This window comes from Mya arenaria, chromosome 5 (genome assembly GCF_026914265.1).
Source record: "Mya arenaria isolate MELC-2E11 chromosome 5, ASM2691426v1".
Classification (NCBI taxonomy): domain Eukaryota; kingdom Metazoa; phylum Mollusca; class Bivalvia; order Myida; family Myidae; genus Mya; species Mya arenaria.
The window spans coordinates 57,234,159-57,378,337 of record NC_069126.1 but is presented as its reverse complement, the minus strand read 5'-3'; the positions used below and the strand labels follow the sequence as shown (position 1 = coordinate 57,378,337).

Below are 144,179 nucleotides of genomic sequence, written 5' to 3'. Positions count from 1 at the left end.
AAAGTGAATGTGAAATGCAGTTAATTATGATATTTGAGAAGACAGTTGAAATACACATAGTTGAGATGGACCCATATAGTTTTACAAGTTGTGCGAAGATGTAGTTTAATTCTGTTGACCGGAAGAATTGTAGAAACGACTCAGAGGACAAGGAAGTCTAGAGGAAAAAATATATATTAGCAGTTTGTTTTTATAAAAGACCGCTCAGAAAAAAAACTGAAGCTGGTTTTCTTGCATTACAAAGGCAATGTAGATTACACAATTGCTGGATGTAATATATAGAAATATAAATTTCTGCTACATATAGCATCTCTCAACGGCGTTCTAGCTTAACAAGGAGACAGTGCAACACTGAGTAGTCCCTGGACAAGAGGTCCTTCTGTAGCACATAAAAAGAAGCATACAGCATGGGAATAACAGTAATGGTATGGCTGATGATATTTTTGACAGCATTTTAAAGGCTCCTATACATCGACTAAATTGGGTTCTTTTTCAATAATTTTAAAAATCGCAATGCACCCTTAAATAAAAAGCTAAGCTATGGACAAAGTATGGCACCATTGTAACACCGCTAAGTCAGGGGCCATAGGAAGTTCTTGTCGTTTCACGGGTCACTCAAGAACCAAAGGTAACAACTTTAGAGCGAAGCGTATATTTGAATCGTTAGCCTAGTAGATCAAATATTTAAGAGGCGTTTCAGTGTGTCAAGGGATAAAAGTCTAGTATTGCATTGAATGTCATCATAACAACTGCTTAACAATAACAGAATAACGAGTTTTAGGAGTTCATGTGAGATTGTTTTGGTGATTTGTAAGCCTCGAAAGTTTAGTCCAACGTACACATTTTATCAAGGGACATGACTGTGGTTTACATGAGTAAGACAAGGACCAAAACTATGTTCTGTTGAATGAGACAAGGGTCATAACGCTGGTCCTCAAGAGTGAGTCAAGGGTCATAACGCAAGCCTCAAGAATAAGTCAATAGTCGTAACTCTGGTCCACAAGAGTGAGTCAAGGTTCATAACTCTGGCCCTAAAGAATGAGTCAATGGCCATAAATCTGGTCCACATGAGTTAGACAAGGGCCATAACGCAAATTCTCAAGAGTGAGTCAAGGGCCATAGCTCTGGTCCACAAGAATACTTCGAGGGTCATAACTCAAGTCCTCAAGAGTAAGTCAATGGTCATTACTATGGACCACAAGAGTGAGACAAGTGTCATGACTCTGGTCCACAAGAGTGAGACAAGGGTCATAACTCTGGTCCTCAAGAGTGAGTCAAGGGTCATAACTTTTATCCCCAAGAGTAAGTCAATGGTCATAACTCTTGTCCACAAGAGTGAGTCAAGGGTCATAACTCTGATCCTCAAGAGTGATTCAAGGGTCATAACTCTGGTCCACAAAAGTGAGACAAGGGTCATAACTCTGGTCCACAAGAGTGAGTCAAGGGCCATAGCTCTGGTCCACAAGAATACTTCGAGGGTCATAACTCAAGTCCTCAAGAGTAAGTTAATGGTCATTACTATGGACCACAAGAGTGAGACAAGTGTCATGACTCTGGTCCACAAGAGTGAGACAAGGGTCATAACTCTGGTCCTCAAGAGTGAGTCAAGGGTCATAACTTTTATCCCCAAGAGTAAGTCAATGGTCATAACTCTTGTCCACAAGAGTGAGTCAAGGGTCATAACTCTGATCCTCAAGAGTGAGTCAAGGGTCATAACTCTGGTCCACAAAAGTGAGACAAGGGTCATAACTCTGGTCCACAAGAGTGAGTCAAGGGTCATAACTCTGATCCTTAAGAGTGAGTCAAGGGTCATAACTCTGGTCCACAAAAGTGAGACTAGGGTCACAACTCTGATCCCCAAAAGTAAATCAATGGTCATAACTCTGGTCAACAAGAGTGAGTCAAGGGTCATAACTCTGGGCCACAAGAGTGAGACAAGGGTCATAATCCTGGTCCTTAAGAGTGAGTCAAGTGTCATAACTTAAGTGCTCAAGAGTGAGTCAATGGTCATAACGTTGGTCCTCAAGAGTGAGTCAAGTGCCATTACTCAGATCCACATGAGTGAGTCAAGGGCCATAACTTAAGTTCCAAAGAGTGAGTCAAGGGCCATAACTCTGGTCCTTCGATTGAGTCAAGGGCCATTACTCTGGTCCTCAAGAGTGAGTCAAGGGCCATTACTCTGGTCCACAAGAGTGAGTCAAGGGCCATTACTCTGGTCCACAACAGTGAGTCAAGGGCCATTAGTCTGGTACTTAGAGTGAGTCAATGGCCATTACTCTGGTCTTCATGCGTGAGTCAATGGCCATAATGCTGGTCCTCTAGAGTAAGTCAATGGTCATAAATCTGGTCCTCAAGAGTGAGTCAATGGTCATTACTCTGTTCCACAAAAGTGAGTCAAGGGCCATAACTCTGGTCCACAAGAGTGGGTCAAGGGCAATTACTCATGAGTTTAATACGACATTAATTGCTATTGATCACAAATTTACAATCTGAACAACAGTGTTACAAAGGTTAAGTAGTTGAGATCAGAGGGTATATGGATAGCGAGTTCCATAATATTTTAGGTTCCCACCTTTGAACGATCAAAGTGTGAGAGTAAGCATTCATAAACCTCAAGTGGTGCTATTGACGAAGCTTTGTTTAGTACCGTAAAACATGTTCGATGTGTGTTTTACTACTATGCTTTAACTTTATTTTTCACACAAAAGGAATCTGCACAATTTTCGTGCTATTAACCTTTTTGTTACACTTCCCACTAGTAAAGCTGAAACGAATTCGTCACACGAAAAAAACATGAACAAATGAAATAAATGCTATGCGTTAGATTTTAAAGTGAATGTTACACGTACAATAAAGCGTCAGATGGCCATTGATTTAGTAAAACAGGCAGATCTTTACATATAGCAACACAAATATATGCGAAATAGAAAAAAATATAACAGAACAGAACATAATAGAACAAAATAGAATAGAATACAATACAATACAATATAAGACAAATGCATACAATATAATAAAAATATAATATAATAAATTAAACATAAAAGGGAACAAACAGTCATCAGTTACCTTAACATTTTATCTACAGTCTTAAAATTGAAAAGGATTGGGTACTGACACTAACCTTGAGATTGAAGGCCAGTGAGTTGTCAAATTATTGTGCTGAAATTTATTCAAACTAAATGTCTACGCGACCTTGACCTAGTATTAACTATGTTTTGACCATGACCATTAAAGGGACTGTGTCACAGATTGGCACCAAAAAAAGTTTTTTTCTGTAGCGAATCTCAGGACAATTATCTAATAAAATGTGTTACGCTTTGATATCATTATTGTAAAAAAGTACCAAAATGTAAAAAGAAAATTGTGTCGGAGACCGGGTTCGAACCAGTGTCGCCAAAATTGAAGTCCAGCGTCTTACTCACTGAGCTACAAAGGCTTATTCTAATCGGTTGACATAATTAAACTATAGACCTACCTCAGCAATATTACGTGATAACACCGACTTGCCAATCACGCATAAGGAATGAATTCTACCTGGTAGACATACCCAGTTATCTTTTTTAATGGAAAAATACGAAATAACTGCTAAACTTAAATAAATTGTAAACTATGTGGTACTTCAGTTAGTAAGCTTCAATGCATTGTACACATCGATTCCAAGTTTATGTCAGTTTTCGACAATTTTCTTTTTTTTTCGCTATTTTATCATACGTGAGACAGTCTCTTTAAGCGTATACGAGCAAATAAATGTGATGATCTACACGTTTCACTATATTATTATATGATAGATATGTAAAAATGAATTTCATAAGCTAAGAATTTGCCTGAAGGCCTAATTGTACCAATTCATAAAAAAGGAGTATCAAACATCCAAACAGCATAATATGTATTACACTGTTAAGTGTCATTGGAAAATTATTAACAATTATTATTAACAATTTCAATTAATAGTAGGCAGTCAAATTGAACATCAAGGTATCATGTTCTTCTCGAAGCACAGGCAGGTTTGAGGGCTAAGATGGGAACCACTGACAATATATTTACCTTGCATGGACTAATAACTTATTTTATTTACCAAACTAAGCAATTATTATTCACATTTATTGATTTTACAAAAGCATTTGACTATATTGTAAGAATAAACCTTTAGTTTAATATATTTAGACTTTTGGTAATCTTGGTAGACCTTTTAATGTTAAAACGTCAATGAATAACAACATATATATAACAATTAAGATTCAACATGACATGGATGCAATATTCGAAGGTCATCCAGGGTTAAGGCAGGGTAAATGCCTTTTACCAATTTTGTTTTCCATTTATATAAATGATTTACAAGATTTCAATTTATCTGAAAGAGCCAAAGGAGTCGAAACTGGGTTGTTAATTGTTTTCTTACTTACGTACACATATAATAGCTTTTGGCCAATTCTTCGGAGGAACTTCAATATAATATTGATATATTATACGATTACTGCATACAATGGAAGCTTAAGGTCAATATAAATGAAACAAAAGTGTTAATTTTCAGAAAAGGCAGAATATTACAAAGAGCATGAGAGTTTTTATACAATAGTAGCACAATTGAATTCGTTAATAATTAAACTTACTTGGAAATAGTTTTTACAAAAGCCTGTTTTATGAAGGCCTTAAAAACACTAGGAGGTCAAGCACAAAGGCAATTTACACGTTATGGAAATATTTAAATAAATTAAAATAAAACTATTACCTTTGATCATAAAATATAACTGTTTGATAACGTTATTGAGCGAATTTTGCTGTAATTTGTTCGCCGGAACACAAATGCATTAATCGTATCTATAAACTAATGTTAAATTATATTGAAATTCGTCCTTTAAAAACTAAATTGGCTAAACAAGTAAAATTTGCTCCAAGTTCATTGGGATTCTATAATGTTTGGTTAACATAGAGTGGTGGAGATTACCCTCATGATTTGCTATCTTTTAATCAAAGACTAACAGATAACTTTGACCAAAATGTTCATGGTAGACTCAACGATTCTTCTAGGTCTTTGTTTTATAGAAATATTTAAAATTATGACTTGTAAATCATGTAACATTTATAACAAATGACTTTCACTTCCTTTTTGAATGTCAAATGAAATCCAAGCATGTTTAAAACCAGTGAGCTTTTCATGTCAACGAATGTTAATATCGTGAATAACGCTGTATTTGTATATAGAGCTTTTGAAGTAAGAACCCAGGTTACTCTGTAGCTTAAGCATGTTTATAGATGTTATTTTATTGTGCTGAGTGTTTTCTGAAAACATAATAACTTTTTGCATGTCAAAGTCATCCATTAATATATGCCATATTGTGTTTTTAGTAAATGTAAGTTAACCTTTGACTGAATAGCTTTAAATTTTAAAAGAATTTTCTTCAGAACGACTAATGTCATCAAACCAGATGGAGAAGACCCCCGCAACACAATCTTCTCACGATGGGACTTTCTCCTTTGTATAACAACATAATATCGGAAATTATTAAAATGTTTTATTCAAGATAAGTTAATGTAGTAGCGCTAGTAGAGTTGCCATTTGTGATAGTAATATAACTTGCGTTTCTGATAAAGAAAACAAACGACTATGCAGTATGGAAGTTACACTGGACGTCCCGGGCTAGGACATTTCGAAATATGTATAGTAATTGACTATAACTCTCAAAAGTAGATAGGAGTTACCTATCGTTCATAATATGTTTCACACAGATGAAGGATTTGTTGGCGTTTGGCTTACTCATACCATATATATATATATATATATATATATATATATATATATATATATATATATATATATATAATAACTTTAATTCTTATATTCGCACCCCCTTCCCCACACAAACACAGATACACGCAGGCACGCACGCACGTATTTTTACACGCACGCACGCGTTCACATGTGTACGCAAGTCCCTTATCCATTGCAGAATAGACTTCCTCATTGTCTGATAAAATGAATGACCTAGTAGCTTGACTATAGTAAATGCTCTTTAGTATGATATGCTTGCCCGCTGCGTTCTTATCAAAACCTTTCAAAAAGTCAAACGAATATATCACATTTGCGAGTATCATTTTCGTGAATTCTTTACACACATTAGCACTAATTCCTCACATGTGTGAATAAAACGTTTGTGTATAAAATCTGGGTTCAACAAAGCTTCTTTCGGTAGTTTCATTTTATTAGTTTTAGCTTCTTGATAACCATGATATGAATAAACGATGAAACAAATATGGGCTTTTCAAAACTACCGAATGTTTTAGATTCTGGCTTCCGTAGTTGCATGATTAGGCCATGTTCCATTTTTTCGTTTTTATCAAGTGCGGATTTGCAGAAGGAAAGATTGTGTGCGTCATTTTATATGAACTAAAATTTATCTTAAAGATGTTTAATTTAATGTAAATATTACCAAAAACGACATGTAATTGAATACAACAATTTTGATTATTTATTACAAATTCAAACGAAAATCATTATTTAAATAAAAAGCATAAAGCTCCGTTTCCACAAGTCAAACAAATAACATGGACATGTCTAGAGCACCAAGTGAACTCCTTTCAAACAGTGATTACGACAGAAAAAAAACATCAGACGAGCCTTTGCATTGGCATGAACTAAGTGTACTTTATCAGTCAATGGTAAAGTCGTCCTGAACGTATGCTGCATATAAAAAAGTTGCACTTGCTTATCTACCGTGCTTTTATCTTTATGCGTTTTAAGGAGTACGACCCACAGTTAACTCTTTGATCAATCGCATTGAAATCATATCGTGACGTTCACTTCATTATTTTTGTTAAATTCCCATATACTTACAGCGTTAATCGGCCATGACGTTTTAAAAAACGTCAGCTTCGTGTCTGCCTTCGACGTAACGAGCAATTTCATTAGCTAGGGTTAAGGTCAATCTGAGGTGACCCCTTACGCGAAGTCTTCTGATCAACAAAGCGTGACATAGCGTAACGTCGTGAAGCGTGTATTGGGGATAATCTAATTTGAATGAGATTGATCTCTGATAGATTCATTTAACTAAATGTAATGTGTTTAAACATGATATGTTTTCAATGATTGTGAAAAAAAATATGATAACTTATAATAAGTCACTTTCGTTGGCACAATGTTGCACGAGAGTGTGGTCTTGTATTGTGGGGGAAAAACGGAGTATCTGGGGAAAAACGCAGGTGTCCGGCTTGATGACCACAAACCAATCTCTCATGCGCCCAAGCCTAGAATCGAGCCCGGGTCGCCTTGGTGAGAAGTGAGTACGATAACCACTGCGCTAACCGAACAACCCGTCGACAACAAATATTTTGTAACGATGAGTTTTTTATGTTTAAGTCTTTAAGAATAAAACTTCTGTTTTGTGAAATCATGATGTCGTTCGACCACATACAATTTTTGTAACAATTTCATGGTTCTTAATTGAAGAATACTTAAATACAAAATACACGACCGAAAGTTTAGCACACTTAAAGTTATTGGATGTATGCACTTTATATCAACTAAACTCGGACGTAGAGGACATATTCTATTATCTCTGTAGGCCAAAAAAACACTAATTGTCTGATAGCTTATGATCAGTTGGTCCTACACGGCAGTCTTGGAAAGATATCTTCTACAACAGTAGGATATCCCCTTGGTTGATCATACAGCTGGAGGTGGGTTACATGTTTTCTTATATTTGTATTTTATTTCAACCGAATTGTTCAGGGAATTCGAAGTGGTTGGTAGCGGATATGTTATAAAAATGTGTTTCTACAAAATGGACAATATTACATAAATATATGTTGAACTGTAGTTACTTCTTTCACAATTTGATCCCAAATTGTCACCAAAATGAGGAATAGAACGGCTATTTACAATTCCGCCTTATTTTCAAGTATAGATCATAATGTAAACTATTACTCACTACATAAAACAATTATGTGTTTAATCATTGTATACACGTGCTTTATCTGCAATTGTCAAGCTAGTACCATTTTGTGTGAAACTGTAGTGCATATTGCTGATTGAACGTTGAACTAGTAAATTGTAATATTATATTACCAAGTATGATCCTAGATGAACTTTTATACGTTTTAAATTTGTATCGTTTTTAGAGTTGTTATCCTTATAACATTTAACTCTTTTTTTCTAGAAATAATCATTATGAAGTTCGATACACATATGGCCTTACAAAGGGAAAAACACATATGCATGGACATTTATGATTAAAAAGAATTATGGAATTGGTAAAAGATAGTTGTGCGTTTTTCTTTAGGTATATCATCTAACTGAGAGTTGATAAATACTGTTGCTAATGATATTTACTAAACAAATCTGAAAAATCCGCATGATTCGTGATGCAGTTGATGTTATGTTCTTTAAAGGGGCTGTACACCGTATGAAATAGCGAAAAAAAGAAAATTGTCGAGAACTAACATAAACTTGGTTTCGATGTGTACAATTCATTGAAACTTACTTACTGAAGTACCACATAGTTTACAATTAATTTATTTTTCGTAGGTTTTTCCATTAAAAAAGATTACTAGGTATGTATACAATGTATATAATTAATTCTTATGCTTGATTGCCTAGTCGATCTTATCACGTGATATTACCACGTTAGATATATAGCTTAAATATTCCAACGGTTAAGGGTAGGCTTCGTAGCACAGTGGATACAACACTGGACTGTATTTTTGGCGACACCGGGTCGAACCCGACCCGATTTTTTTTTTTTTTTTTTTTTTTTTTTGGGGGGGGGGTATTTTTTTTACAATTATGATATTAAAGAGTAAAACATTTTATTAAATAATCGTCCCGAGATTCGTTACAGAAAACACATTTTTGATGCCAATCTGGTGTATAGTCCCTTTAAACTATCACTTACTTATCACAATTACAGTTGTTTAAAGCAATGATATTACACATATCTGTTCCAATACATTCAGAACAGTTCCAACGAAATATCTTAGGTCCATGAAAATACTGTGGAACACTTCTTGGCATATCAATAGTACAATGTAATCTACAGGGACAAGGCCAGTGGTCATCTATTTACGATGGCCACGTTCTAAGGAAAAGGTCAAGAGCGCGAAACTGCGAAACAACACAAGCAGACCACCAAAACATTTAAAAAGTATTTATTTTCAAAGCTTGGGTTTGTAGCAAAGTAAACTAAAGTCTTTGTGAGTGGTGATGAGTCCTTTGTATTGTATGCTTTATTATCTTTATTTAATGTAATCATTAATGCTAAAATTAAGCAGTAGCTTTGACAATAACACTTTCATTTGTAAGTGTGCTCATCGGCAACTGTCTATGTATTTGAAAAAAACCTAGATAGATAAGGACTTGATAAGAAATGACTTAGTAAGACAGCAGACAAGGAAGTATGTCGCCGCAGACGACAATGCAGACAACAGTCATGAAAAACTTGATCCCTCCATTAAGGTATCCTATGTAGGAACACTGTCGTCAATGTAGGATAGCATTTATACATAATGTCTATGGCGATGAAACTTCGCACTGCAACTACCTGTAAGTGTCTAAGACTCTTATCTGATGAACTTAAAACTTAATATGGCCTTTAATATCAGTACTATTTCGTAAAAAGCATATAACAATACGTCAAACTATTGTAATCATTGCACTGCTACGACATAAACATTTAGGCAACGATTATATAAATGGAAGCATTGCTATAAGAAGGACATCATAAGTGAAATACATTCGATTCATTTTGATTTCAAATTAATTTATTTCAAAATATTCGAAAAGCGGATTCGAAAAGTAAGTCTTTTTATTTCTGTTTTGAATGGACAGAGTAAATCGATAATGCAATGGTACATATGAATGGTCAGAGGAAATCGATAACGCAGTGGCACATATGAATGGACAGAGTAAATCGATAATGCAATGGTACATATTTATGGACAGAGTGTAGTACAAACGACTTAATCTGATTCAAATGGCATGTTATACTTCGCTTTTAAAAACTAGTAGGAATGATATGCCTTTTTTGGTCTCAGGTCGAAAAGAGTGCACATTTTGCAGAATTCTGCAGTGTAGTGAATGAAATATTTTGCGGGTTAGGACGGCACACTTTGTGCAGTTTGACCCATATCTTAAGTGTGACCTTTCTTCGCAATGAAATCTAATTTCAAACAATGATAGACAGTAGAGGTTATCTGACAAACTCAAATCTCCGCCATAACTTGCATTATCTGGTTAGCTGGTTACAGGGGACCATTGACGGAATCTGCACATACGCTACTTGATAACGTTATACAGACTGCAAAAAATACGGTTTGGTAATGTCAACACTCAGATTGGTTTTGCTGAATGCGCGGTTTAATCGTTCAAAGTGATTAAGGGCACTTCCATCTCGTGTAACAGTTAAAGTGTCGTTCGTCTCGTTTAATTACTACCCCTACTTTGTGTGAACAAAGACTTATCAAATATTCGAAAAGCGAACGCAGAAAAAAGTTCAAACTTAACACTATCAATGAATATTGTGCATGCTTATAGTTTACAAATTAAATGTTTTTCAAAGCTTCATTACAAGTACTATAAAGCTTTTTAAGGAGGATTCACTAAGATATTTTATGTTGGCAACGATTTGTCTTAAATTTAATGAAATTGAGTTAATTTACTTATTTTTAAGAACAAACAGCAAACAGCAACTGTCATATACTTATTTGACCGGAGTGTTGCAAATCACAGTCCGAAATAACTACATTTTTTTAGCGTTGCTAACGCTTTCCGGCAAAATAGTGCATTAAGTCTCAATTTTAAATAAGTGTCAACAATATAGCTATGACTTGAAATGTTGATGATGTTTAATGGTTGTAACGAGCGTTTTGTTCACATTTCACACGAACTTATTTTGTTCGACGTCTGAACCTATCAAACGTGAATGAGTCCATATAAGGCTGTTATGGACTTGTATGATTGTACTTTCAATTTGTTATATGCTTTCCAATAATTTATTAAGATTTCTCAGTTTAATTAAAACGATATTTCTATGTTTTGATATGTTTCACTCTTTTAGAATATTAGCCCTTTCTGCTATCCAAATTAGTCACCAGGCCCCAATTTCTCGAAACTTCTTAAGTCCCATATAACAGGATTAAGCTAATCTCACTATTATTGTTGTTCTATAAAATGTGTTATATTTACGTCTTCAAGAATTTTTTTAATGATGTAGAAATAATCTGTATGATTATCAGAATAAATCATTTTTCATTTATCAAAATCCATTTTCAGTATGTATTTTGGCTAATTGAAATAAGTGACTTAAGCCTGTTAGGCTTAAGAACTTTCGAGAAATTGGGGCCAGAGCGCACAGAACTGGGACACAAAATCAACGACGTCATTTCTGAAATGACATTACATGCGCATACTCTTGGTGCGTTTGTAAAAAAAAACACAGTTGTTTTTTTAATACCACTGTTCGGCTTATAATAAAAATATAAATTGTTTGTTTCACTGTAAGTTTCCAATATATTTCACCCCCAAAAGTGCGTTACTCGTGAAATATAACCGTTGATGCTCACTCGGTGAATTTAATCATCACGACCTTAACACGCACTGAAACAAACACTTATCCTCAATATCAATGCCATATTGAATAGGTGAGATTTTGTCAAATAGTTTGGTTTTTGGCCCATTAGAGTTCGTTCGAATTGAACAACACAACAAGACTTGTACAACGAGTCCAGAGTGCTAAAATCATAAATAAATATAACCGTTTGGCAACATTCGGAAAACGAATGGAATTTCAACCCGCCTTGATTTTAGATGTTCACTGTACACCGAACTACCACAGACCATAACAATTACAGTAATAACTGTTTGCTTGTATATTCCTTCTATCTTGTATTGCATTCCATTGATGAAAACATGCATCTGCATGTCTTGTATGATTCATAAACTGCATTTTCATTTAAACGCCTTAATGTCTATTTCTGCCCATTTCTATTTATAACTTAATTGTGTTAACGCGAAACTTTGATTTTGTAATGTGTCTAAATATCACTTAATTAATAGTATGTTGACGTTCTTGATGATTACCATAGCTCCTGGTGCCGTCCTGGCTTAACTGTAGTGGTTTTGTAGTGTTTGTAATTATTCGAAACGCTATGTACATCCTTCAATATCACTAAAAATGTATTCAAGAACTGTATAGCAGCATTATAGATAGATTACGCCAAATGCTTGTCGTAGTTGTTTTGCTTGACATGTGAACGTCTTCTATATTACTATATTTATATAATATCACATACTGTTGCAACATGTTCTAAGTATTTGTATATAATTATAATTATTAAATATGTGAAGTATGTGTTAACGATGTGCTATGTACAAGCCGAAATAAGTATTTATGTCAGTCTGTCTGTCTATCTGTCTGTCGGTCCGTCCGTCCGTCTGTCTGTTTGTTTCGACTGTTTGTTTCGACTGTCTGTGTCTGTTGGTATGCCTACCTGTCAGTGTATCTGTCTATCATAAAACAATCTCTTGCCCTAAGCTTAATCATGTGTAAGAATAGATAACGTTTCCCAATCGTAACAACTCGGCCATCTCCGGCAGGCTTCGAGATATCTTGATACTAGCCGAGGAGTTCCAGTTGAACGTTTCCAACAAGCGGGAACTTCTGTCATTGATTCTAGTCCAGTTTTATTATCGGGCTGCCCATTTTACCGCTGCTGCCTTATTTAGTATTGTCAGTTAACATCAGTTATGTGTGTGTTTAATCAATTGTCTTTCTTCCGACATTATTTTTTCAACCAAATTCTTTGTTTGCACGTGGTATGTTCATAAAAACCCTTCATTCAAAAAATATTATCAAATAATTGATGTTATAATAAATACAACATGTACACATGAACTGGTCCCCTAGCTGATCAGGACTCGGGCATAAGGATTCCGACCCACAAATAAGTTCTCTGATCAATAGCTCCATTACACTTAACGTTAAATGTTGATGCCTGCATGGTCACCCAGTATAATTTTGTTATCATTTGAAAGGTATTAGCTTGCTGAAATACATTATATGTTTGCATATTTGCTCTTTTTTCAATTAAATCGAACTTGAAATGGATATTTTGCGCTTTGAGGCCAAAGAAATTGATATATTATTTTCTTTCTAAGTTTCACATTTTCTTTTTCTGCATTTAAAGGGACAGTACACGAGATTGGCACCAATTTTTTTTTCTGTAATGAGTCTCAGGACAATTCTTTAATAGAATGTGTAACGCTTTGATATCATAATTGTAAAAAAGTAGCAAAATGTAAAAAAGAAATGTGTCGGAGACCGGGTTCGAACCCGTGTCGCCAAAATTGCAGTCGAGCGCTGTATCCATTGAGCTACGAAGGTTTACACTGAGTAGTTTATTTAAGCTATATACCTAAATGGTAATATCACGTGATAACATCGACTAGCCATAAGGAATGAATTCTACTAGGTAGACATACCCAGTTAACTTTTTTAATGGAAAAATACGAAATAACTGCTAAACTTGTAAAATATAAACTATGTGGTACTTCAGTTAGTAAGTTTCAATGCATTGTACACATACATACCAAGCTTATGTCAGTTTTCGACAATTTTCTTTTTTTCTTGCAAATTGGTCCTCTGGTGTACAGTCCCTTTAAATAATAGAACAATCGCAAGGGTTTATCAGGCATTCAATGTTCTCATATTTGTGAATCGATTACGGTTTACATAATTCTGAAACGTCATTAGAATCTTCTGTGAATTCCAGTCATGAAGATGTGGTCAACAATTGTCTGCTCATGTATGTGGATTGCCGTTAGTCAGGCAGCCACTTTACCGGAAGCCCTCCACTACGTCGGGGTCGGCTACAATATGTTGAAAGGAAATCCCGACGGAGACTTTTGGGCGAGAGGCGGTGACGACCCAGGCCTCCTCAGCACCCGGAAAGTACTATCGCTCTCCAGTGACACAGATGTTCCAGCGGAAATCGTCTACGAGCACCACGATCAGTGTCGCCAGGCGCACGAATTTGCTTTCTTCTACGACCAACAGTCCTACCAGAATAAACTCCTGGAAAGAGTACAGTCTTCAGGTAACTACAAACGAATGGTTAACTCAAAGACGTCACATGTTTCTTTATGCAATGTAACTTAGAACATATTCGCTTTAACCCTTCAAATTTTATTTAGCATCGTTAGAAAAAGACCCTGTCCCACACATACAAACAATAATACAGAAGAGTATATGTGCTTGTCCATCTTAACTTAAATATAGGTAAATGATAAATATTCTTGCTAGAATTCAATATATGAAATTTCATTTTCAGGAACAAACAATGATGCGCTGAAGACTGTTGCGTTTACACAAAGTGCTGGCGAGTATACGTTTTTACTTTTATGATATAAATGAATGTCAGGCGAACATCAACTCTTAACACATGTCCAGCTTGTCTTTGTAAATGCATAACTTTTAATATTGGCTATAACTCAAAAATTGTCCATGATAGTCAAGAAAACTTTGTCCACATCATGTATGTTGTCAGGGACAACACGTCCATGTACAGCAGGGTCAATACATCTGTCAGGCAAAACGTTATAGTAATTCACAATTAAAAGTCACTGTGGCACAATGATACAAGTATCTTGATTAAGAGATACGTGTACTGCCCATTCCGGATTTTCTTTAGTTTTGTATTACTTTTAAAAGTTTGTGATTTCTTTTGACAAGAAATGGGTAATCGTATCAATGGATATTAAAATCATGTTACAAACCTATACACAAAAGAATATGTAATCCCCCCGTCTTCTAGGTTTCAAAGCCATCCAGCAGCAGACCGGGCAAGACTCTTACGTGTTCCAGGATGATCAGACCACGTGCACATCCGGCGCCGCGCGCTACAAGCTTGCGCTATCACAGGCGAATCATTACGGTGTCACGGACGAGTTCGCCGCTGACGTCTGCTCACTTCCGCTCCAGTACAACCAACAAGTCTACTTTAACTTTCTAAACACGTGGGGCACGGTCAGTACATAATATTTAATTTCCATATCGTAATTGTTTTAGCGCGTTTCTATTTCATTAAAAAGTCGAGTGTGTTGCCGTTTTCGGCTTGTCGCCATCGTGCAAAAACTATATCCTTTGCCATGACTCAAATCCAGTTTATGAGATTGACATGAAAGTTTGTACACATGTTACCAGTGTTAGAAACTGATATGTGTATAAATTCCAAAACTGTGGCTCAAATGATGGTCGAGTTATGCGTATTAATCGTCTGCGCAAAACGGACAAGCCTGGACATACGATTGCAGTGTTAAAGTTCAGGATTAGGATTGAGGTTAAATAGTGAGAACTACTGTTTTTATATATTTCGTCCAGACATTTCGAAAAGTTTGCAATGCACCAGTCAATATGTACTTGTTCGATACGTGTGGCATACATGCTTCCCTAAACGAAGCCAGCGCAATTGTGATGTGACTTAATCTTAACAATCAATCATTTACATACAGATATAAATCAATCCTTTTAAAGATGCACTATTATAAGATTTAATTGTTTTAATATACCTAAAAGGATGAACAAATGTCGAAAACAACGTTGCTTATGAAGGATACCGTGTTTAATTTGAAAGAAATGTGCAGAAAACACGGTATTGCTACCTTATGAGACGATAGTAGATCGCAGTAAATATTTTAGCATTCACCAATCTTTTAATATTTTTGCGTTTTCAGCTATTAAATACACGATTATTATATTGTTATCAGTAATTACTATTTTCCACAAATGCATTATTTAGTAAGTAGGTAAAGGCGTATCGCTCAAATGTATGTGTGTTATACATGTGTATGTATTGATTTTGAATACGAGTGTCACTTTAACTGTTCTAGATTATTTGTTTGCTTTCCAGCATGTTACGACCGCAGTGGAAACTGGCAGCAAGGTCATTAAACGTTACGTTTCCCCGAAGAAAACGTTTGTTGAATCCGTCATGAATAGCGTAAGTGTCATATTGTTTAAACAATGCGTAACCTAAATTGGAATGGTATAAGTCGAACTACATGTATAACTTAACAGCGGCCACAATCTGAAAGAGTGTTAAACAAACTTTTACTATCACAAAAAACATCTTTTGTCAATAGCCATAAGATAAATGCTATTGTTTTAACGTTGAAACAAATTGCATTTCCGAGTCTGAGTTTGAGAAAATGAGCAAAAGAACTTGTAATATGATGCAAATACAATAGTTAGTAGACACTTCTCGGAGAATCTGTCAATATATCAGTGCATTCCTGTAAACTGTATGATGAAATAGCGAACAAAAAAGAGAAAATTGTCGAAAGCTGACATAAACTTGGTATCGATGTGTACAATGCATTGAAACTAACTCACTGAAATACCACATAGCTTACAATTAACTTATTTTTTTGCAGTTTTTTCGTATTTTTCCATTAAAAAATATTACTAGGCATGTCTACCTAGTAGAATTCATTCTTATGCGGAATTGACTAGTCGATGTTATCACGTGATATTACCAAAAGAAAGTTAGGTATATAGCTGAAATAGTCCAACGGATTAGGGTAAGCCTTCGTAGCACAGTGGATACAACACTGCACTGCAATTTTGGCGACACCGGTTCGAACCCGTTTTTTTTTACATTTTGGTATTTTTTACAATTTTGATATCAAAGAATAAAACGTTTTATTAAATAATTGTCCTGAGATTCGTTACAGAAAAAAACTGTTTTTGTGCCAATCTGGTGTATAGTCCCTTTAAAGAGGACTAAAAAGAACGGAAATATGAAAAATAAAAATATAACGCCTTATCAATGACGTCATTCAAGTCATCTCGTGACGTCACAAATGGTGGAGCTTGCCTGAACTACAACTCCTCCCTCGTTGTGGACTTAAACGCGTTCCGTTACCGCCAGCAGTACCGCAACGTTGTCGGCGTGCTGCAGGACACCCTCACCCTTGGCAGTGAGGCCAACCCGGAACCCATTGGTTGGTTGTTTATGTGTTGTAGAATACAAACGTATAGAGGATGTTTCCAAGGCTTAAATGTCGGTTTGATTATTGCTTTTTGATGATGCCCAAATGACAGATTGAATTCAACGACCCTTTTAAATACAAGTTGCCTTTTGTAAACAAAACCACACAGTTATACTGTCTATGACACTAGGTGCCTTTTATTCGACAGTACCAATAACTATCCCATTCATAAAACTCGAGTTAAGATGATAACCAATTTGAAAATTGCATATGAATACACTCGGTATTTCTCGAGTTATTCTTATTCAAGAACCTTCATTTCCACACGAAAATTTGTCCCTAACCAGTAAACAAAACTTCCGTGACCCGGTTTCGAAATTGAGAAATCATGGTTCGCCCCATGTCATAAAGCGTATCTGTTTTATCCAAACCCTCCCAGGCTACACGCTAGTGGTGATCAGCGACATGCTTAACTCTTCCCATTGGCTGGCAATCGATGACCTCAAGACTCGCGGCCTTTGCCCGCCCAGTTCCGAGGCCGCCTTGACATACTGGAGCACAAACCTGGAGCGTGCCATCACCGAGTTACCCGGTTACCTTGGCGCCGTTCCACCCATCTGTAAGTGTATTGTGTATTTAAAGGTTATTTACTGGTGTAGAAGAGACCAGATGTTTTATAGGCCCAGAAGGGTAATATTGACCGGGAGGTTCTTTCCTTAGTGTGTAATACCAGTATCAATGAAAACTACTAAATAAGAGCTTCAAAATAGCGACGACGATGATAATAATGATGATGATGATGGTGATGATTTAGACATATGGTTGCAAACAAGTTACTTCCATTGACCCTCCTATTTTCTAGCCACAACATTGTGTATCCCCGTGACCTGGCCCAAGGGCACGTATTCACTCGCTCAGCCAAAGAGCGGGTGCCCGACCGGGGAATTTACGTGGTACGAGGGCTGGAGGCTCCAGGACACCGAGACCCAGACCCCAGACAACGCCTGGTCCATCAACAACAATTTCGCAGGTAGGTCAATAATCCGGGTAAGACATCTCTGAAACTGTGAGCACTGCTCTTGTAATGTACTATTGCGACAGTGTTGAGGCAAACATATTAAATGAATAATTGTATCCCTTCTGTAGTGTGTTTTAAGCACTTTATAAGTTATTTCTTTACCAAGTAACCATTAGATAACATAAAGTCATGTTTTATTGTTTAAAAATGGGCGGAGTGAGCGAAGTCTTAAAATAAAACCTCATTGGCTGACACATTGTCAACGCAAAATCTGACTCAGAGCTTGTTTATCGGATGAGTGGCAGTAGGCGGACCTCGAAAGTTGACCATTCTTATGATAAAGACTAGTATTTAATGATTCCCTGCAATTTCATTGGCTGAAAATGTAGGTTGTATTCTAAACGTGGTTAAATAAGCAGAAAAAGGTTGAAAAGCAGAATAAAGTCCATGACAATCCAACAATAAAACGAAACAAAATTTAAGCTTTGTAAGTTACCCGTGCCCAGTACGGACGCACATAATGTCAAATTTGCAGCGATACACAAATAATAAAATTAAAATAAACACGAGGAGAGTAGGCCCGGGTGTGTCACACGATATTGCCCGATGCATATCATTACCCCGTAGGGTACGCACTCCGGGTCAAAATCCTGCTTCCTTACAGTAAATAACAATAACAACACATTGCGTAAATACATCTTCAAACTTGCTCCCTTATAGTATAAAATAATAACAACAGAGGCCAAGCTGGGAGCAGGTTCGGTCAATGTAAAACAATACTCAAGAAATGGACTTTTCAACACTACCGAACCCGGTATACAAACACTTCATCTCTGGAGGTATGAGATGAACGCGTATTACTTGGGTTTCTAATACTTTTAGAAGTTATAAATTATTTCAATGATGTATATTCTACGTTGAGGTAACAAAACATTTCTTTTCCTTTCTTCTTTCGTTTTCACATGAAGGGACGAGGTATAACAGAGTTTGATGTTACACATCGAACTAAGCATAAATTAGTAAATGCAGGTCACCTCAACAAAATAACGCCAAACGAAACCAAATTATATTGTGCCCAGAAGGGGATAAAATCAAAATTATACAACAAATTCTTCTAAATTAAAGCTTGTACACAACCATAGTACCAGTAGAAGTTCATGATGATGCATGTTATATGCTATGCAAGGTGGCGGTGTTGTTTTAATAACGCCTCAGGTCCAGGTGCATTGTATGAAAAACACTTTTGACCCACGCCTAATTGATTAAAAAAAAATATATATATTCAAATTTAGTAAATAAATATAAATATACGCAAATAAAGCATACACTGGACCGGGGGCTACATGCTGTGTATTAAAAATTGTGTATATATATACTTGTACATTTAGAAAACAATCAGGTTAAAAAAATAAAATATATATATTAACGCATTCGTTGGTCTTGAATAAGTTTTAGAATTTAAATAATGAGGCAACTCGGAATTCGACAACAATAAGGGCAGTTCACATAATTATATATGTATATGCATACTGGACGAAACGTCCTGTTCTCAGAACACTTTTTTAACAATGAACTGCCCGCAAGTCTTGCTCATCCTTCCACATTTAGAGTAGTTAAATATTTTTAGGGCAAGCGTGCTATCCAATTCCTATACTACATTATAAGACCAAAGTAATAAAATCAAATCCAAGAGTCAGAGCTGTGGGACCATTCTAGGTGTCATTCATTGAAGGGCCCGCGGCATTTTGGGATCAAAATTACTCGTTTGGCGAATATCCCTCAAACTGGTGGGAATAAAACTCCTCCTTTGGCCTCAAAAATATGTTTCAGTCACACTAGGGGATGTGACGGGCTCAAATCATAATGCAGCCATAGTGCGCAGGCAAACCTTTATAACCCCAACAATAACAACATTCAGTAGTGTAGAGCTGTGGGACCACTCAAGATGTCATTCATCACCGGTTTCGCGGCACTTTGGGTACAAAATGACTCCTTTGGCGAATATCCCATCAACCGATGGGAGTAATTCTGTTTTAGTCACACTTGGGGATGTGACGGGGTCAAGCCATAATGCAGCCATTATAGGGCGCGGGCAGACCTTTATAAACTCACCAACAACAACAACAACAAAAAGCAGCAATTGAATAAAGGTGTTTACAACACAACATTGCGCCAAGACCTTTATTAAGTGGATGACAGTGATCTGTCTAGTGGTGTAGATGCCCTCCGCGTCACAGTCGAGAATAAATGAATAAGTATAAACTTAACCGTTAATCATAGGGAAACTTATGGCCGGTGAGATGCAGCTGGAGTACTGTACCAAGGGCGAGTCTGAGCCCACCGACTTTGACCGCAACTGGCCCGCTGGAGACTACTGCATCTTTAAATACGGATCATGTCCCGCTGGTAAGGAAATAAAATATTTCTGTAGTTTGTTAAAAGCTAAAGTGATTTTAATATATATTGATAGCTCAAGTTACCTTAATAGTGGGCGAGTCCATTAAAACTAACCTAATTGCAACTTAAAATATGGGTAAGAATGGCAATGGCATTTGGCGAGCTTAAAGAAATGTCAGACAGTGATTTATAAAACCCATGGTTTGAACAGCAGCATCAGTTGGAGAACCAAATATGCAAGGTATCCCAGTCTACAGAAGACACTTTTTCCAAAAATACGAAACGATTATGAAACGCGTACATGGATATTGAAAAAGACATTTACCAACACATTAGGCATTTTCTCAGTAATAAATAATAAAACGTTTTATAAACTATACGGTATATCATGGCTTATACATTGAAGACTTCGCTGAGGGTTTCGTGAAGTGGGACGATGAAGACAGCATGAACAGGAACGACTGGCAGGGTGTGCTTCCCGACGGCACCTATGATGAAGATACACTCCAGAGGTTCTGCTGCAGGTAATACGAAATTTCTTGTCCCCCCCCCCGCCCTTTGTCAAACACGCCCTTCAATGACCTCTGTCAGAATATTCTCAGTGGACGCATGGCAGGGTGATAGTGACGAAGACACTTTCCACAACAGATGCACTCTCCTACCCCCATCGACCTCATTGTCCATTTTTCTATGCACACACTTCGCGCTTCTCACCCAATTATACTCCTTGAATAACCGACAGTTTGCTTCCCGACGGAACAGACGGCACCGACGGCACCTATGACGATGGTAATCTCCAGCTGTTCTGCTACAGTTAAATCCCCCTCACACCTCACTTCAACCGTTCTCCTTGTGCCACCGTACCTATGCTAGGCCTCCACTTGGAACTCCCCCATCGAATATATTCTTTAAGAATACTAAAACTGTTCTTAAAGTTCTTAGATGTTTCTGTTATTTTTGTGTTGACGTCGTATTTTCCAACTCCAGGTCCGATGGAATGCCGACAGAAGCCATCGTTTTGCCGACAGACACACCTTTCTACCTGTTCCAGTACAAGAGAGACGTCTGCCAGAAAGTTGTAAATATGAATGTAAGTAAAAGACTCAAAAGAGTAACTTAACTAAAAAATATTGTGTAATCATTAAAGCAATGGCCTCGCCTGATCCTTCCACGTGACAGTATACTCACTATATAATGCACTGGGCGTCGTTGATTTCGTTATATTACCTTAATCACCGTCGTGCAATTCGCTATACTTACTACAAGACGCAGTGCAACAAGTTAACCAATGAAAAAAACTAAGACTTAACTCTTATTTTTTTATTAAGAATGCGGGCATATAATTATTACATACATGACAATATAGCCCCCACTTCACGGTAACCAATTTGTCCTCCCAGGTTGCCGAGCAATTTATAAGATGGGACGACGAGGATTTTAAGACACCGAGCGATTCCGAGATCGGCACCGTCCACCCAGGAATGCAGTACTGGAACAAGGCTACAGGCGAAAGCGGCAGTGAAATCTACTACTGCTACTACTCACCACAGATATAAGGCTTAGAAGTTTTCTCATTTAGGATAAACTTTTCTCATTTTTGTCTGTGTATACATGGTTATCGTTGTAAGGTTGGTAGACATAATAAACATACCACCAAAACAACCCGATTATCTATTCCCTTATGAGTGATATGTACAATGTGGCCCTGTACATTCCAACGATGTGGTGCTGAATATCTATCTACCTGGAGCGTTTAATAAGTTGTGGCAACGAAGCTGCAAAATCAAGTTTCGCCGCGCACATACGTGTTTAGCACAACACTAGAAAGGGAATCGATTCTTTAATGTAACACGTTTTCCACGAACACAAGTAGTTCAATTCGACTTTAAGGGCAACATTGCATTTCGTACTATATCTGAGAATGGCAGAGTGTTTTGTAAGTTTCGCGGCTAAGTGCATTATAAGAAATTAAAATACATATACCCAATGTGTATGGGAAAAGGGCGTGTCCGTATCATACGGTTGCAACATGGGTATCCTTGTTTAAGGTAGGAAAAAAGAGCGTTAAAGAAGAGCTGCGGCTCTGGCAAGGATATTGATACATTCAAATCCATAAATGAGCGAGATACCTGACTTGACGGTGGAAGAGAAAGGGATCATTTCAGGGGTCAATTCGCCAGCCGTGTATTTGATTTTGAAAGTTTGCGCACATTGGATTTTGCACATGTTTGCCACAAAGAAGTTGGCACATGGGGGTGTCGATATTGCTCTCTAAATTCAAAGACAATGACCGTCGTCGGTAAAGAGAGATTGACACATGATGATGAAACATGGCTCTATTGTTTTGAGCCCGACAACAAAGTTGATAAAGTGTCAAGCGCCCACGTACCGGCGTGAGAAATGGCTAGTTGTTGCACGATTATGCATCCGCGAATCGCTCTGCACCAGTTAAAGGATATTTGCAATAGCACAATTTCCAAGTTTTGTAACATCCACCATGTAGCCCAGACCTTCTCACCTTGTGACCTCTATCAAGTCGTGTCTTTGCGGACGTTTTGAGAGGCGCAATGCCGTTGGAAGTGCTTTCAAAAGATGTAGATTATTAAAACGCCTCAAAAGGTGGATGCCAAGGGGGGACTTTGAGGCACTAAAATTATCATTTCTGAAAAACAATCGCTATAAAGGAAACGCGTCGGTGTTGGTACTAATTAATAAGGGCTGCATGTCATAACTGTTCTGTGGTAATCAGTCTATCACAGTTAGCTGTAGTGACTTCTTCTTAATTAGCAATATCTTGAAGCCAAATGCGCGCTCAAATCTAACAGTATAGATACATGACACAGGCATGATGGTTTCCTTGCATTTCAAATGCATCGTATATCACCCAGATGCTGGATGTGATATTTTCAAATATAAATTTCTCCTTCAAATTTGTTCCAGTTTAAGAAAGAAGACAATGCAACACCAAGTATCGAAGTTAACAGCATGAAAATAACTGTTTGATTCAGACCGTGTATTGACACCATGTTAAAGGCCCTACATAACTACTTATTAAAGAGTTCTTTTTTCAACAATAACCAAGTCATTTTTAATGATCGCTATGGAACAGAAAAATAAAAAGCTTACTAGTGGACAACGTATGACAACATTGCTAAATTGTTCACTAAGTCAAGGCATAAGTAGCTCTTGTACATTTGCAGGTCAAACAAGAACAGAATGTCAATAACTTCTAATGCTGAGCAAAACAAATGATTCCAAGTAGCTAAAGTGTTAAAAAGAAATCAACTTTAAGATCTGACTTCAATGACTTCCATGTATCTCACTATTAAACTAGAACTGTAAGCCATAGGCTAACGAATACCCCCCACCCCTCCATGTCTAGGTTGTTTGCCCTGGAGTTAGGCCGGACAAAGCTAATTTTGCCTACAAGGGGAGATAACTCCAGTCAGGGTCATGTGACCTGTACCAAATTCACAGAGGCGAAAGTTTACAACATGGCCATTAATTTCTGAAAGTTTGATAAAGATTTGTTGAATAATAACAAAGATGAATCCCGGACAGGGCTTATTTTGTCTACTTTAACACATCAAGGGGAGATAACTCCAGTCAGGGTCATGTGACCTGTACCAATTTCACAGAGGCGCAAGTTTACATCATGGCCATTAATTTCTGAAAGTTTGAAAAAGATTTGTTGAATAATAACAAAGATGAATCCCGGACAGGGCTTATTTTGCCTACTTTAACACATCAAGGGGAGATAACTCTGGTCAGGGTCATGTGACCCGTACCAATTTCACGGAGGCGCAAGTTTACAACATGGCCATTAATTTCTGAAAGTTTGATAAAGATTTGTTGAATAATAACAAAGATGAATCCCGGACAGGGCTTATTTTGCCTACTTTAACACATCAAGGGGAGATAACTCCAGTCAGGGTCATGTGACCTGTACCAATTTCACAGAGGCGCAAGTTTACATCATGGCCATTAATTTCTGAAAGTTTGAAAAAGATTTGTTGAATAATAACAAAGATGAATCCCGGACAGGGCTTATTTTGCCTACTTTAACACATCAAGGGGAGATAACTCTGGTCAGGGTCATGTGACCAGTACCAATTTCACAGAGGCGCAAGATTACATCATGGCCATTAATATCTGAAAGTTTGAAAAAGATTTGTTCAATAACGACAAAGATGAATCCCGGACAAAAAAAAACGGACGGACAGACAACCCGATTCCAGTATACCCCCCCAAACTTTGTTTTGGGGGGTATAATAAAGATTGATTCAGTTTCAAGTAGGTTTTAAGTATGGCAAATATGCCCATAAACTGTACATGTTTGCATGCTGGTAACAAAAAAATAAAAACGTTCTCATTTCAATTTGTTCATTTATTAGCAACAAATTGCTGTTAAACATATCTAAACCACAAACAATGCAAAACTTGTTGTTTTTGATAAAACATTACAATATCACATTGGTATCAATAACATCCCTGATGCAGGGCATAGCAATACAAGTAATGGTTGAGAAAAGCTGTAACTGATTTCATAGGTTTCAGAGTATAAATTATAAATCCTGTACAATAAATCTATATTGTAATCAAAACCCAACTTACAAATTCCTGGTGACGATAGTAATCATGCTTAACACGTTTGTTTTATTTTTATGAATTATTTACATAATATCATTTGAACTATATTTTGACATCAAGAGGCTACCGGCCTTAAAATATAAAAACATACATTAAAATCAATCACAGACATTTGAAAAGATAAACTTCCCTGGATAAAGGAAGAAAGACAGTGGATTTCCCACGCCTGCTTTATCAGGAGTCACAGACCTGTTTCCAAGTTTAATGCAACTCCGTCATAGAGATTGACCTCAGCTTTCAACAATGTACTAGGATTGGATGAAATAAATCTTTCTAAATCACAAATTAGTCTTAGAACATTATATTATCAATAAGACTGCACAAAAATGCTGAATTACAATTTTGCCGAGATGTTATTCCATTCATGTTATAGTTTTAAACACTGTTACATTATCCAATATGTTCTTACATCTGTTTAGATTATGGCTTAAATAATGCCATCCTATCAAGTACATTGGAATAGGTGAAGAACAATCTGCAGGATAAGAAATACCCACACTTGATCCCCCAACATACATTAACTGCAGTGAAATCCTCAAATTGACATATCAATACTTATGCAGCAGAAAAATACAACAAAACAAAGGTTAAAAATAGAGAGGTTGCGTTACACTATGCTAACAAGTATGTGTACGTATGTGTAAAAGTTGCTGTTGAGTTTAAACATTGTCTGCAAAATTTCTTATTAAACATGTATAACTGACTTTCCTCTTGCTATCATACATATCATGCTAAACTTGTACAATGTACACATACCTGGATGACGTAGTGCACTAAAAGAGGTCCACATATACCCGTAAAAATGTATCGGAGATTTTGTCTCCCTTAGCAACTGGGAGATTTTGTCCCCCATATGCAAAATTGGAATATATTATCAGTACATCTTTCATTGAATGCACACGAACCATTTACAAGTTTGGTTAGTATGTTACTGGAGAAGACTATAAAACTACTAAGATTCATTGTTCTGATTATCAGTCGGTAAATCATCTCTCACTTGAAGATCACACTCTTGGGCTACACTGGAAAACATCATTTGGAAGTCAAAGCAAGCCACACTTGAAAGGTCACAATTTAGGATCACACTGCAATGTATGTTGAGGGTCTACGAAGATCATGTGACTCTCAGTGTGGAGGCCCATTCCGGGGGTCTACTATCATAGCTGCACCTCCCTGCTCCGGCTGACTGGGGCAGGACAGATGATTCTGAAGAGCTTGCCCCTGGCCCGCCTGCAAAATATGATAATAAATGCCAACCACTCTGGACTTTTCAACATTACCAGGAAGTTTCCAGACACATACTTCTGAAATTGGACAAAACTGATCTTTATCTATATGACTACAGCTAATGTGGTGACAATGAAAACCAAGGATGAGTACGGTATATATTGTAACTATGTGCTCATATGACTATAAGGTGACTTTTCGGTCAGTGATTTTGCTTTAAACTATTTCAGCTGCCAAATTGACACCACAATGAAATCCAAATTTTATAAGAAAAAAAAGGAATTTCCCATGGAACCAATTTTGCATCAATTGATTATACAGACTATATGTACTATATAAAAGAAATATGATGTTTCTTTTTGCATTTAAATTCTGATTTGACAAATTTTTATTTTTGACATTTTGAAAGCATTATTTTGTTTTCAAGGGTTCATTTTGAATCATGAGCAAATAAAAGATACTTTTTCAAGGATGACTACATATAAAGAACTTTGACCACAAAAAAGACAGATTGGGATCCACTGGCGGCTCGGACGCACGAGCGGACTGGAACATAACTTCGCCCCAAAAAGGGCTGATTGCCGGCTGTACTGAGTGTAACAAAGTCTGACTTACCAGGTTTAGTTTCTTGTTGAGAATCATCTGCCTGTTGCTGACTAAGGTCAAGGTCATTTAAACCAAGGTCACCAAGGTCAGCTGTTTCAGAGTATGGATTTTCAAGAATTTTGAGCACTCTCCTGACTTCTGAGTAATCTCCCTTTTCCGCTGCTTTTATGGCATTCTCTGCGATGTAATTACGCAGAATAAACCTAAAAATTAAGGACAGAACTCATGATGATACAGGCATCTAACTCATATGATGCTGAAACAGGTTTCAAACGCATTCAATAATTACCCTCTTTGTTTATTAACAGCAGGTATTGAATCCAAATACACATGCATTGTTTGTCCAGGGTCATCATGTGACTTGTTATCTCTCCATTGGTTTAACAGTTATGAATATTCATATCAGAGTGGTCGGCTTCATGGTAGTTTAATATGAAGATAAAGTTCTATTAATCTATTAGTTGAAACATGATTCCTATCAGTTACAAATTTCATGTAGGATGTCAATTCAAATCCTCGGGACTTTATCATGATATTTTATTATGGACATTTATTTAAAAGACCAAGAATTGCAAACATTTAAGCCTGTTCATGCGAATGAATAGATCTACCAAAAAAACATTTGAGAAAACAAATGACACAATTTCTCATACTGAATCCTTGTAGGCAATGGCCATTACCTAGGATTGGTTGCATTCATGACCTTGACCCTGTCAGAATTGGCAAGGTCAAAATCAGTGAGCCCCTCCTCCTCCTGTCTCAGTCTGTCTGTATACTTGGATAACCAGTCTGTCCATGTAGCAGAGTCCTCTCCTCGCTTGCTCTCATCAGTCACAGACTGCAAGCAAAAAGATCAACTGGAGCTATCACAGAGGTAAGGAATACCCTAATACTCAGTCTGCTAACAGGAATGATTCAATGTTGTGTTTTGATATACACAAAATGAGCATGTGCTTTAAAAAACTGATCAACATTCTGCTATTGTCTTACCAACCTAATTTACATTTATCAGCCCAAGTCAAGGGCCATAACTTTTGTAAGACGGAGTGAAATGTCACATCAATTACAGGTGCACAACTTCCATTGATGAAAAATATTCCTTTGAAGTGTCATGTGTGTAGGTACAATACCATTGGAGGTACATGCTAGACAAGATCTTTCAGATTTTTTGTTACTAATGAAATGGTCACAACTCTTTTTAGACAAAGTGAATAGTCACAGAAAATGCGCATGCACTGTTCTCTACGCTGACCAACATCGCTATGAAGTTTCATGTGTCCTGGTGCAATACTTTTGAAGCTACATGTGACAATATTGTGAGACGGGATGGGACATACACAACTCTGAATATAGCCCCAAGATATATATATACTAGTTTATAACTTATACTACTTTCTTTTAGCTTGATTGTGATGAAAGCTGGTAGCTTATAGAACTAGTCTTGAGTCCATTTCATAGGTAGAAACCAGTAGTGGTGTCGATTTTAAAAGGCCGTGAGAAAGTACCCTTAATAAGATATAACCCACAACCTCTTGGGTGAGGCGGAAACCTATACCACTAGACCAGTAGACTATTTTCATCCCTCCTCCTCGCCCCAGATATATCTACAATGAGGTATAATAATATAATATTATCATTGAATGATCCTGAGATATATTTTTACGTTTCATTTGATATAAATCGCTTTTATCTTCTAAAGAACAGAGCAAGGAGTTGCGAGTTCCAGCCCCATTATGCACAATATATATTTGATTAATCTGTTACACAAGCTGTGTTAATAGTACAAAACTGCCATACTGAAGTCATTGTTGAGACATAGTCATCGTTGAGACATAAGCATATGAACCAGACATTATATTACACGTTTAGCAGCCAGTGATCGGTAGTGCAGCCCAACCTAATTTTTGGAGTAACTTAATCTCTATTCCACAGCAGTAAACCTTAGCCCCAAACAATCAGCTGCCCAACAAGCATATAACAAGGACCTGATGTAAAACCGTCCTAACTCCACATAGAAACAGAAGGAGTTATGTATGTCCTGTGCTGTCTTATATCTAAACACAAATAATCATTTCACATATACGGCCATCTCCTGTATTGTTATCAGTCGTTCTACCCATGAAAGACAGCATACCACTTTTAATCTCACACCTCACACACATTTACAACATCCCACCACCCTCTCACCTCATTTCCTGTTGTGTTCCTGTAGTGTTATAGGCCCTTAATCACCTGTGCATTGACAGCAACCCTAGGTCCCTGGGTACATCTCATCCCACTCTATCTGAAATCCCCCCATCCCTACCCCTCAACTGCACCTGTATAACCACATCCCTCTCACCTACCTCCCATCCCAACTCCTCAACTCCAACTGTATAACCACATCCCTTTCACCTACCTCCCATCCCAACCCCTCAACTGCACCTGTATAACCACATCCCTCTCACCTTCCCCCCATCCCAACCCCTCAACTCCACCTGTATAACCACATCCCTCTCACCTTCCTCCCACCCCAACCCCTCAACTGCACCTGTATAACCACATCCCTCTCACCTTCCCCCCATCCCAACCCCTCAACTCCACCCGTATAACCACATCCCTCTCATCTTCCTCCCATCCCAACCCCTCAACTGCACCTGTATAACCACATCCCTCTCACCTTCCCCCCATCCCAACCCCTCAACTCCACCCGTATAACCACATCCCTCTCACCTTCCTCCCATCCCAACCCCTCAACTGCACCTGTATAACCACATCCCTCTCACCTTCCTCCCATCCCAACCCCTCAACTCCACCGGTATAACCACATCCCTCTCACCTTCCTCCCATCCCAACCCCTCAACTGCACCTGTATAACCACATCCCTCTCACCTTAACCCCATCCCAACCCCTCAACTCCACCTGTATAACCACATCCCTCTCACCTTCCCCCCATCCCAAGCCCTCAACTCCACCTATATAACCACATTCCTCTCACCTACCTCCCATCCCAACCCCTCAACTCCACCTGTATAACCACATCCCTCTCACCTTACCCCCATCCCAACCCCTCAACTCCACCTGTATAACCACATCCCTCTCACCTACCTCCATTTCCTGAAGTTTTTCCAGGCGTTCAATTTCCTGTGCGATGGTAGCAAACCTGGGACCCAGAGCGGACAACACTCCTGGATTGGTCTGCATCAGCTGAATAAACATCTGTAACTGCCTGCAACAAGATCATTTTATAAATCCTCAGTTGATAAACAAATGATGCATCTAAAGCAGAACTGGCATGAAAAATACCTGGTGATAAATATGGTCATGAAGACTTATTTGAATATTTATTGCATGAAGCATATAAACACTAGACAATTATTCACCTACATCCTCCTCCCGAAACTTTCGATTCGGCGGGGGATAATTAAAGCCAGAGTAATGGGCCTGTAAATGTGTCACATTATGAGTGTACCCGGTATTGTCTCTGCTCACATGTGTACGAAGTTTCTTTAAATATCTTGAACGTTTTCTTAGTTCAGGCAAAGGTTAAGCTTTCTGCAAGCGGGGGCTGACAACAATGACTTCTATATCACCAAGGCTATGACAATACCTTAATTATTTCTCCTTCAAAAAAAGACGAGCTTATATAATGACAACAGTTAAAGCTACCTTGGATCCATTCTCGGCCTATATTGGGTCTTCAACTCTTCAGCTGTGCAACACTGAGACAACAAATGGTCCTTCAGTTGTGCTAATCTCTCCTCAAAGTCTGAAGAGTTTGGCAAGGGGAGACGACTCAAACATCGGAAACTGTTTGTGAAATCTGCACCAGAGTTTTCCATGGCTTCAAGGAATGAGTCCACCAAATCTCTGCAAGACAAAAGTATGTCAGTAAAACAATGGCAAATGCAGGGAGAAGCCAAGAAGCAGAGCTTGTCAGGTGAAATGCTGAGGGAGCATTGGTTGTATTTATGCAAAAGTGACAACTGATTTAAGTTGTACATACAGTAATGTGGTCACATTATGACCAAATATCATAAGATACATTCATTTAAAGAGTTCTGATCACTTTAAATTGAAAGTATTTTTTTTGCAAATTCAAATAAACCATCTAGGTGACCAAATAAACAATTTGTTTCAAGAAAAAATGATATTATAACTTGGATTTACAAATTTAAAATAGTGATTGTACGACATTATTATTGATATGAGTGTCCCACCGTTTATACTGAGTAATAGAATGTTATTCCTGCCCTCTGTGTCTAAGACAGCACTACTTTTAAGGTTTTCTTGCCTATCCAATATGTTTCCTCTATGTTAACTGGTAATTACGGTGTTTTCTATATTTGAAAAGCAAAACAAAAACTTGCTCACTCACTTATCACCTGGTTCCTCTTTCTTCAAACCAAACTGGAAAATAAAACACATTCATAAACAAGAGGCCCATGAGAGCCTATGCTCTACTGGCATGACTTTTTGGGTCATTTTCAATTCAATCAATTTTAAGGAACCATAATCCAGTCATGCATTGGGGAATCTGACTGGTTTTTGAAAGGAACCGTAATTCAAATAAAGTAACACTCTTAACCAAAACCACCTTTCAAGGTGAAGCTAGCAGACTGATTACTGATAACATGTATACAAAATTACAGAATAATACCATTAACAGCTTTTGAGTCATTAAAAAAGTGCATTAGGCTAACAACACCAACACTATGGCACCACATCAACTTTTTTCTTGGTAAAACAGACAAGTCAACAATAGGCACCAGTGACCTAAGTCCTTAAAGGTGTGACACCCCCCCCCCCCTCGAGATTTTCATCTACTAATGGGTTTTATTTTACAAAACCTTGTTCAACACCTTTGGTAGGAATCTTGATTTTTTTTTCATGTGTAAAAAATCAAAGTTTTTATCCTCCCAAAATATAATGCTTATTTAAACAACAATTTCAGACTTTGAGAGTTTGTCAAAGGATGTTATAGCACAATGATGCTTAGACTTCTAATAGAAATGAAATACAAGCAAACTTATTTTTGCCTTCTGGGTTTTGTTCAATGAAAGAAATGATAGTCGAAATATTAAACTAGGTAGTATGGTTTTTAGATTCTCATCTCATCAGATATTTGATAGAAAATATTGTTTTCCATTTGCTTTGAAAGCAAATGGTTTTTAATTTCAAAACTTGTTTTTATCTTACACTGATAGGATAAAAATTAATAAACCAGACTTAAAATATTATCGTTAACAAAATGTGGCATACTCTCATATTCAACACAATAGAGCACAGCCTATCTGTTTAATGTACCAGTAACCATCAATATGCTGCTATACTCCTATGTTTAAACCTCCCACCCACCTTTTTCCTCATAGTTGCCATGTAGCGTTCCTTGAAGGCATCATCAAACACAGTGTGCAGAATTGGCTCCGTTCTGGCGGGAGGCAGGACAAGCTTTATTGTGTCCGCAAGCTTTTTGCAATTCCACTTGCACATCTCTGGCTGCTTTTGATATGTATATCGCCCACCATCATCTAGATATACAGATTTAATATTACCCATAAACTGTATTACAACTGTCCTCGATAATCACCCATTTCGTTCAACAAAAGAGTATATTAAATCAAAGTCCATGTGCATTAGTTTGTCAAGGAGTTTATTTTGACTAGTAAATTTCTCATTAGGTCTAATAATTTTTAAAATATTAATCGGTGTTGTTCACCGTTATGTCAATTCATACATAATATTAGTCACACTAATATAAAACTCTTGTGTACCTTCTCAAATTTAGACATATTCACTAATTACTTAGTTCAATAGTATCTTATTGTAAATTGTATACACACATGATATACATAATGTAGACAAACAATATTATTATATAGTTGGGTTGGGCCACGAGTTATGACAACTTATGGTTGAAGTTGATATCTGTTCTGTATCAACTATATCTGTTCACAAGATGTATATGTATTTCAAGATACATCTTGCAAGTAATTGTTTTTAAAACGAAACTCTTGTAACAATTATTAAGAAAAAGGAATCACTTAATGCATTAAGTCTCCCAGAATTACTTTTTACTAGTGCAACAGTCATTTCTTTTCTGAAAAAATCTTCCCTAACATGTTCCTAATAAAACTGCAAAATGTTTGCTGTGTGTGTTCCCGAGTTGCATATCATCATGGTGTAATGCTAAAAGGGGCTATCTGAATTCTTTCATTATATGTAGATGGCACCATTTGCTTTACATCATGAAATATCCCATAATGCTACATTCAAATACACTGAGAGTAAATAAAACCTTTACCTGAACCATTACAAATAAAGTCAGCCTGGTATCTGTCTAAAAATCCAAACGGTCCATAGTCGATAGTGATCCCCATGATACTCATGTTGTCCGTGTTCAACACCCTAAAACCAGGAATGAATATTTATTACGTCACCTTGGTGCAATAACTCAATAACTGCATATAGAAATAGAAGCAGATATTGAGTTATTGCACTAAGGTAATTTAAATAATTCTTATATTGGTTTTGACAAACCACACAGAAAATGTACTGAAACAAACAGAAACAGGGATGATGAATTAAAATTGAACTGCTTATAACATTAATTTGACCCATTTGGCAGAAAAGAGGAATGATTTCCCAGTCACACTAAGCCTAAATTGCAAATGATTTCTGAAGGTTGAAATTGTTGTCAATTGACAGCAATTGACTGAACCTCCATTGTGCTGCTATCACACAAGGTAACACGGGGCAGTTTGACCAAGAATCCTAGGAGCTATTTCTTTCCTAGAAGAGATTTTAGACCAGGGTACAGAACTAATGAGAATCTCTCCTACTGGTAAGAATAAAATCCCTCCTACGATGCTTTAGAAGAAACGCTCCCCCCCCCACCCCACTTCAGGTCTTAACTCCTTAACTCTCACATGACGGTTCCATCACAGGCAGGTCTTTAATAAGTCTTTATTTATCATGTGACAGGTTGGAGGTGAACAGCCATTACTTGGATAATAAAAACCCCAACAGAATTGGCTCTTACATTATAGTTAAATTTTATAATGTCAGGACATCATATCAAATACCAGAAACTTTACTACCAGTACCATTAAATTACTACGGACTTAGCCTTTAGAAACTTCACATTCCCTGCACTCAGACCCTTCCGCCCTGTGTCTGCCAAAAGGCTCCTCACTACCTCAAATTAGCATGAAATAATGTATAAGAATCATTAGAGAGTGAGTGAGAGAGATGGTATAATGTAGGCATATAGAAGCCATTCTATTTTCAGTCACAGGAAACTATGACCTTATATTATCTGCTTACATAATCTTGACTTTGAGACCTTACTCTGCCGGTTGCAGTTCATTATACAACTTAAGTTCAAACGTGTCACTAGACTATGATTTCCCTTTCTAAATGGTTCAACATTTCTCAATAAACATAAAGCATATATCAATACCCATGACACCATCCAACACACTGCCAGTCCGCCACCAGCCTAGCTGTCCTCCGCACCACTTCACACCAGAACTCAAAATACATGTCCTCTTTGTTACTGCTGTGGGCTGACCAGATCTAGGAGAAATATGTAGATACTAGCAGTTTCAAATATTAAACATGTGCAACTCTATCATACAAAACTTAATTGGGACATTGTTTTAAACATTTGTAAAGTATTTCTGTAAACTCAAGAAAAAATGAAATTCTTAGTACCGGGTATTCTTATTTTTTGTTAATCTAGATTTCTAGTTTTCCATGACCAAAATATCTTTATTCCATTAATCAGACAAAGATTCAGAACTCCATACACTGATAAATAATAGGGAAGAATGAAATACACATCAAATTAACTAAAATTGTTTGCAAAACTGTAACATCAGATGTTCCAGTCACATTATAAATTTATAAGGGAAAATTGTTAATTCAAAAGAGCAAATAACACAATTATACTTTCAATCATTTCTCAGTTGGACTGTCCTATAGCTCAAAGCTTGATATGCTAGAGCTAGGTATTATTACCTCTGGGTAGAAGGTCTGTATGCAGTAATCCAGCATGGTCTTTAATAATTCCATATTTCCTTCACTAGGGCCCTTCCTGCCTGTGTCAGCCGAGAGGCCCCTCACTACCTCAAATGAACCAAATCTAAAAGATTGAAGAATAGTTAGACAGTGAGAGATCCCCACAAGGGGGAGGAATGACAGTTTAAAATAAAATATGTGCTAAAACTTTAACCTGACACAATGCGCCCTAAAATAACCAAAATAAATCAGGGGCCATAATTTGTATTTAGGATGAAATGGTGCTATGTAACCCAGTTGTAATATGGTCGTCAATAATAGTGTTGAATATTAAGTCAATTGAATAAAGGGTAAAGAAGTAATAAGAAAAGGCTCCAACTAAGGTAGAAGTGTTAGGGCACATTGTGTCAGGGTAAAACTTTACCCTTACTCAATGTGCCCAAACACTTTTACCTAAGTCAATCAGGGGCCATAATTTGTATTTAGAACAATATGCAGTTATGTAACCTCATTGTGTGATGGTCCTGAACAACTGTGTGGAGCATTAAGTAAATTGAATGAAGGGTATTGGAGTTATAAGTGAAAATGCAAACTTGCCCTCAAACTTTAACCGGACACAGACGCCAAGGTGAGTAGTAAAGCCTCCTAAATCTTTGAATGGTTGAACTAAAAACTAGATAGTATAAGGTACTGGACACTTCATGGAGGGGTGGACAGTTATAATACTTATAACATCAACATGTGAATATATTGAGTTTTATTTGTTCAAATAATCGTTATCAACCTGAAGAATGTTGGGGCAATACGCAACACCAGTGTACATCTTTCTTTGATTGGGTTGCCATCGTAGAATATGTCTCTCACCACAGTTGTGTCTGATGTAACACAGGTACCCGCTCGGGTTGTTCCAATACCCAGGTGGTGCATGGCCTGTAATCAGCAAAATACATGAAAGCAACTGGATACATTTGATGACCATCATTATCATGTAGAGGGAACCAGATATGGAGGGAACTGGATACATTTGATGTAGAGGGAACCAGATATGGAGGGAACTAGATATATGTGATGTAGAGGAAATTAGATATGGAGGGAATTGGATACATGTGATGTAGTATGAACCAGACATGGAGGGAACTGGATACATGTGATGTAGAGGCAACCAGATCAGGCGTGTTTGGGCTTGGGCCGCAGGGGCTGCAGCTTATTAAACAATTATTACACCACACACATACACTACTACACAATTATTACACTGCATACATTCCTTACTACAAAATTATTACAACACACACATACCCTTTCATCTATACATTTACATCTACTATACATCTATAGTATACCACAGAAATATTTCACCAAACAATTATTACACCGCACTCATACCTCACTACAGAGGAACTCTCGTATGGTGCTCCTGAGTACTTTTCTGCCATCTGAATGTCGTGAGTAAGGTGTGGGTCCTGCCCCCTTAAGCTGTATCTCCCATCTTTCTCCAGCAGTGTTTACAACTTCTCCAAGGTACCTGAATATGAAAGAAAAATGTTGTTGTTTTCCTTTCATAAGTATGAAGCTACAGGTAACCAGAATATAAACAAACATATAACATTGCATTTGAAACATTCACTTTAAAAAAATCATCTAAACCACATTTTGCCTTAAAAATGAATATAAAGTACACAACAACATTTGACTCATTTTACATAAAAAGTGAGTTAAAATTATTATTAACAAACAAGCATTTACCTGTGAAATACTGTGAAATACATCTATAAACTTGTTATATGGAGTCTGATGACTTGTTTATTATTATCTTTATAAAAATAAAACAGTAAAATATGAATATGATATCCATCACTAACATTGCAGCACCATCACCAAGCTGCCCAGAAAAGTAACCAAACTGGTGACCACAGTAGCAATGTGCTGCTGTCTGAGAGCCGGGCAGGAGCCTGTTGCCACCAAAAAACTCTGCTGATTCAGGCTTCTTCATGTCTTCTTCTTCAATATCCAGAAGTTTCAGGGCACTCATGGAGTATACAACCATTTTGGGGTTCTCCACGGGGGCGGGTTTTACCAAGGAAAAACATGCTCCTGAAACCTGCAATAAAAAATAGAAAATAGATTTTATTAACATCCTGTGATGCTGAAATGATTTAATTCATGCTAGTGATCTTCATTTTGAAAATGATGACAAGCTGATTTAAATAATGTTATTCACAACAGTTGTTCAATGAAAAGAGTGTACTGTGAACTCAGACAAAATAACATGTGGAGAATTGTTTTAATTGTATCGTGTTTTGGTCAAATGAAATCATTGTTATCAATGTAGAGTGTGGAAGTAAGAAATAGCCACCCAATTTGCTCAGCAAGTGAGAGTGCCATGCTAGTGTTCCAACTATCATGGTTTCGAGCCAAACATCTGGTGCACTTTCCCTCTTTACTTGGGTCAGCAGTGAAAGGTAAGAGTGCTTGGCAAGAGTGCATAAAACAGCTGGAAAGGTAAATATGATGAAAAGTGTGGGGCTAAGAACCAGCCTTCCAGTTTGTTCAATCAGTAACTGTTAGAGCGCCATGCTAATGTCCCAGCAGACACAGGTTGTAGTCTCAAGCGGAAGCACTTTTTACTTTCACCTTCCAATCACCATGTGTGCATGTGTATGTAGTAACACATACCGTAAGGGTATATATAGTAATTCATACCTGGCGAATCGAGTTGTCTTTCTCTGGGTCTAGTGGCAAAGACTTTAAAGCAAGATTGTCAAAATTCAGAGATTCCAGTGACGCCATTTTTGATGAAGACCTGATGAGAGTTGTGTAGAATTTCCGAAGGAAAAACATCAATAGTTGCGTTTTGATAAGTAAAAGCTGTCTGAAGTGTGTTGTCACATTTTAAATTAAAATGTATCGGAATATTACAAAAATTAGAACTTTCTGACACATCTGTATCACACTGACGCTCTGTGTTGGGCGCTTCTGTGATACGGACAAGAATCTAGTCAAAACGGTTAGCCTAAGGTACAGTACGGATTGTAGTATTGCCAGATAAACGACAGTACGGATTTCAGCAGGTGCTTGGATGGTCTATTTACGTCATAGATATTTGTGTAAATAGAAATATTTGCCTTTGCAGCAAAGTATTAAGGTTGACAATGTTTTAAGGTTGACAATGTTTATCATAAATTTCTCTTGTCAAAATGAACTCAATTTTGATTGTGTTTATATAAAATAATAATGTAAGTAGTTGCCACATTTTCCCATGATTATTTTATGAAATAATTTGGGTAAATCAAACAATTAAGAAATAAAGGAAGATCTACACTGTACTTTATCTTTGATTTAGATTAAGCTAATACAGTATAATTTAGTATTTTAGTACTTCATATAAACAGCTGCTTCTGAGTCTTTAACGGTTTTTGAATAGGCGAAAGTTCCCTATAATCGCATTATTGTGCCTAGTATTTTAGAAGGTGTAAACAAAGGTCCATGCCTTTAATTTTAATACCTATCAATCCTTTATTTATGTTCATCATGAAAAGCATCCAACTTTGACACTGAAATTTAAGACATCCATTACGTTTTGAAGTATTTTGACTGTAAATCATATGACTGTAGCAATCATTGCTTTGGAACACGTTCAAAAGCACTGTAGTTTATCAAATGACCATATATCTCTATGCTGGTGGTCATAGCTGGGGGACACGTTCTAAAGCACTGTAGTTTAACAGTTGACCATATATCTTTATACTGGTGGTCATAGCTGGGGGACACGTTCTAAAGCACTGTAGTTTATCAAATGACCATATGTCTTTATACTGGTGGTCATAGCTGGGGGACACGTTCTAAAGCACTGTAGTTTATCAAATGACCATATATCTTTATACTGGTGGTCATAGCTGGGTTACACGTTCTAAAGCACTGTAGTTTATCAAATGACCATATATCTTTATGCTGGTGATCATAGCTGGGGGACACGTTCTAAAGCACTGTAGTTTATCAAATGACCATATATCTTTATACAGGTAGTCATAGCTCGGGGACACGTTCTAAAGCACTGTAGTTTATCAAATGACCATATATCTTTATACAGGTGGTCATAGCTGGGGGACACGTTCTAAAGCACTGTAGTTTATCAAATGACCATATATCTCTATACAGGTGGTCATAGCTGGGGGACACGTTCTAAAGCACTGTAGTTTATCAAATGACCATATGTCTTTATACTGGTGGTCATAGCTGGGGGACACGTTCTAAAGCACTGTAGTTTATCAAATGACCATATATCTTTATACTGGTGGTCATAGCTGGGGGACACGTTCTAAAGCACTGTAGTTTATCAAATGACCATATATCTTTATACAGGTGATCATAGCTGGTGGACACGTTCTAAAGCACTGTAGTTTATCAAATGACCATATATCTTTATACAGGTAGTCATAGCTCGGGGACACATTCTAAAGCACTGTAGTTTATCAAATGACCATATATCTTTATACTGGTGGTCATAGCTGGAGGACACGTTCTAAAGCACTGTAGTTTATCAAATGACCATATATCTTTATGCTGGTGATCATAGCTGGGGGACACGTTCTAAAGCACTGTAGTTTATCAAATGACCATATATCTTTATACAGGTAGTCATAGCTCGGGGACACGTTCTAAAGCACTGTAGTTTATCAAATGACCATATATCTTTATACAGGTGGTCATAGCTGGGGGACACGTTCTAAAGCACTGTAGTTTATCAAATGACCATATATCTCTATACAGGTGGTCATAGCTGGGGGACACGTTCTAAAGCACTGTAGTTTATCAAATGACCATATATCTTTATGCTGGTGATCATAGCTGGGTTACACGTTCTAAAGCACTGTAGTTTATCAAATGACCATATATCTTTATGCTGGTGATCATAGCTGGGGGACACGTTCTAAAGCACTGTAGTTTATCAAATGACCATATATCTTTATACAGGTAGTCATAGCTCGGGGACACGTTCTAAAGCACTGTAGTTTATCAAATGACCATATATCTTTATACAGGTGGTCATAGCTGGGGGACACGTTCTAAAGCACTGTAGTTTATCAAATGACCATATATCTCTATACAGGTGGTCATAGCTGGGGGACACGTTCTAAAGCACTGTAGTTTATCAAATGACCATATATCTTTATACAGGTGGTCATAGCTGGGGGACACGTTCTAAAGCACTGTAGTTTATCAAATGACCATATATCTTTATACAGGTGGTCATAGCTGGGGGACACGTTCTAAAGCACTGTAGTTTATCAAATGACCATATATCTTTATACAGGTGGTCATAGCTGGGGGACACATTCTAAAGCACTGTAGTTTATCAAATGACCATATATCTCTATACTGGTAGAAATAGCTTGGGGACACGTAATTTGTTAAGTGTTAAATCATAAGGAAAGGAGTGTTAAAACAAAAATAGCAAAAGCTGGAACCCTTTAGCAAAATAATGTTGAAGACCACAATTTCAAACGTGTATTCAAAATTAATTACGGCTGATGTGTTGTTTGATTGGTTGATTGACAATGTATCATGTGATATAATGAATGTTTCCATAAGGGGCCAACACATCCACCATTTTTGTTAAAGTCCCGGTGGCTGTGTTGACTAGCCGGCTGTTTTTTTTACTGTTTACTTGGTTTTTCCTGGCGTGGGTTTGAACCCCACAAAAACCAAAATAAATTTTTATGCACTGGATTTTTTTCTGCATTATTCATAACATAAAAAAATGATAAAAATAGTTTTTTTCAGATGCATTACCGGGAAAACTAATATTTGGTCCAAAAACAAAAGCGAGTCACTTTTAAGTACTGCATTCAGTTTACTTGGTATATGCCTTCCAGATGCGTAGTCAGGCTTTACTGAATGTTACGCACGAAAGGGGGATGGTGTTGAAGGAGGAATATCCCTGTAGCTGTAGGGGGGCTCCCCAAGGAAAAAAAATGAAATATAGAACTAACATGTTGGGCACTGATGTGTATTTGGAGGGATTTATAGGTTCGGGGCTGCCGACCTTGTAGTAACCAAGTGATTGATTTAGGCTCAGTAAGCTATCCAACACAGAGAAAAAATGCTTACTATATCTGATCTTCCCTTTATTCTGATATCAATATTTAGCTTAGCCCTTGAATTTGATGCCATTTTTTGCCATATTTATTTTTTCATTTTTCAAATTGATGTTACACACATGCGTAAGTGCATAATGCTGGCTACGCCCCAGCCTTCAATGCTTCATATGAGTAGTTATGGCGGTGACAGCTGACTGTGAAGTTCTAAATCTTAAGCAATGCAGTTTATCAACTGATCACCTGGAATCATGACTTGAAATTGGATGTTCACCTGGATACACTTGAGGAGCAAAGAGGTCATGTTATGTTTGGAAAACTATGAAAAAAAAGTTGTTTGATTTGAAGTCTACAGATAAAACTCAGGATATATACAAGTGTAAGAAATGTGGTTAGAATCAGTAAAGACTTAAAAGAAAGTCTTCACTGGATGTGTTAAGAAATAGGTAACTTTTGGTTTAATGAAGACATGGAATTAGAGAAAAAAGGTCACATTGGATTAAGAAAGTGATCTACAAGAATAGGTTTATGTGAAGAAAACTACTAGCTCAACAATTGGATTCACCTGAGGAGTTACAAGAACATTGGATTAAGAAGATATACAAAAATAGGTTGGATTATGTGAAGCAACTACTAGTTAAACGGATTTGGATTCACCTGAGGAATTACAAGAAACTATATGATAAAGGTCTTTTTTACTGTGCTTTGAAAAAAGTTCATCTGAAATGGGCCAAAGTTGAAGAGAAGATTGAAAAAATATGAAAGAATTGTGTGGATTTTAGATGACATGATTGAGTCTGTGACAAAAAACACTTCCATTGTTGGTAGTTTTCTATGCTTGGTGAAATTGAGAAATAATTTTTCATACAAGTATGGTTACTTATCTGCATGGAAAAATCAACATAAGCGGAACTTATGTGAACTGTGCCACAAATTAATTCTCCTGAAAGTACACAGTAACTATTATACACTTTCGTTTGCAAATCACCCTGGAATACATAGATCAAGGGTCTGAAGCATTGATTGATCTTGGCTTTTGTTCACGCTTAAACCACCAAGTGAATTTCCTTTCAAGTCTGACAGCTATGGCCTGTCATTTAACTTCATGCATCATTTTGCTAACATCATCTGCAATTTGACCTGTTGTTTAACTAATCACATAGAACTTTCTACCAAAAAAGTGGGCTCATTTCCACACAAACCATCCATGTTCAGTTTGCATTGATCTCCCCTTCACCAGGGCTTTAAAGTATGCTTGCAACAACTGCATGGTTACAAAGGGAAATCTTTAAAGAGTTGATCATGACTACCTGGGTTATCTTTTAAGAGTTGATCATTACTACCTGGGATATCTTTGAAGAGGGGATCATGAATATCTGGGATATTTTTTAAGAGTTGATCATGACTACCTGGGATATCTGTGAAGAGGGGATCATGACTACCTGGGATATCTTTTAGAGGTGATCATGAATATCTGGGATATCTTTTAATAGTTGATCATGACTACCTGGGATATCTTTGAAGAGGTGATCATGACTACCTGGGATATCTTTGAAGAGGTGATCATGAATATCTGGGATATTTTTAAAGAGTTGATCATGACTACCTAGGATATCTTTGAAGAGGTGATCATGAATACCTGAGATATTTTTGAAGAGGTGATGATCATGAATATCTGGGATATTTTTAAAGAGTTGATCATGACTACCTAGGATATCTTTAAAGAGGTGATCATGAATACCTGAGATATCTTTGAAGAGTTGATCATGACTGCCTGGGATATCTTTGTGAAGAGGTGATCATGACTATCTGGGATAGATATCTTTGAAGAGGTGATCATGACTACCTGGGATAGATATCTTTGAAGAGGTGACCATGAATAACTGGGATATCTTTGAAGAGGTGATCATGAATAACTGGGATATCTTTGAAGAGGTGATCATGAATACCTGGGATATCTTTTAAGAGGTGACCATGCATACCTGGGATAACTTGAAAGAGTTTATCGTGACTACCTTTACCTGGGATATCTTTGAAGAGTTCATCATGACTACCTGAAGGTGGTATAAATTAACCATCTGCTTTTTGCAAAATGGAAAAATGATTTTAATCATGCCTTAATACATGTAACAGATACTTTTTCAAGCTTCCTGTTGACCTTATAAGGATTGTAGTAATCACTTCATACAAGAAATCAACATTTTTAAATACTTTATTTGAAATCATAATATGAAAATAAAATAAATCCATTCAAACAAGTGCTGACACAGCAATTTGACAAATGTTCTGGACAGGGTTTACTTTACACAGAAAGCCAATTGTTCAATGTTCTGTTTGCATACATAAAAGCCCATATTAGGGAGAAACATTTACAGATGTGCATCATGATGAACCCACTGGTTCAATGAAATTTTAAAAGTTTGAAGGCAAAAGCTGTTACATTTGAGATGAACAGTTACCTTAAATGGAGCTTTAAGCAAAAATCTTAGCAATACACAATCTAATATAAAAGTAAGGTAAAAAAAGTTCTTAGTTTCAGCTAACTTCTAAAATAAATAGGGTTGGTCAGTATGCTTTTTTTCTAAAAAAAACAAGAGGCCCATGAGTGCCTATGCTCTAGTGGCATGGCTCATGTGGTTATTTTTGATCTAGAGCATGTTTGTATGAGTAATAGCCAACAAACATATTGTTCACGTTTTGTGTTTGAGTTAGCTTAAAACGTTGCACATTTAACATCTGAGAACAGAAAGTGTTGTAAGCAGATTAGTTGCATGAACTACTAGTATTCTAATATGTGCCAAGTAAAGGTCATCTGAGGAGAATAAAATTTGCTACAAAACTGTACTATTGGTCAAATTTTCATTTTTGTAGCTTTAAAAGGACTAAATGGATGGTGGCCCCGGCCCAGGGCACATAATTTCAACTGTTTTGCTAGACAGTCTACATATAATGCTCCACAACAAATATCAAAGATATGAGCCTTGTGGTTTGAAACAAGAAGATTTTGAAAATATTTCTTAAAAAACTTGTGACCCCTGGGGGCAGTGCCAGTTTTGACCCTAGGGGCATAATTTGAACAACCATGGTAGCAGACCAATAAAATAATCCTTATTCAAAATAACAAGGGTCTGCATAGTTGTTTCAGACATAAAGATTTTCAAACATTTCCCAATTTAGTATACCAAACCGGTGAACCCAGTGGCGTGGCCAATAATGACCCCAGGGGCCTAATTTGAACAATTTTTCACATGAATTTGTGACTTTACATGTAAACTTGTCTAAAAATAGACTTCGCTCATGTAGACTTGGCTAAAAATAGCATTTATTTTTACTTTTGAGGCCCATAATCTAGGTATGCATGGGCAGATCTGGTTTTCGAAAGGAACCAAGCTCTAATTGATATCTTAATACTGTACAAGTTTCATCTATATACAATTAAAACTGAAGACTGTACCATGTTCACAAGCAATTGTTTACAGTCGCACAGACGTTCAAGGCCCATAATCTAGGCATGCATGGGCAGATCTGACTGGTTTTCGAAAGGAACCGAGCTCTATTGGATATCTAAATACTGTTTTATTGAGATACAATCATAACTAAAGACTGTATGGTGTTCACAAGCAATTGTTTACAGGCACTAGGAAGCACATACTACGTACACATTACCATCACATCAGATATTCTGATCTTTGGCCAGTAAAGCTAAAATTAAAACCATGATAATGTACCAAAACTACCTATATCAGGGTATATCACTATTGTATTCTTTTTAGGATATACAAGAGCTGTCATGGGGCAGTGCCCTCAACTATATGCTGCTTTGTCTTAGAAATGAATACAATAATGATAAAGGTAATATGCAATAAAGAGACAAAATAAAAATTAAGCATGAAATGCTGCAATGCAAAAAAAACAACAAGTTTTCAATGATTGACAGACAAACCTAATTAATTAAGCCTTTGTTGTGCGATTAAGTTTCAATATTTTTTTGTTTTAGTGACCTTGATCCTATGGGCCCCGAAAGCAATTCTATAATACTTTGTATACTAAGTTTGTAGATGTATTTGATGCTGCCCTCCTCCTGGCCTGCCAACACAATGACACAGTCATGTCATTTTTATAACCAGGTTTCACTTTACAGGTTAACAAGAGCTGTCGTAAAACAGTGCGCTCTACTACGCCTCTTGGAATTGGACGTAAATACAATAATAGTGTGATATGTGCCTGTAAAAAGCAATAAAACAATCAAATAAAAAAAGTGAATAAGAATCACAATGTGACAAAACAAGGTTTGATTTGGTTAAGATTATAAAAATGTGCCTGTCAAAATAAAAAAATAACAAGACGCCAACGCGGCAACGCCGCATAAAGCTTGATTTTTTATTTGACAATGCAATTTTGCAAACCTAGGATTTGAGCTAATGACCTAGTATTTTTAACCAAAAAGACCCATATTTATATTTATCGGAGATATCATTCATACAAATAACCTGATCAACAGAAATTATTCCATTTGTGTGAGGAAAAACGAACATTTTATAAATACATCAGCTTTTCCAAAAAGATCTGTCCCAGAGACCTAGTTTTTGACCCTAGATGACACACTTTATCATCTAAGATTTCATGTACACAAATATTTTTAAAGTTAATTAAAATTTAAATTTTTGAAAAATATGGTTAGATCTGAAATTCATGATTGGGATGTGTGTTTATAAAATAACAATTGAATTTAGTTATTAACTGATATGGATAGCTTTGGTAAGCATAGATTTTTTTTATGACATCAGGAAAGTATTTCCTAAGATTTGACCTAGTGACCTAGTTTTTGATCTGAGGTGACCTATATTCACAAATGATTAAGACAACATGTAGACAAATATTCTGACCAAGTTTAAAAAAGATTTGACTAAAATTAATGAATTTTTATGACTGTGGGATTCTTTCTTCTAAAATTTGACCTTGTGACCTAGGTTTTGACCGGGGATGACCCATATTATAAAACTTTTAAGATATTATGCAGACAAATATTCTGACCAAGTTTCATAAAGATTTGACAAAAATTGTTCAATTTATGATGTGGAATGATTTTCCTAAGATTTGACCTAGTGACCTAGAATTTGACCCGGGATGACCCATATTAAAAAACTTTCAAGATAGTATGCAGACAAATATTCTGACCAAGTTTCATAAAGATATGAAAAAAATGTTGAATTTATGACATGGAAATATTTTCTCTAAGATGTGACCTAGTGACCTAGAATTTGACCAGGGATGACCCATATTCATACATCTTCAAGATAACATGCCGACAAATAGTCTGACCAAGTTTGATTACCATTGGATAAAAACTCTTGATTTTATTACATAAAATGAAAACTTTAACGCAGAATTGTTAATGATAGTATAGCCCACCTATTTTTCGAATAGTCGAGCTAAAAATGAACAAATAATAATTTGCAATGCTAATAAGCTCTTGCTCAATTTCATCATGTCCCTTTCACATATGAGTTGGACTGATATATCAATCACTAAATATTAATGGTCCTAGGTCAAAGAATTCAAGGTTCATTGTGCAGAATAACCACTGTTAGCCATTACCTTCACCTTCGACCAAAAAACTCCGAAAACAATACTTGTCATGTTCTGGTCAAATATAACCTACCATTAATGTTTCATGGTGTGAAGTCAACCTACAAAATGTATTTTCAAATTATTCAAAAATATAAATGTGTCTGTTTGAAATATAAATGTGTCTGTTTGAAAACATATGCTAAAACATATGCCCATTTGTTTTTACAATAGTGGCATAATACATATAAAATACAATAAATCAATGACACAATGCAGCACAAAAGAGGTCTTTTATATCACAGATTCTCTGCAAGCCAAGGTAGGGTAATTCCATCCAAAGAGCATGCAAACTGACAACAGCTTGTTGAAGAGATTTTCCTGAGGAACAATCCTGGGTATTCATTCCCTTCCTTCTGTCAGAGTAGAGACGTTTCAAACTGACAGCCTGCAATTTTAATGTACATATTTGAAAACTGTTTATATTCACAGTGACTTTTTATAAATTTTTTTACATAAAGTGATGTTACATGAAATGTTGCCCATATACAACTAGAACTGTAAGCCATAGGCTAACGAATACCCCCCACCCCTCCATGTCTAGGTTGTTTGCCCTGGAGTTAGGCCGGACAAAGCTAATTTTGCCTACAAGGGGAGATAACTCCAGTCAGGGTCATGTGACCTGTACCAAATTCACAGAGGCGAAAGTTTACAACATGGCCATTAATTTCTGAAAGTTTGATAAAGATTTGTTGAATAATAACAAAGATGAATCCCGGACAGGGCTTATTTTGCCTACTTTAACACATCAAGGGGAGATAACTCCAGTCAGGGTCATGTGACCTGTACCAAATTCACAGAGGCGAAAGTTTACAACATGGCCATTAATTTCTGAAAGTTTGATAAAGATTTGTTGAATAATAACAAAGATGAATCCCGGACAGGGCTTATTTTGCCTACTTTAACACATCAAGGGGAGATAACTCCAGTCAGGGTCATGTGACCTGTACCAAATTCACAGAGGCGAAAGTTTACAACATGGCCATTAATTTCTGAAAGTTTGATAAAGATTTGTTGAATAATAACAAAGATGAATCCCGGACAGGGCTTATTTTGCCTACTTTAACACATCAAGGGGAGATAACTCTGGTCAGGGTCATGTGACCCGTACCAATTTCACAGAGGCGCAAGTTTACATCATGGCCATTAATTTCTGAAAGTTTGATTAAGATTTGTTGAATAATAACAAAGATGAATCCCGGACAGGGCTTATTTTGCCTACTTTAACACATCAAGGGGAGATAACTCTGGTCAGGGTCATGTGACCCGTACCAATTTCACAGAGGCGCAAGTTTACATCATGGCCATTAATATCTGAAAGTTTGAAAAAGATTTGTTCAATAACGACAAAGATGAATCCCGGACAAAAAAAAAAACGGACGGACAGACGGACAGACAGACAGACGGACAACCCGATTCCAGTATACCCCCCCCCCAAACTTTGTTTTGGGGGGTATAATAAAATGATTAAACAGACTATCATAAACAATAAGTCTACAAGTACGGTATAAGGCCTTAAAGGGACTGTACACCAGATTGGCACTAAAAAAGTTTTTTTTCTGTAACATATCTCAGGACAATTATTTAATAGAATGTGTTACGCTTTTATGTCATAATTGTAAAAAAAGTACAAACATGTAAAAAAAATGTGTCACCGAAATTGAAGTCCAGTGTTGTATCAACTGTGCTACGAAGGCTTACTTCAATCAAGTGGTATATTAAAGCTATACACCTAACTTGGTTATATCATGTGATAACATCGACTAGCCAATCACGCATAAGAAATTAATTCTACTAGGTAGACATACCCAGTAATCTTTTTGAATGGAAAAATATGAAATAACTGCTAAACTTAATAAACTTGCAATTTGATCATCTGGTGCACACTGTTGCTTTAACAGCAATTAAAAAAACAACACATTCATGAAACAAATTATATAATTTACTTTGCCTGTATATAATTATTTAAAACTATATTTATTTATTTTTAAATTATTTTTCGTTTTAAATACAGAAATGCTTATGCTGAGGACTTGGAAAGTTCTATTCTTACACATGGAAGTGGTGCAGAATGTATCCATTAATAGCCACGGCCGCAGATGTAATTCTGTAGATGTTTTCATGGACTCAACGGCATGGTCAACTGTTGGTCCAGGCAGCGATATATCTGCCATCTCTGTGGAAGGCTCTGGATGAAGGGCGGCAAAGGTCCATGACCAACTCCTAATAGCAAAATGAATTATTATTCAGAGTATGAGATGCACTATTTATTGAACATGTAAATGTACATGGGTATATCATTTTTGTTCTCACTCATCAACTCAATACTCTTTAAATCGTTGTTTATATTTCAATCCTGTACTTGTGTATAGACCTGTACTTGTTCATAAACATTTCCTTTAGGCCTGGCGGAAACAATAAATGTCTTATCATACAAAATTACAAACACAAAGCACAGTCTTACCAGTTGGCGTTTCAACACAGTTTGTTCTTCAACATTCCAGAAGCAAGCACATGTAGACAGACACCAAGCACACACTTTAGGGTGATAGTGGTGGTGGTCATTTTGTGCTATTGTGCATCTAATAGCTTGTTAACTGCTACAGGTCTTTTTAGGCCAAATCTAAAAAAAATGAACATCTGTCAATTGACCTACAGTGCATGAGAAAGTCACCTTTATAGAGTTATATGGTAAGAGAATTTAATAAAAAAACAGAGCTTTTAAGGTAAAGTCCAGTCAAAATCTCTAATATAAATGTGTATGGTCAGTGGAATAAGAACACAGCTGAAGACAATATACTTCCTGCCATATAAACCAGTGTTAGGTATAGATATGTACCGGAGTATATACAGTCATCTGTTAACTACAGTGCTTTAGAACGTGTCCCCCAGCTATGACTACCAGTATAGAGATATATGGTCATTTGATAAACTACAGTGCTTTAGAACATGTCCCCCAGCTATGACTACCTGTATAAAGATATATGGTCATTTGATAAACTACAGTGCTTTAGAACGTGTCCCCCAGCTATGACTACCAGTATAAAGATATATGGTGATTTGATAAACTACAGTGCTTTAGAACGTGTACTCCAGCTATGACTACCTGTATAAAGATATATGGTCATTTGACAAACTACAGTGCTTTAGAATGTGTCCCAAAGCTATTACTATCAGTATAACGATATATGGTCATTTGATAAACTACAGTGCTTTAGAACGTGTCCTCGAGCTATGACTACCTGTATAAAGATATATGGTCATTTGACAAACTACAGTGCTTTAGAACATGTCCCAAAGCTATTACTACCAGTATCAAGATATAAGGTCATTTGATAAACTACAGTGCTTTAGAACGTGTACCCCAGCTATGACTACCAGTATAAAGATATATGGTCATTTGATAAACTACAGTGCTTTAGAACGTGTCCAAATGCTATTACTACCAGTATAAAGATATATGGTCATTTGATAAACTACAGTGCTTTAGAACGTGTCCCCGAGCTATGACTACCTGTATAAAGATATATGGTCATTTTATAAACTACAGTGCTTTAGAACGTGTCCCCCAGCTACGACTACCTGTATAAAGATATATGGTCATTTGATAAACTACAGTGCTTTAGAACATGTACCCCAGCTATGACTACCAGTATAAAGATATATGGTGATTTGATAAACTACAGTGCTTTAGAACGTGTCCTCCAGCTATGACTACCTGTATAAAGATATATGGTGATTTGATAAACTACAGTGCTTTAGAATGTGTCTCCCAGCTATGACTACCTGTATAAAGATATATGGTCATTTGATAAACTACAGTGCTTTAGAATGTGTCCCCCAGCTATGACTACCAGTATAAAGATATATGGTCATTTGATAAACTACAGTGCTTTAGAACGTGTCCCCCAGCTATTACTACCAGTATAAAGATATATGGTCATTTGATAAACTACAGTGCTTTAGAACGTGTCCCCCAGCTATGACTACCAGTATAACGATATATGGTGATTTGATAAACTACAGTGCTTTAGAACGTGTCCCAAAGCTATGACTACTAGTATAACGATATATGGTGATCTGATAAACTACAGTGCTTTAGAACGTGTCCCCCAGCTATGACTACCAGTATAAAGATATATGGTCATTTGATAAACTACAGTGCTTTAGAACGTGTCCCCCAGCTATGACTACCTGCATAAAGATATATGGTCATTTGATAAACTACAGTGCTTTAGAACATGTTCTCCAGCTATGACTACCAGTATAAAGATATATGGTCATTTGATAAACTACAGTGCTTTAGAACGTGTCCCCCAGCTATGACTACCAGTATAAAGATATATGGTCATTTGATAAACTACAGTGCTTTAGAACGTGTCCCAAAGCTATGACTACCAGTATAAAGATATATGGTCATTTGATAAACTACAGTGCTTTAGAATGTGTCCCCCAGCTATGACTACCAGTATAAAGATATATGGTCATTTGATAAACTACAGTGCTTTAGAACGTGTCCCAAAGCTATTACTACCAGTATAAAGATATATGGTCATTTGATAATCTACAGTGCTTTAGAATTAGTCCCCCACCTATGATCACCAGTATAAAGATATATGGTCATTTGATAAACTACAGTGCTTTAGAACGTGTCCAAATGCTATTACTACCAGTATAAAGATATATGGTCATTTGATAAAATACAGTGCTTTAGAACGTGTCCCCCAGCTATGACTACCTGTTGAAAGATATATGGTCATTTGATAAACTACAGTGCTTTAGAACGTGTCTCAAAGCTATTACTACCTGTATAAAGATATATGGTCATTTGATAAACTACAGTGCTTTAGAACGTGTCCCCCAGCTATGACTACTAGAATAAAGATATATGGTCATTTGATAAACTACAGTGCTTTAGAACGTGTCCCACAGCTATGAATACCTGTATAAAGATATATGGTCATTTGATAAACTACAGTGCTTTAGAACGTGTCCCAAAGCTATGACTACCAGTATAAAGATATATGGTCATTTGATAACCTACAGTGCTTTAGAACGTATCCCAAAGCTATTACTACCAGTATAAAGATATATGGTCATTTGATAATCTACAGTGCTTTAGAATGTGTCCCCCACCTATGATCACCAGTATAAAGATATATTGTCATTTGATAAACTACAGTGGTTTAGAAAGTGTCCTCGAGCTATGACTACCTATATAAAGATATATGGTCATTTGATAAACTACAGTGCTTTAGAATGTGTCCCAATACTATTACTACCAGTATAAAGATATATGGTCATTTGATAAACTACAGTGCTTTAGAACGTGTCCCCGAGCTATGACTACCGTACCTGTATAAAGATATATGGTCATTTGATAAACTACAGTGCTTTAGAACGTGTCCCCGAGCTATGACTACCTGTTAAAAGATATATGGTGATTTGATAAACTACAGTGCTTTAGAACGTGTCCCAAAGCTATTACCACCTGTATAAAGATATATGGTGATTTGATAAACTACAGTGCTTTAGAACGTGTCCCCCAGCTATGACTACCAGTATAAAGATATATGGTCATTTGATAAACTACAGTGCTGTAGAACATGAGGCCCAACTAGGACTACCATTATAAAGCCAATTGTCATTTGTTTAACTTGTTTAGGTTAGTTTAGGTTAAATGTCAATAAATTTTGTAAAGGTCAAAATTCAGCTCATTCCCACCAAATCACTGTGTGCTTTGCTGAAAAAAATGATTTGCAAGCATCAATAGTTAAATAATGCATAAAATTATGGAAATATTTAATACCGTCTTCCCAAAATTCTTCGTACTAGAGTCAGGCACAAATTATCTTGCATTTCCAGCTCCTGGATTTTACTTAAAGCCTCTTCCAAGGTTTTACAAACCAGCAATTTTGTTCGCTGTGGTGTACTCATGTGTTTTACACAGATATCAATGACGTAATTGTGTAAACACGCACCTGCCTAAATCCACACTGTCGTTTATCAAAATCCATACTGTATTTAATTTTTACGAGTCAGGTTAAAACGGGGCGATACTATTTCCCAGTCTCTCCTCGTAAAATCCGGTCTCATCCGGTCTCATAATTCCCGGTTCATAACTGATGGCCCCAGACAACGGATTGTGGTGCCGATGTTTGTTCAACTAATTTGACAATCTTATTTGCTTTTATATATAACAAAATGGAATAAAATATATGCACATTATGTCTTAATTTAAGCAATTTGTTATAGGTCTAAACTATTTCTGCAATTTGTTAAAGGTGTAGAGAAAGATGCGATGGCAATAAAAATGCTCATGTTTATTAATAAAATATTGAGGACGGCTATAGTATGAAGTTTATTAGAATTGCACCTTTTAAATTATGTTATGTCAAAGTTGGTTTATTGTTTTTCCTCTTTTGTTTAAACATAAGCAACAATTATATTGTTTAAGCTGTCCAGCTATGAGTGTGAACGGTTCTTTTTGAAGCATTGTGTGTGTAATAAAACTAGCTAATCCGTTTATCTTGTCCTTAACGAGGGACATACGCTAATCTCTGACACGCGTTGTATAATGCATTAATTTACACCTTTTATGGTATGCCATTATTGTGTATATTTTATATTAATAAACTACTGAAATATTTGGAAAGCTATTTTACAAATGAAATATAACTTACAAGTTTAAAGTCGTCATGATCGTTGGAACTACGATGCTACAAATTTATTAAAAGTAACAAATCTCAGCTTATGATTAAAGTTCCGCCAGTTCAACAACAACCAAATGGACATGCCTGTAGTTTCTATGCAATTGCGAATGCCGTAGAATTTTGTTTTAAGAATGGCTGTGTAAATACAAGTGCCAATTTCGTTGAACTGAGGGAGCATCTAGTAAGCTGTCTAGAAAAAAAAAAAAAAATATCCGTTTCGTAAAGAAAATGAAAAAGTCGTGATCCCTTAGACTTTGCAAGAATATGTCGATAGTTTAGTTGTTTGCGAAAATAAAACATGCAGGAAAAGATTCCACATGAAATGCGTCGGCATAAAAATTAAAAATAGACGATCAATTAGCAGAAATACATAAGACAACTGGACGTGTAGTGCATCTCCTGCAACAAAACAATAGTTAAACAAAACAAAAATGTTAGAATTCCTGAAGTACTGAGTTAACTTACAAATTTGATTTACATGTATTCATGCATTGTTTCTATTTGTATTACTATTATCAATAGTATACTTATAACTGAATTTAATACGAAAAACAACAACAATGTGTTTTTTTATTCATGGCATTAATTTTAGTACATGTGCATATGTTACGTTTTTATCTTTGCTTAAATTTATTATTTGTTTTATTGATATAAAATATGAAATAAATGGTGAAATAATTATCATCAAATATCTAATGTTTTAATCAACTGTAATATTTTGTAATCCTTTTACCCCCCGCGGTCATTCACACATTCTCGGTCACGCCCGATAGCAACTATAAAATAGACCAGAGGAGACCGGGACCGGATGAGACCGGGACCGGGAAATAGTATCGCCTGTCAAAACGGCAGTTGTAATTACATAAATGGTTGTAGAGTTGTCAACTAAAAAGGCGATCATTATAATTAAGTTGGTCGTCTCGGAAAGCTCTGGATGTTCTATTGTCTATTGAATATATATTTTAAGTATTAGCCGAGTGTGTCTGATTGTTCTGAAAATATTCGCTCTGACCAACCATGAAAAACATGATTGTGTTTCATGAATGCAGTCCCGTTTCGCGCAACACGTATGCATTTTATGAAATATAATGATTTAAAATGGGTTTGATTATTTTATAAAAATGCAAAGGCTACAACCAACAACAGCTACCTATCTATTTTTTTAACTTAAAAAAAGATGTATGCCAGGGACGACTCCTATTCGACATCAATACCATTAAGGATATTAAAGGTATACATTTATATAACACGTACAGAACTGAAACAAAATTTATTTGCGTTTGACACCAGTTTCCTCATGGGTGGAACACAAAAAACTTTCGGTGACCTTATGATTAGTCTAAACAATTTTGGATATAAATCAGGGTTACCATTAAATACAGCCAATTTTACGATTAGGTCCACTAAAATACACTGATATATCGTTTGGTAGGATATACAACTGGCAAATCACACAAACCTCTGCGTTAGCATAACATTTACCAACGGCACAGTCGAGGAGGAAAGGGTAACTTTAAGAATTTGTGGCATGTCTTGAAAAATGAAAAAAGGGTAGTTTTCTACTTGGCAAAATCACTGTAATAAAAACAAAACATTTGCGTACCCGAAACTTTTGTTTCCACTTAATATATTGGAAACAACATCTGAGCCATGTTTATGAACGGATACAAAAACACAATGTACAAATTCTTATGGAATGGAAAACCCGATAAATATCAAAGTATTAAAGTATCAAATGATAAAATGTTGGTTTAAAAATGCTCAGCATATATGTTTTTGTACAAAAGCAATTAAAGGAAGTTGGATAAAAAGAATACTGTTTAACAAACAATCCAAAAGTTATTTGGATCTGAAAACCATTCAAAATCTTCAATTCATGTCTGTTTTTCTTTTAGACGTTATACAAGCATGGGCATCATTTACATTTAAGATGAATGCTGCGATAGTAACAAAAGAATGAATATGGAACAACAGCAAAATAAGACTACCTTATAATAAAACCTTTTTTACAAATAATGGCATGAAAGGGGGTGTAAAATACGTCGATCATTAATTGTATGACTACAAAAAAAATACGATTTAAACGACTTATCGAGACTAAACGATCTTGGGTCACAGTAGTTGTTGTTTTTTGCTTTAATCCGCAGTACGTATTCATGATGACCGGAAAACCCCGGTTAAAAATTGAAGGCACATCATATAACACACCAACTTACTTTATAGATAAAATTGAGGAAACTACAAAAATAAGTAAAACAGTCTACAAGCATTTTATTATACAAATTAAACCTGAAACTATTAATAGAGAAAAAAATCTCAATTTGAACTAAACTCTATACAATGGGAAAATGTGTACACACAATCTGTATTTCTTTAGACATTGCGGTCAATGATAACATGTGAAAGTGCAAGCACTTATTTCCAACGAGGTCCTTTGTTTTTGCTAAAGGTACAGCACGCTGAAGAGATAGTGGTGGGTTACAAGGAAGTCTGGTCATTTCGTAACTTTACCATTTCGTAATCGCTGAATCTTGTTTATTTCGTAACCATTCTGTTAGACAATTCGTAATCGTCAAAAAATCAAATGGTCATGGTAACCATCAGTTAACGAGATGATAAATGGTACACTTAGCACCTCGTTAAGTGTATTGTTCGAACCTGAATGTATATGGCACAGCAACCAAGAGGTTTCCGGACAATTCGGCACCAAACGAATTCGGCATACATACCTTTTCGGCACTAAGTTAATTCGGCACCGCTAATTCGGCACCATCCGACTGGATACCAAGATAATTCGGCACCGTTTTATTTTATTTTTTGCTCATGTATTTAAGCATTAAGGGTTTAAATGTTCTTCAAGAAAAACAATTATTCATAAAAGCATAAAAACTTCCAATGGGTATTTTGTTAGTATAATAAGTGATTGTTTTAGTTTACGTACTTGTTATTCATGTGTTTTCTTTTCTGCATACACATATGTTATACTATATAGAAATACATAAAAATAATTATGTTTTATCTGTTTTAAACTACAGATGGAGCTGAGACATGTTCGTTTGTGTGCGGGCCATGCGAAGAAAATATTCCGGAAAGGGAATCATGTATAAATGCCGACGATAACGCATAGAGACCGCGTTCCGTCGTCTTCTGAAAAAGGCATCAACCCCCCAAATTTGAGATTCTCTGTGAATACATAGACGACCAGTGGAAGGCCAACTCTTGCTGGACTGTGTGCGAGTAGTCTTGCTATCGTCACTGCGAAGGTAAGCAAAAATCTAAATCCCAACTTGTTAAATAAAGCATTATATATTTTAGTAGCATTATCGTTCAGCTGCACCGACTTAACATTATGTGCAACTATAATGAACAATTGTAGTGCCATAACATAACATTAAAGTTAAAGATAAAACAAACTACCGCGGAATATCACTCTTTATGTACTAACAAAAATCAAAGTACATTATAATTGTCACAAGACAAAGTTATATATTAAATAATTTGTTTTATAATAAGAAAATATGCATTCATTTCAAATACTACAAAATAAAGCATTTAAGTATACCTCCTAGATTTCAAACAGCCAAATGTTCGCTGACATCTCAAAATCGAAATGGAGAAAATAGGCTTAACATTGTTTCATGTTTTTACCCATTCATTTCAGATCCATTTGGTGTTACGTTTGAGCTTCACGAAGAAACTTACGTCTCGAGGGAAGATCAGCTCAAGATCCAATCTTTGCAAACTTTCATGTATATTCAATTATTAACTAAAAATTGTATTTGCAAATGACTATTTATGATAATTTATTAATTGCCTTTAAATTTTGAATTAAATTTTTGACAATGAACGTGTCTTGTAATCATTACTTACCCACAGTCCAAGCGTTTTACTGACGTTAATTATAGTTAAAAAAATAAGAAGCAAAATATAACCCAATAAACAAATGTATGCGTATGCTATTAAAATAAGAATGTTCATAATCTTGGGCCATCTGTTATTACTGAAAAAAAAGATACATGATACTCATATTGGATGATCGAATGTTTTTTGAAAGGTAGATTAAATCATTAATTGAAATAAACGAACCATATAACGAATGCAAGTGAGAACAGTTGAGTTAAAGATAATTTGAATTTTGTGCCGAATTGACTATGCTTTATGGTGCCGAGTCGACGGGGTGCCGAATGTGTTGGTGCCAAATTGACTATGCCGAATTCGTTTGGTGCCGAATTGTCCAGTTACCAACCAAGACACCAATTGGGAGACATTACTCAAATTCTCGCTAATAACAAGCCAATAATTTACGTCACTCAATAGTAATTAAATATATATATATATATATATATAGTTTTTTTTCTGTTTCATATACATAATAAATATATTACAATTACAATTATACAGTGTAGTGTGAAATATTAAATAAATATTATAATCAACTTTTTTTAAGGATGAACTGGAATTGTAAATCACAAATCTATCAAACTAAAAAGTATACAGAACATAATATATTCTATAACACGTAAATTTAACAGTATGTGTGTTATGTTTTCATATAAACATATAAACATATCAGCATTACAACTAAACTAAGCTGATAGCGACTAGTATTATTGACATACAATGATGAACTGAAAAAAGTGTTATTGCAATCATCAAAGTTAGTACAAGGTTTTTATTTGACATTTGTATATGTATACATGTTGGAATAATCATTTTCAATATATAATTGAATGCATGACGACAATAAAATTGAATATCATAACTTAAAGGTAAAACGTGATTTAAATATTCTAAATGATAATGTAAAAAATCAATAAAAAAACTACTTATTACGATGAACAATTAATGATATGGTTTATATATTCATTAATAAAGTATTACGAATCTTAAATGCTTCCGATATATATTTACCTAACATAAATGCTTCAGATTTATTTTGTGTATTTAATAGCTGAACAAGTTCAAACATACTAGGTCTAACTCTGTAATAACGTTTAATATAAGTTTGTCTTAACATAACATATAATGAACACTTAAACATAAAGTGATACTCATCTTCTAATTCATTAGAATCACATAATTGACAATGACGCAAGTTTCTTTCAAGTCTATCATATCTACCAGTATGTATTCTTAGATTATGGGAACAAATACGTAATTTTGTAATAGCAATTCTCAGTCTTCTTGACGCGATATTTTCTAAATAATATTCAAATTCAAATGAGGTTTTTAGTTCTCTATACAAAGTTAAAATACCATTTTCGTTGACATTTCGTTGCCATTGCTGTAAATATTCGTCTATAAGACGTTGTTTAAAAATACAAATAAAATGGTTTTCGTTTATCTGTGAATCATCACACCATACATAATAAAATCCATATCGTGTAAGAAGGTTCTTCACATTACTAAACCAGTTTGATTTATCATTATCAATATCTGACATAGCATCTTCAATGCCCGATTGAATAACTATATTATCACTTTTCTTAAGTTTAAACCAGTATTTTAAAATCCGTATATATATCTATTAATATGTAACGGGTATCTACCCAATTCACCAATTCACCATATATAGCAGCGTTGGATGTTATTTGTCTAACCCCAAGTATAGATTTGCAAAACTTCAAATGTATCTTCTCCAACTGTGCAGATTTTGTAAATCCCCATATTTCACAACCATATGTAATAATAGATGAAACAAAGGCATCAAATAACTGCAGTGCTAGCCTTGGTTTACATTTATACCTTTTTAAATTAGACAACAACGTGTTCATTGCCTTTAAACCTTTACCGTACAGTGTTTGGGTATTAAGATTAAAATTACCAGTATAATTCAACGTAACGCCTAAATAGTTAAAATCGTTAACAATCTCAACGTTTTCATTTCCATATATCCAAGTCTCATTTCGTTTTGTACCACCCCTTTTGCGAAATACCACAATTTTTGTCTTAGCAATGCTTACCTCTAAAGCCTATATATATATCATGATAAATTCGAAATAAATTGTTAAACTACCATAATTTTGTTCTGTTCTTTTCTCAATTGATCCATATTCCATTCTGCATACTGTATAACCGAAACCGACAAAAACAGCCTAAAATTATTAGTTATGGTATTAATTTCCAATAACACGATACAAAATTAAACATATCAGCACATTTTTAATACAATAAGCATATAAAAAGTGCATTCGGCAAACTCACTACATTTTACAATACTTCTACGAAATTAAAAAAAAATGGCATCATTGATCAAAGCGTGGGTTCTTTGATCAATAAAATATGTCCAATACACAACTAAATAAAAGTCTAAAGTTATATGGTCTATATATTTAAAATATTGGCTAAAGGTTGCATCACAATTCGTCTCAATGGTAAAACATCTATGAATTAAAAAAAATATTACATTTAATACTCAGCCTTCTTATAATATTTCCTTCGCAACATAAAAAACTAGCTAGTTTGAATGTTTCTATTTGTCATAGTTTCAGAGTTAATTGGCGAATCGCATTACACTATTAAGAATAAAGCAGGAATAAAAATACCAGATTTAACTTTAAATTTTTATGTTTCATACTTAAGTATACTTATTTTTGTAAACTCAAATGTTATTAAATTACTTCATCGTATAGGAGCCAACGGTTACGATATGACCATTTGATTTCTTAACGGTTTCGGATTGACTAACACAATGGTGACGAAATGAACAACAATGAGCGGTTACGAAATGAAAAGGTTACGAAGGTCCGGGTGCTATCCCCTAGCTCTTTTTCGAAGATACCCCTTGGTTCTTTTACGTGCTCGGTATAAAGCAATGATACACGGGGTACAACTTTCCTGGATTAAACCATTACTGAGTACACCACTTTTCCAAGCATTACCCTTTAAATGCCGAGCGCCTGGCAAGGGAGCTACTTGTACCAACTTTTAACGTATTTTGGTATGACGAGGCCAGGGATCGAACCCACGACCTCCCGCTCCGTAGGCGGAAGCTTAACCACTAGGTAACTAACAAAAGATAGGAAACTTCGGGAATTCCGATATAAATACATTACGAATAATATCCTTCCAAATAATGACAAGCTACAATACACATTGATGCTTCCAGGTTATGTGATTTTACGGTCTAATAAGCATCGACTCAAGCATCCATGCTTTTGGGAATGTCACATTAAACCTGCATTGACCTCAGAGCATTGCGATATGTGCTCTGACGAAGATCCATATGTTTATCATTGTCAGTTTAGGCATTAAAGCTCTTGCAAGAGAGGTTAGTTTTTATTGCAGTTATAAAGATTTAAAAAATGCACTTTTACTCCAAAAAAAAGATTAAACACATTAATTCAATTGTTTTAATATATCAAAAAGGATGCACAAATGTCGAAAACAATGGTTCTTATGAAGGATATTGAGTTTAATTTGAAAGAAATGTGCAGAAAACATGTTATTTCATTTTAGCATTTACCAATCATTTAATAATTTTGCGTTTTCAGCTACGAAATACATGGTTATAATATTGTAATAAGTAATTCATATTTCCCATAAATGCATTATTTAGTAAGTAGTTAGAGGTTTATCACTCAAAATTTATGTTTGTTATAAATGTGTTTGTATTGATTTTGAATAAGAGTGTCAGTTTTAACCAATGGAGCAAAATTTAACTTTATAATTTGGATAATTCTTGTTGAACATTAAACCAATCTAATCATTGGCTCCAGTAGCATTAGCAAAATTATATATGAGAGTGATCCACTTAAACTCTACAACACCGATTGAACATCCGGTGCGTTACACAATAAGTTGAAAAAATGTTGCTGGATTCGCTGTCTAGTTTTAAAGTCGTGATGAAATATGGTTGCTCGTGACCGATATCCAACAACGACAATTTCTCTTTTACCATACACTTAAATGATTACCGGAAACAATCGTCGACCAATCAAATCCGTTTACCCTATCGAGAATCTACGCTGGAGAGAAGAAATTTATTTTTCTCGTCACAGACCCATTATTCACAATATGTCTACATCCCGCTTCGATTAAAACCCGACATGAGGAATAATTGCAAGTCAGTTTCATTTTCGGCTATCAAGACCTTCGATATTGATAACATTTTATGTTTAACATATGCATGTCCAGACTGGTTTGGTATCCATGCACTGGAAGTGGGTGGGGAAAGGGTTTTATTGCCAAATAAGGACAAATAAGACAATAAGAACACATTCCTGCCCCGAATTTAGTGCCTTTTATGTGTAAACCAATGCTTCAATACACTTTGCTGACAATTAATAGTTATTAATATGCTGTTAGTTTTTTTTATATATAAGTACTTAACTGCCAAGGAGGAAGTAATACTGTATTTATCAGGCTTGATGGTATGACCCCATTTTCAATTCACATTAAACAGATATGTTAGGTTGTTATGTAGGGCTTTCGAAATCTCCTGATCGCTGCTTAATATCACCTTAAGCAATTTATTTTTTAGCTTAAAGCATTAAAACATGTTCAAATTTCCAGGCCTCAGTCTTCCCGATATTGTACAATTTTACCTACCCACCTGACAAGCACGTTGGAAATTTTAGCCTGTCTGAATAAACATGTCATTTAATGGTATAGGAAAGTGATCATCAACTGGTTATGTTTTCCTGATTGAATTCACAAAAACAACCATATTTCTGTTTTTTTTTCATCATCAGAGGGTTTTCACTTCTTTCCTGGTTTGGCATTTTAAATATTTCAACATCGTGGCCATTTCATACATGCCATATTTTCTGGAGACCATTCAGGGGGATTTGTTCAGAAAGGCTGAAATTTAGGGGGATTTTGGTAGTATTCAGGGGGATTTTTTTAGCAGGTTTAAGTTGGCAAAATTTCAAAGTATTTTTAGATGCAAGTACGAAAAAATGTATTCACATATATTTTGCTATGAAAACCTCTAACTTTTTCATTATACGGAATTATTTTATGTCATGATTTATCATATTCTTATGATACACTGTTATGTCATACTGTAAATTAAATTTACCTTTCTCCAAAGTCTTTTAAAAAATTCTGCTTAATACTATCAGCTATGATGACGTTCAGACACTAAGAGAATGGAATGAATATTATTAATTTCTTCCTTTTCCAAAATAGTAATATTTCTTTGCCTTTGATCATTACTTCAAATTAATTGATCACTTGTTGTTAAGGTTTCCTTTTGGCAAAGGTTTCCTTTTGGCATTTATCAAACCTTTTTTAAACAGTATTTTCACCCTTGAGGAGTAGTTTCTTTACATTCAGTTTCACTCACATACTGTGGTTTCACTTTGTCATTATTGCCTGATGTAAAATCTCTTTTTTAAATTCCGGCGGATTTTTACCTCCTGCCGGGAGACCGGGGGATGGATCGAAATTCCGGTGGATTTTTTCCCCCGCCGGGGGAAATGGCATGTATGCCATTTTGACACCAAAGCCGAACCATATTGAGTGCTGTTGATTCTGATTCTGCCTTGTTGGAAACCAAGAACCAATCAAGACAGTTGTATTAAAATGCTGTTAGGGATGCATCATATGAACTCGTTTATCACTGGCAGTCAACATCATGCTTCCATATCTGAAATGGCCAATGTTTGTTGATGTTTCGTGACATCAAATATTGATGTGGGATTGAATAACTACTGCTATAGCAAATACTCCGCAAAGAGACAAAAGCTTTTTGCATACATTTCCCTATTAGGTACCCTTAAGCTTATTAGTTGTCTCAAAATATGCCGGTCATCCTGACCATCATTTACAAAAGAGCTCAAGGGGAGTAATGTCAGATGCGTCCAGGTTTCCTGGTCCTTTGTTAGGAGTAAAAACATCCTCAATTTGATGAGTATATACATGTTTTTCCATATGTACCGTAAATGACTGGTTATGAGACAATAGGGGTCATAAGACGCAGGCTAAAAAATCTGTGAAAATCTTGGAAAAAATCTTTTAATCTATGTTTTGGGTTTAAGTATGCATAGAAAAAATGTTAAAAAACGTCTGCCAATATCCACCACCATGTTTGTTGACAGTGATGAAATTTTTGCTTTTCGTGAAAATGGCAATGGTTATTTTAAACCATACAATACTAACACAAAGCAAAATATTTTTTCTGACTGTGTATCATAAACGATAACCTGCCGAGAATGAAAAGTTTTGTTAAGCAAAAACCGTATTATGTACGTGTTTTTTCCCAAAATGTCAACAGCTACAGGAAAGTATAAAGAACCTGGCAAAGTACGAAAAAAACAGACCATTATTGCAACAGTTTGTACTCTTGGTATGTTAAATTGCTTCAGGCAGTTTTTCACACCTTATACCACTGACAAAAAATATTTCGACAGTGCACAGCTTTGCCTCTTTATATGCATGTTTAATTATTGTTATATACAAAATAATATTGAATATTTTTAAAAATAATAAACATCTTACGATACACCATATCCCGATTGTCAACTGCCGCTTTAACCTGTATAAACTCGATCAATATGACGCGAGTGATATCCCTTTTTGCATGAATCTAAACAAACTTTCGGCCTGAAATCGACCTCAGAAAAAAATGTCAAAAGCTTGTTACTGGTTGTAAGACGCAGGCATTTTTTTTTACATTGAAATCTGAGGGGAAAAAGTGCATCTAATAACCAGTCATTTACGGTATGTTAAAACAATATTCAGTGTTCTGCCAAGGACTGAAAAAGATGGGGCCGAATGGCCCAGCAGTCATGAAAATTAGGGGCCATTTTCAAAAGTGAAGGGCCATGACCTTTTCCAGGGGAAAAATGAAAACTTTTGAATGAAAGTATTTTATTTACCCATTATATACATGGTGTAACATCCACATGTCATCAGTGTTCTCAAATATTGGACAGATCAATTTAACATTTAGAAAAAAAACTGTAAACATGGCACAAATGAGACACAATGATATATGTTAATGAACAGTTTCACATGTCAATGTGTTGTTATGCTTTATCAGGGATGTGATTGACCTGGCAGCAGGAGGGCTGAAACCATTTCGGTCATTAGGGCACTTTTGGGGTCAAAAGCAGACCGCCGTAGAAGAAAAACTGGCCCAAAAGCCCACTAGTATATCATTTTTAATCAGCAAAAAAAAAAAAAAAATTATTTATTTATTCTTTTTTTTTCCTTTTTTTTTTGGAGGGGGGGATCCTTTGGGCCATTAGATACGCGGAATTCCGCGAATCCGCGGACAAATCCCCTAAATTATAACCCTCCCCAGCCAGGAACATTTTCCTCTGTTTTGCATTCCTCTAATGCGCCAGGGCCTCATTGAAATTGAATTTGTTTATATCTCCCCCCTCTAATTTGAGTTGTTTTCTTTTTCTCAGCCATGATGACACTGAATTTGGTAAAAAAAACATACTACCCCTCGTGGTTGGATAGTTAGACGTATACGGACCAATGAAAATCATTGTTTTATCGAATGAATGCTGTGCTGTAAAACTTCTGAAAAAGGAATCGATTAAGTCAAAACAGCTCTTTAAAAATATGATTAAGTCAAAACGGCTTTTTAAAAAACGGGCGCGCCGATCGGCCCGTCAACAGGTATTTCGTTGCGCCATCCTGATTTTTTCTGCGCCAATGGCGCAAGGGCGCGTCCTTGGCAGAACACTGCAATATTTTGTAGAAATGACCTTGTGCACCGAACGAAGAGCAAATGCTTGGTTACGATGATGCTTTTTGATATGAAAATGATGTCGTGAAAACAAAGCACGTTCTTACTAGGCTTACTGACTCACTCCATGCACTTTATTCTTCAAAACTAAGATTTTGTACCATTTTCTTTCATGCAAATCTCATCTGATACCTTGTTTTGGTCTATGAAAGGTATTGTTATTGTTTTTCGAGTGCAAATAGCAATTTTTGGAGATCGATCGGCACATGTTAGGAAATGCTTTATTCTGTACATTTTTAAAACCCAGGTTCATCCCAAATTGAAGACAAATATTGAATGTTATCATTTATTGTGGGTTTTAAAACTAATAGCAAGTGCCAATTCAATCAAAACATTTCTATATAATCACAATATCAGTTCCCTGTTTTGTGCATTTTGTAACATGTCAATCAATTCATCCAATTCTATGTCACTTAGCTGTCCCTTAGTTAGACTTATTCGCATGAGAACATTAATCTGGGAAAAGGTCCAGGTTTCAGGACAAGTGGCTGAGGATTGATATCTTAAGTGAATCAGACAGCTCTGCATCTGCCTTTTCATGACCAGTCTTTTAATTAAAAGAAAAATTCACAAATTATAAAGTTTATTTGTATTATAAGCAAATTTAGGAAGCCTGAACCCCCATCTAAAAAAATAAACATTAATACTGTGGGTAATTAGCCATAAATTTACAGTTAAATCTTTTTTTGGAAAGGCCATTTTCTTGTCTATTTTTGCAGTTCTGGATGACAATCGTAACTACAATGTTTTCAAAGAACTAAAGTTGGTAAAATAACATTTTGACAAGTATTTTGATGAAAAGAGAGTTTTACCCTGTGTTGTTTTTACTACCTCCACAATCAAATTATGGGCACATGTGAGTTTGGTTAGTGGTCACCAAGTAAGTTTTCTCAGGTTTTTTAAACTAATCAAACAATGATCACGATTGCAGTGCCTTTCCTTTAAGCGATTTCACATAATAATTACTGCATAATATTAATTTGCTAGACACCATTTCTTTAACGAGTCAAGGTTGTAAAAAACTTTGCCCTATTGCATGTGGACAATTTACGGCACGTTCTGCGAGGCCGAAAATAAATGAACAAGATCAAAGGGAATTTCTCGAAAACATGATATATTTTTTTTATAAGTTAGAACTCATATTGGGAAACAAATATCTGGAAATTGGGAAAAAATCCATTTTCTGCATCTGTGAAGCAGCAGCTCCTTGCAATGATGGTTACTTCGATCAATCATTGATTTCATAATTGAAACTGGATCATGTTAATTTAAGGAAAAGTTCTTTATATTTTTCCTTCTAGCGATGATAAATTTCATAAATCATAAGCTATTATTTTCATCTCTGGAGGCAGACAATCAATTTTTGACAATGCTTGATCATTTTGTATGCGTTTTTTATGTGTGTACTCTTTCAGGTCTGATGTAAGCAGTGAGGAATAGTGGAGCACACAAGTGAATCTGTGATGGATCCTAAGGGTGATCGTCTGCGGATGATCATGAGTGGAAAACTCAAACTTCCAGACAGTGTTCTCAAGGTACAGCTCTGGAGTTATTGGTTTTCAGGAGAGTTTTTTGAATGAGAATAAATTTTAAGCTTGTCTGTTTCATGTAAGAAAATTATAGGTATTTTCATACCCTTGGTATCACTGTTACAATGTACTAACATGTATCTTCACAAAATTGTGTCCTTAAAACATGGTTATTTAGCTAATTATTTAAGATTCCACCTGTATTTGGTCACCGTCTGAGATGATATAGCTAGGAAACTTTGTATAAAGTTAAGAAAGTATCAAAGACAGCGGGTGAATTGAATGAAAGTTTTACCAAGATATAGACACGCACAAAATATTTTAAAATTGTGAAGAAATTTTTTATATATATATGCAGACTGTCGTTAAGATTCTTGAAACAATCTTTCAAATACAAGAGGATGTGTTCATAGATTTTAGGTTTTAGAGTTATGGAAGGGTGCCGCACCCTGTCCTTTTTTTGGTAGCATCCTTCTAACACCAACTCCATGAACACCAGCATGGCCCCCTTCTGCCTTCATAGAATTAAATGCTTTAGACTAAATATAGTCTCAAAAAATGAATAGAATTTTAAATAAGATAAATACATACAAACTAGATACATTTGGTGGTTTAAACCCAAAAATACTTCAATTAAACACAATTCCTAACATTTTGGGTGAAATTCCTAATGTTCAAGTTTTTTACAGCCTGGTGCATGATGCCCTTTTCTCCCTTAATACCCTGTCCCTCTTCTGCAGCACCCTGTCCCTCTTCTGCATCACCCTGTCCCTCTTCTGCATCACCCCTGTCCCTCTTCTGCAGCACCATGTCCCTCTTCTGCAGCACCCCTGTCCCTCTTCTGCAGCACCCTGTCCCTCTTCTGCAGCACCCTGTCCCTCTTCTGCAGCACCCTGTCCCTCTTCTACAGCACCCCTCTTCTGCAGTACCCTGTCCCTCTTCTGCAGCACCCCTGTCCCTCTTCTGCAGCACCCTGTCCCTCTTCTGCAGCACCCTGTCCCTTTTCTGCAACACCCCTGTCCCTCTTCTGCAGCACCCTGTCCCTCTTTTGCAGCACCCTGACCCTCTTCTGCAGCACCCTGTCCCTCTTCTGCAACACCCCTGTCCCTCTTCTGCAGCACCCTGTCCCTCTTATGCAGCACCCTGTCCCTCTTATGCAGCACCCTGTCCCTCTTCTGCAGCACCCTGTCCCTCTTATGCAGCACCCTGTCCCTCTTATGCAGCACCCTGACCCTCTTCTGCAGCACCCTGTCCCTCTTCTGCAGCACCCTGTCCCTCTTCTGCAGCACCCTGTCCCTCTTATGCAGCACCCTGACCCTCTTCTGCAGCACCTTTTCCAACGTGGCTAAAGCCCTAAGATATCTTAGTTGGCTTACCAGTCTAGAAGTAAATGAAACCTCCTGGACAAAATTTGGGATTTTTGTGATATATATGAGGTGCTGTGAGCTGTCTATCATCCCAACATTCAATCAGACTCCATTCATGTCTTTAGGCATTGACGGTCAATGGAATAGAGGGAAAACGCTTTTGTTCTCATCCAATGAGAGTGCCAATATGTTATCCTTAGCGTTTGTTTCAAGATGCACTCTTACTTCCAAATACGATTTACCAAAATTAATACTATTGTTTTAATATTCCAAAAAGGATGAATAAATGTTGAAAACAATGGTTCTTATGAAGGATACCGAGTTTAATTTGAAAGAATTGTGCATAAAACATGGTATTTCTACCTTATGGGACTACAGTAGATCACAGTAAATATTTTAGCATTCACCAATCATTTAATATTTTTACGTTTTCTGTTATTAAATAGAGGGTTACAAACTTGTTATCAGTAATAGATATTTTCCATATATGCATTATTTAGTATAAAGTAGTTAAAGGTTTATCAGTCAAAATTAACGTTTGTTATACATGTGTATGTATCGATTTTGAATAAGAGTGTCACTTTAAACTGTAAAGCCTGACATTCCATGAACTTTCCACAGAACTTATCCATCGTTCTCTATGATTGTTTCTTCTATTAAAACATTGTAAGTTTTATAGCAATAGACATCAAATATCATCAAATCAACATTAAACACTCCCATAGTTGGGTGGCTGTCAATAAATGCCAAATAAAAAGAACATCAGTGGTTTATTCCCTTTTCTATCGATCACCAAAGGTCCACAGAAATCCTGAACTCTTATAAGGTTGATCAAGGTTTCAAGCCGTTATCAGAATGATCCAAGTCCCATCAATCCTGTATCCAAAGAAACATTAACAGGAATTGTAAAGTGTTGTTTAATCACAGAGCTGAGAGTGTCGGAGATTGTCTGAATAAATCTGTCTTAAAGGTGTAATGTCTTTTAATTGTGCGAACATCACAAGTGAAGCGCCATTCTGGAAATAATTGTCATTGATTGAAGGAAGCAGATTGATGCTGACTCAATGGGCTTACATCAGTATTGTGACATTCAAGGAGTGAAGTGGGTGGATGTTGGATGGATAGATTTTGCCTCTTTGGAAGTTTGTAACCACTTATCAATGAGGATAAAATTTGTATAGGAGCAAATATTATAGCATACTATTGTAAGCTCACTTTTTTGCTCTTTATTTTAAAATGAATCACATGAAAATTATATACAAATATTGTGTGTACATTATGCCACTTGAGACACTGTTCACATAGGTTTACATGAAAAAACTTTCAATTTAATTTAAATGAATAATTCTAATTTAAAGTCTTTACAGTAATTATGTAATTGATACTGTTTATTTTTGGTGTTCTGAACAATAACATTGGCAGGCTAGGCCCAACCTGGTGCCAACTATTTAGAGCCCCTAAAATAAATGTTTATTTCGCAGTGTTGAGTGCAACATACCTTTAACCTAGCCAGAGCACATGCTTCTAGAAAAACAATTATTACAAACTAAATTGCTTAATTGTGAATCTCTTTGGCGATTCCATTAGTGGATGCCAGACTCTGAACTCCGGAAGACATTAAGCTGGTACACAAGGTTATAAGAGGAAGCATGCATTTGTTTAATTGGTTTCATTAGTCAGTTTTTTTTAAGATTGTCATATTCTCCAGAAAATCACCATGTCCTATAATTAACCATACACAACTATTGTATGCAGTTCTTTCCAAGAATATCTTTGTATGTGTCAGTCCTTCAGCCATCAGAAAAAGCAGATACACTGACACTAGGGGCCTGTTTCATTAAATGGACTATGTCACAGATTGGCACCAAAAAAATGTTTTTTTCTGTAACGAATCTCAGGGCAATTATCTAATAGAATGTGTTACGCTTTGATGTCATAATTGTAAAAAAAGGACCAAAATGTAAAAATAAAATTGTGTCAGAGACCGGGTTTGAACCCGCATCGCCAAAATTGTAGACCAGCGTCTTTCTCACTGCACTTCAAAGGCTTATACTAATCAGGTGACATAATAAAGCTTATACACCTACCTCGGTAATATCACGTGATAACACCGACCAGCCAATCGCGCATAAGGAATGAATTCTACCTGGTAGACATACCCAGTAATCTTTTTTAAATGGAAAAATACAAAATAACTTAAATAAATTGTAAACTATGTGGTACTTTAGTTAGTAAGTTTCAATGCATTGTACACATCGATGCCAAGTTTATGTCTTAGTTGTTACTTCATTTTATGCTTGCCTATGTTTAATTTACACAAATATGTAGCAAAATAAAGAAAAATATGGTACAAACATCATTTCAATTTAAGATCTTATTGCAATGGCCCCTGGTGAATAATCACTGTGAATGATGACCATACTTTCTGATATTTTTTTATATATCGGCTTGTATTGGATGTTAACTGCGGCTTGTATTGGATGTTAACTGCGGCTCGTATTGGATGTTAACTGCGGCTTGTATTGGATGTTAACTTACCATATTTCTGAGAGGCTTCCCAGGGGATTTTGGTCTGATTTCCAGGGGATTTAGATATTACACTAGGGGATTTTTACTCGACGAAAATTTGCGCAATATCTACATTTATAATATAAGAATAAATACAAAAATACATTCAAATTACAATAATTTTTGGACTTAGTCATCATGGTCCTTCATGGAATTTCACACTCATAATATTATTGATGCTTTCCACTGTCAACCTTAAGCAAGTTATAATTAAATTCCAGGGGATATGGATCCCCCGGCGGGGGACCAGGGGACCAGGGGATGGGTTGAAATTCCGGGGGAATATGGCATGTATGATACAGTGCCCATATTGGTAATTTAACTAATTTTATCGGTGAGAAGCAAGTGCCCTTACCACTGCTTATCGTACAACCATATTGTCTTATTATAGGTTGAATATATGCTTGAGGAGGAATAACATAGCTAAATGTTCAGTTTTGACCACTATTACAGTATGTGGCCACACTTTCAATTATATAGCCCTGTGTATTACAAACTCATGAAGTGTTGAGTCGTTTTTTAAGTGCTTAAATAATCAGACATCAGCTGGTGGGCCACTTGGTTTAATATAATGCTCATGTAACATATGAGTGCTGGGGAATTGATTGTGTCGCACTGGGACATCTGGTAGCATCTGGAGAGCTCTCAATTCTGATGAAGCCTCAACCAGGATATGAAAACCCATGGATTAATGATTGAGTTCAATAAAAAAACAATATCACATGGTACCCTGGTTATTATGTTAAAAATTCAAGTAAACTCCCAAGATTCTGTATTAATAAAGAAGAGGGGGAGATCAGGACTTCTTTAATAACTGATTATTACTAGGTATTTGTTTGTTGCCCTGTATGTTATTGCAAGGTTGGCTTGTTATTATAGCATTATTAAACTGTCCACATTCTTAACTGTCCACATTCTCACTTGTGGAGAGAAGAAAATCTGTAAATCTTTAATTACCATATTGTCATGATAATGGCTACAACAGTAACACTCCAGGGTATATGAGCATTGATTTATATGTTAGAATCTCAGGAACAACTTTCTTGTGCTGGTTTTGTCATGCTGTGAACAGAGTGTCCGAGATGTGTCTGTATATATGAGCTTGTGTTTGGACATGTTCATCTTGTGTTTGTGCAGTGTTATGGATTCAAAAATATACCTGGATGTAAGAATTATCGATAAAATTGCATTAAAGATGCACTATTACTCCCAAAAAAGAAAAAAAACACACTTAATACAATTGTTTAAATATACCAGAAAGGATAAATAAATGTCAAAAACAATGGTTCTTATGAAGGATGCTGAGTTAAATTTAAAAGAAAAGTGCAGAAAACACAGTATTTCTACCTAATGAGACGATAGTAGATCACTGTAAATCTTCTAGCACTCATCAATCATTTAATATTTTTGTGTTTCAGCTATTTATACATGGTTACAATCTTGCTTTCAGTAATTAATACTTTCCATGAATGCATTTTTTTGCAAGATGTTAATGGTTTATCACTCAAAATGTATGTTTCTTATACAGGGTATGATTGTATTGATTTTGAATAAGAGTGTCAATTTGAACAAGAGTGTCACTTTAAGAGATTTCCATGTGATGCAACTGTACATTTTTTTTTTTTTTACTATTGAATAGCAACTGATTATGAACTCCTCCCTTTACATTTTAATGTAATACTGTCACGAACAAATTAATATAATGGAACAACACCATAAACATAATGCCAAGAAGGTTGGAAACACTGGAGAATCTACTGATCTGATGTGGGTTGTAATGAACTCGGTAATAATGGGCTGTGTATAGTGGGTGTTGTCAAGAACAGGAAACATTAGGTTGTTTTAGAAATGGAATCTTTCTCTAGTTATACAAAGCTTGATTTAATGCAATTAAAATGTTGTAGTAATAACTTTCCTTTCACCCCAGATAAGTTAGATCCAAATATTTGATTTGACCATACTGGAAATCCTTTTCTCCCACCTCAGATAAGTAGATCCATTAATTTAACCATGCTAGAAATTCTTATCTTGCCCACGGGCGAAGATAAAATGCCCGTATGGAACTTCTTTTAATGGTCACCAAATTGTAATTACCTCCCTTGTTGAAGACTGTCGTCTGTAGCGCATCATGGAAACCTTGTCTGGTGGCAATATTTAGAACGTGAGTTAATTATTTCTCGCTTCAAATGTCACCAGAAAACAGTTTTCACGCACCTTTCAAGAAATAATGCTTCACTCTTCTTAGAATTATTTTAAGACCGATCAGACCATTTACATACTCTGAATCACTGCGCGAATATCCATGACAACCACTAATTATTGCATATACGTACGCAATTATTTTCACTAAGCACAAAAGAGTTCCGGCAAAAAAATACATTTTTACTTAATTTTGTTTAACTGAGGTGGGAGAAAAAGCATCTACCATAGCTGCTCGTGTAAGATAGGTTCATCCCGACCCTCGCGCAGGGTGTTTTGCGGAAACTCTGTAAACCTCGTTTCCGCAAAACACCCTACGCTCGGGTCAGAATGAACCTATCTTACACTCTCGGCCATGGAAGATACTTATAATCTTGCCTATGGGCAAAGATAAAAAAGTACCAATTTGTAAACATTAAATAAAAATTCATTTTCTATATTTTGTTTTACTGGGTTGGGAAAAAATATCTACCATGGCTGCTCATGTATCACATTAAGCCCAAACCTCATATTTTGGTGTTCTGTGGAAACTTGGTAAACATCGTTTCTGCAAAACACATTCGCTTGGGTTAGGATAAACTTATCTTACACTCTCACCATAGCAGATACTTTTGCTCTCACATACATAATTTAAAACCTATTAATGTAATTATAACAAAGAAAAGGAAATTGAATTTTTTGAGGTTTCTTTAGAACTGACTAAGACATCCATATCGATATAAGACTTGTGTGCCTATCTGTTTGAGGTGATCTTGAAATCCAAGATGTATGAGGAAGCAGTTAAGTGGCAATAATCAATATGTTTCACCTGGGGTCTTTGAGACTACTAAAGTGGGAGTTTCTACTGCAATTACTTGATTAAATATTTATACACATTGTGTTTATGCTCGATTGTTGTAGCCAGCCATCATGGAAAGAAAGAGAGCAAAAAATGTGATGTCAGGAAACCTTCCTTTAGATCCTTTGGCCCTTAATTGGTATTGATTTGCTTACCTGTTAAGTGTGTAGAAACAGGCAGCCCTTTGAATGTATTTGAATCCAGATCATTGAAAGATGGTCTCGTTTCAGGTAGCATATGCCAGCTTTTCTTATGTTAAAGAGATCAGACAGCTGTTGAAGAACAGGTTATTAGCCATGAGAGTTATTGTTTGCTGATATTGTGAACGGAGGTTTTACCAGTACTTGAAATGCACTTGTTGTCCAACTTCATGTGGTGTCTTGCACTGGTGTATTATCACTTTGGAATGTTCTGTGCTTGAAAGTTAAGATTTCAATACCTATGATAAATATAATAAATGGATTTGAAGGCTGGTAAGCATTTGAAGGTGAAGAAATCATATTTTTATGGCATGGCATTTTAAGTATTGATTAACAGGAACGCGGGTAAGCCAGGAATAACAAGGGATGTTGATATACATGTGGTGGTTCCCTCTGACAGTAAGGTGTACATAATGTACTAACATATAATGTAATGTGCCTTGTGTTAGAATTTTTTTCTGGCAGTAAAATTAAGTTTACATAACATATGATAGCAGAGCTGACATTGGAGAGACTTTCGTTTGATCTTTGGAACACAGTGTGTCTCTGTGTTTGTGTTCCCTGTAAACATAATGTCAAGGTCTGGACAGCATTCAGGGTTTGACCTGCAAATCTGTATGAGTTGGTGCCAACAGTATGTTGTACAATGGGATCTAGGTGTACTCGTATGTTTGACTGATGGTATTAGTGAGGTGTTGTACATGTATTGTTGTTTGTGTTGGGGAATTAATACCAGTTCCAAAGCTATAAATACACTTTCATTATGTTGGACTGGTGCATTTGTTGGATTATTAGTTCTTGCTTCTTGTACATGTATTGCTGTTTGTGTTGATGTAATAGTGCCAGCAAAATAGTACAGGAATGTAGCATACAATTGGATTTTTTTGGCACTTAGGAAATGTCAGCCAAGAAAAGCAGTTAGTTAGTTAATTAGTGAATGTCTATAGATGGGCAGGGAAGGTATTCATAAAACAGTTCCTAATTTAAGTTACCGTCTTCTAACCAGTGAAATAAATAAATATCACAATAATTTTTGAAATACATTATTTTCATTATCCTATTTTAAAACCATATTTTTATGTAAAAAACACTTAAACTTTTTTTTTAATTTGACTATGAAAATTCTGGGAAATCAACTTAAGTAAGGAAATGACTTGAGATGTTTATGAAAATAAAGTATTAAATTATAGATATTATGAAGGAGTTATGTCATATAATAAGCGGGTTACTTAAGAAAAATACTAAGTAAAGATATGACTTAAGCTGTTTAAAGAATACCAACCCTGGATACTAACTAGTTAAAACATATTGCAGAAGAAATAACTCAATCTAAGCTTTTATTGTTGAAAATCTGCATAAAAACAAAAGACTGGAAGGGCAAAAAAAATATTTGTCTTTCAAGGTGGGAAATGGGGCAGATTTTGGCCCAACAATTCCCCCAGAAAGATCATCCTCGTAAAGAAAAGGGTGTTACTGATGTGTTTTATAATTGTTTCTCTTTTACCACAAAGATTTTACAAAGATACTGGTGTTGTGTGAGTCCTAGATGCTGATGATATCTGTTGGTGTTTCCTCAGTAATGGCTGTATAGACTGAAAGTATGCAGACAAGTATTCACAAGCAAATCTGTTATATTATTGAAAGTGATGTTAAAACTCTGTGTGAAGGTAGTAATAATGCTGTTTGATGCTATCATGGATGGATGTATCCATTCCATTATAGATTCAAAATGTTTTTATAGGTTTGAACTTAGGCTTGTGACAGAGACATTGCCATTGTAAATGAAATGTGATTTTAATATTGAAAATATTAAGTAATAATTGCTTTGCTACACAATCATTATTGAATGTATATCCTGTTGGTTAAGAAGGTGATAAGTATACTTTGATTACAATTTTTTTTATTTTAAATAAGAAATTAAGAGTTGCAAATCATATTAAGGAGTGTTAAAACTAAGATACTGACAGCTGAAACCTTTCAGTCTTTGAAGACCAAAATTTTGAGTACCGTTACTAACAGGATGTAGCAGTTCATTGTAGTGTGAATGCTTGATTGGCATTATCATGTGATGGTATCAATGTATTCTCAAAAGGACATTATATCCACCTACTGTTGTGAAAGACCTTGCATTACAACTAATTTTGGTCTAAAAAACATGAGAGATCCCTTTAAAATACCTAAATAAACTAAATTTAACTCTTATTACTTTCTATAAATATATCCACTATAGCTATATGACCAGATTAATACTCCCTCGGAATAGTTTCTTATTTCTATGTGAAAATTTAATAAACTCTCACAACATGTGATGCAAACTGTTGTCCTGTTTCTAATGAGACTGTATTTTCTTTATTCTTGTTTCTAATGAGACTGCATCCTATTTATTCTTGTTTCTAATGAGACTGCATCTTCTTTATTCTTGTTTCTAATGAGACTGCACCTTTTTTATTCTTGTTTCTAATGAGACTGCATTTTCTATAATCTTGTTTCTAATGAGACTGCATTTTCTATAATCTTGTTTCTAACAAGACTGCATCTTCTGTAATCTTGTTTCAAATGAGACTGCACTTTCTGTAATCTTGTTTCTAATGAGACTGCACCTTATTTATTCCTGTTTCTAATGAGACTGCACTTTCTATAATCTTGTTATTAATGAGACTGCACTTTCTGTAATCTTGTTTCTAATGATACTGCACTTTCTGTAATCTTGTTTCTAATGAGACTGCACCTTTTTTTTCCTGTTTCTAATAAGACTGCATCTTCTAAAACCGTATTTCTAATGAGACTGCACTTTCTGTAATCTTGTTTCTAATGAGACTGCACCTTCTTTTTTCCTGTTTCTAATGAGACTGCATCTTCTATAAGCCTGTTTCTAATGAGACTGCATCTTTTGTAATCCTGTTTCTAATGAGACTGCACCTTCTTTATTCCTGTTTCTAATGAGACTGCATCTTTGTTTACAGAGTACAGAGTTGAGCACTGATGGATCTGTCCGGGGTGGCTGTCTCGAGGGGGGACCTAGACCAAGGCCACTCAATGAAGGTTGGTTTTTGTATCATCTATATCTTGAGTAGGAGTTAAGCTTATAGAATCAATCTCAAGTCCTGGGTAGAAACCTGAACTGATGCCCTTTTTGGTAGACCATGAGTAAGAACCCCTCCCTATTGGGGACTGAACCCACAAGAGGTTCACCCATATACAACTAGATCACTCCGGACCTGCCTAGCTGGCCAGTTACCTTAAGATTCGAGACAGTTTGAAATAAACGTAATAAGAACCTTGTACTAAAAGAGGGTTCTAAAGTCATCAAGGTAAGCGTTGAGCCCTTATGTCCATACGTGTGGCCCTAAAACCCTTCTTTTTAGTAATTGGTCACCTGGTAACCTGAAAGCCTAGATATACACAGAGTAGGTGTCATCAAAATTAGAATTTGGTTGTTCAAGCCTATATCTGAAATTAAAATTTGGCTTAATCTGTCAAAGGTGTAGTTCAAGATTTTTACACAAGCTCAGGAAGCAGTTAAAGTGCTATAATGGATTGTGAATTGTGTATAAATTGTTGTTTTCGGTATTTCAAAAAAGATTGAAATATATATATATATATATATATATATATACAGGGCTCTCGCGAGGGGGCGACTTGGGCGAAGTGGTCGCCTAAAATTCCCAGACTTCGCCCATTTGTATCATCAAAGCGACATTGACTTCGCCGAAAATTTTAGCACATTGTAAATCTGTCAATCAGCGAGTATTTGGCCAATGTCCCATTAGTCAAAACATCACAATAAGCCATTCATACAAATTGGTAATCTCCTAATCCGATAATTGGGCCATGCCATCCAATTACCAAAACATCGCCAGTAGGCGGAGCTATTGAAAGTTAACCAATCAGAATGTACATTCAGAAGACCCTGATCAAATGATATAAGTTCGTTAAAATGAGATAGAATTGGAGACATAATTATGAAATATCGTGTCAAGCATTAATTTAAGTTAAAAAGTAATTAATATATGTATTGAACAAACAATGCAAGACATTTAAACATTGTTGCTTTTGAAGCAGACGGCCATAGCCATCTCGGGCCATCGGCAAGTAGGCGCTAAGAAAATCAATAACATGATGTATCACCAAATATTTGATTGGTTTTAGTGAAATGTTCATGATGAAAAATGATTTGTAAACACAAAAAAATATTATTTTTTTGCTTTATGTAGAGTTTACTTACAGTAATTTTCTCCTGTCACAGTTACGATGTCAAAAAAAATCGGCGAGATCGCCATTTTGTCAGAACAATTTTCCGAGTTAATTTTTCAACTTCCCATTATGTATTGGTAAATTTTTCATCAAGGACACTGATTTAAATGTCATTTGGTTCTTAAATGTCAGCATATTTAAAATTATTTAGCCAGAGACAAGTAAATAACAGCACAACTGAATGTGACATTCGTACCCTATCCCGAACGTACCAAAACAAGATTCGTCCCCCTACTTTATTGACAGTTCATTTATGAGGTCATTATGATTATTTCAAATCCTTAGATGTATTTTTTTGCTTCATTTTAGATGCTATTTGGAGATTAACTATGTGACATTGACAAATACACTTTTGCTGAGCCAAAAATGATACATTATTTTATGAACATTTTATATAGTTATAGCAATCAATTTGAATGTGAATATAAACTGAGGTGTGTGGTATGGCATAGTTTTTGTATCAGGTGTTATAAAAAGTATCACTTCTCCCTAAAGTCTCCCCACTTCTCCCTAGATTGACTGAAGGGAGAAGTCACTTCTCCCAAAATTTTCAGCCTAGTGAGAGCCCTGTATATATATATATATATATAAAAAAATATATATATATGAAGCTTTATCACAAAAATGAATTGTTATCTAACAAATTTCTTCCTCTATACAGTGAGTCCTGAAGTAAATGGGAAAGGCAACAACACTAGCGGAATGATGCCCATCATTATCCCGACAGTGGTATCCATTGCGATGGACATCCCTCTACCTGTAATCAGCAATATGAACAGTATCCCGCTTCCTGTATCAAACATGAACAACATTCCGTTACCCGTGAGCCAGAAGCCCGCGGATATTCCCCTACCCATTGTATCCCTGAGCCCAATGCCAGCAGAAAAGGTTTGGGTTACGGATGTGCTCTAACTGGTTACTGCTCAAAACTTCAGCTTGCATAGATCTTACTTATTTTAATTATACTTTATTCTGTCAGCTTTTTAAAAAGTCAATTTCTATCATTTGAGATATTATTATTCAAATGTTTCTTTACTTAATTAATAGTATCATGGTCAGAAAAAAACAAAAATAATATCATTTAAAGAACTATTTCAGTTCATGTTGTTGTGAAATATTCCATCATATTAAGTATAGTTTGGATACTTTGTCAAGTATGGTTTATGTGTTTTACCATGGATTATGCAGTTTACTTAACTTGAAAATTTTATTGTCAATTTTTTAGCCAGTGGTTTCCCCAGGTACGAGTGAGAAAAAGATACGAGTGTCGTTGGAGCATCTTAAGCCATCCGGAGATGAGCTTCTGTGCCGTTCGTGCGTGATGAAGTTCTCAAAACAGCTCGACTACGACACTCACCTCCAGTCTGAGGCTCACCAGCAGGTATGATCCATCATTCATCCTCCTTGTGTTGACAACAAGGATGTTTTTATGACTGTTCATTTAGAGATGTATTGTGTAAGATTTCATATGTCTTAGTTACAGTTTTACAAGGTTTTACAAATGTTTATAAAATATTTCATTTGAAGAGCAATTTATGTTTTTATTTTTATTTACTTTATGGCCCTCTGTCCATAAACTTCAATATGTTGAATGCAGCTTTATATCTTGTTATCAAGGAGATTAAATTGTTCTATTTTCCCCTTAATGCTACTTCTTAAGCCCAAAGTTTGAGGACTCAGTGCAAGACAGTTGCAACTCCATATATATTCAAATAGAACGAGTTACATCTGTTTGGCGCTAAGCCTTCGGTTACCAGTAGGTTTTCACTTAGTTGGTGATTCAAAAGTTGAATGGAAAAGAATCAATGTTTCAATGGTCAGGATTTTTCATGTTTCACCATCCATTATTGCATTCTGTCTCTTTAGATCAAGACTTGTAATGAGGAGTAGTTTAAAACCCTTTAAATTCCATAGGATTCTGTTGTTTCCAAATCTTCTGCAGTTAAATCAGGTTTATTGAAGAAAATTCTGCAACAAAATAAAAAGAAATCACCATTTTTTCATGTCATTGAAATAGATTAAAATAATTACCTACAATCATGTCGAATAAGGTGGAAAATGGAAAGGTTTAAAATATATGTATAACTTTATCTTTTTACTTTCAATTTGATTTGTTTTTTGCTAAAACAAGTCTTGTGATAAAGTTGTCAGAATTTTCCTTTTCCGTGGAAAGGCCTAGTCACACCCACATTAATAACAAAACTTTTAAAAGAGGTTTATGTTGTCAGTGAAATTATGTACTATATTGTTTCACAAACTATGATGTTCAAAGAAGGTAAATGTTTTATATTTATTACACTTAAAATTATAATGAATGTGGATGTCATTGGCTTAAAATGACATCGTTTTGCAAATTTTGAATTAATGTATTCTAGATATGAGTTTTGTAACCTTAAATTGAACCATACCGAATGCTTAATTTTATCAGGTGTTTTGAAGGAAATTCCCAGGTAAGAATGCTTGAACATTGTTAAACCCTGCAGAGTCAAGGAAAACTTTTATTATAAAACATATCTTGATATCATGACTCATAACATTATCATACGAACAAAGTCATTGGGTATGATGACATACAGATTTTTACGACGTACACAAACAAACTATATAGCACATTCATGGCTAATGCATTAAGTGGGCATTTTGATTCACACTGTTAAGTGATTTTTTTGTCACACCAGTTTAACAATTGTAAGCAGCGAGAAAGGTTTGTATGTACTAATTCAACAAGATCCAATACTTTAGGTAAAAAAATCATCATCATCATCATCATCATCATCATCATCATCATCATCATCGTTTTCATCAATTTCATCATCATGATTGTGAAAATTTTATCATCCATCAAACAATGTTTCAGATTATGATTCTCAAGCAATGGTGATGTCTCATGTTAAAAATGTGTGTGTTTTTTCCAAATTTCGAATTGTTTAACATTTTGAGTTTCTTTTCAAAATTTATAGTAGATAACTGCTCTGTAAATGATATGTAGTGCCCTTCAAAGCTTCAATGTAGTATACATCTTGGCTGATGACTGCATTGTTTTGTTCTGTTTAATAAAAGCACTATCAGTAAGTGAATGTTATTTTGTGATAATTATAGTTTCAAGACTGTATTATGTGTTTATTTGTGTGTCGGTCATGCTGTATATTTGATATATGGTACTTTTTAATGGCTTAGATTATAGATTCAGTGAGCATTGAGTATATATATATTCCCTCTGACCTATTTTACTGTTCTTACCACCTCTCTTAACTTATTTTACACCAACATATCACAAGTATTTCTGTACTGTTGTTTGATTGGCTAACACATAATTGGAATATTAGATGATAGTTAATTGTTTATTTCAGACCAGTGTAGCATAATTAAAACACTAAGGGAGCATAAGAGCATACATAAAATAAGACTATTTAAAAGAATTACCAAGAGATATATATACAAATATAAAATTTCTAGTAGGTTTCTTCTGCTTGTAAGTTCTTGTTTTTTTTGTAATAATTTTTATTTTGTTGGTTCCTTTCACCTCATTTTGCTTCGAGATATCCCTGATACACAGCTCTATTTTGGCATACATTGTGAGAGCCGAATTTCCAAAATGGCTATTTTCTTTAATTAACTCTTCGGGAAGTCTAAAAAGAAATATGTGTGTGTATTTCAGTACTTTCACTGTCATATTTACATGTCATTGAAGGCATGAGGCGGTAAATTCTCCTTTCACATTGCATGTCAAAGTTTAAAAATAACTTATGCAAATAAATCAAGGATATCTCTTTTTAATGTGATGACCTAATAACATGTGTATGTTGTTACTATTTACACGAAAGAATGTGGCTGTGGCGGTCATGTTTAAAGTCATAAATTAGCACACTCTAGCATGATTTTACTGCTGACCTAACTTAACACCCTCCCTTTAAAATGATGTCATGATGTCAACATTGGTCACATGACCTGTATCACATGACAGGAAGTTGACACTGCCTGGCAACCACCACATGTCATTTTACTGGAATGGGCAAAATGGTAATTGTGGAGGAAAATCAAATTTTTACTATTAAATATACTTTTGCTAACAAAAATAATTTAGAACCTTTAAAACTGTTTTTGTTTGGTGTGTATGTTTAAACTGTTCTTTCCACAATGGTCCATTTAAGATGTGATAGGGTTGGTTTAATATGGGAATTATAATCACTGGTGTTGGGCCTTCTCAACTTTGTAAGGTAAACGCTCAGTTGTATATTTCTATCATAAATAGGTGAGTAGACCGGTGAACATTAGTATTGAAGAGATTGCACTGAAAACCAAAGCACCAAGTAAACGGAAAATGTTTGTGATTTCTTGCCAAGGTCAAGGTTTTTGTTCCCAAGCTTACCTAGAAGAATTGAGTGGGCTACAGTTGACTGCCGTATGAACATGTTGTGCAATGCATGCACTCAAAGTAGTAGAGTTAGCGGACAGAGATGTCTGTTCCTTTGTCATGTACTAGTACATGTATTCCTGTCTTCCTAATATATTGTAGGAGTTTCTTGTTTATAATTTCCTCACTTCTGCCTTGACTGCTTGCTTTATATGCCATTTATGTAAAGAAACGGCAATTATAATTGCAATAAATTCTAACCAGAACTAATGAGCGATTTTATTTTAACAAGGGTATTTAATGCATTTTAAGAGATAATTTCATGGTAGGGACCTGTTTTCATATTTCCTGGTTCCTTTTAATGTGCCAGGCACAAGAGTTGCATTAATGAAAGCAGACATTGTCACTTATTGTGTTTTTGCTAGTTGACTGTACAGTTTGGAGAACTTTGCTGAGAGGAGAGATAAGAATGTGCATGCAATTTTGTATTGTATTATTTCTGTATGTATACTGTGGCTTGTTCCAATAGAGCAGCGTGTAGTATGAATGGTATTTACTTACACATATATTGTTAACTCAGCAAGACTAATACTTTTTAACATCAGCATACAAAATTTAAAACTTTATAATTTTTCATAAATCAAAATTTAGTGTTACTAATATATAAATAAGTCACATGAAATTTTATTTAAAGAAATATCAGTTTTACATTGCTGGCATACCACTGTCTCATTTTTTTAATAAAATTCTTGTTTTTATAGGACAAAATAAAGGGTTAGTATATGTAATGGTACAAATCACATAGATCTAAATATTTTAAGTTTTCTTAACATAACTAAGCATTTGAGACATAAAATAGAAATACAACTTTCTGTTTAACTGTTTATTTTAGGAGTATGAAATTGTTCTTAAAAAGTATTCTGGTGTCTTTGTTGAAAAATAGTTCTGTAAAAAAATAGTTCTGTAATCAAAAAGGGAATTATGGCCAGGTCAGATGTTCATCATTTTATTCTTTATTTCCCATTCAGATGGAGTGCTGGTAATTCCATTGTTGCACTATTTTTATTTTGCATTTACAAAACAACAGCACTAACATCCCTCTGTGTTTTATTAAGTTCTACCCAGCTCTTCAGTTCAACACCATGCAAAACTGGGGAAAAAGATGTAAAACCTGCAATATATACATCATTGTCCTAACATCCAATGCATTAGAGAACCCCCCATTCTGACAAAGAATAAGGCCATGCTTAATTGATTCTTTGTTAAGCATACAGAAGCGGCTGGGTAGGTTATCGGGTGGGTAGATTAGCTGGTGGGTAGGTTATCGGGTGGGTAGGGTAGCTGGTGGGTATCGGGTGGGTAGGTAATCGGGTGGGTAGGTTATTGGTCAGTAGGTTATCGGGTGGTCAAGTTATCGGGTGGGTAAGTTATTGGTAGGTAGGTGTTTGGGCGGAAAGCTTTTGGCCTTCAGAAAAAAGATCTAAGGCGAAGAGGTTTAACTTTCTATAGGTTAGAGTGGATAATTGAAGTTAAATTATCTAGATGTATTAACCATCAAATGTATGTGATGCTTTCTTTATGATTTTCATTGGTCAAATCTGCTATCGAGGTCTTTTCCTGTAAAGAAATAAAGGTTTGTTTTTGCCGGCCGGATTTTGAAATTACAGCCTTACAATAAACACCGAATCAATTTTGAATGGCCTAACCCATACATATATATTCAGGGCAAAATAATCTCTGGAAGTCCATGTCTTGCACATGACATATATCCTTTTTCTGTAAACTGCTACAAGCATTTATCTGCCATCATTTTGGTGCTTGGTCAATTGATAAACTCATTGGGTTATATGTTAAGGAACAAAATATTTCAGAAGGTTATTTTGCATTGCCTCTCAGTCTCTGTTTTGCATGGTTTTGAATTGTTTCATTATCTGAGAAACAATTAAGGAACTACTTGTAAGTTCAAGATGCCGAGGTCCCTAGTAAGCTGCACTCAGACACAATTGACCAACAAAATTACGATAATTTGATTGTTTTGTACACTTGTACAACCTGTTGGGTAAGATGTTAGTAAACTTCTATTAGTTCTGGTGCAGCTTGAAGTTTTACATAGACGTTTCTGATATTCAAGTTCAAAGTTGCACACACTTTTCCCCCCAGCTAGCTGCTTTCAGTTGTTTTCGATGTTACCTGTTCTAAATATTGACCATGAAGTACAAAATGTCTACATTTTAGGGCAGTCTTAAGTATTGTATGAGTATTTGCAAATTTTACCTCTAGTTCTTAAATTTTGCCTTGGACGTTAGACAGCAGAAGTAGAATATTTGGTTATATGATGTTAAGTCACAGTTCATGGTCAATGTTTTTTATGGCTGTTTGTTTTTAATGGTGTTTGCAGTTATTGGAAGTTCTCAACTCTGTTTAATGGAGGGACATGGGATTTGATCATGTAAAAAAAATCTGATACAATTATTCACCTGTCAAATTCAGAAAAGAACACACCAAAATTCTTCAAATGGCCAAACATATACTCAAAAAAAATCAAGAGAACATTGCCACTTGCTAACTGTTTGTTATGAACAGAAAGGTAGGATGACCTATGTGGTTCATGGGAATGATGTCCAGGCAATGGGCAACCATCAAACACTTAAATGTAGTAAAAGTAGTAATACCCTATTGCAAAAAATCGGTTCTTCACACTGTAAGATAACAAATAAAGCAGCCACACATTTTCTTTGGGTTATGTTTTTTTGGTAGTAGTAATGTAGTTTCAATGTTATTATGTACAAAATTTTACAAAATCAAACCTAAATTGAAGAGTGTTTGAATTGAAATTACAGTATGTTCATGTCTAGTGTCCATTGCCTGGCCATCTTGTAAGATTTGACCCCTTGCTTTCTGGTGACTAATCCAGCATGAGCTGTATGGCTAGAATTGTACATCATGAATATTAAGTCTCACTTTCTACACCACCAAGTTGGCTGCAAGGTTTGTCTTTCGTGCTTGTGAAATTTGGGGTGATGTTTTTATGTGCTTAAACATTGAAACAATACATTTAAGTTTGTAATTGCACAACTAAAGATATTGAGATCTTATGTTAAATCTGATATGATTATTGTTTGAGATTCATTGTGAAACTATCTATTTTAGTCTTCCTATGACTAAAACATGTATTATTTTACCAAAGACTACTTGCAGCTTACTGAGGTGCTATGCTTTTTCCACTCTTTGTAAAATGTTAATGCTCTGTAATCGACAAGCAGTTACATTTTTTCAAATATTATTCTGGCCATTGTATGTTTAGCGGAGTAGAAACTCATGCATGTTTATGATATTACTGACATTGTGAAGATATATATTCTTGGTTCTAATAATACCCCTATAATATATATCAAACTTTTGATTCATAAAACAATGAAATGTGCATTAATGCCTTACAAAGTAAAAACACACCTGATAAAATAAGCAATAATCACCCTAAACAAGATTCTATGAGAATTTTAAAAAATATATTATTTTTTACTATTATGATATGTTACAAAATCGCTGTTTAAAATGTGGTTTTTCACCAGAAGTCGTAGGTAAATTTATATGTAGAGAAGTCTAGCTTACCCATACATTTACTGCACCTGAGTTTATTGTTGTTCCATAATTAAACAATGTGTTTCACTTTACTGGGTTCAACTACTATTGAATGAAATATACGAGAAGACTAAAATTAGTATTTTTGCTTTAAGTGTAATGTTAGAATGTTAACATTTGTCATAGATTTTTCCATCTCCAATCTCATAAAACCAACTTTTGTGAAAAAAGATTACTTTTAAGAATGGAACAAGCCAGTAAAATTGAACACTAAAACAAAGAAGCTTAATTTCTGAAAGGTGCATGATTTGAGAATATTAACATTTTTGAAATATAAAATATTTGGCATTGCAACAAATGCCCTATGGATGCACAATTGTAGCTTCTTTGTTGTCTGTTTCTAACATACATGGAGAATTGCTCAGCTTTCTGACCGGCAGGGGAAATGTTGCTAGAAATAGATGGATACCATTTACATATTATTTGTTAACAAATTGTGACAGAAACACTTATTTTTGCCATTAAAATCAAATTTATTTGAGACAGAAACATTTATACTGCCTCTCTATTTACCTTTTGTCATGGGTGACTTCTTGATAATGAAGCTGTGTAATCAATCCATCTGTTTCCTTTAACATAATTATTGGTAGGCGGACATCAGCATTTTGGAATGTTCACTGTAACTTTCTTGAAGACCGTCTAAAGAAATCATGAAATTTGATTGGTAACTAAAGTGGCAATCCAAGCCTACAAGGTTATCTTAGGGAAAAATCTGTAAATTGTAGCAGTGAAACTAATAAGTTTATGTAGAATGCAAACATATTTTTGCATGCATTTTACTTATCATTCGAATTTGATGATTTCTTCAAAAGAAGTACTCAACGCCAGTAAGATTGAGAGTACTTCTTGGTGTAATAATGGTCAGATAGGACTTGAAATGCATTTTCACAAAAATGTCATCTGTCCTATAGAGTTAACTTAAGGCAGTTCAGAAAATCTATAGTTTTGATCTAGTCTAGTATTCCTATCAGAAAACATACCTTTATTAACATGTTTAAGGTTAGACGCTGACCTTTATTACATTTTCTTGTCAGTTTAACTTACTCACCTGTTTTCGTTATGTCCCTGCACAAATATATATAACTACAAAGTATACTGCAGAATCATTACTGCTTGTATTGTTGATTGTAGACAAAATTTAAAGGATGAAAAGGAATACAAAAAATAACTTTTAAAAGTTTATTTCTTACTCGCTCATCTGTAATTTTTAAAGAAAAAAATGGAGGTATTGTCATAGCCTGGCATCGTTTTGGTGGTCGTCATTCAGTATCTTAATATTTACCAAAAAACACTCAAGATATTGGAACAAAACTTGGAGCAAATGTTGCCATTGACATTTTTGCACTTGTCCCTTGTGTGGCTTAGAAAAACAGTAACAGATGAGCATTTACAATCACTCCTGGTACTCTTGTTTTGCTTTTGAATAACTGCAGTATATGAGGCAAGATAATGTCAATAAATGCCTAATGGTGAATGACATGGAATCGTCCCAAAATATGCAGTGTTTACCGTAGTGGTTACTCCTTGTGTCCTAGTCTGTTCACAGTTTTATTTGTAATACGGTAGGGTGCATGCCAGTAAACAGAATTGTGGGGGTGAATATTTTTAGTGGTCTAGAACTGTAGTGTGCTTTACTCATAAAACATCATTACCATATTTGTTTTAATCTGTGTACCAACATAGCCTTTCTAGTAGAGTTTTCCTCAGAAATTCTGTAATCAATGAGGTTTTTTACATATGATTAAATAGGTGTGTACAGTAATTGAAACAAGTCCAACTTAAGTAATTTAGTAATAATATTGTTTTCACTGTTTTCAATAAAAAAGTAAAGATGAATCGAAGGTAATAGCATGGATCTCGTCTTGTGAGTGTGGATGTTAATAAATGGGAGGTTTTACTAAGAATGGCTTGTAATTATTTTTGTTGTGTTTGATATTTTTTCAAATTCAAATTTGTCCTTATCAGTAAAATATCATTTAAAGATTCTTAATCAAGTCAAATTGAGTGTATCAATAACTTATCCAGTATTCTGTCCTAGTGAAAAGCCAGATAATAGTTATTCATTAAAATCTATGCAAACTATTAGCACTATAACAAAACGATGACTTAAACTTTAACCTTCTACTTGGCAATTTTCACAGGTTATGTTGTAAATCTGTGATTCGATTTGTTTTCAGGACTTTAAAAAACAGGAGCAGAACTGTTAGACTGCGTAACTATGTATAGTTATCACTGGTTATACATTTCTAACCAAGGTGCAGGCTCGAAGCTTCGTGCACGAGCCGCATTGTTTAGTACGGAATGCTGTTTCTATTTATATTCTATCCTTGCTATATTGACCGCCTGACTACAAACATGCGTAACAGTTGTACAGTGGTCCTGCTTTCCTGCAGTGTGTGTTTTGTGCTATCTTTATTTATTTATTTATATCACTGTTTGCATATTCATTGGTTTATTTATAGTAACAGGACATTCGAAATTGACACTTTCTGAAAATGTGATTCAAGGTTGTTTCATAAAAAAGCTTACTGCTGGTAGAAAAGGATTTTTCATTTTTGCATGCTGAAGTGTGGTGATTTTTTTTGTCTCATTTTTCTCCTAGTGCCACAAACAGGTCATAAAGTAAGAGATTTTATTGTTAAAACATGATAGATATTAAATACTAATACCATCAAGTAAAGATAGTTACGTTGTTTCATGCCTTTTTGTTAAAATAATGTTAAATACTATGTGAAGCGAGGAGTTAAAGTGAAAATGTATTAAGTGTTTCTGTTTTTAGTGTCACTTAAAACCTTTTTGCTTTGACCCCTGGAAAGAGAAAATGTCTGTTGTGGCACGCCTTATTCATGGCATTGTAATAAAGCACAGATAAAACTTGTTTGGTACGCCTGATATATATAAAACAAATTTCAAAGATTGATTTTATATTTCAAAGAACAAATGTGACAATAAAGATGTTTTTGTTCTTGGAGGTAAGCCACCTTGAATCACAATTACAAACTTAAAACAGAAAAAAGGATAACAAATGCAAATATATGTTTACTTTTAATTCAAGTTCAAAACAGATTTATACAGTCTTGTGTGTAAACAAAACGTCTCAAAAAATACTTTAAACATTCATTATAAGATTAACATGTCAATTTGGAGTGTCCCACAGTTTAGATTTTTGTACAATTTGGTGCTGGTTTATTGTAACGTGTTTGTTAGCAGTTTAATAACAAGAGAAATACAACATATCTTCTCGTATATACCCTAGTGGGCAGATCTCTAGTGTGTACATTTCCATCGATCACCACTCATCTCAGTTTTTATATGTGCACTCAAAGACCCCTTACCCCTATGTCTCCTTGACAATTGTATAATGTCAACCAACCGCAGTTTTTTCTCTGCAGCTCTGTTTTACAATGACAACAGTCATTTTTCAGTGTTAAAAGATCATGATCAGTGTAGAAACAAAGGAAATCAGTCATCACTTTTTTGTACTAATGCATGCTCATGAATTCTGCTTTTTTTTCGACATGTTTGTTGGTTGCTATGGAAGCCATGCAGGTGATGTTTCCATGGAAACAGTAACCAGGGATTACAGCATTTGTGTTTTTTTCAGGCTATCAAGGCTGACCTCCAGGATGGGAAGGGACCGAGTGCTGCCCTGCTCACCCAGAGGACGGACAAAAAGTCTCCGGGGTAAATTATATGATGAATGACTAAACTAGGGTTCATATTTTCTGAAAATATACAGTGTTTCTATTGTCTTTCATTATTAGCTCACCTGTCACATAGTGACAAGGTGAGCTTTTGTGATCACAATCTGTCCGGCGTCCGTCCGTCCATCCGTAAACTTTTACTTTAAACGACATCTCCTCATAAACCGCTTAGCCAATTTCATCCAAACTTCACAGGAATGTTCCTTGGGTGGTCCCCTTTGAAAATTGTTGAATTGAATTCCATGCAGAACTCTGGTTGTCATGGCAACGGAAAGGAAAAACTTTAAAAATCTTCTTCTCCAAAACCACAAGGCCTAGAGCCTTAATATTTGGTATATAGCATCATCTAGTGGTCCTCTACCAAAACTGTTAAAACTATCCCCCTGGGGTCAACAGTGGCCCCGCCCCGGGGGTCACTTGTTTTACATAGACTTATTTGAGGAAAACTTTAAAAATCTTCTTCTCAAAAACCACAAGGCCTAGAACCTTGAAAATTGGTATGTGTCATCATGTAGTGGTCCTCTACAAAATTTGTTCAAATTATTCTCCTGGGGTCAAAAATGGCCCCGCCCCAGGGGTCACTAGTTTTATTACATAGTGTTATATAGTAAATCTTTAAAAATCTTCTTCTCCGAAACTGTAAGGCCCAGGGCTTAGATATTTGGTATACAGCATCATCTAGTGGACCTCTACCAGATTTGTTCAAATTATTGCCACAGGGTCAAAATTGACCCCGCCTAGGGGGTCCTTGTTTTTACGTAGTGTTATATAGTAAATCTTTAAAAATATTCTTCTCCAGAACCGTAAGGCCAGGAGGTTAGATATTTGGTATACAACATCATCTTGTGGACCTCTATCAAAGTTGTTCAAATTATTTCCACAGGGTCAAAATTGGCCCCGCCCTGAAAGTTATTTGTTTTTATATAGTCTTATATAATAAAACTTTAAAAATCCTCTTCTCCAAAATATAAGACCTAGAGCTTTCATATTTGGTATATAGTGTTACCTAGTGGACCTACACCAAAGGTATTCAAATTATTGTCCCGGGGTCAAATTGGCCTTGCTCAGGGGTCATTTGTTTTTACATTGTCTTGTCACTTAAACATTTTTTCCTCTGAAAGTAAAGGTCAGAATGACTCCATACTTGATTTGTAGCATCCTTACATGGTCCTCTCTCAACTTTGTTCAAATGGTTTTGTTTGGCCCCTTTTAGGGGTCACCAGAGCAAAAAATAGAAAAACCTTTAACCCTTTAGCGCATGTATACGAGATAGGCCGACTTAAACAACTTGATCTTATTAACTGCTTGATGGATCTTCAAGTCTGAAGCATCCTAGCATGGGCCTCTGTCAGGTCTTTTCAAATAATTTTGTTTGGCCCCTTTTAACCCATTTCATTCGGGATACACCTTTTGGTGTAGTTACCCTTTACATGCGGGATACACCAAAAAGTGTAGTTTTTGACGTACTGAACTTTCACTTTATTTACTTTCGTTTTCACTGTATTGTTTCCGGTTTATAAGTTTTCCGGAATGACCGGATGTTATGCGCAGATAGATGCGCAGAAAATTTTAATGAAGAAATAATTTTAAAACTCAAAAATCGAGTTAAATTTAAGCTTTTTTTGGTGTTTTTTTTTCATCATCACCTGGTTAACTTGCAAAAAATAATTTATTTAAAATCATTTGCTAATAAAACTTACATAAACATGTGCATATTTTTATTTCCTTTCCAAATATGTAATCTTAAAGTTATTAGTGTTTATACAACACAATGGTCATAAAAAGGCAGATGGCTTATCAGTTATTGGAAAATGCCCAGATATTCAAGGTATCATATCTAACTGGGTCTCAGAATGAAATGGGTTAAGGGCCACCAGACCTAAAATTAGTAAAAAAAACTTAACATTTTCTTGGCATGAACCCCTTGATAGATCTTCAGCAAATTTGGTTTGAAGTGTCCTTGCATGGACCTCTCTTAAATTTGTTCACATAATTTTGTTTGGCCCCTTTTAGCTAAAAATAGAGTAAAAAACGATTATTCTTGTGAACCCTCTTGATGGATATTTACCAAATTTGGTCTGAAGCACCCTCGCATAGACTTCTCTCAAATGTATTAAAATAATTTTGTTTGGTCTCTTTTATTTTCATATTTCTTATAATATGCATGAATGTTCTCAAAATGTCAAGACTTAAATTATTGTTGTGTACGCTAAATTACTGAAATACGACGATAATTATCGAAATACACAAGACAGTTATCGAATTATGCCTTATATACAATTTTTTGTTTGATTTTTACTTCAATATATGTTGTAAATACTAGTGTTGGGAATCGGTTGCAATTTTACTATCGATGATCGGTTCCACTCAAGTAACCGATTATCGATAGTGCAATCGGTTTTTAAAATACTAGATAGTACCTGAGTTGTAGTTTTATTCATGTAGAGTATTAAACTCTTAATCATTATATGCATATACCTTATGTCTATGATTGAAGTTATTAAGTGTTGTTGTATAAAAAATAGTTCATTTCCTTGCTCATTGTGGCTTTCATCAGCCATTTTGTTAAAGATAACATCTAAACACTTACTAAATTAATTTTTTTTCGATAATCGATTATAACTAAATACTATCGATTGTCGTCGATTTCAGACCCAACCAATCGATTTTCGATTATAATCGATCATCGGAACATCACTAGTAAATACTTTACCAACCTCAATTTTTCGGCTCCAATTTTTACATTTTTCCGCTGCGTCGTATCTTATATATTAAGGGTTTTTACCCCGTTTTTTCAACTATTTTTTTGCCTGTGTCCTATCTATGCTAGCGTCCTATACATGATATAATACGGTACCTTTCAGCCAAGTCAAAAAAAGAAAACAACATATGCTGCAAATTTGTTTTTCCATCATTTCCATTCTTTGAATGAATAATCCAGGAATTTGTTCTTTACAAATCACTGATACTCTTTTTTTCATGTCTGGAATTTCACAATTTATTGTTAACACAATGCTCTAGTATGAAGAAGAACAACAAACTGTTCCTAAAATAATCTAAAACCTTAGTACAGTGCTCCAGCGAGCCCCTTTCTTGAGGGCGGTTACCTCTAAGTTGAAGGTCACACTTAGTGTTTATTCACAATGGTATGCTGCATATAAGTACATGGAGGTTAGGCTGTCGAAACCGGGCTGTAACTTTCTCTTGAATGGACAGATTTTAAAATGACTAGCCACATATTTTCGACATACCAAGACGACATGTCGTGTGCAAGACCCATGTCCCTACCTCTAAGGTGAAAGATACACTAAGTGTTTATTCACAATGGAATGCTGAATATGAGGACATAAGAGTGTAGGCTGTCAAGTATGGGTGGTATTTCAGAGGCAATTTATAATAACTTGCCATAACATTTGACACGTAAAAGCAAGATCAACTTTTCATGTACTTGTTCATTGGTCAATGACACATTCGGGGGCATTCGTCTCATACTGTGACAGCTCTTGTTCAATATTCTTTGAGAAACTAGCTATATTGATAACAAAGGTTGAACTCTTTTACTCAGGTGAGCGATTTAGGGCCATCATGGCCCTCTTGTAGTATTACTGTTAACTTGTAACCTTTCCATGATCATGTTTAAATATTGTGCATATTTCCACCCTGCCTTAATTGCATTAAGATGAAACATATTCATTGGCAAGCTCTTTGAGACAGATTTAAGCACAACGTGCATCTCTATGGTAGAATATGTTATTCATGTCATTTGTGAAAGGCTAAGAGATAGTGATCTAGGGATGGAACATTCTGAACCTTTTTGGTAAAACAGTTCAACCCCATAGTACTGAAATTTCCCCATTTCAGTCATGACGGCAAGCCAGGTCACGTGTCCTTCCAATTCACCAAGTCGAGGACCGGGAGATTGGTCAACGCACAGCCGTTCATTCGACGGGAAGAGAAACGGGCATCACCGGTTGAGATCAAACTCCTGAAACCGGAGGCGGAGGCAACCAACTCAACTCCAGGGACAGAACATTCAGAGGAGTCAAAGGAGACAGACAATGAGGAGGAAAAAGACTCTGGTGTGGATAATAAGGCAGAAACTGTTCTGAACGTTGAGAGAAAGGATAGCGAGAGTGAAAGTATAAACACTGCTACTAAGATTGTTTCTGTTCTGAGGCCACCTGTCATGAGCTCTTTTGTTAAGGTTCAAAGTAAAGATGAGAATGGAAAATTGCTAGACTGGCCAATAGAGATGATACAGTATACTAAAACACAGCCAAATCTAATGTTTAGTTGTAATCCATTGTCTTTTGATTTTTCTCAATTGTTTGGTATCAAGTCAAAGAAGTCTCCTGTTACGGCTGATCAAGGGGTAGTAGATAATAAAACTGAAGGTGAGATGGATAGTGTTGTAGTAAAGCCTGAAAAGGCCGAAAGTGATGGCGATAAACCTGGTGATGAGAAGAAAAAGACACACAAGAAAAAGAAAAAGAAAAAGCATAGGAAAAACAAAGATAAAAGTGCAACCAAGGAAGATGGCAAGGAAGGTGCAGAAAAACCAGAGGAAGCGACTTCTAGCAGTAAGAGAAAGAAAAAGAAACACAAAAGGAAAGAAGAAAAGGATAATGAGAGTAAGGAAAATAAGGATGAAAAGGTGACTGAAGGCGAAGATAAAGATAAAAAGAGACATAAGAAAAGTAAGAAGAAGAGCAAACACAGTGAGGAAGAGGGTGAAAAAGCTGGAGAGGAAGATGGAGAGAAGAAGCACAAAAAGAGGAAGAAGAAACGATCCAAGAAAAAGAAAAGGAAACATGAGAGTGAGAATGAGAAATCTGAGAATGAAGGCAAAGAAAAGGCTGGAACTGACTCAGAAAAGGCGAGTGATGACGAACAGATTAAAGATGGGAAAAAGAAAAGGAAAAAGCGGAAGAAGCACCACAAAAAGAAAGAGGATGGTGGAAATGAAAGTAGTGAAAACGAGCAGCAAGATACAAGCTTGGAAAGTGTTGAGCCAGAAGCATCAAAGACTGTTACAAAGGGTAAAATTGGTGGTGTTGATTCTGACATAGAAAATGATAAAATAGTGGCCAAGTTGCAAGCACTGAATAGAACCAAGACTGCTCAAAAGCAAATCACCAACAACATAAATATTCAGAAAAAGGTGAAGAAAGAAACAGTTGAAATTCCTGAAAAACATGAAAAGAAAACTCCATCCTCAGATAGAAAAAGGCTGAATAGTGAATCAAGTATGCCTGATACAACACCAGTGAAAAAGATAAAAGTGACTCCGAGAGCTTCAACAATGAAAGACAATGTTCAAATGACAGCAACAGTCGCTCCTGCTACAACTGTTTCAACTGTAAAGATAGAAAAAGTAGAAAAAGCGGAATCTTGGAGTCAGATAGAAACACAAACAAAAGACAATGTGAAATCAAAGTGGGAAACAAGCGACAGTGACATGGAGAATGCTCTTGATGAAACTCTGAAAAAGCAGAAAGTGCTAAGAAAAAGACTGCCCAACCGGACTGGAACTAAAGGTCGTACTCCAATCACAAATGCCAGACAAAATGTTAAACCTGAATTAGATCACAAAAAACCTCAGCAGAGTAATTCCCAGAGGTCACATAAGTCCAACTTGTCATTAGGAAGTGGAGGGAAATTAACAGTAAAGAGTGTTGATAAGGTAAGAAAACATTCTCACAGTCCAGCATCTAGTCGCAGCAGATCCCGATCCAGACACAGATCATACTCCAGATCAGGAAGTTCATCCCGCTCAAGAAGTAGGTCCTACTCTTCGTCCTCTTACTACACAGATGATTCCAGATATTCTAGCTCACGCTCATATTCAAGGTCTACAAGTCGTTCCAGATCTCGATCCTATCACCGACACAGTCGACGCTCGTACAGTTACTCCGACTACAGTAGATCAAGATCACGGTCTTATTCAAGTAGTAGAAGCAGGTCCCATAGAAGACGAAGAAGGTCCTACTCCAGCAGGTCTAGAAGTTACAGCACTAGCTCATACAGCAGTAGGTCTAGAAGCAGAGGCAGATCCTACAAAAGACCTAAACGAAAACATAGGCGAAACCGAAAGAAGAGATCTAGACAAAGGTCTTTATCACCGCGCCCTGTTGACATCAAGGTCGTGACGAAGGCTAAACCAGTAGAGGAGAAAGAGGTAGTGAAAGAAGTGAAAGAGAAGGTTGACCCTTCAGATATACCCTTACCTGATCTCTCTGACAAGAAGGAAGATGAAAATTCTGAAGCCAAATTACAGAAGCTCAAAGAAAAGAAGAGAAGAACTGATGTAGGTGAAACAGTTGCTAAACTTGTTGAGTCCCTTCCAGATATTCCACTACCATTCAGTGAAGGAGACAGCAAAACTGTTTCATCTGATTCCCTTCCACATGGCTCACCAAAGGAAGCTCCTAAAGAGACTGACAGTGGTTTCATAGGACCAAAGATGCCAGGTCCTCCCCCACCACCGCCAGGAGGTAGAGGCTTTGGTCCAAACCATGGTCCCCCAGGGCCACCAAGACCATATGGGCCTGGACAGTGGGATGACTGGGGCTACCATGGATGGGAGGGCCATCCTGGACCATGGGATGGCCCTGGTCCTAGACCACCGTACAGAATGAGACATCCAGGTCCCTACGATCCAAGAATGTATGGACCTCGTCACAGATTGCCTTTCATGAACCGTCCAAGAGGTCCACCTCCTTATGGAATGGCCCCAAGGTACCCAGGACCTCATGGGCCATACCCAGACTACATGGACTATGATTATGAAGGGCAGTATGGGGAAGAAGAGCAACAAGTAGAGAACAAAACACCCCCACCACTTCCAAAGGATCCTCCAAAGTCATCATCTCCAAAACCACCACTGCCAAAAAAGAAGAAAGAACCAGAACAAAATCCAGACATTGTTATACCTCCTGAACAAGCTGAAATGTACAAGCATTTGCAGAAGCAAGCAGCTAAGCATGCAAGAAAGCAGCTGAGAAAACAGGCGAGGAAGGAGGCAGGGGAAGCAGAAGAAGAGTCTTCATCATCGGAATCTGAACCTGAGGAACAGCCAGCTACAGAGCTGGTAAGTGAGGAGGGGATGGATGAAACCCAGCAGCAGGTCTTGATGCCCCAGATGGTGTTAGCCCAGCCCCAGCCAGCTGGGAGTCCAACCGGGGCTTACATGATTGTGGTTAGCGGTGGACAGCAGTTTATTGTCCAGCGACCTGTAGCAGCAGGCATACCCATGCAGGCAGGCCAGCCCATGATAGCTTCCTCGCAGGGAGCAGTGTTTGCAACAGCACAGGCAGCAGCATCTGGGGCTCTTCCAGCCCACATAATGCAGCATGTACCAGTCCAAGGTCATATGATGGCTGCCCCGGCCCACCTTGGAGGAGTGATGCTCACCACTGGACATAGCTCTCTGCAGCAACTACAGCTGCAACAACAACTTCAACTGCAGCAGCAGATACATCAGGCCCAGCAGGTGCAGGCCATCCAGGCACACAATCAGGCGGTAGCTATGGCAGCTGCCCAGCAGGGACCCATATTGGTTGGAAATCAGATACTTGTGCCCAGAATTGGGTACCGGCCAGGCATCTAGTCGCAGTCTGTTGAAATCCACATAGGTTATGGACCTGGTATTAAAATGCCTTGATCTCAGACTGATTCCTGACTTTGGGCTTATACCTGGGTCAGGATTTGTATAGATATTGTCAGAAGTGTTTGGTGCCAGAATTATGACAGCTAGTGGATATGAAAGGACAGTGCTTTATTTGGAATACACTATGATATGGCTAGAGATTGTTAAGGGCAATTTTGTTGAGGGCCTCTGTTTGCTAGAATTTTTGTTAAAAAATCAAGAGACAGTTAGTGATAGAATTCTGATTATTTGAATGTAATTGTACTTATTGACGAGGTCAAAACTATTTTAAATTGATTTGATGTATTTTGTCTCGGCTTTCATATTAAAAGAGGATATTGACTGAAAGTAGATTTTGTTTGACATATTATTTTATCAAGAATATGTTTCTCATCTTTTTAACATTATTATATTGTCATTATCAGAATTATTTAACATAGCTTCTTATTTACTTTATGTGCTGGTATTTATTAAGGATTGAAATGTCACATGACTTTTATGAATAATTTGTGCTTCATCTGGTTTAAAATTGTTTTATGATTGCATTTGAAATTGTTATTTTATGCTGTATATTTATGATTTTCTTTTCAAGAAGAAGTCATTTTTTTTCTTTGCTAAAATGACTTAAAAAAACAATGTGTAAGTTTTTATTCTGTCAAAATGCACTTTTATCCATCGTGATGTATCTTGTAAATATGCCATTTAACATTGATTACACTTGTCATTTGTAAATATTGTTCATAAACCAAGAACATTTCATTTTCAAAATGATGTTATTACCCATTATTTGCTCATGACAGACTTTACATACATGCAGAATGAATTCAAATCTACGTTGTTGTTACGTTGTGTTGAGAAAGACTGTACATTGTAGGAGGATGTAAAAGAGAGAGAAAGATTTAGGAAAGTACAACATTACCTTAGATTTGGATATATATGGACACTACAAGTATACAAAAATAGAACTCAAAGTTAAAAGAATCCAAATGTGAGGTCACTACCTTATTTTTGCCAATTATTGACTTGGGCCCAAAATCTGTGTTACACTACGACTAGTTTTTACAAGTACGATTAATTTTAGTATTTGTCATATTTTACAAAAAAAAAAACAGCGCAATTATATACATTTTTTCATTTTTTTTTTTTTTTTTAAATTGATTAACACTACGTCAAAAAATTATTTTCCAACCACCCTGTGTACTGTAATATGTGTTAATTATAGTCCTTTCAACAGTCATATTTCACAAGAGTAGGGAGATAATAATGTTGTACTTTCCTTTTGTGAGAAAGAAGTTGTTTGATATGCAGATCAAATCACGGAGTGTTACTCATGATTCTTATATTAAAAAGACTTGTAAGCAGTGACAAAATGTTGTCTAATTGTTTCTTATTTCACTTGCATACCGGTACTTGTGTTCAGTTTAAAGACGTTTTTCTGCTGGAGGAGTTAACTACAGTTCTGCTAGAAGAGTTAACCACAGCAGTGTGCATACTGAGTTATAGGGCTTTTCTAGAACAGCTAGTACAGAGAATCATGATAAATGATTTTAAGCACTAAGCACTAAAAGTCTCTAACTTAGAAGATGATTAATATGTAAATGCAGTCTTTTTAGATGAAGAACTGTGTATCTTTAGGTTCCATTCATTTCTCTTACTTTATCACGTACATTTTGATTTTTAGCCCCAATGCCTTCAAAGTTCTAAGTAGCTTTTTTTTTTTAAGCCAAATTTCTTTTTAAAAAAGACGTTCATCATGATTATTATAAAGATGTTTTCCCTTTTCAAATCCATAACCTCTTGAGAATGTAGATGATTGATAATACACAAATCATTCCAAAACTAAAGTAATGAGTTGAGCATAATCATGTTAAGTGACTTGCGAAATTTGGAGGTATTGGGGCCAGTTGTTCTAGTTAAAAGGCCATTTTCTTCAATCTTTTTCTTGTATGTCTAAATGGCATTGAACATATTAGAATAAATCTTAGCCTAATGATTTCAGTCATTTTAACTGTATGAATCTGTATTGTATTGCACCAAGGGTTTGGAGAGGTATGCTGTATGGTCTATTTCTGTTCAACTCAGACGAGCAGATGTGATTGCCTTGTATTTATTAAGAATATTGTCACATGTGATAACATAATTGTTAACATGTTTATTGACTATAAAATGATGACATATTGAAGGGTTGTTTTTGTTTATCGGAATGTGTTTATACACATACATATGTTATGATGCATTACAAGATGTTTATACACATACATATGTTATGATGCATTACAAGGTGTTTATACACATACATATGTTATGATGCATTACAAGATGTTTATACACATACATATGTAATGATGCATTACAAGATGTTTATACACATACATATGTAATGATGCATTACAAGATGTTTATACACATACATATGTTATGATACATTACAAGGTGTTTATACACATACATATGTAATGATGCATTACAAGATGTTTATACACATACATATGTAATGATGCATTACAAGATGTTTATACACATACATATGTTATGATACATTACAAGGTGTTTATACACATACATATGTTATGATACATTACAAGATGTTTATACACATACATATGTAATGATGCATTACAAGGTCTTAATATTGAATTATGATAGTGTATAAACACCATGTACTGCATTATTACTTATTTACGTGTATAAAGACCTTGTAATGCATCATTACATATGTACCCCGCAATTCATTCCTTAAATATCGACATGTGTGTGGCGTCAAATTAAGAATTCAAAATGCGAAATACATGGTCTCATGTGTAAACCCGCATCTAACGCGATTTAAGTGATATCAACATGAATTTTTCAGAATAACTTCCTCACAGCGGGCAATCAATAGCCATAACATTTTGTTATGTGTTGAAGATGCTCCAACGCGTCTTCCGTTATAGTGCCAATGAGTGGAATATAATATGCTATCACCTTCTTGTGCTTATATAATAGTAAAGTTTTGTCTTGTTTGGAACAGTAACTTAACTTTTTCGTGTCATAAATCAATGTATTCTGCTGTGCATAACATATAATTCAAATGAACTCCATTCCGAGGTGTACAACAAATTCATAACACTGAAACCTCTCTCAACAGCAGCTAGGTACTCTTTGGAATAATGCTCATGAGCTGCACCAGCTTGTAGATTCAAGGGAAGCATGTCCTAAACACAGGATCACCATCCATCTTTCCCAGGAGCTCGTACGGTCCTCTGGACCTGTCTGAAAGTTCATTTTGACAACTAAGTGTGTGGTCGCAGTTTCAATGATGAAAGGTGGTTGAACTGTTATCAGTACACATTTAACGGCCTCTAAACGCCAGCTCCACCACTTTACGGTGGTGCAAAGAAAAAGAGCTGTCGACACTTCCGTGGTGGAGCTGTGCTCTATGTTTACATGAACAAACGTGAGTATGATTCCTATTTTATTTGATTATTTCATTTAACGGACATATTTCGAAAATCGGAGAAAGTGGTACCGTGTAAGAACATTTCTACTGCAGGCTGGTTACTATTTCGTTTCAATATTGTGCAAACTGTGGTGCCAGGAGCTTTTCTCCCGACTCGGACTTGCATATTTTGAGGTCTGATTGCATAGCATGTACACTTCGGTGCTTACACACCCCGTAAGAACATTCTCACGCATGCAAACATAACTGTTATGTATAGTTCCTATGCCGGAACACAACAAAACTGATAAGAACTTCTTAAAAAGGAAAAATGCACAAATTTATAAAAGTGGTGGCGCTGTTGCCCTAGTGGTGGCACTGTCGAGTAGTGGTGGCGCTATCGAGTATGTTTTGCGCTTGAAGTAATTTAAAAAGTTAACGCTTTTGGAATGAATACAAAGGTTGCTATGTTTATCATTCACAAAACGACAATCCGACCCAGTTTAATGTTTGAGTATACGGTGTATATTATATGAGCTTGATGTAAGTTTTAACCAGAGTTTGGGCTTCATATAAAACGCATGCAAACTTTATAACAAGGTTTAAATAGCGACTAGTTAATTTTTGATCCGATATGCACCATGTCGGGGACTCATCACAAGACATACGTGACTATATATAACAAGAGATTCTATAAGATCGACTTTACGCTGCTTAATTATTTGTCAATGCGATGTATAACTTGATGATTATCAGGCATTATTGATGAATATGTGCATGTCGAAAACAGGGACTATTACCTGCTATACTGATCATATGGAGTTAAGTAACGTAATTGTTGTGTAGCCTTGAACTCTAGGGTGAAGCATTATGCCCGTTGCATAAACAATTTCTTCGATATGATCCAAACCCCAAACGTGACCAAAAAACTTTAACCCAACTTTCCAAGTCAATCAAGGGCCAGCATGTGACATTGTTGCTTTTATGATCTAATAAACGGACTGTTATACTTTAGCAGTTCCAAAAAGAAGAAAAAAAACTGGCCAGCATGTGTATAATGTGATAGGGTCAAAATTACTCACGTGCCACAATACTTAATCCAACCTAAGTAAATCAAAGGTTATTGAATTTGCTTTTAGGAATCATGTTGAGTCATCTTACCTTATGTTTGATGGTCCTTAAAGCTGCTCTATCACAGATGTACTGTTTTTACAACTTTTTTTATTAGTTGTCTTGGAAATAGCAAATTTTTGTGTAAATATATGCAAACCAACAATAAAAGATTGCTGAAAAAGATCAGATCGCAGATTTTCATTCGAAAATTAATGTTTTACGGCTTAACCGTTACTAACGCATAAAATATATACTTGAACTTAAATATAAAAGTCTGCGATCTTATTTTTTGTCAGCGGTCTTATAGAACTGGTTCCCATGCATTTTCGCAAAATTTTGCTCGTTCCAAGACAAAAAATTAAGTTGTAAAACGTTCAATAAGACTTGCTAAGAAAATGTTTACACCAGTTCACAATTTATTTCCAACCAAAATAAGTCAATACAAGTTTTTCGGTGAAGTATTTAGGGCTGCAAACTTGAAGTTCCATCCACTTAAGAAATATAACAATCCATGTTAATAGACCTTTCACTAGCATTAAATGTGAGGTCCATAATTCGAAATATCATTTTTTTACTAATTGAAGGGCCATAACACTCCCCCAACTGTGCAGCTGCAACAAAACCAAAGAAGCACAACTTTTTCATCTAAAAAAAACATGACCCTAAGATTTAAATGCCAATGTTTGGTTATAAAAAGGGCCATAGCTCTCCCCTTAGTATGTCGAGTTGTAAAGGCTCAGGTTCACAACTTTATCATTTCAACATTCCCTTATAACAATCGTAATATTTGACCGGTTTGCCATACAGAAACCATAAAGGCAGGGCCTTTTTACCTATGGGATAAACAGTGTCTGGCCCTTGGTGAAGTACCAGAGTATCCGACAATCCGCTACGGAAAAGAAGTGTGAAAAGACCCTGACAGGTGGGTCAGTTCATTTTTTTTGACAACACTTCAAATAAACAAAGACTTAGATTTTTCTATTTATTTTCTGTTTTTAATTCATTTTCAACAATTTTATATACTTATTGAAATTTATCATCACAACATTCTTGTGTTACCAACTACAAGATTCAACTCTGGCAACAAAGGAAATTCAAACACAAAATATCAACCAGAAAAGGTTATCAGTAGGGTGCCTGAACAAATGATGAACCATTTATGTAACCAATGAAAAAGATAAAATACAAATACTAGTACATATGAATTACCTCTTACTGCAAGTAGAACCTGTTACACTACTAACTAGTATACTAAGATAAAAAGAAAATCAAAACTTAGCAAAATGAAAAATGTTGAAGTATATGTTTGATACATTCATAAGATGTCTTGTTGATTTTAAAAGAAAGTAACACTCATTTCGAACTTTGTGTTCATGCTCAAACGGTGACATTTATTTAAACACCCTGATCATTTTAACAAAATACCATGTCTAATATTTAACAGAATGTTAGACAAATAACCAAGCACTATATCATATTTAGTAATTATTTCTTTAATAAAAATACAATTGTTCATCCTAGGTAAGCCTCCTCTTTACAAGTTACATCCAGTGGAGAACAAGAGAGCTTGGAGCTGAAGCCAGTGCTTGTCTATTGTTAGGGTCATGACTCAAAATGAACCAAAGCTAGATGTAAAGGCATTGTTGTACATGTGGGTAATGTTACTGCGACATGTTTCAGTGAAACCCGACAATTTGCCGGTCTAAACAGATTTTGACCGTGCCAGACTGATTTCAGGAACAGAAAATGCTGATCTGAAATATAATCAATTTTTTCCATCCAAAACGGCCAAGTCAGTAAAAATTGTAATACACAAGTCTGGTTTGTCATTCACACCCCGATAAAAGTGACAAGATCACAACCATCAGATTAATGCACAGATCAACTGGGTTAGATATCAACAGTTTTTGAATTATAGCCTAGGTTACTTATTGCATGCCATCAACAACAACGAGAAAAGGCTTTGACAATGCCTGGACATTTCTTCAATAACAAAGGAAATAATAAAATAATAATAAATATCTTTGATGTACATTACCTCTTTGTTAAGAAATTTCTGTCCAGTCATTCAATATAACATGTGGTTTTTAAGTTTTTACAATTGCAAATATATAACAAAGAAGCTTTTTAGAAGCATTCTGGATAAAGAGTTATGAACACAAACAAGAACACTAAATACATATGTCGTTTTCTCAGTTTATAACTATTCATAACAAAAACTGTTTTAGCAGGAGTTACGGAATTTGCTACAAATATGTATAGTCATTTTGGACATGTTTTGCACACATCGTTTTTCAGACAGTTTAAAAGAGCAGCATCTCAACTTATTTTTATAGAAAAACTGACAAGGTTACAAGGACTATCTAATGCCTGAACGAGCATATTATTTCCAGCTATCACAGATTATTTATTAAGTTGACATTAAGCAAGCATAAAAAATAAAACTGCTCAACAAAAACATGTCAGACAGTAGCGTTTGTGACCATGCAATTATACAATGCTTTGAGGCTTAGAAGATAGCTGACAATCATGTATGAATGATTGAATATTAACCATATAATAGAAATGGTCATCCATATACAGTGTGTGCAATAAAATGCAAATATCTATTATGTTACAATTAAGACAGTCACAAGTAAATAGTATTAAATGAAAATCAAATTCCCATTGACTGACAAATGGGTTTGAAAAAAGCTAAGGCATGTGGATTACTCTGACTTCATTGTCAACATTTGGTTGTGGCCAGCACTGATTAAAGTCACTCAAAAATAGTTGAAATGTGTTTACACAATAACAAATACAAAGGAACAGAAAACTATGAAAACAAACATGATTCACTATAAGTAATAAAGCACATCTCGATCATTTTTCTTTAGGCGTCTTTCTTAAACAATTTTCTTAATGATATGTTCTACTAAATGAAAATTTTAACTATTAGAATTTTGTACAAAATTGTTATTCGTTTATATGAACCAAAATGAGGCTCTTGTTGGTCAGCGTGTATACTGTCCTAAGAAGATTCACGTATTTTTATATATATAAATATACTGAAGCACTTGTGAACTCTGGAATAAACCACAGCAAATGTATAACAACGCCTGTCCCGTCAGCCTCATTTTGTGGATTTATTTTTTTTCTATCAGAAATGCGAATAGCTCAATAATTATAGTCAGACTTACAGGCTTTGCTACATGTGTGTATAGTGTACTGCCTCTGGTAGCATGTTAAATATCAAGTTTAGTTAAAATATCCAGTATTTCGGCCATGGTACCTAATATGGCACACGGACAGTAACACCAATCTCTCACAATACCTTGACTTGATTTGTTTGAACAACTACATTTCATTGTAAGAAATCTTTTTTACTCTATAAACCGAAGGTATTTTCCAACTCATCAAATCTGTTTAAATTTCTAGTCTTTTTTTTGTGACAAGTGCATGAAGCAATCAGTATTTAACATATATGACTGCAAAGTCTTTGTTAATACTAATCTTTACCACATTTCCTTTCCTATCTAGGGATTTAGCTAGATTTAAAGGAGAGTGCTGCACCCCTCCTGTTTTTGGTAGCACAACGCTGCCTTGTGTACCCTCCTGCCTTCTTTCAATTAATGCTTTAAATAACCTTAAAATCTTATTATATGGTTATAAATACATACGAAATTGATATATCTGGCAGATGAATGCTTGAACTAGGTCAATTTAACACAATTCAAACATTTTTTTGTCAAATATCTTCATCTTATCTCTCACTCACAGCCAGAAACAAGGAACCCATACCACCCTGTCCCTTTCCTGCAGCACCCTGCCCTTTTTTTAAACCTTGCCAAACCCTAAACTTTATCATAACATTACAATTCAAACTTCCCAACACAGAGAGTGTAATAGAGAACACACTATAATATACAAATATAAACACTCATTCCTTGATGAAAATATAACAAAATTGTAACAACAATACATGGCTGAATTACACAACTAGTGTAAGAAATTAAACAAATACTTGAAATAACTTAAGCTAAATCAATGCCACTATAATAACATTTAATACACTATAGAGGAAAACATGACATAGTGGAGTGAAACATGACAATGAGATTTTTTTTGTCAATTTCTGAAAATTTTACTTTTTTTGAGCATTTTCAATTTACACAGTACAAAAAAAATACAAAAATAATGATTGATAGTCACTCAATATAATAGATTCCTGCATATTAAGGTATTTGGAAATGTTCAAGATCTAAATATGTTTCATTTGCAAACAATCAGCATTTTAGTAAGTCTTCAGTGCCAGTTATGTAATTAAGTTTTTTTAACTGAAACATTAGTTTTTCTGACATCAAAATGACATCTTTTAGCTAAGTATGGAACTTTTAATATAAAAGGAACTTTATAATGGCACCATGATTATGAATATCTAACATTAAATTTGCTTTAAAAACCACCAGACAACTTATTTCAGCATCACAAGTAACAGGCTCAGGGATACTATGAACAATAACACCAAATGATAAGGAGATAGGTTGTATAAACAATATGTATGAAGACCATAAAAACATGATTGATTTTTTATTTGTATAAAAAAAATGTAGTATATTAGAACAGAAGAAAATTATTTTTCTGTGTGACTTGATTTAAGAAAAAAACAACCCAGCAGTTTAATGTTATAACAGATTATTAAATATTTCATATTTAACAAGATTTACCCCCAACAAATATTATAGTTCACTATAAGGGTAGCAAAATATCACCGTGGGGGTAGGGGAGCTATCTTGTCTGGGGGAGGTGGGGGTGGGGCAGGGGTATCTGGCAATGGAGGGTGTGACTCTGCCCACATCATTCCCTCAAGGTCAAAGCCCGACTGCTGTCTGTCTACAGGCTTCTTTACAGGCTTGACTGTTACACGAGGCGAGGACTTGTTCTGTTCACTTTGGGGTGGGGGTGGAGGGGGGAGATGAACACCTTGTTTTTGATACATAGCAATCTGACTCTGAGTGTGATTTAGTTGTTTGCGCAATGCCTCATGAAGTTTATTCATCACAATATGTGCACTGTCTGTTTGACCATTTGTCTGGACCTGACCCTGGCTTGATTGCACTTGACTAACATTTTCATCGTCTGACATTTCCATGCTAACAACAGAATGTGATGATGAAGAACGTCTCAACCGATTAGGGCCCATTTTAGCAGCCTTGCTTTGAGATGTATCACTATTTTTTTCAACAGTGGGTGTACGTCGTCTTTTGCGAGACGCTGAAGAGTCGTTAACATCTGTTGCGGACTTTGACAAATCGGACACGGACCACGGTTGTTGCCTTTCTGGTTCAAGCACGTTTTTGTTTAATGCTGGATCTGACATGGAGGCTCGGTGTTTCGGTTTGTCAGGCTTGTTTGCCCATTCTGAGCTGCTTGAGCCAGGAATCTCAGAAAGTTTTATGTTTAATTTCAGTGATTGTCCATTGGTCCCAGAGCTAGAACTGACACTGGATGAGGAGTGCTTTTCACGATGCTTGTCTTTATGCCGGTCTTTGGAATGCTTGTGGGACTTATGTTTATCTTTGTGCTTGTGTTTATGTCTATGGGGGGAACTATGTTTACCAGAACTATGATCACTGTCTGTTGATATACCTTTAGTACTGATCTTTATTTTCAGAGATGGACTCTCACCCTGTGTGTGTTGGATTGGAATTTTCATTCTTAGAGGTGTGTTCTGACCACTCCCACCTTCAGCTTTCACTTGTGAGCTAACAGGAGTGTTTCTACCACTGCTAGGCTCTTTCCTCATGGCATGCTTTAAAGCAACAGCACTATCTAAACCCTTTTCAGGATCAAAAGTCAACTCCTTAATCTTATGAGTAGGTGCAGAAGAATGTTCAGGGAGGAGGTTTATTTCAGGTTCACTATCTTCAATTTCACCCGGTTCTAACTCTTCTAAAATCTTTTCTACCCTTGAGACAGGATGTGTAAAACTGGCCTTAACTGTGTCTACTCTTTCTTCTTTCACCTTAACATCACCGACTAGTTCCTGTTTAACTTTCTCTGAAAAGTCTGGTTTAGGTTCTTGCTTAATCTTTGTATTTGATATAATGTCTTTAATAGCACCTGATTCCGAGGGAATGATTTCCTTTTTTACTCTTGGAGATCCAGATTCCGGTTTTACCCTTGGTGAGCACTTTGGAGAGATTTTTGGTATTTTAGGCAAAATTCCAGGCTCTTGTTTAACATGAGTCAATATGTCAACACCAGCTGCTGGAGACTCAGATTCTTTCCCATTGTCCATGAGTTTTCTGATTGCGGGATCATTGTTTATATTAACACTAAATGGGTCAACACCATCCTTTTCTGGGGTAATGTGCACTTTTGGTAGTTCCAGCTTTGGCTGCTTGAGATCACAGCTTTTAATAGGACTTTTTACAGTAATGTTTTTGTGAGGTTTAATAGGACTTTTAATATTCACTTCATAAGGCCTTTCCTTGTCCTCCTTGCCCAGGGATCTATCATCAAGGCTAGAGGGAAGAGGTAGACTAACATCTAACTTGGGAGGTCGGTGTTTGAGCTCTTTACTACTACCCTCAGAGAAAGTCTTATTTAACAATTCACCTTCATGAACTTTTGTTTTAGCCATTTCCAATTGCTGTTTTAATTTATCAGTCATTTCTTTCTCTTTCCGTTCTTTTTCCTTTCGTTTCATATATTCTTTAAAATTAATAGCAGTTTCAGACTTGGTTTTTTTAGGCGCATCTGGGCCTAAAGTTGGTGTGGAAGTTTTCGGCCCTGCTTCTAATGAGGCTGGAGCTGCAAGTACTTCTGTTTTCACAACTGGGGAGTCCTTGCGCTGCTCAGATTTTACAGGATCAAGATGAGGTTTGGTCGGTTGAGGAGTCAGGGAACGCCCATTAATGTCAGGTTCTCTCTTCACCTGAGTGGAGTCCTTTCTATGGCTATCCTGGTGCATCCGTTCCCTTTGTTCACTTGGGTGTTGAGCATCTTTTCGATAAGGATGAGAGGAAGAAGAGTGATGCGGGTCGCGTTGTTCACCTCGTGTACTCCCCCTGGAGTCTAGATGATGGGAGCTAGAGCTGTGGATGTGAGGTTTGCGATCTTTATCCGGATGATGTGTTAAAGACTCTTTCCGTCTCTCAGGATGTGGGTGCGGTTCCCGACGTTGATCAGGACGCCCGTCCCGGTGGTCTTGGCTTGACCGCTGTTGCTCAGGATTGCGCCCCGACTCCCCATGGTGGACCTCCCGTCGGTCGTGATTTGAGTGTCTGTGTTGGGAGGTGGAAGGTGGGTAGGCACTGGCCCCTGGCATGTCATACTCACGAGTGGGCGTGTCACCCCTCTGCTGACCCTCAGCCTGAAAAATAACAGCGAGCCAATAATGCTTTGGTACGCTAATAGCATATTAAACGTCAACAACAAAAGTGGTCCAGTAGCAGTGTATTAAAGAGGTACAAATCTATCTAATTTCTTTTAAATCATAAATCATACTTCAGAATTAGCATTTTGGGTCAACTAGTTTCAACTCTGAATTATTAACAGTGCTAGATGGTTATATGAATTGAAAGAAACGCAAATCTTTTATAATTTGAAACGCAAATCTTTTATAAAATAGAGATTGCTTTTTTGAAAAAGCGCATGTCTCCCCCATTGTGTGGTCGTAGGTGAGAAATAATCAATGATGGATCCCAAAATCAATAGGGGCCATCAACTAGTCATGACTAACTGGCATACCAAGTATGAAGTTCCTGGGTGTAAACGTTCTTGAGTTATTGAGCAGAAACCGGTTCTTCACCTCAAGGTCAGTGACCTTGACCTTTGACCAACTGATTGCAAAATCAACTAGACATCATGACCAACCTCACTTCAAAGTTTGGTGAACCTAGATCAAAGCATTCTCCTGATATTGCAGGGAAATATTTTTTTACATTAGAGGTCACAGCGACGTTGACCTTTGACCTTGTGACCCCCCAAAATATAGGAGTTTTCTAAACCTCATGATCAACCTCCCTACCAAGTTTGGTGAACCTAGGTCAAACCATTCTCAAGATATTGAGCGGAAATGTTTTTTACATTGGGGGTCGCCGCGACCTTGACCTTTGACCTAGTGACCCCAAAAACAATAGGGATCTTCTACACCTCATGACCAACCTCCCTACCAAGTTTGGTGAACCTAGGTCAAACCGTTCTCAAGATTTTGAGCAGAAATGTTTTTTATATTGGGGGTCGCCGCGACCTTGACCTTTGACCTAGTGACCTCAAAAACAATAGGGATCCTCTACACCTCACGACCAACCTCCCTACCAAGTTTGGTGAACCTAGGTCAAACCATTCTCAAGATATTGAGCGGAAATGTTTTTTACATTGGGGGTCGCCGCGACCTTGACCTTTGACCTAGTGACCCCAAAAACAATAGGGATCCTCTACACCTCACGACCAACCTCCCTACCAAGTTTGGTGAACCTAGGTCAAACCATTCTCAAGATATTGAGCGGAAATGTTTTTTACATTGGGGGTCGCCGCGACCTTGACCTTTGACCTAGTGACCCCAAAAACAATAGGGATCCTCTACACCTCACGACCAACCTCCCTACCAAGTTTGGTGAACCTAGGTCAAACCATTCTCAAGATATTGAGCGGAAATGTTTTTTACATTGGGGGTCGCCGCGACCTTGACCTTTGACCTACTGACCCCAAAAACAATAGGGATCTTCTACACCTCATGACCAACCTCCCTACCAAGTTTGGTGAACCTAGGTCAAACCATTGTCAAGATATTGAGCGGAAATGTTTTTTACATTGGGGGTCGCCGCGACCTTGACCTTTGACCTAGTGACCCCAAAAACAATAGGGATCTTCTACACCTCATGACCAACCTCCCTACCAAGTTTGGTGATCCTAGGTCATGCGGTTTTCCAGTTATCGATCGGAAACGAAGTGTGACGTACGGACGGACTGACGGACTACCGGACTGACGGACAGGGCAAAAACAATATGTCTCCCCCAGAGAGGGGGAGACATAATAAGCAAGCATCAAAGATGTGTGGAGCTTGCAAGCATACAAGTGTTTAACACTGGTAATATCAGCATAATTAGTACAAGTTTACAGTTATTTATAGATTATTATTAGAAATAGTCCCATAGAAATGAGAAACTAAGAAATGGTGTCTGTGCTTAATATGCTGGAATTGTGCCTACCTTCCAGCCCATGATTTTCTTCTTCAGCTTCGTTGGAGCAGTTTCCAGGATATTGAGAAACTCATTGTACAGCTCTGAAATCAGTACAAACAAATGATCATCCCATTTAAAAATAGACAAGCAAATTTGTTGAATTGATATCCCCCGCCTGATTGGGCTAAGTCAAGGAATGGAAATCAATTGTTGATGAAATATACAAGTATGAGTTTGAGTTTGATTGCAACAGTTTGAAACAAAAAAAATATTGTATATAATGTAACATTTAGAATTGACCAAGAAACCTAGTTTATGACTCCATGTTACCCTGTTCCAAACTAATCTAAGATTTCATCAAAGCAATCTTTCTGATCAAGTTTCATGAAGATTAGTCCAGATATATTGCAAAAAATATAGCCTCTAGAGTCCACAAGGTATTTTTAAGATTTGACCCAGTGACCTCATTTTTGACCCCACATGACCTACTACTTTCAAACTATACCAAGATTTCATAGGGCATTCTGATTAAGTTTCATGGATATTAGAGCAGATGCATTGCCTCTAGAATGTTCCCAAGATATAACCTAGTTTTTGACCCATATGACACACTTTTAAAACACAGTCGAAATTTAACCCAAAAGAACATTCTGACCAACTTAATAGGACCAATCACCACCATAAAATAGTTTCGGACAAGATTTTTGAAAGATTTGACATTGTGACCTAATTTTCGATCATATGTGACCCAGTTTCAAATAACTCCAAGATTTCATCAAGGAAAACATTCTGATTAGGTTCTATGAATATTTGATTATGTATAATGCCTCTAGTATGCTCCAAAGATTTTTCTAAGATTTGACCTACTGACCTAGTTTTTGACCCCATGTGACCCACTTTTTCAAGTGGTCTATATTTCATCAAGAGGTACATAATGACCAATTTTGAACATAACTTGACCAATCATTACCATGATATGGTTCTGGACAAGATTTTTCTAAGATATGACCTAGTGACCTAATTTTTTATCATATGTGACCCAATTTTATTTACGACCAAGAGTTCATCAAGGGAAATATTCTGATTAAGTTCCATGAATATTTGACCATGTATAATGCCTCTAGTATGTTCCAAAGATTTTTCTAAGATCTGACCAAGTGATCTAGTTTTTGACCCCATTTGACCCACTTTTTTAAGTGATCCATATTTCTTCAAGGGGTAGATCATGACCAATATTGAACATAGCTTGACCAATAATTACATGATATGGTTCAGGACAAGTTTTTTCTAGGATTTGACCTAGTGACCTAATTTTCGATCATATGTGACCCAGTTTCATTTACGACCAAGAGTTCATCAAGGAAAACATTCTGATTAAGTTCTATGAATATTTGATTACGTATAATGCCTCTAGTATGTTCCAAAGATTTTTCTAAGATTTAACCTAGTGACCTAGTTGTTGACCCCAAGTGACCCACTTTTAAAATTGGTCGAGATTTGATCAAGGGGAACATTCTGACCAAGTTTGAACATTTTCTGATCAATGTCTACCAAGATATGGTACCAGACGGACGGACGAACAGACAACGCCAAAACAATATCCCCCTCAAGAAATCTTCGACATTGGATAATAAATCAGAGAAACTAAGCCACTGGAATTGATGCTTCAAGGACCATTACAATGACCATTGTAACGTTATTGGTTAGAGTTGGCGGGTGACTAATCAACGGTTTCATTCCATGCATTTTGAACCAGTCATGATTCGTCCCTTATGGACTTTTAGACTTCTCTCAAGGTTGAAGTGTTTGCAAAGTGACACAATGACAATACCTCAACTTTATTTTATAACCTTAATGACAGGCAAGCTAACAAGAGCTGTCATAAGACAGCACGCTCGACTACGCAGCTTTGACTTTGAAGTGAATACAATATTAATGTATGTGCCTGTCAAAAGCAATAAAAATCAAATTAAATAGTAAACAATGACCATTACTCTCGGGGGCCCAAAACACAATCTCATGAAAGGTCTCTTATAACTCTTTTATATACCAAGTTTGCTCCCAATATGTCAACCCTTACTTAAGTTATTCAATTCCAACCATTGTTCCCCTAAAACTAACGCCGACACCGATGCGAGTAGAAAAGCCCTCCTCATTCTTCGAATGGTCAAACTAAAAATGCATGTTTTATTACAGGACAGGTAAGCAGAGGATAAGCCCCAAAAAGGGATTTCAAATGATGATTATTGAATTCATAAATTGGAATGCAAACACTTTCAGGCACCATGAATGTCTTCTACCTGGTATTACCAGATGATATTTCATTTTTCATTTTTTTTTAGTAGTTATTTTTTTTTATTAATTTTGTTTTTGTTTGATTAGACAGGGTAGCATAAATTAACCATACTGGGAAAGGCTTAGGTGACAAGTAGTGCAAAATCTGACATACTTATTAAAGGCTTGTGCTGGTTTGAACCAGTGCTGTTAAGATTTGGAAAAAGTAACTTTAGAAAGCACTCTGTTTATTACCTTCCACCAACTCCTTCGTAACCATAGGATCAACATAATGGTACCAGGCCTTGCCATCTGGAGAGTTCGGGATCTGGAAATCAAAGAATGCGATACATTAACTATGAAATAAACTTTGCTAGGACATATAACTGAAATTAACATTTCCATGAGAAATAAGATTTAGGCTACTTCAATCAATGAAAACTTGACCAAATATCCAAAGCAAGAGATTGAAGGTGGCCAAGCAGATTGACATTTAAGTTCATTTGACAAATGATAACATGTACTAATAATTCAACATTGATATATCAGTCAGTAAAAGTTAACCTCTGGATGAACGAGTCGGAATTTTTGGCATCAAAATAATCCACAAGCCCTGCTATATAAAACACAGAATTTGAGCAAGCCTGGAAAGCAATATGCCAGTGCCGGGCTTGCATGCTGTGTAAATTTTGACCTCTGATATATAGGTGGGTTGGCCAAGTGTTAAGCAAATCAGACTGAAGATTAGACTGACTAGATCCCCACTCGAAGCTTTGTCCAAGGTAAGTTTTATCCAATTCATTGTCAAAGGTGTCATTAAACAATCAACTTCCTATCATTACAAATCTTTGAGAAGTATTTCGCAAAAATCATTGAAGGAGAAGAGAGAACCCTCAGTAAAAATCTAAATGGTTGTACATAATTTGAAAAAATGACCCTTCAAGTATCGGAAAACAGGCGCTGTAAAATGTTCCTCGAGGCTCGGTACTAGTTTCTTTTGTCATGAAATGTATGTTAATGCACATGTTCATATGAGATAAGACTAATGTACTTACAATGTATTTGGCCCACTTGCAGGCGAGATGCATACAGACACAGGCTACCACGGTTGGGCGATGCTGTAGACAGAAAGTTGTCATGTGCAGGCTGAAATAACAACAAATTCCCAATGAGGATCAAACTATTAACAGATACCAGCCTTATAAATGTTCAAAAGTCACTATGCGTCACTCGGATAACATTTGCTTTAACCCCAAATAATGTTCAAAAACAACTGACACAACATCATTCACAGAGCAGAATTTTCAACATACCGTTTATGAATCGTAGTTGAAATTTACCAGTGCAGTTTCTTTCCTGCTGATATATCTGTACTGGTAAATTTCAACTACAGAGTAGTAATAATTCCCCCGTTTTCATTCTCTTAAACTGATTTTTTCCCTGACATAAGTAAGGTCAAGGAACTCAAGATCAATGTGCTGTTTTTTGTCTGAGGTAATCATGTGACTAGGAAATCTCTCCATTGCTTTAACAATAGTTTATTATCTTTGGCAAGGAGGTTCAACTTCACATTCTTTCAAACTGACAAGCAATCCGGAATCAGCAGACAGTTTTGACTGAGAATATAAGTATCTTTCATGTGTTTCCGGTACGGATGGAAAAATCCGAAGTACTGGCTAAATCTCTACTATAACGCATACTCCATGCTTAATGATTCACAATGATTTGAAACCACAGTTCAAGATTTATAGACTTTTTAAAACCATATCATTTTCACAGAATTTGAATATTTTTTATTTTTTCTCCCCATGTTATTGTTTTATTCATATTGCTTGTTTGATAGGTCATTTTATAAATAACATTTAAATATCTAAAATTCATGCATTGTTACATGTGACTCCTATTCCATGGGGGTAGCGGAAGATGGATTTTTCCAGCAGTGGTCACATGAACGGAAACACTTGCCCAGTATATGCAAGAACAATATCTGCTGCTCAACTGTTTGCCCGTAAAGTAACATTATATTTACAGGAACTATTCTGCCTTCTAAGGTGTAGTTTACCTGTTGGTGGCCAAGTAGTAGCTGCTCTGTGATAGGTCTTTACTCGCTGTAAGGAAAGCAAGTATCAATGTCACTGAAGCTCAGATAATACCCTCGTTAATATTCTCATTAACTGATTATTTTTCTATTTTACATTACAGAACAACTTTTACAACATTGATGATTGTACAGATGTAGATCTGCAATGTTTAAGGCATGTTATTTCACAAGTAGTATTAAATACCATGCAGTTACATATATCAGTAATATCACTCAATTAGTTAATCATTCTTTTTTGTACGAGGTTGCATGCCAGACAAAAAGTACTCAGGTGATAAGATTTGGATTTAACTGCAACTTTATTTCAGTGTTTCACCCATCCCCCTGGTTATTTTGAAACTATGGTCTGATTATGTGTAAGTCACTTTGCAGCAGACTTTTCATCCTCAGTTAACAGTGCTTTTACTACAATGGTTGTGTATCCGATATGAAAGAAAAGATGGATGCATGATATGAACGTCTAGAAATAAATCACAAGTTCGCAAAAACCATTAAAAATGGTATTTATCAGTGGCCAATTGTAGAAAACTGGTTTTATTTCATGATTTTGTATGTTTGTTTATCAAAATTTTCATTAATTGGCCAATATTTATCCATATAAATACTAATAACCAATGAAACCATTTATATGTGAAAGCTAGACATTAGGACCACTTAGCAAGGTTTTATACAATTGGCTGCTGTAGTATTAGAAATCACTTAATAATTTAGAAGTCTATTGTCACAAAAAACTTGCCAGAAATTTGGTCAGGCATCGGTTTTTTCTTTATGCCTGAAAAAAGGTTTGCCATTTTTGTATCACAATTTGTACAATAAATATTACAAAAAATCACACATTTTACGGTGAAGTTGGTGAAAAATTACCAGATTATTCCCAAAATTGTCAGATGTGATGTTTTGGTCTGGCACGTTTAATAAGAAGAGCAGCACAAGGGGGAGGCCGATGCTGCCCAAATTTCCTAAACTAGCAATGGGCGCAACTCAACAATTATTACAGCCAAAGCAATGAGTATCACTACATATAATATGCATATTGAAACTGGTGACATGTGCAATTTACGTTTTCGTGTGATAAACAGATTTTTAACTTAACATAGTTAGGCACAACACTGGCACCAAGGCTAAAGCAATACCAGAGCTCCAGATAAGGGTTTGCATCGAAGAGTACTTTATTCTCCAGATATATTTCCCAAACAGAATGTTAACTCCTGATCTTTTTACAAAACATATTCATTCATTTGCAATAAGTATTGACCAAATTCAAAATGAAATCTTGTTTAGGTATCATCTATTTGAAGTGGAGCCTAAACTGGTGGCTGAAAATAACCCAGAAAAATATGCAGCGTCTCTCTTTACATACTGCAATTTAAGAATGCTAATGCTCCACTATTCGAAATTTTATTGATTGCCGGTACAGCCATAATCTAGTCAACTAGCATTTTGATTCAGAAGATTTTTTTTACTAAAATTGAATGCATATTTAGGTTTTTATATGCAAATGTTTGAAAAATTGTTTCTTATATTTGAGTTTTTAAGCAATTTCACAACTTGTCAATTCTACACCTTTTCTGGAGCTCTGAAAAACCCTCACTTTGAACATAAAAAAATTAAAACCAAAATTTTATGTCCTACTTAATAAAAACAAATATTACCTTTAACAAGCTGTGTCGCCTTGACTACGTAGGTGTGAGGATGCTCAACCCGAACCTCGAACCCTGTAAACACATCAATCTTGTAAAACACAAGAATTGGGGGACCAACATTGCAACTACATGAGAGAATATTGTTAAGAACAGAAATATCCATATCACAGGAATAGTCAATGTAATTATCTGAAAAAGAAAATGTTATTTTAAGTAAGCCAAGTGTTCGTTCATTCTAGAATCTTTTACAAGGCAAGTTGTCATTCGAGAGAGCATGAAAGCAGAGAAATTAATATTGATTATTGATTTCATTCCATGTCAATACGGATTTTATGTACGCATGGTTGACATTCTTTGTGTAAAGCTAAATTTTCTTGTTTTATACAGTTTTAAGCATTCAGATGCGAAGCCTTTTCACATGAAGAGGTCAATATGAAGATGGATAATTTAACTAGTAAATTTTCATAAAGATTTTTTTGTCAGTCAATGAAAACTTTTTGATTCTGCATATCAGGAATTGAGGATTAAAGCCTTTCTCTGTTCTGCTTTCATAACATCAACAAAATTGTTATCATTGTCAACTTCAGATAATCATATACATGTATATTGAGGAACCACATGGAAACAACATGAATGTGATAATGTGGCACATAGTTTCCACTACAGTTCACTAGGCGTATGACGGTATACATTAGTCAGTGTATACACGAACCTAGGGTCTGTAGCAGTATATTCTCATTGATCACTAGCTGCTGCGCCTGCTCAAGGTAGGCCTGAAATAATAACACACTTATAAGTATCAATCTCTCAAGGTACATAAACACACATAGAAACCACGCATACATCTCACACACATACAAACACTGTACACCATCAAAACATTCATAAAGACTGAAAACGATTGCACCAAGCCTTTTTTTATAAGGAAAGCTATTAAGATTAATATCTTTTCATTTCAGAAAACGACACCACTATGACAGTGTTCAACCTTTAAGTACTATTCAAGTACTATTCAACAAGGAGTCTTTTATATTTAAATAATACATGAATCGTGCATGGAAAAAGCCTTAATAATCCACTTTCTATCTATCATCTCTTTCATACATATATCTCTTAAAAAATAAACAAAAAAACATGTACAGGGTGCGGAAGTGCAAACCTCAGTTTTGGTGTCAGGCGGGGGTTTGTTATCGCGATGTAGACAGGAGTGGGCGACTTTGATCACATGCTCCAGCTTGCGAGGCTGCTCTTCCACTTTACACGACAGGAACAGGCAGGCTGGTGACATCTCCTAAAGCAAAACACAAATAGCTCATACAGTGTTCAATGCACACATACATGAATATGGTGTTAAACAAGGAATTATGTGCACTGAAATATTTTCCTTTGTAAGCATTTGTAATCACAGTTTGTATCTAATTTCTGTTTATACTAAAAAGGATGAATACTTTATACATATTATGCATCTATTTTATCAAAATTAGCTAACAATATAACTTTACAAAAATGAAATAAACTCAACTTTCACAACTTACATTCCTAGGAAATTTTGTAAATGATCTCAGCATGTAGAATCGATGCATGTATACAATGGCAGTGTTGATGCACAGTTGAGTACTGACACTAGAGTTAAGGACTCCAATAGGAATATCTTTTTAAGATATCAGCAAAATAATATTATGTAACAAAAGCATTAACATATAAGTAATAATAAAATAGGCCAAGTTACAAAAGGCCAAACTTTAAAAAAAGAAGCCTTTAATAAATACTTTGACTGTACGTCACTGTTGGACACAGTGAATGGCAATTAACAAGGGCATCTGCTGATTATCTGGCATACATGATTAATTGCCATTCACTGTGTCCAACAGTGATGTACAGTCAAAGTATTTATTTTGTCAATGTTTTCATATGTAGGTGAATAAAGAATTTTATTTCTCAGTTTCTCTTACTAGTACGGAATATTTGTTTAAATGTTCCCTTCACAAACAACAGTACTAATCTTAGTAGGTGCGATCAAAGAATAACGAAGCTTACTTGAATATTGACACCATTAAACATCACTTTGGTTCAGTTTTTCATACCATCAATATTTATATTTCTGTTTATATCCAAAAGATGGCAAAAATGGTCAAAACGCCATGATTCTTCTTTCATTATTACTTGATTGGGTAAGTTTCACCAGTCTGGAATATCATCAGAAAATGCAGAACATTGAGTATTTGATCAGGTGTTAGGATATTACAGACCATGGACATAGTGTTAACCAGTTGTGATTATAGCCCGTAATCATTGCCGGCATATCATCAGAAAAATATTACAATATACCGACAACCTTTAGTTGGCAATCATTAAAGTGTGAAAAGCCATCTTCATTGGTATGCTTTCGCAGTACCATTCTCAGTCATTTGCAAAAAATGGAATCAATATACATTTATGGTCTATCTTATTTGCAAGCACTATCGTAGTGGGCCAAAACAGTAGTACATTATTAAGTTAAATCAACTATACATAAACTTAAAAATCCGGGTTCATTATGTCCCTATAGATGTAGCTACAATAATGAGCGATCAGGGATACTTTTTTTTATTATTTTGACATTTCTTATGTATCCCTGTAACGAGTCTGCCATATTAAAAAAATCTTCAAAAGACTCGTTGACGGCCATTTAGGTGGACTACCTATAGATGGTGCGTAATGTCCCTAAGTATGGTCCATAATTCTATGTTCATTCCCTCATGATTGAATGTAAAATTTGGTCCCATTCAAAACAATAGCTAGAGAAAATTTCATTTTATCTGGTGGCTCCAGAGTGATCCTAATATCTTGAAATAACTGACAATGTTTTCATTTTAGTTTTTTCAGAAATTGTTTGATACAACCCCCAATTGTTCTTCATAAGAAATGGGAACACTGATTTTTTTTCCGTTGTTTTCCAGCTTTACTTTAATTTGACGGTAAGTTGGACCATGCCTTGAAAGTGACAAAACAACAACAATATAGTAAATGGTAACAAACTTTAATAACTAGATATGGATTTGTTTTGGTTCTTTAGGATTTGTCATTTTAAGGCCATGTGCTTGGCAGATGAACGCGAACTTGACTCGGTGCTATTACTTCTGGTGAGAAAATAACATTAAGACTAGAATTCCTCATTCAAACTTGTGCCTGTAAGAGCTCAAATTCGTCAATGTGATTTGAATTTGACTGCGCAATAAGGTCTTCTTTCGTTTTCAAAAAATGATTCATTATTTTGAGAAAACGGTCACAAGAAATACCCTAGAAAACGCATCAAAACGGATACACTGACAGCCTTTGTCCCATATCTTGTATGAGATTTGCTGCCTGTTGACGATATGAGAGTTCTTTGTCGGCATCTATTCCACATTGTCGACTGGGAGAGTTTGCTATTTGTTCTTTCGTGAATATCCATCTTGTAGCCGCCATTCCCAGCACCGAGATGAAAATAAAAGTTAGTGCGCATGCGCATTGATACGGGCAGACTGTTGAGCTTAAATTTGGTTGAATAAAATACTCGAATCAAGTTTCTTGTAAATTCTTATTAAGACAAAATGAATGTTTATATGCCCTTATTATTTTAACAATTGATGAAACATGACTTCTCTTTATTTTTTTGCCATTATCTCAGATTTAATTATGTAGGTCTCAAGCAGCACCTTGTCATTGCGCTCAAGTATGGCGAAGTGAATCGGATTGTCAGAGAACATTTTCGGAAATTTTTGCATGCAGGCCATAAAACGGTAATATTTCGGTTTTGCCTTCATCATTAAAATCATTTTAATCTTATAGCACCTGTTTTATACGGCGCATATAAGCTTTCCATCCATTAGAAAAGTGTGAAAACATGTCATTGTTGGTTGTGCAATAATAAGTTGAATAAGGTCACTTGAAAACAGGGGTCGACTCAAAATTATCGCATACCCTGTATTGTCCTAGTCCACATAATTGTACGTTGACGGATTTTTTTTAGATTTTTGCTATTGCAAATCCTTCACGTACAAATTGTTTAGTATCAAAAGTGGGTAGTTGTTCCGATCAGGATTCCGGGTTAAAGCATTATAACGTCTATAAAATATCATAAACACAAGAAATATTACCAGATAATGTTATTTTATATTAGTTCCGTACACAAAAAATAAATATCCAACTAATAATTATGAGTTTGACGGCTTTTCTTCATTTCATTCTGTCAAAACAACGATTATATACATGAAGGGCACCTGCAAGGCTTCAGGGCACAGTATTAAATCGCTCGGAACATTTCGGCCATGGCTGAGTTGTTACGATTGTACTGGTATAACGAGGTCTATCGCGAAGCTTTGTCGGAGGAGGCCGAGTTATTACGATTGTATCGAGTTGTGCCCCTTCGCATAATTGTTTTCTGTGTCAGTCAACTTTCGTTTTATTGTAAAGGTAAACAACTTGTTTGAATGCATTAAATGCTTGTTTAGTGCAAAATAACATTTCACTTACATGGTAAAATATGAATACAAGTCTTTATGATCAATTTCAACCATAAAATACTTCACTTAAAACAATTTCAATATTTTTAAAACACCTCCGTTTTTTTCACATTCCCGTTTAGACGTTAGGGATTGGAAGAATCCCGTATAACACGTCTATTATTTTAGACTAGTATTGTCCTAGATGAGATGGTACATTTTTTTTGTTAAAATGAATTCAGGCGCTTACTGTACGTGCTATTAATATTATTTCTAGTAACGTTTAAGTTTACCAGGAGTGATTGTGAAAGCGAAACGTTTGGCTCATGTAAATGCAACTTGGAAACTTTACTTTAAATAATTAATTGTAAATAATTAATTGTTCCCACAATTCTGAGTGCGCTTGGCGATACATATTCTGCCAGTTATATCAAATATCGCTTATATAATCTCAGATGAAATCTCCATTCTCAATCAAAATAATCTATATACAGGGTTCTCAAAATGAACCGGCCGCCGGCCTATTTCACCGGTTAAAACCAGAAATCGACCGGTTAGAATTGTTCTAGAAACCATAAGGTCACATTCTGTTCTGATATATTTAATACTGATTATCTATTCTTACCTCGGTGTATGTAAGAGTCTTCAGGTTTGAAATCGTATTGGTAAGAATTCTCCGTAATTCACGCATGCGCAATCACGCTTTCCTGTTAGAAGAACGCATTGCCGATGTCCAAAAAAAAGAACATACCGTAATTCACCTTAGAGTTCGGACACTCTAAAAATTCGGACACCCATAATTATTTTCAAAAATAATTTATTTTGCGTACCTAATTTTTGGATACTCAAAGAACATCAATCATAACTTTCCCAGTTACCAAGTTACACAGACGAAGATTATTGATTTTTATCCTAACAATGGCTGGCTAGATTACCTAACCATATACACCACTGTGACAAGTTAATTAGTTAATACCCATCCTAAACGATTTATTGCCAGTAGAAAGAGGAAGTGTGAAATATTTATTGGAGGATTATAGAAACAAAAAGGGCAATCAAGGGATTAGAAAACAAAGACATGACATTTGTAAAATGATCTGCCAATAAACTTTGAAACTTGTACCACACTTTATAATATAGACTGTAAGAAGTAATAATCGTACAGTTATAGTTATTGAAACATCAATAAAAGTCAACACATTCAATGATATAGGTTACTAATTAATGTGATGAATTAAAGTTTGAAATGAAAGTTACAATCGAAAACACCACTCAGACACACTAATCCTGCATAGCAATGTCCATGCTCTCCACGAGATCCTCGTGGGTATAACTGTGAGTAATGTGACGTCACACAATGTGACTGTTTGATCTGAAGCCGATAGTATGTGCTTATGAATAAATAAGTTTATGACCATTGATAATTACCGATAAATTAATAAGTGGTAAAATGCAAACATGAAGAAAAAAGGCAGGTTTAAAATACATGTAGATAAAATGTAAAAATGGTAATTTTCTATGAATTCTGACAGCAAAAAAATTATTATTTAAAGGTGTCCGAACTCTAAGGTGAAATACGGTAGATGACTTTTTTTCGGCCACAAACAGCCACTCGTAAGTATGAATAATTAAATACCATTGAGTATTCATCCATTTATTATAGACCTGTTGCGTAAGTTACCGTGATATTTCTCTTTTTACTTTTATATATTTGATCGATTCTTATTTTGATTTGTTTGCAGGAAACTTCAGGAAATGAAGATGGTTTAACAAAATAGGTCTAAAATGTGTTCTTTTTATGCCCCGAAGGTGGGCATATTAAAATCGCACCGTCCGTCCGGCTCTGTAACTTTCTCTTGAATGGTCAGATTTTAAAATAACTTGCCACATGTGTTCCACATACCAAGACGACGTGTCACGTGCATGACCCGTGTCCCTACCTCAAAGGTCAAGGTCACACTTAGTGTTTATTCACAATGGAGTGCTGCATGTAAGGACATAGAGTATAGGTTGTCGTGTCCGGGCTGTAACTTTCCCTTGTATGGACAGATTTTAAAATAACTTGCTACATGTGTTCCACATACATAGACGACGTGTCGTGTGCAAGACCCATGTCCCTACCTCTAAGGTGAAAGATACACTAAGTGTTTATTCACAAGGGAATTCTGAATATAAGGACATAACAGTGTAGGTTGTCAAGTATGGGTGGTATTTTTTTATGTTCAGAGGCAATTTAAAATAACTTGCCATATGTATTTGACATGTAAAGGCAAGATCAACTTTTCATGTACTGACCTTGTTCATAGGTCAATGTCACAGTCGGGGGCATTCGTCACATACTGTGACAGCTCTTGTTTCTATTTTCAATCCAAAACGGCTTAGTCAGTGATGATACAGACACTGACAGTGACTTGTCAAGGTCTTTCTCTGAATGTATGCTATGTATGACATTTCTGTATATTGTATGTGAACTTATGTACAAAACAGTATTTTTACTGAAATTTTGCATTGTTGTTCACTTCAAAACTCCTAGAAAAACAGTACCCAAAATGGCTCAGATTGCAGGAAGTTGCATTCTTGTCTTAAAAAAGTCCGGAGGGGGGGTGGGCATAACCCCGGACCCCCCTAGAAAGCCTGTTACAAATTCAATTTGGCCTGTTCAACTCAAACATTTTGAGAACCCTGATATAGGCATAGAAGGTTCCTAAAGATGTTTTAAAATTTGACTATTGTTATTGTAACATGTTTTTTTAAAACGTGACGGTAAAGCCTGCTTCTTTGCATCTTTAGCTCTCCTATTCAAAGAATAAGTATAGCAACAATAACTTTTTAATATTTAGATATTCATTTTGTTCCCTAATTTCCACAAGTCGACTAATCCATACCAATGTAAAATATATTTTTCAATTGTAACTCCAAAATATTTAACACTGCATTGTTTAATAAAAACACACATTAAAACGTTTAATCCTGCCGAAAAAAACAAAAGTTACAAATAAAATATTTTGAGTCAAAACCTTTCTCTCACTTAGTGTTTCATGAAACAAAAATTCTGATCGACCTGTCAACAAAGCATTGCCATTTTTGAACTACCTAGTGTTATGTTTCTTCCCTAGCTAGCTCGGACACGCTACCTTAAATTAAACTACAAACCTATTCTCAGACTGCATTGTCCCAAAAATTAAGTATGAAATTAGTAATATATAGATGTGATTAACAATGATTGCTTACAAAACCAAATGATTGGAAATAATTATTATGGTTCAAGAATCAATGTTCAATTATCCCAAAACCAAATACGCACAAACAGAAACACTACAACACCTATGCTATAACTTCGACAGGACCAGCATACAAAACGCTTCTAAACCAATCTCACAATATATCAGTGAAACCCGCAGTCCTAATTGTATAGCTTGTACGGGGAATCAAACCATTGACCCTGTTCCGTCTGTATCGCAATGATCCAGACTTACTAAGAGGCCAAAAAGAAACCCCACAGATGTCCGAACCTGGAAACTAGAAGCTGTAGCGCAATGCTTCACTTTAATTCTCCTAGCCTCCAATAGTTCGGAACCCGCCTTAAACAGTACAAAAAAATACTTAAAAGCTTCCCTATATATTAACTTGATGTTCTCTCATCGGTCAAGACACAAACTAACTATTTCTATGTCTTTCGCTTCTTATATATACCCTAACATCACTTGACCAAAATGGAATGGTCCATTTTAACAAACCCTATGGCTGAAACCATTATATATAACTTACATTACAGAGTAGAGGTATCAAGTTGGTCAATTTTTAGAAAAAGAAGAAAACCATTAAGAATATAACTTCTTTCGTATCAATTTATGATTTACTAGCTAAATTTAGACATTTAATACTAATACCATAATATTAGTATTAAATACACGAAATCATCCTAAAGAAGTAATAGTGATAAAGCGGAAATCAAATTAATACTTTATAAATTTCACTAAAACAGAAATGTTTATTTTCCGGGCTCCGGACTACATGAATCCAGGAACATTACACTAGCAGGTGCCCGTTATCATTCCGCTCAATATTCTTGGCTAGGAAAACAACAAGCTGGATATGGACGCGCAGAGTCGCCAAAACAAAAGTTGTCAAAGACTCTGAAGCGGCTTTTTATATAGACTAGAATTAGTAGAGATATTCTACTCACCCTAGCCGCGTAGCTTTACCATTTGCGTCGACTTCACACCTTGGTAAAATTTTTGCATATATAAGCTCTTTAAGTCATTATCTCAGCAAATTTTTTATTCGTTGAAACTTAAGATCTGTGTTCCCAACTATCTAACCTACTTAATAAATGAAGTTTGATAACACTCTCTTGCATATATGATGTAAATTAATGCCCTTTATTATTCAAATTTTTGGGTGAAGGTTTTGCATGAAAGCACACATAGGTTAAAATCTGAGCAAGGACTTTATGTATTGTAATGAGATTTTATACAGCAATACTCAACCCTCAACCTACTTGAACAACAAAGTTAAAGAACTCTGTTTTGCAAATAATGCTAATTATAGCCCTTTATTACCCAATTCTGGTTATTAAAGTTTTGCATGTAACCAAATGTGCTCAAAATAAAATATCTGCAAGGGAGTTCACATATTGACAATGATCTAGCTACAAATAAAACAGTTACCCAAACTAGTCTTAAATAATAGACATGTAATACCGGATCCCTCCCATCTCTAAAGTCTAATCGGGTTTGTGCAAAAACAGGGGGGTTTTGAAAAATATTGAAATTGTATTTAGAGAAATATTTTATGTTTGAAATAGATGATTAAGGTTTATATTCATATTTTTAATACCATGTAAGTGCAAAGATATTTTGCATTAAACAAGCATTAAATGTTTTAAAACACAGGATTTACCTTTCCAATAAAACAAAACTTGACTGACACAGACAACAATTATGCCAATCAGTGATTTTTTTTGGTGCAATTTACTGTGAACCGCAGCCTTGCAGGTGCCCTTCATGTATATATATATATATCATTACGTTTTTACAGTATGAAATAAAGAAAAACACATAAAATTGATACTAATTCGTTGGATATTTAATTTTTTGAGTACTTACGGAACTAATGGAACTGGTAATACTTCTTGTTTTTTTTTTTTATATATTTTATAGATGCAATATGCTTTAACTCTTAATCCCGATCGGAATAACTACCCACTTTTGGTAAAAAACAATTTGTACGTGAAGGATTTGCCATACAGGGTTCGAATTTAGACTCGCATACTCGCAAAATGCGAGCGACATTTGGAAATTGCGAGTGACTTTTATTCAAGCTCGCAAAATTCTGTGAGTGGCTTTTTCTAGACCACAAAATGTTAAAAGGAAAGTAGAATAAAAGTGAACTTAATTCGCTATGTAGTTGAGTGTAAACAGCCTATAAGTGGCATGTTTACACTACCGGTATAAAGAAGACAGTACGGAGTCACGCTCTAGTAGGTTTTCAAAAATAGAACAAATACGGAAAAGGCCGAGTTTTATCTCGAATCTTTCCGGGATGCTCCGAGGCGTGCATAATACAAAGTAAATACGAATGACGTAATCACCTAGCTCAATAATTGGCTAAATGTAGCGCTTTTGCGCACTATATGTAAACCCCATCATCCTGTCAAAATGAATAGACTTCGTTGATCGATATATTTCATGGTCCAAAGTATCCACGCTACATTTACTGTTGCTTTTTTATTTTAAATTTATTATTTTATTGTTTTTAATACTTATAGACTTAATGAAATCTGTAGCGTGCTTGTTGAATGGGTATTAAATTACCCGATGGCGAGGGTAAATATAAAAAGTGAACAATGTCAAATTATTGAACAGCTTTGTTATCAAAAAGCTGCCATCATCAGACGAGTCTTTCCATACCCCCCAAATAGAATAAGCCATCAACAAGTTCTAGTAGTCGAGTCACTCAAGATTGATACTTTTTATTATTCATAATATGTCTTATGTGTTAATTTCTACTTTAATTAGACAATATTATAAGGGAATAAAGCAAATAATAAAATTGCAAGTTGATTTGTCATTTTGCGAGTTGCCTCAAAATGCACTCGCATAATTTTGCGAGTGCTCCTCAAAGTTAAATTCGAACCCTGCCATATATCAAAAATCATAAAAAAGATCTGTCAACGTACAATTATTTGGACTATTACACAAAACAGATTAGAACTAACAACAAATTTATATGTTCTAAAATGCTACATATTTTTGTAGAAATGTAAAAACATGTATGCATTATTTTACATCACATAACTAAAGGAATACTGTCCAAATGCAATAACTTGTTGGCAATATGAAGACTGTACTTGTACTGTCCAGGGCTTTTTCTTTAGAACCCATGGGTCCAAAGCAAAGTATATGATATTTTTTTCCAATCTTCAGAAAAAAATCCCAAACAAAAGTAAAAAAAAAAGTTGAAAGAGAATGAAACTAGTGTTTGAAAATCGGACTTCATTTGCTCTCGATAATCAAATCGAATAGGACCAAGCATTTCGATTTACTATCGGACAATAATCGATAGTTCATAATATCAGTAAGAAATTCATTTTTAGCTCTACTGGCCAAAGGCCAGAAGAGCTTATGCGATGGTAATGTGTACGTAGTATGTGCATCCGTGCGGTCGTGCGTTCGTGCGTCTGTAAACAATTGGTTATGAACACGATACAGTCTTCAGCTTTGATTGTATCTTGATGAAACTTGTACAGTATTTAGATATCCATTAGAGCTCGGTTCCTTTCGAAAACCAGCCAGATCCGCCCATAAATGCCTAGATAATGGGCCATGAAAGTTTAAAAAAAATGCACTCTATTTTTAGCCAGGTCTGCATGAGCGAATTCTATTTTTAGCCATGTACATGTAAATTCAAGTCTAGAGTTAAGGGAGACAATTTGCAAGTCTAGGATTTTGAAAGACAATTTGCTTTTTGCTTCTGCAGTTGATTTTGTGAATTACTCTGCCTTGTTCTTGTTGAAAGCCCAAAGGCCATTTTTTAGCTTTAAGTTCTGTAGTTTGCGCATTCATCTTAACAAAATTGGTTGTGAATGTTTAAGTTATGCACCTGGTGTCATTACTGGCCACACCCAGGGTTCACAGGTTTGGTAAACATAAATCTGGAAAGGTTTGAAAATCTGTTTGTGTGTTCGTGCATCCATCTCAACACAATTGATTGTGAATGTTTGTTCAAATTGATCAATGTTGTCCTAGGATGCCCTTGACTTTGACCTTTTGACCAACTTTTTTTAACTTTTAAAACTACAGAAATTTTTACTATGAGTACAGTTTTGAAAGCATTTTTTTTTTGTCAGATGACTTTTACTTGGCACATATTAAAATAGTTCATGCAACTAATCTGCTTACAATACTTTCTGGGCTCAGATGTTGAACGTGCTACGTATTCAGGTAACCCAAACACAAACCATAAACTATATTATGTCTGTTGCCTTTTACCCATACATACATGCTGTAGATTGATATGACCACAAAAGCCATGCCAGTACAGCATAGGCCCTTTTGGGCCTCTTATTTATTCAACGTGTATCCATGATCATTTAATGGTTAAACCTGGAATGAATGAGTATGTGTGATGCTAAAGTCATGCTTTTTGCAACAGAAACTACACTTCCATTACCTTTTTCTGGCCTAAATAACTTAACGAAAACAAGTAAAATATTTAATACAACACATACTTTATAAGTGCACATCAATTGCAAAATGATGCACACTGCATCAAGCAAGTGACCGTAGCATTTTCTACTTGTAAAGCATATTAAATATTTGTGAACCAGCTTAACATTCAATAACCTGTTATATTAAACATTTCATAAGAATATTTTAATTTATTAAATCTTTCACAAAAAGTAAAGTACCAAAAGAGGTTTCAAATACAGAATGCATCGTGCCGGGATCCCCGGTATTTGCAGGTAAGACTGGACCAACTACATCATAGAGATTTTAAGCAAAAGTGTTTGCATTCACCGCAGTTGTGTAAGAGAGTGATCATCCTTGTTAAAATGAACTTAACGGGAAATTAGGCCAAAAAAAAAAATATGTCTGGTTCAGGAAACGTTGTCCCAAAAAATTAGGAGGGTAGGCATTTTTTCCATTTCCATTTTTTTTTTTATTTTTTTTTTTTTTGGACGTATGTTGTCTATGTGTAGACGATGCACAGAGCAGTCAGATCACTTTGTAACTCCCAGCATGTGGTATTGTGATGTGTGCTTGTTTAAATGCAGTCATTTAACCACATAATAACAGAGCATTTCAACCCTGTATTATCTGTAAGGACCACAATGGAAATAAGGTTTTATTTTAACTCTTTTTTGTGTTATCCTTGACATAAATGTTATATATGTTTATACATGTTTAAATTTGTATTTGTCATGTTATATGCAATTTTTATGTCGAATAAATCTATCTAATCTAACCATGTATCATCTTTGTTTATTCACATTATTTTCCTTTTCTATGCTTGCTGTTTATGTACCCTATGCCTTTTAGTCACCCTCTGTAAAATGCTAACCTGCACAAAGAGTTCACAATAGAGATTCATGTACAACCTAGTATTTTATAAAAATTCCATATTTTAAAGATTTCTGTCGACAATTTTGTTTAAAATATCTTGTAAAGATAAGTCACTTTAATACATCTCTTTTGTGAATTCTGTCATTGTAACAAATGCACATTGTGAGTGGTGTTGCACAAAATCATATAAGGCATTAGCTAGGCAACCTTAGTGCACTGAGGACCTAGGGGTCCAGGTTAGAAGAGCAACAAAAGTATTATCCAATACTTTGTGAGTTTAATATTATTAATTGACTGTTGATATATTTCCCAAACACAATTATTAAAGTACAAAATGCGTACATTCAATGACATGGCAATTTTTTCACTGATATATATTTAATGACATTCACTGAAAATCTTCTGATACTTTTACTTAAAGGGGCTGGTACTTTTTACTTTATATAAGTTTTCAAGCTTTCATGACCTGCCGCTCTGCTCCATGTTCACATATTTGGAGTTTTATGGCCATCAAAGTGGCTGGTGAACACGCCATGGGCGCCGCCATTGTTGTGCGCTCTATTAACCCAAAGATCGATATAAACGCGCTCTATTAACCCAAAGAGCAATAACTACAGAAAAGAAAATTTTCAATACGCAGTATAGCGGTTTTCGGCCGCGATTTCGAAAAAAAAGTTTAGGGTCGGCGGGTAAAAAATAGGGTCGGTCGGGTTTCCTGAACCAGACATATTTTTTTTTTTGGCCTTACCGGAAGGCATAATTGACATTTACTTGACTTTTACCACAAAAAATACATAGATACCGAAGGTAACATTAGCGACATCGATTATATATTACGTGATGCAAATTTTCCCAAATGTCTAGGGTCTTTTCCCCAAAATTGGCAGAAAAAGCCCTTACTGTAATAAAAGGTATTTACAACAAAGTAAACGATTACTCCTGAAAAAGAGTTAAAACTAGGATAATGGTATTAAATTATCATTCAACATATTGTGGCAAACAAAAAAAACACAAAAAAACTTCATACCTAAATTAATTTTACTACTGTACACGTAATCACGATACAAGGAAAGTAGAAGGTACACTAGCTAACTAAAACAGCCATTGTAATATTATCTGGAATTTTGTATTGAAAGTATTTTTACTCCCATATTGCGATTGCGCATAAAATCAACTGACCAGTCTTTGACAATAATAAATATACTTTTATTTGTTACTTTAACTGTTTTGTCATTTAATTTATATTGTGTGTGGTTTTTACTTTATCTGAAGCCACACCTATTTTTTATCATTTCACAAATTTACTGCACTTGGGGAGCCTTCCTATTTTTTCACCAAAATACTTGTGTGGTCTAAATGGGGAAAGGTATTGTTTTGAAAACTTATAATTCTGATAACTATAGAAATGCCTTGATTGTAATTATTTATAGGCTATTTGTAGGAGGACTTTTGTAACATGCACTTGTTCTTCTATTGTAGATCCAGCATGTTCCGATCTCGTGCAGCCTTCATGAACAGTGGCAAGTCCAAGCAGCCTGTGGAAGGGCTGTTCTGCATGTACAATCACCGAGTCTGCATGCAGAACAGATTAGAGGGCTACGAGTACTGCCTTAAACACATCCTGGAAGATAAGAATGCCCCGTTTAAGCAGTGTTCTTACGTATCCAGCAAGAGCAGCAAAAGATGCACCGCTGCATCACCAAAGTCAGACAGGAAAGATGGGTATGAACTCTTTATAGTCTTCAAAAATAATTGGTTTGCTGAAATTTCCAGCCTTTCTTTACCTGGCTGGTTCCCTATGACATAGTAAAGATTGAACATTTGCTGTACAAGTGTGTATGTTTCATGTTTTCTTTACATTGAGGTCTGAATTGTTAAAACTGGAAACTAGTAGAAATGGAATTACTGTTAATTGTATAAGCATCTACCCGAACATCTGACATAAATGATAAGTATCTACTATTAGTGTCAGCTTCTATATCAAAAAGCTAGCAAGTGCCTGAAATTGGTTAAATCAAAGAAGTTACTTGCCCGTTAGGGTAGACAAAATTAAAAAAAAATCCCATCATCACCATCATCAAAATTAGACTTTGGGTGAACAAGCCAAAATCAGACACTTTTGCTTGGCATCAACATTCTTAACAAGCCCTGCCTTATAAAATCCAAAATTTGAGCCTGGATAGCATTCACCTGTGCAGGGGTTGTGGGATTGTGCTAATTTCGACCACTGCATCATCATCATCATCATCATTTCCCCCAGTACACCATTACATTCTGCTAAATTAATGTGTTTTGAATGGATTATATAACACAAACGTACAATAGCAAGCAGATGGCTTGTGTTATAATCTATATGTACTTACAAGTAAGCGTATTACATTGAATTGGTATGATTAATATATCAAAGCAATTGCTTCAAATATAAAGTGTGATCTTGAGAATTTGTAAATTGTAGGTTTACAAGAACTACACAGCATTTATCAATCATCTGTTTCCCTACCCAGGTACTGTGTTGAGCATGCAAGGCGGGCCTTGCTGTTGCGCCAGAGGAACTCTCGGAAGAAGCGCCCAAAAGAGAGCCCAGAGATGCTCCTGGAGGGGTTGGACCACCATCTTGCCCAGGGACGGGGCTATTTCACAGATATGGGTGACTCACGCAGGCACCCCAGCGTGGCTAGTAAGGCACTAGGTATAACATGAGAGTTTGTTTTGTAGCATCTTAGAATGATTAATACATGTACACTGTGATTCAATTTAATGGTACTATACTCATTATTGGTACTGTTTTTCTTTTTTTACTCATTGAAACAAGTATTATACTGTATCAACAGGACATTTTTTTAAATAAAAGAAATGCGTGCAAAACAATGTTCAGGACCCTTGGTTTTGAAATATGCAAGTCCAAAGGAAGCCGTCGAGCTTATTCGGAAATGAATGAGTATATGGTTGTAGGTGGTCTGAGAGGAAAGCCTTAAACATGAAAATTACAGTTTTGCAAAGTATTGACAATATTATAATATATAATAAAATCGACATCATCATTTTGCTTTGTTATGTAAATGTATAAGAAGTGTTAAAAAAAATCAGGAACAATATTTTAATTTAATTGATCACAATATTTATATAAATAGTTCTATAATATTTCTTAACATAATTTTGCTTTTTCTTGTAGATTATGCCAGTTCAAGTGACTCTGACGCGGAGACACCTGTCGTTGACCAGGCCTGGAGGGGAGATGGAGATAGCGATGCTGAAAGTATTGACAGTGAACTGGAGGACCCTCTCAAGTAAGCGTACATTGGTTAACAGTAACACCTTAATGAAAGGTTAGTTTAAACTGAAAATCTGATCATGGTAATAAAATGACACTTGGTTCATATTTTGAGGTAAGCCAGGTCTATAACTCTGGCTTTAATACCAGTTACTGTTGACCCAGACAAGTGCTGTTGTTTAATTTGTGGTGCTCTTATACATTCCAAATGTGGGTCAATGCAGATTTCAGTGATAAAGATATTCGTAACTGTTGAAAAATATGTTTAAGTGAGTGCAGATTTTTTAATTTTTAGCTACTGCCCCAAGGCCTTGACACATTGCCTATCATCCTTGGATCTGTTAACAATTATTCAGAATTGCTTGTGAGCACAGGGTTTTATTTGGACGATGGTATGTGAAATGCGTAGACATGACCTGTAGATTCTCATCTTGTCCTGGGTAAAGACAAACTATGTAAGGCAAAATTGTCAGGTGTATAAACACTTTGAAAACTCTCGCCAGAATAATAATTCATTGGATAGTCCCTGCGCACAGAATATGAATGTATTTGAGTGAGGATTATTTCGGCAGTAATATTTTTCTACAATCCATGTATGTTTGTTGTTTTATTCTCCAGACACGCAGGAGTTTACACGGCAGAGGAAGTAGCCCTGGTGATGAGGGACAAGTTGATCCGTCTCCAATCATTGTATATTGAACAGTTTAAGAGACTACAACATGTGATGAAGGAGCGACGCAGGAAATACCTGCACTCTGTAGACAAGGAGAGGGAACAGTTTGGTACAATATGCAGTTTTTGGACTAAGATCACTATGCATCAAAGTGATAGACTTGCTTTTATGTTCATGGACCCAATTTCCCTGTTGTTGTTTTTTCTTAAAACTATTTACATGAGATAAATTCAGAGGATATCTCTGCCCATTTTGGGGAACAAAATACTTGCACTTGAATTTATCATAATTAAATCAATGAATAGGAAATGAAATGTCCAGGAGTAACTTGTAAAGGTTGGATTTCTGTAGGATTTTAAAGATTTTTTTCCACTGGTAAAAGTTCGGAATATCTGACCTTCGGGATGAATATAAAAGAAGTCTGAATTTAGGGAATGAATATCTGACCAGAAGATGCCTTGAAAAATCATCTGACAAATTGGACGTCTAGAAAAAAGAATGATTTAAGGGCTATTTAGCTCAGAAAAAAAATTGCCCATGGGATGTCTAGAAAAAAGCCTTCTATAGGGCTATTCAGGGCATAAAATCTGTCTCATGGGATGCCTAGAAAAAAGCCTTAATTTAGGTCAGAAAATCTGACCCATGGGATGTCAGAAAAAGGCTTTAATTTAGGGCTATTAAGAGCAGAAATCTGACCCATGAGATGCCTAGAAAAAGGCCTTAATTTAGGGCTATTTGGGTCAGAAAATCTGACCCATGGGATGCCTAGAAAAAATCCTTAATTTAGGGATATTTAGGTCAGAAAATCTGACCCATGGGATGCCTAGAAAAAGGCTTTAATTAAGAGAAGGCAAGGCTTAAGTAAATAAGAAAGCTTATTTGTAGCCAATATTCTATGTTTTGCTTGCAGGTGCTGTGGGCCAGTATGCCCGAGACTTGGACAACCATGAGAACTGGAGTAGATACACTGCCATGAAGAGATACCACCGCAGATACGGAACTGTAGGCTCAACATGAGACATTATTAAATTATAGTTTCACAGATCTCTGTTCTTATGAGAAAATATTAATAGATCAACAGATTCATTTGAATATTCAATATGTTATATCGTACATTAAAATATTAAAGGTTCTCTCTCATGAATTGTTATAAAGAAACAGGGTGAGATATTTTCCTAGTATGAATGCAAATATTTCAAATCAAGGAGTACTTTTTAGAACTATGTTGCTGAAAGTGCAAACAAACTCTGTTGGCTGGAATTAAATGTAATGGACTTATTTCTTTAAATTGAAGATAAGCCTCCCCACTTGACTCGTTTGCCAAGGCTGGAGGTATTTTCGCCAGTCCCTGTGAGTGCGCGCCAACAGGGTTCCAATGTATGTTGGATCAAGTGGATAACCTGTGAAGGCAGAATGACAACATATATTATATATAAGAATATTTACTGCAGGAAGCTTTGTTGCACAGACAGTCAAAGGAGCGGCGTATAGCTGCATCAGACGGTAGCAACTACAAGCCTCCAGTTCACCCGAAATGTGTTCACACCATCGCTAATGTCAAGTGTCAGGAGCGCACTTTGCCCCTATCCAAGTATTGTCTTCACCGTATCCTTCTGTTGATCATATTAAAGTTTAATACTATCTAAAATCAGGTAAATGTTTGTTTGAGAAAATCTGTAAGTTATACCTGATCATAGAAGCAATTTCAGGGTAAATTCTATGTCAGATTTTCAATGTGAGAATTGCTCCCATTTGTCCAAAATTGGTGAGAGAATTTTGATGTTAAAATTTTAACAACAAGAGAAGTCGACGCTGTTATTCAATGAAGAACAAAAACAGAATGGCACAAAATACACAAACTGTGAGTGAGTTCAAGAATATCTCACAATGATGTATTTTTGCAATTTGGCTTGGCCTATCTTATATTGATATGTTTGTTATGTAACTTCAAGCCATCCAGGCACAGGCTATGTATTGAAAGGCTACAATGTATTATGGAGATCATATTTTAAAGTTAGAACATTTTAGGGAAATACATCATCCATCCTTAACCCATAACCAAGACATTATGGAGGACCCGCACCAGGTGTTATATCGCCCATGCAGTTTTGGTGATGGGACATGTGGACAGCCAGTGGCCAGCCAAGAGGACATTCCCCTCTGTCCCCTCCACCCCTCCCTCAACAATGGAATGGACTCCACCTTTGGAAATGACTCCAAGGTACGTGAAATAGATGCAGGTAAAATCAGTTAAAAGGGTCAAGCGTACACAACTGGCAATGTGAATGGTAAATTCTGTTACACAACTTGTGCTGAATTTTTTGGTCGTAACATTTTAGAAAAATCTTTGATATAGGTATGACGTCACCATTGCGTCATATGTACTTCCCTTGTGTGGAAAATTCTCAATAAAAAAATAATGTTTTTATGACTGATAGACATGTTTTCACATGTTCAATACACTGTAAATCAAAAATATCATTATTCCTGAAACTTTTATACCTTGAGTATCTATTATTGCTTGATTTATCATTTAGAATAGAGATTAAGAAGAGAGATTTAAGCATAAACTGCTGCCCTATAGTTGAAAGGTCATTTTGGAAGAACTGTCATGGCGGACTGTGCAATTTTTAGCTCACCTGTCACATAGTGACAAGGTGAGCTTTTGTGATCACAATTTGTCCGGTGTCCGTCCGTCCGTCAACTTTTGCTTTAAACGACATCTTCTCATAAACCGCTTAGCCAATTTCATCCAAACTTCACAGGAATGTTCCTTGGGTGGTCCCCTTTGAAAATTGTTCAAAGAATTGAATTCCATGCAGAACTCTGGTTGCCATGGCAACGGAAAGGAAAAACTTTAAAAATCTTCTTCTCCAAAACCACAAGGCCTAGAGCCTTAATATTTGGTATAAAGCATCATCTAGTGGTCCTCTACCAAAACTGTTAAAACTATCCCCCTGGGGTCAAAAATGGCCCCGCCCCGGGGGTCACTTGTTTTACATAGACTTTAAAAATCTTCTTCTCAAAAACCACAAGGCCTAGAATCTTGAAAATTGGTATGTGTCATCATGTAGTGGTCCTCTACAAAATTTGTTCAAATTATTCTCCTGGGGTCAAAAATGGCCCCGCCCCAGGGGTCACTAGTTTTATTACATAGTGTTAAATAGTAAATCTTTAAAAATCTTCTTCTCCGAAACTTAGATATTTGGTATACAGCATCATCTAGTGGACCTCTACCAGATTTGTTCAAATTATTGCCACAGGGTCAAAATTGACCCCGCCTAGGGGGTCCTTGTTTTTACGTAGTGTTATAAAGTAAATCTTTAAAAATATTCTTCTCCAGAACCGTAAGGCCAGGAGCTTAGATATTTGGTATACAACATCATCTTGTGGACCTCTATCAAAGTTGTTCAAATTATTGCCACAGGGTCAAAATTGTCTTCGCCCTGAAAGTTATTTGTTTTTATATAGTCTTATATAATAAAACTTTAAAAATCCTCTTCTCCAAAATTTAAGACCTAGAGCTTTCATATTTGGTATATAGTGTTACCTAGTGGACCTTCACCAAAGGTATTCAAATTATTGTCCCGGGGTCAAATTGGCCTTGCTCAGGGGTCATTTGTTTTTACCTTGTCTTGTCACTTAAACATCTTTTCCTCTGAAAGTAAAGGTCAGAATGACTCCATACTTGATATGTAGCATCCTTACATGGTCCTCTCTCAACTTTGTTCAAATGGTTTTGTTTGGCCCCTTTTAGGGGTCACCAGAGCAAAAAATAGAAAAACCTTTAACCCTTTAGCGCATGTATACGAGATAGGCCGACTTAAACAACTTGATCTTATTAACTGCTTGATGGATCTTCAAGTCTGAAGCATCCTAGCATGGGCCTCTGTCAGGTCTTTTCAAATAATTTTGTTTGGCCCCTTTTAAGGGCCACCAGAGCTAAAATTAGTAAAAAAAACTTAACATTTTCTTCGCATGAACCCCTTGATAGATCTTCAGCAAATTTGGTTTGAAGTGTCCTTGCATGGACCTCTCTTAAATTTGTTCACATAATTTTGTTTGGCCCCTTTTAGCTAAAAATAGAGTAAAAAACGATTATTCTTGTGAACCTCTTGATGGATATTTACCAAATTTGGTCTGAAGCACCCTTGCATAGACTTCTCTCAAATGTATTAAAATAATTTTGTTTGGTCTCTTTTATTTTCATATTTCTTATAATATGCATGAATGTTCTCAAAATGTCAAGACTTAAATCATTGTTGTGTACGCTAAATTACTGAAATACGACGATAATTATCGAAATACACAAGACTGTTATCGAATTATGCCTTATATACAATTTTTTGTTTGATTTTTACTTCAATATATGTTGTAAATACTAGTGTTGGGAATCGGTTGCAATTTTACTATCGATGATCGGTTCCACTCAAGTAACCGATTATCGATAGTACAATCAGTTTTTAAAATACTAGATAGTACCTGAGTTGTAGTTCTATTCATGTAGAGTATTAAACTCTAAATCATTATATGCATATACCTTATGTCTATGATTGAAGTTATTAAGTGTTGTTGTATAAAAAATAGTTCATTTCCTTGCTCATTGTGGCTTTCATCAGCCATTTTGTTAAAGAACATCTTAACACTTACTAAAAATTTTTTTTTCAATAATCGATTATAACTAAATACTATCGATTGTCGCCGATTTCAGACCCAACCAATCGATTTTCGATTATAATCGATCATCGGAACATCACAAGTAAATACTTTACCAACCTCAATTTTTCGGCTCCGATTTTTACATTTTTCCGCAGCGTCCTATCTTATATATTAAGGGTTTTTACCCCGTTTTTTTCAACTATTTTTTTGCCTGTGTCCTATCTATGCTAGCGTCCTATACATGATATAATACGGTACCTTTCAGCCAAGTCAAAAAAAAGAAAACAACATACGCTGCAAATTTGTTTTTTCATCATTTCCATTCTTTGAATGAATAATCCAGGAATTTGTTCTTTACAAATCACTGATACTCTTTTTTCATGTCTTGAATTTCACAATTTATTGTTAACACAATGCTCTAGTATGAAGAAGAACAACAAACTGTTCCTAAAATAATCTAAAACCTTAGTACAGTGCTCCAGCGAGCCCCTTTTTTGAGGGCGGTTACCTCAAAGTTGAAGGTCACACTTAGTGTTTATTCACAATGGTATGCTGCATATAAGTACATGGAGGTTAGGCTGTCGTAACCAGGCTGTAACTTTCTCTTGAATGAACAGATTTTAAAATGACTCGCCACATATTTTCCACATACCAAGACGACATGTCGTGTGCAAGACCCATGTCCCTACCTCTAAGGTGAAAGATACACTAAGTGTTTATGCACAATGGAATGCTGAATATGAGGACATAAGAGTGTAGGCTGTCAAGTATGGGTGGTATTTTAGAGGCAATTTATAATAACTTGCCATAACAATTTGACACGTAAAGGCAAGATCAACTTTTCATGTACTTGTTCATAGGTCAATGACACATTCGGGGGCATTCGTCTCATACTGTGACAGCTCTTGTTCAATATTCTTTGAGAAACAAGCTATATTGATAACAAAGGTTAAACTCTTTTACTCAGGTGAGCGATTTAGGGCCATCATGGCCCTCTTGTTAAGAGTTTGTTTTTCAATTGGAGAGGTTTTTCTTAAGAATATATATGTTTATCATAGTCTGCATTCGCTCGAAATGCCTTTAAATGTTGTCTAAAAATAATCATTTCACATTGAATTATAGAGGAAATGACAATGGTGGTGTGTAACCTATAAAGTATAACACATGATGTTCCCTGTTAAAAAATGCCAGGTAACTCTGTTTATGTCGCCTTGCCATTATTGTCTCCCTTGAATTAAAAATGCATATCCATTTTTCTAGCAAAAAACATAAGTCACAGAAGACTTCTTGTTACAAAACTTGATATGAAGGAGCAAAAATGTTTAGATCATAAGTAGATATAAGATTGAGTATGATTCATAAATTACTGCCTTGCTTTTAAGATAATTATTTTCTTTTATGTTTGAAGATCAATTTCTTTGTTAATTCACATGACACCTTTTCAAAGCTGAAAGGGTCGTTATGATCAATAGGAAATACATTTTAAAGCGTGAAAAGCGGTAAAAAGCTTGGCACCAGGGATAAGCAAATTATGTTTACGAAAAGCAAGGCAATTCACACAGAAAACACCAAAATGTTACGCAAAATGCACAGAAACATTGCTTTTTGTGTCTTTTTTTCAAATGCTTTTGCCATGCTTTGAGGTGTTTTTTATGCTTTTTTGTGTTTCCATGTTCTTTTTTTCCATGTAAACATTGAAAAGCACTGCAAAAAGCATGGAAAGCACGGAAAGCAAGTGATTTTTCACAAAAAGAAAGGATAGTAGCAAAAAGCAACACAAAAATTGGTCAAAATGTGTATGGGCTTTACATCTCAGGGTGTTTTTGTTAAAACCAAACTAGTTTCGTTTTTGGTTTCAGTGGTTTCTAAACCTTTTTCAAAAAATTTGCTTGAAGTAACAAATGCATGGTTTTTATGAACAGCTTCAACAACATGATGCATTTTTTTTTGCATGTAGCCATTATTTTCAAATTTCTTCAAAACAGTGATACCGCAGATGGTCGTTTGCCTGGCTTAACTAAATGGGGTTTCAATGCACAGTTTTGATCACTGTCTGCCATGTTGTTTTTTCTAAGTGGGCTAGTTTCAAACCAACGAAACTGCTTCCAGAGGGGTTTCGATAGTTTCAGTTTATTTTAATCTGTCACATCAAATACACAGTTCGTGAAACCAGTAGAAAACCCAAACTAGTTTATCACCAACAAAAACGCCCTCGGAGAAGTTTGTTAACTAGCCTTATCACTCAAGAGGGCCCTTTAAATATAGAAATTACCTATTATCAGTCATGTTTGATCAGATAACTTGGCCTTTGTCCAATTATCACGAAATTTGGTCAGGTTTCCATACCTAGTTTTGTTGCTTTTGAGGTATGAAATTTGAGTGATTTATTCTCTTACATATATAGAGAAATTATTGTCTCTTATTTTAGACTGATCCGAATACCACAGATGACATCATTGATATCACCACAGACATTCCAATGGAAACCAGTCAGGCTCCATCTGCAACAAACAGCGCAATTATGGAGGGAGAAAATTACAACGTGAAAATGGATGAAGGGCAGTTAAGTGAGGAAGACCTTGCAAAGAAAGGGAGACTACTTCTGGAGCATTTAAAATGTCCAGAATCAACGGCCACAAAATGATCTCGGTGCTAATAACATTGATGCATATGTGTACAGTTTCTCTTAACTTCAATATTTTCTATATGTAATGACTAATGTCTGAAATAAACATTGTAGTTTACTAAATTTGGTAAAGTTTTGTATATGAGCTGTATTATTAAAACAAAAGATCTGAAATGCATTCAATTTTCACTCCATCTTTATTTGCGATAATAATTTGGTTAGGATAGTGGTTAGAGCATTCCCTTCTGTCCTAGGCGACCTGGGTTTAATTCCCGGCCTGGGCCAAGCAAGTTTGTTTTATGGTCACTAAGCCAGACCAGTGCAAGCCGGACAAGTGGGTTTCCTCCGGGTACTCCGCTTTACCCCACAACACAAGAACACACTCTTAATTAAAACCTTGCCAACAAGAGTGATTAATATAGTGTTGTAGTTCACAAATGTAAAGTATATATGTAAAAACTAATGAATATAAAAACCTTTAAAAAAGGTGAGCAATTATATAGGTCATGGTTACCACAGATACGACTCAAACTTAATTTTTAAATTTTAATTTTTTTTTTCTCGTTTAATACAGAAATAAATGTTTGCACAGTTTCACATGATTTTCAATTTGTAACAATTTTCCAAATTTAAAAATATTTCATGACCTTTTGTTTACTTAACTTTCTCTTAGTATAAACCCTAGTTGCAGTTTAGAACTGCAGACAAATTGGAAGTTATTGCTCCATTAGGGAATAAATGTCATATTCAGATATTTAGAGCCATCACCTTGGCAAGTTGTCTTGGATAAGGCATTTTCCATGCTCTGGTTGGATTCAAACCTCTGTCGATGCCGGTTCCTGTCTTGGCCTGAATTCACACCTGTCATTGGCCCAGGCCAGGGCCTGTCTCGGGACTGGATTCACGCCTCTGTCAATGGCCCAAGCCCTGGGCCTGTCTTGGGCTGGATTCACGCCTTTTTTATTGTTCAAGCTTGGGGCCTGTCTCGGGCTGGATTCACGCCTCTGTCAATGCCCAACCGCGGGGCCTGTCTCGGGCTGGATTCACGCCTCTATCATTGTTCAAGCTCGGGGACTGTCTCGGGCTCGATTCACGCCTTTGTCAATGGCCCAAGCCCGGGGCCTGTCTTGGGCTGGATTCACACCTCTATCATTGTTCAAGCTCGGGGCCTGTCTCGGGCTGGATTCACGCCTCTGTCAATGCCCAACCGCGGGCCTGTCTCGGGCTGGATTCACACCTCTATCAATGTTCAAGCCCGGGGCCTGTCTCGGGCTGGATTCACGCCTTTGTCAATGCCCAACTGCGGGGCCTGTCTCAGGCTGGATTCACGCCTCTATCAATGTCTAAGACCGGGGCCTGTCTCGGGCTGGATTCACGCCTCTATCAATGTCCAACCTTTGGGCCTGTCTTGGGCTTGATTCACACCTCTATCAATGTCCAAGCCCGGGGCCTGTCTTGGGCTGGATTCACGCCTCTATCAATGCCCAACGGCGGGGCCTGTCTTGGGATCGATTCATGCCTCTATCAATGTCCAAGCCCGGGGCCTGTTACGGGCTTGTTTCACTCCTCTATCAATGCCTAAGCCTGGGGCCTGTCTTGGACTGGATTCACGCCTCTATCAATGCCCAAGCCTGGGGCCTGTCTCAGGCTGGATTTACACCTCTATCAATGGCTCAAGCCCGGGGCCTGTCTCGGGCTGGATTCAAGCCTCTTTCAATGCCCAAGCCCGGGGCCTGTCTCGGGCTTGATTCACGCCTCTATCAATGTCCAAATCCGGGGCCTGTCTCGGGCTTGATTCACGCCTTTTTCAATGCCCAACTGCGGGGCCTGTCTTGGGCTGTCTTATGAGTTTTGTAGGAAGCGTGGGAACTCTTATGGAAGGAGCGGACTTGTAGAATTGTTATAATCTACATTCGCTGGGGTTCTGAATATGTGATCGGAAAAAAAAATCCCACAATATATACGGGCCCTACGTATGCTGTTCGAAGAGAGAAACATTCCTAAGTAGAAATATAGACATGAGTGACATCAATGAGATTGAAAGTAGAACATGCAAATTATGGATAAACTGTGTTGTTAAAACAGTGTAAAATCATGATGCTTTACACAGGAGCTGAAAGAGAAAATGACTGGGGTCTGCATTTGGTAGCCTTAAAGTCAATGAGTCTCTATTTATTTGCAGCAGCTATCTATTTACAATACATGCAGTCGATGCCCGATAATGTTCTTAAAATGATAAAGTGATCCTGTGAGTCACAGAGTCCATGCAACACTCTTCGATGTCGTTGCAATCACGGCGGATGTCATGTACAATGTTTTGCAACTTTCAAGGGTTAGAAATAAGCTGCAATGAGCAAACAAACAGAACATAAGTCTTTGTTTGAATAAGCAAATTGAAAAACAAAAAATTCTAAATTACGCTTAAACCCAGGGATGTGATTTGTCCGCGGAATTCCGCGGATCTAATGGCCCCAGGGACCCCCCCCCCCCCTCCAAAAAAAAATTTTTTTTTTAACTGATTAAAAAAGATACTAGTGTGCTTTTGGTTGTTATAGTTGATATCCCAGTTTGCTTCAAATTTTAAGTCAGAAGAACCCTTAAAAGAGCTTCTAAAAAGCCAGTTTTTTTCTTCTACGGCAGTGTGCTTTTGACCCCAAAAGTGCCCCAAAAACCCATGGCCGAAATGGTTTTAGCCCTCCAGCTGCCAGGTCAATCACATCCCTGAAACCGTTGATCTATGTTATTAATATATACATACTTACCATACAAAATACCGTTAATTTGAATTAAGAAAAATGCCATGTACCCGGTAGTTTTTTATACCTACGTGAAATGTTGTGCATGTTTTATTTACTTGGTGTTCATTCATGA

The 144,179-nt window shown here is 35.9% G+C and overlaps 5 protein-coding genes and 1 long non-coding RNA gene across 10 annotated transcripts; 3 read left to right on the top strand and 3 right to left on the bottom strand.

Annotated features, from left to right (window-relative positions):
* The first annotated feature begins 13,768 nt into the window (after positions 1-13,768).
* LOC128233500 (uncharacterized) lies at positions 13,769-22,058 on the top strand. The gene is made up of 11 exons (XM_052947199.1): positions 13,769-14,088; positions 14,323-14,370; positions 14,806-15,017; positions 15,901-15,990; positions 16,834-16,993; positions 17,421-17,600; positions 17,844-18,011; positions 20,280-20,405; positions 20,803-20,920; positions 21,384-21,486; positions 21,797-22,058. Exons 1-11 carry the CDS (start codon positions 13,773-13,775, stop codon positions 21,950-21,952), a joined length of 1,677 nt encoding a protein of 558 aa, XP_052803159.1. The 5' UTR covers positions 13,769-13,772; the 3' UTR covers positions 21,953-22,058.
* A 2,704-nt stretch (positions 22,059-24,762) lies between these two features.
* LOC128235413 (protein adenylyltransferase SelO, mitochondrial-like) lies at positions 24,763-37,874 on the bottom strand. The gene is made up of 14 exons (XM_052950232.1): positions 37,584-37,874; positions 36,743-36,981; positions 36,267-36,405; positions 35,665-35,810; positions 34,881-35,004; positions 34,321-34,436; positions 33,163-33,266; positions 32,217-32,389; positions 31,237-31,268; positions 30,528-30,728; positions 29,967-30,087; positions 27,560-27,717; positions 26,889-27,082; positions 24,763-26,276 (listed from the first exon to the last, which is right to left on the bottom strand). The coding sequence occupies exons 1-14, from the start codon at positions 37,719-37,721 to the stop codon at positions 26,161-26,163; spliced, it is 2,001 nt and encodes a 666-aa protein (XP_052806192.1). The 5' UTR covers positions 37,722-37,874; the 3' UTR covers positions 24,763-26,160.
* A 5,300-nt stretch (positions 37,875-43,174) lies between these two features.
* LOC128235489 (uncharacterized) lies at positions 43,175-52,531 on the bottom strand. Its single transcript, XR_008261210.1, has 4 exons — positions 52,416-52,531; positions 49,071-49,229; positions 48,660-48,829; positions 43,175-46,994 (listed from the first exon to the last, which is right to left on the bottom strand). It is a non-coding gene; the product is annotated as an uncharacterized LOC128235489 (long non-coding RNA).
* An 8,717-nt stretch (positions 52,532-61,248) lies between these two features.
* LOC128236162 (G patch domain-containing protein 8-like) lies at positions 61,249-99,511 on the top strand. 4 transcript variants are annotated; one of them, XM_052951046.1, is made up of 7 exons: positions 61,249-61,384; positions 66,442-66,561; positions 76,691-76,769; positions 78,643-78,869; positions 79,207-79,362; positions 89,582-89,661; positions 93,543-99,511. In XM_052951046.1, the coding sequence occupies exons 2-7, from the start codon at positions 66,490-66,492 to the stop codon at positions 97,288-97,290; spliced, it is 4,362 nt and encodes a 1,453-aa protein (XP_052807006.1). In that variant the 5' UTR covers positions 61,249-61,384; positions 66,442-66,489; the 3' UTR covers positions 97,291-99,511. The 4 variants fall into 4 exon arrangements, with proteins under 4 accessions (XP_052807006.1, XP_052807008.1, XP_052807007.1 ...); XM_052951048.1 differs by lacking the exons at positions 61,249-61,384; positions 66,442-66,561 and adding an exon at positions 73,917-74,000; XM_052951047.1 differs by lacking the exons at positions 61,249-61,384; positions 66,442-66,561 and adding an exon at positions 73,970-74,014.
* Positions 99,512-102,828: 3,317 nt separating this feature from the next.
* LOC128236163 (cyclin-T-like) lies at positions 102,829-120,516 on the bottom strand. 2 transcript variants are annotated; one of them, XM_052951051.1, is made up of 10 exons: positions 120,354-120,516; positions 118,585-118,666; positions 118,209-118,340; positions 117,762-117,822; positions 117,059-117,121; positions 115,368-115,413; positions 114,361-114,451; positions 113,561-113,633; positions 111,059-111,132; positions 102,829-109,217 (listed from the first exon to the last, which is right to left on the bottom strand). In XM_052951051.1, the coding sequence occupies exons 1-10, from the start codon at positions 120,494-120,496 to the stop codon at positions 106,608-106,610; spliced, it is 3,375 nt and encodes a 1,124-aa protein (XP_052807011.1). In that variant the 5' UTR covers positions 120,497-120,516; the 3' UTR covers positions 102,829-106,607. The 2 variants fall into 2 exon arrangements, with proteins under 2 accessions (XP_052807011.1, XP_052807010.1); XM_052951050.1 differs by lacking the exons at positions 117,762-117,822; positions 118,585-118,666; positions 120,354-120,516.
* A 158-nt stretch (positions 120,517-120,674) lies between these two features.
* On the top strand, positions 120,675-141,486 carry LOC128236164 (KAT8 regulatory NSL complex subunit 2-like). Its single transcript, XM_052951052.1, has 9 exons — positions 120,675-120,810; positions 131,559-131,801; positions 132,584-132,768; positions 133,252-133,366; positions 133,969-134,132; positions 134,934-135,025; positions 135,475-135,628; positions 136,087-136,244; positions 141,111-141,486. Exons 1-9 carry the CDS (start codon positions 120,794-120,796, stop codon positions 141,324-141,326), a joined length of 1,344 nt encoding a protein of 447 aa, XP_052807012.1. The 5' UTR covers positions 120,675-120,793; the 3' UTR covers positions 141,327-141,486.
* Positions 141,487-144,179: the final 2,693 nt, after the last annotated feature.

Coding starts and splice junctions, on each gene's coding strand:
- LOC128236163 (XM_052951051.1), bottom strand. CDS start 120,496: ATGGCGGCTACAAGATGGATATTCACGAAAGAACAAATAGCAAACTCT. Junction 118,341..118,584: donor TTACAAAATTTCCTAGGAAT/GTAAGTTGTGAA, acceptor GTTTTGCTTTAG/GAGATGTCACCAGCCTGCCT. Junction 114,452..115,367: donor TACTACTTGGCCACCAACAG/GTAAACTACACC, acceptor TTGTTATTTCAG/CCTGCACATGACAACTTTCT.
- LOC128236164 (XM_052951052.1), top strand. Junction 135,629..136,086: donor ATCCAAGTATTGTCTTCACC/GTATCCTTCTGT, acceptor CCCATAACCAAG/ACATTATGGAGGACCCGCAC. Junction 136,245..141,110: donor CCTTTGGAAATGACTCCAAG/GTACGTGAAATA, acceptor CTCTTATTTTAG/ACTGATCCGAATACCACAGA.
- LOC128233500 (XM_052947199.1), top strand. CDS start 13,773: ATGTGGTCAACAATTGTCTGCTCATGTATGTGGATTGCCGTTAGTCAG. Junction 14,371..14,805: donor TGCGTTTACACAAAGTGCTG/GCGAGTATACGT, acceptor CCCGTCTTCTAG/GTTTCAAAGCCATCCAGCAG. Junction 17,601..17,843: donor TGGCGCCGTTCCACCCATCT/GTAAGTGTATTG, acceptor CCTATTTTCTAG/CCACAACATTGTGTATCCCC.
- LOC128236162 (XM_052951046.1), top strand. CDS start 66,490: ATGGATCCTAAGGGTGATCGTCTGCGGATGATCATGAGTGGAAAACTC. Junction 76,770..78,642: donor ACCAAGGCCACTCAATGAAG/GTTGGTTTTTGT, acceptor TCCTCTATACAG/TGAGTCCTGAAGTAAATGGG. Junction 78,870..79,206: donor GCCCAATGCCAGCAGAAAAG/GTTTGGGTTACG, acceptor TCAATTTTTTAG/CCAGTGGTTTCCCCAGGTAC.
- LOC128235413 (XM_052950232.1), bottom strand. CDS start 37,721: ATGTTTTTCCTTCGGAAATTCTACACAACTCTCATCAGGTCTTCATCA. Junction 35,005..35,664: donor ATTGCCCCAACATTCTTCAG/GTTGATAACGAT, acceptor TCAATCTTTTAG/ATTTGGTTCATTTGAGGTAG. Junction 30,729..31,236: donor AAAGAGGAACCAGGTGATAA/GTGAGTGAGCAA, acceptor TTTGTCTTGCAG/AGATTTGGTGGACTCATTCC.